General features: G+C 46.8%; 1 protein-coding gene across 1 annotated transcript; it reads right to left on the bottom strand.

Annotated features, from left to right (window-relative positions):
* Positions 1–3,891: 3,891 nt before the first annotated feature.
* Positions 3,892–78,232, bottom strand: trim71 (tripartite motif containing 71, E3 ubiquitin protein ligase). The gene is made up of 4 exons (XM_072518563.1): positions 77,111–78,232; positions 43,320–43,487; positions 23,478–23,612; positions 3,892–11,253 (listed from the first exon to the last, which is right to left on the bottom strand). The coding sequence occupies exons 1-4, from the start codon at positions 78,041–78,043 to the stop codon at positions 9,802–9,804; spliced, it is 2,688 nt and encodes an 895-aa protein (XP_072374664.1). The 5' UTR covers positions 78,044–78,232; the 3' UTR covers positions 3,892–9,801.
* Between the last annotated feature and the right edge of the window lie 43,664 nt (positions 78,233–121,896).

Here is a 121,896-nt window from a genome sequence, read left to right as displayed (position 1 = left end):
CATCCGGAATAAGGTAGGTGAACTTGGAGCGTGGATTGGCACTTGGGACTACGATGTTGTGGCCATTACGGAGACATAGTTAGAACAGGGACAGGAATAGTTGTTGGAAGTTCCGGGGTATAGATGTTTCAGTAAGAGTAGGGAAGGTGGTAAAAGAGGTGGAGTAGTAGCATTATTAATCAAGGATAGTTTAACGTCTGCAGAAAGGCAGTTTGAAGGGGATCGGCCTACTGAGGTAATGTGGGCCAAAGTTAGAAATAGGAAAGGAGCGGTCATACTGTTAGTTTTCTATAGGCCCCCAAATAGTAATAGAGATGTGGAGGAAGAAATTGCAAAACAGATTATGGGTGGGGCAGTTTTTGTACAGTGTGTGCAGGAGGTTTTCCTGACACAATATGTGGATAAGCCGACAAGGGGGGGGGCACATTGTATTTGGTACTGGGTAATGAACCAGGCCTAATGTTAGATTTGTTTGTGGGAGAGCACTTTGGAGATAGTGACCACAATTCGGTGACTTTCACTATTGCACTGGAGAGGGATAGGGCCATACGGCAGGGCAAGGTTTATAATTGGGGGAGGGGTAATTATGATGCGATTAGGCAAGAATTAGGGAGCATAAGATGGGAACAAAAACTGTCAGGGAAAGGCACAAATGAAAAGTGGAGCTTGTTCAAGGAACAAATACTGCGTGTCCTTCATAGGCATGTCCCTGTCAGGCAGGGAGGAAATGGCTGTGAGGGAACCATGGTTCACAAAAGAGGTTGAATGCCTTGTCAAGAGGAAAAAGGAAGAGTATGTAAGGATGAGACAACAAGGTTCAGTAGGGTGGCTTGAGGGTTACAAGGTAGCAAGGAATGAGCTGAAAAAAGGGCTTAGGAGAGTTAGGAGGGGGCATGGGAAGTCCTTGGCGGGTCGGATCAAGGAAAACCCCAAGGCTCATGTGAGAAATAAAAGAATGACCAGGGTGAGGGTAGGGCCGTTCAAGGACAGTAGTGGGAACTTGTGCATGGAGTCAGAAGAAATAGGAGAGGCGTTGAATGGATACTTTTCTTCAGTGTTCATAAAGGAGGGGCCATGTTTTTGAAGAGGAGAGTGTGATTCAGGAGGGTAGGCTGGAGGAAGTAGATGTTCTGAGGAAGGATGTATTAGCAATTTTGAAAAACCTGAGGGTCGACAAGTCCCCTGGGCCAGATGGGATATACCCAAGGATTCTTTGGGAGGCAAGGGATGAGATTGCAGAGCTTTTGGCTTTGATCTTTGGGTCCTCGCTGTCCACGGGGATAGTGCCAGAGGGCTGGAGAGTGGCGAATGTTGTTCCTCTGTTCTGGCGAATGTTGTTCCTCTGTTCAAGAAAGGGAATAGGAATGACCCTGGTAATTATAGGCCAGTTTGTCTTACTTCGGTGGTTGGGAAGATAATGGAAAAAGTCCTGAAGGACAGGATTTATGACCATTTGAAAAGATGCAGCTTAATCCGGGAGAGTCATCACGGATTCGTGAAGGGTAAGTCTTGCCTCACAAATTTGATTGAATTCTTTGAGGGGGTAACCAAGTGTGTAGGTGAAGGTAGAGCAGTTGATGTTGTATACAAGGCGTTTGATAAGGTTCCCCATGGTCGGTTCATGCAGAAAGTAAGGAGGTGTGGGATAGAGGGAAATTTGGCCAATTGGGTAAGTAACTGGCTATCACATAGAAGACAGAGGGCAGTGGTGGATGGAACATTTTCAGACTGGAGACCAGTTACCAGCGGTGTACTACAGGGATCAGTGCTGGGTCCTCTGCTATTTGTGATTTTTAACAATGACTTGGAGGAGGGGGCTGAAGGGTGGGTCAGTAAATTTGCTGATGACACCAAGATTGGTGGAGTAGTGGATGAGGTGGAGGGCTGTTGTAGGCTGCAAAGAGACATTGTTAGGATGCAGAGCTGGGCCGAAAAATGGCAGATGGAGTTTAACCCCGATAAGTGCAAGGCGATTCATTTTGGTAGAAAAAAATTGAATACGGATTACAGGGTCAACGGCAGGGTTCTGAGGAATGTGGAGGAACAGAGAGATCTTGGGGTTCATGTTCACAGATCTCTGAAGGTTGCCACTCAAGTGGATAGAGCCGTGAAGAAGGCTTATAGTGTGTTAGCGTTTATTAACAGGGGGCTTGAGTTTAAGAGCCGCGGGGTTATGCTGCAACTATACATGACCCTGGTGAGTCCACATTTGGAGTAGTGTGTGCAGTTCTGGTCACTTCATTATAGGAAGGGTGTGAAAGCATTGGAAAGGGTGCAAAGGAGATTTACCAGGATGCTGCCTGGTTTGCAGGATAGGTCTTATGAGGAAAGGTTGAGGGAGCTAGTGTTTTTCTCTTTGGAGCGGAGGAGGATGAGATGCGACTTAATAGAGCATTATAAGATAATGAGGGGGATAGAGTGGACATTCAGAGACTATTTCCTCGGGTGGATGTAGCTGTTACAAGGGGGCATAACTATAAGATTCAGGGTGGGAGATATAGGAGGGATGTGTGAGGTAGGTTCTTTACTCAGAGTGGTTAGGGTGTGGAATGGACTGCCTGCTGTGATAGTGGAGTCGGACACTCCAGGAACTTTCAAGCGGTTATTGGAGAGGCGCATGGAGCACATCAGAATGACAGGGAGTGGGATAGCTTGATCTTGGTTTCGGACAATGCTCGGCACAACATCGAGGGCCGAAGGGCCTGTTCTGTGCTGTACTGTTCTATGATGCTGACTGCCATCCAGTGAGGATGTTACTTGGGAAAAATATTTTGTGGGTCAGAGGCTCAGCTCCACTTTCAGTTGCAACATGTCATTTAGCTGCTGAGCTACATTTTATTGGCCTCCCCTCTCTGCCCATTAGAAATGCAGTGACGTGCAGATTCTCTCTCCGCACCCCCCTAATCCTGAGGGCTATTATTTCAAAATGGAAGCCAGTAAAACTTCAAGAAATTGAGAGCTCAAGTATGTCCCAATGCTAGAAGCACTGGACCTGAACAGCTGTTATAAACTTTGTACCCTTTGCCTTTTGATTCCAACGTGAAGCAACGTTTGCTTGTAGTTAGAAACCTGGATGCCACTTTAATTGATGTATATCTTCCGAGGTGGTGGGCCTTTAGTAACTTGCTAGGCCACTTCAGAGGAGAACGAGGAGTCATTGACATTGGTGTGGGTCCGGGTCATAAGAGGGGTGTTCAGAAAAGGATGGCAGATTTCCTTTCCCAAACACCATTGGTGAATGAGTGGAGTTTTACAACAGTCCAACAACTTCATGGACACACGTTTAATTCTAGCAAAACTGGAATTCAAATTCTCAAGCTTCCACAGCATGATTTAAGCACTCATTCTCTGAATAATTAGTTCAGGCCTTGGGTTACTAATTCAGTAGCAATGACCAATTCACTGTCATACTCTGTTCAAGGCCAGTTTAGGTTAGATTCTGCAGAATGTATTTCACTTACATTGCCACAGTCATTGTAATTACTCCCAATATTATATCTAATTAGGACTTACGCAGCAAGAAAATTAGGTTTTCCAGTGTGAGAAAATGACTTCAGATCTGTTTTTAAACCATCAACAGCTTTCATAACCTGCAAGAATATGCTGAAGGAATTGAATGCACAGGATTTCAACTTATGTGAGATCAAACTCTTAATTCAGATATGTTGCGATTTACAAGAAATTTGGGGCTCTGCACATTTCCACCCAATAGATCCCATAGACGTCCTGAAGCCCTCTTTGACAGTCATCCAGACTTGAAACATTAGCTCCCTTCCCTCTCCACAGATGCTGTTAGACCTGCTGATTGTCCGGTATGCTCGGTTTTTGTTCCATCGTTGTATACAGTGCATGGATGTAACAAAACTTACAAAAAAAGGGCATAAGAATGCATCAATTGTAAACAAATTTTATTGAACTTTCATCCAGATAAAAATTGCACAAACATCAATTTTTAGGCTTTCAAACACACAGGAATAAGACGTGTTCCAGGTCAGTAAACCTCATTCTTTGGTGCAGAGGCTGGATCTTACAATTAGAGGGAAATTATACAAAAGGGTGAAACAAAAAATTACCCGTCACCTTACTGTAAAGACAACCCCAAGAGGAATTTTCTTTTTAAAACACACTTTTCTGGCAGTCTAGGACCCCAATTTCCCCTCTCCTTTAAGCAGTGGTAACCACCGATGAACATTAAATGCTGGGTTGTTGCACAACAGTAACTTAAACAATACTGCTCAGACATCTTTAAATACAGAAATAGGCTCCGTCATTTTGAGGCACTTGTCTAAGTTTGAGAAAAGGGCCTTTGACCACTTGCACCAGACATTTTAATGCTATCCCCTTAATCTAGAACACAGACTACAAAGTTAAAATTCGAAAAAGAAAACCAGAGGCAATAAGCAAAATCACTTCTTATACAACTCAATAGAACTTCTGATTTTACTGTAGCTCTGCCTCTGTAAAATAATTTGAGCCCAAAACTTGGTTCCACCATTTTTAGAAAACAGCGAAAACTTCTTTAAGCTATATATTACGTCTTCTGAGCCAGGATTTCTGGATCTTGGACCAGACACTTAAATTCTCAAGAATAAATTTTGAATAAAGTCTGCTTAACTAGTGGTTTGAAACCCAGTTTCACAATATAAAAAAAAACAACTTAAGCACTTCATAAAATCAGTTCACAAAAACAATTTGTTTAAACAAACAGCAAATCTGGTGCTCCCACTATCAGCTGGGGTCACATTTTGTCAATGAAAAAGTCAACAACTCCTTTGTCTACATTTTAACAACGTCCAACTATTTGGTGTGTGAAACGGGTTATTAAATTTCTGATCATTCAGCTTTGAGTAAACTGCACTGGCTTGTAATTAGCCAAACAAACCCTGCAAAGACTTCAATTGAATCTGCTGGCAAGCTTAGAAAATCAACTCCAAGTGCCCTTAATCACCACATTTCTATTTTGCAAGCATGTACATGAATGATGAACCAAAGTGGCTAGAATGTCCCCAAACCAACCTTACCATAGACTCTTCCCCTGCCCCCAAGCATGGCACTGCCACCTCTTTCCAGTAATTAGGTGGAACAGCCCCCGCACGTTTGGTGCAAACTTCATTTGACGAGCAGAAAAAGGAAAACAGAAGGAATGCTGCCACATTATCAACTCAATAACCTTATTGAGAAACTCCAGTTATTGGACTGAGGCTCATCCATTTGCTGCCAACCACAAACCTCCCAACTATGGAAGTGAAAACAAAAACATTTTGGAACAGTGAAAGTAGAACACACATATTAGGCCAGCATGCTTACCAAGTTAATGCGAATCAGCAATCCTGTATTTGTTTTAAAGTACAGGTCTATATTATATCTAAATATAATATAATCCGTGTGCAAAGGAGGTAGAGGTTTTTGTTTGGCATGCTCGGTGATGCCACCAAATCCGATTACATAACTATTCATAAAATGGTACCATTCAGCAGAGAGCAGGGCTACGTAGAAAGCTAGTCACCCGCCACTGAGTTTTTCTGGAGTTTCTCTTTGATATCACAAAGTTGACAGAAAATGCCTGGAAATATGTAATTTTTCATACTCGCAAATGATGCATTTTAAACAATGATAATTTCCCATTTTCAAGTTCAGAAGTTCTGTTCAGATTGTAGAAGGGGTTTTCCCCTGCTGAAGTTCAACTTCAGATGTTATGAAACTGATTATCCCAACTGCATGCTGAATGGGACTGTGGCTGGAGGAGACAAACCAACAGCATTTTTACGCCAACCATCATTCATATTTCTTTGTTCAATGCCCTTTTCAGCAGCTGATTTGTGGGTTGCATTAAAATCCCGATATCAAAAAACTGCACATTAGCCCCCGGTGCAAGCTATTCACCCAATGGCAAGTGAGACAATTGGATTCCAACATGAGGTAGTTTGAAGCTGCCGCGGAAAGAGGCACCGAGGTAGATGAAAGCCATTACCTGACAAGGCACCAGAACCACATCTTGCACCCCTATTACCCTCCAGAGATGGTAGGATCACTTCCCTGAGAATTATGTATCATTTAGACCCTAGTCTCTGAATTAATTGGCCTCTTGGGGTTCTGCAAGTTGATCTTTTGTTGAGGTTATTTGAGGTAAGGTACTGTGCCTGATTAAAGTTTAAGAATTGCAAACATAATCCATTAAGCACCTTTAGTGAACTCTGCATTTGCTTGTAAAGCTGTGTGAAATTGTTTTGTGAATACTCAAGCTAAAACAGACTTTGGGGATTTGTCCAGTTACAAAGTTGGAAAGTGATGCAAGTATTGAACACTCCTAACTCTGACCTTAACCAATACAAAATGAAGAGAAAACCAAATGAGGATAAGTTACCAATTGGATAGCAGATGCAAGCCAAATAGAAAAGTTTTTAAAATGGTGCATTTTTAAAAATAAGGGTTTCATCGTCTCCCCTGGACTCAACCTTTAACTTTTAAACCTCAAAAAGGTCCCCATATCATATGTTTCATATCAAAATATGGCCATATGAAAAAAGATTGTTCAAAAAATTAATTCAAAAATTGATTTTAACAACCATTCCAATGAATGTTCAGCTGACGACCTCATTCCAAGCAACATGATCAGAGGGGTCATCACAACTTTATATTAGCAAAGTTCACCAGGAGCTATAACGAAAACCACAGTACTGAACTAGTTATCATAACTGCAATATTCCAGCCAGCAGACCATTGTGAATCCTACATCATACCAATAACCTCAAACATAGGAACAAAAGATATATTTTGAACACTGAGTTTTGATTAAGGAAATCATTTTTTTTTATTTTTAAAAAGGTTCAATTTGGTTTGGAGATTGATTAATTCTGCTATCCCAAAGGAACTCAATACAGTAATAACAGATTTATTTGGTTTGTAAAACTTGGGATTTATTTTAAAGGTTGAATTTTGATTTTTTTTAAATACCCCAAAAGTGGGGTTGACAAATGTGTGCTTGTATCTTTAGATTTGTGCTAAAATGGGGGGGGGGGAAAGAGAGATATGGCTCCAAGAGATATCTCTAAGGCAGTGCACCCAAAGCTGTAACTGCATAAACCTCAAAGCTAAAGAGCACAGCATTCAAATTACAGGAATTAGACTTTGTAGGGTTTTATTTAATTCTAAAGACAAAGCCTATTTCATACTTGAAAACTGGAGTTTAAACGTAGATTTCAAATTGATGGGCCCCTTAAACAGTTTTGCATTAATCATTAACCACTGCTCATGAACAATTACCCAAATGTGTAAAACAAAAGCCATTCTATGCTACAACATCTAACCACGACATATTCAACCAACTGTTACAGTCTGAAGCAGTACATTAGCCAGTTTCATCTTGAAAGCTAAATTGATCCATTAGGGAGTTTATAATAAAGTAGGATACTAACATTTATAAATGAAGACTGCTCCACACAAATTCTGAAGTAATTTCCAATCTTACTGATGATTACCCACAGACAGCCACCCTTCTCCAGACTTGGGGGGCCATGGATCTCAATTTACATTAATGCTACCCCTCATTTCAGGTTTCCCATTATGATTTTACTGGCTAGCATGCCTCTTCTTTCCATTCTTCCAAGAATTCAAAAATAAGGTATTGTTTCAACCAGTTCAGAGGAATGATAAAACAGCCGAATTGATGCAAGTATTAAGTAAACAGCAGCTCTTGCACTTAAACCCTGAACCACAAAAAGGATTGAGACAAGGTCCAGTTACATTCTTTAGCCCCTTTATTTGGGGATGTGGTCTAGATAAATTGTCCCAAAAGCAAGCCTGCTTCCATAACTGACTATGTCACTTTTGATCCAAAATGAAGCCATGGTGTCTTGACCAAGTGAAGAAAACAGTTCCGCTGTATTTGAAAATCACCAGCCTTCACAGCTTTAAACGTTTGGACACCCAGCCTCCCCAAAAGGCAATGTTCACTCATTATTGTAAAGATGGGCCGTGTCATTTTCGTAGACTGCAGCAAGGCTGCAAATAACTGGCAGGCAAATGGCTAAGAAGTGAAATGGGAGTGTGCCTTTAACTCTGATCACCAGACTAGCAAGGCAGGAAAACTGGAGCATCGTAGCAGGTGCAATGAAACTGGCTCAGAGTTAAAATTATACAATTTATGGCTGTTAATCACTTTTACGTTTTGCAAAAATAGTCAGTGTGGTTTCTGTAAAATGACAAGTTTATATGCTGTGGTTCCTAGACTGTAAAAATACTGTTTCTTTTTTCTAAAATCTGCATTTATTTAAGAGAAGGCTGTGAAGGAAATCATTTGCATAAACTTAATTTAAAATAGTTTTAAAGAGACGTTGTCTCATTTCTAAACTAATTGGTCACTTTTGGGCTACAGAAAAAATTGAAGATTCAGAGCTGGTAATAAATCCATGGATGCTACCAATGTTCCTACCACATATATATATATTTTTTCCCCTTAACTATTAGATATAACCAGAACCCTGGCAGAATATTCACATAACAGCGCTGTTACAATCAGCAATTATTGCCAGTCCTTATGGGTCTTTACAAGTGTTACTACTGCTCCAGCGCACGACACACACAAACTATTACAATAATGCTCTGTAAAGGAGTAACTTATTTTCTACTTAAGAGGACAGGACAACGGAACCCCATTGTCTAAACCACAACAGTAAAGAACTGGTCAGCTCTTAAGATACATTTTACAAGATTTTTATCACAAAGATAACACTTTGCAATGAATCACCGGCTGATTAAAAACGTCCTTATTTAGAAAATATAGCATTGAGAGCCCAATTAAGTTAGGGGCTCATTTAATTTCTGTTTATGGCATCTGTAACAGTGTGTGCGCATCCAAGCAGTGCCACACCCAAAGCAGGACTAGTGGACTTTCCCCACCCTGAACTCATTTTTCTGCAGATTCCCAACCAGGACTAAACAAGACCAAAGGAAAAGTGATACTGTCTTTCAAATCAGCCAATTCACACTTCCAACACAAAGTAATACTGCCTCCGAAATCAAATACAGCCTACCAATTCAGTAGGAAATTGATTTTATACAGGGACCTGAGGTAGCAGTCGAGGTAAATATAATTTGATTATCTCAGGTAATATACTTTGATCTTCGGGGTATCAAATAACAACCCAAATCTTCCTTACACAAATACCCCTAATAAACACTCTGAAGAACCCTCAACAACTTCTATGTTCACCATTATGTGCATCAGGCCAAAGAACATTACACCCTAAAAACAAAACAAAACAAGGAGGTATTTAGTTTACATTCAGGTGGAGCGTAGGGCTACATTCAGGTGGAGCGTAGGGCTAAACATCCTAGAGATTCAATATCAAATAATCCCTGAAAACAAAACGTATGCAGGTAGTCAGCCAAAGCCTTTCAGTCACCCACAAATGGCCATTTCTTAGGCTATAGAAGTGGCTAATAGTCTTCCTACCTGAGAGATTTTTTTTTTTTTTTTTAAATAAAGCTACAGGACAATTTTAATACTAAGAAATAAGTCTTTGGATTCAGGTCATAAAGGCACCAATTGCCTGGACTCATTTGCACAGTTCCATGGAAATATCCAAACATTAAAGTCAGCCCAACATCTGCAGGCAGTGAGGTAGGTCTGCTATATATTTATGTAGTTTTGAAGTAGTCTCACAGCTCACACGTTACCATCATGAGGTAGATGACTGCAGCACAGAAAAAAAAACACCTGTCTTCTCTAGGGAAAACAATTAAGACATTGTCCCTGAGCAACAAATTCACAATATAGAAAAAACAAAGCACACAGCATTATTAAAACAAGAGGATACGATTGTTGCCAAAGTCAACGACTACTATTAGTCCATCTGGCATCAGGGCTATTCCGGACGGACGATCCATCTGGCCAAAACCACTGCCTTGGGACCCAAACTTGCACAGGAAGTTGCCATTTGGTTCAAAGATCTGGATGCGATGGTTCCTGGAGTCAGCCACAATGATGCGCCCTTCTTGGTCGATAGCTACACCCTGAGGTCGGAGGAACTGACCATTACTTGTGCCTTCAGAGCCAAGGAAGCGTGCAGACTGGAAGTCGGGATGGATTACCAGCAGCCGGTGGTTGTTGAAATCGGTGACCACAAGGTGTCCTTCATGGTTAAAGGCCACTCCACGAGGAGAATCAAAGTGCTTCCACAAAGCTCCCTCAAAGCCATATTTACTGACAAAGTTTCCATCTGGGCCAAAAAGCTGAACTCTATGATTGCGAGTGTCAGACACAAGGATCTTTCCATCAGTATTCACTGCAACATCCCAAGGATAGTTGAACTGGCCATTCTTGCTTCCTTTCTCCCCGAACTTGAGGACAAATTGTCCCTCAAAGGTGAAAACCTGAATGCGGTGGTTGTCCTTATCGGCTACTACGATTCGACAATTCTGATCACAGGCAACACCAGCTGGACGGTCAAACTGCCCAGGTCTGGCACCTGCTGTTCCAAACTTGTGGTGATAGGTTCCACTTGGTGTGAATACCTGAACACGGTTGTTGCTACGGTCAGCGATAATAATATAGCCTTCTTTGTTGACACAAACACCCCATGGTCGGCAAAGTTGTCCATCTTCATCCCCTTCTCCGCCAAAGGAACAAATTGGAAGCCCAATGCCACCATAGTTGCGACCTGCTTTGACAATAACTCGAAAGGGGCTGTTCTCAATATGCTGGCCGCGAATAGTCACCGAGACCACATGTTCTCCTTCTAGATGTGGAGAATAGCTAATTGTGTAGGTGCCATCGTGATGATCAAGAACATCAGCGCGGAAGAGACAGCCATCAGGTCCCATGATAACAACTACGACCAAATCACCACCTGAAGACCTTCCTTCGCCAGTGTGATCCTTGGTGATTACAGTGAAGCTGCTCATTTTCCCACGTAGTGCCCTTTTCAACCCCTCGCCAGTAGCTGTAGATATTGGGGCATATGCGCTGCTACTGATTATGCCCAATGACTTAATGGCTTTGTACAGGACGCCATCAGGTGGAATGAATGAAAGTGTGTCGTCGTCTTGAGGCTGAAGGAGATTCCGAAGTTTCTTTAAGTCCTGAATTTGGACAAACATTTGTTCTTTTGCCAAGAGTACATCCACATCTCGCCCATCCAGCAAGGCTTTCTGCACACAATCTATTGTGCTCTCCAGCCTGGTTAAATTCTCACGCAGCGCTTCTACCTGAAGGTGTAGAGTCTTGGCCTTCATCTGTCGGATCTTTTCAACCTGTTCAATGAAAAAAAAAATGTTAAAATGTTGAACACTACTCTAATAATTTCACCCACTATATCCAAGTAACATATCGACCCAGCCAATTCTCTCCCCTTATAAAAAAAAAAGGTTCACTGCTTACCCGCCAAGGGTTTGAGTGATTTTGGTTTTTTTTAATACAAGCACGGGACAGATTTCATAGAATTTACAGTGCAGAAGGAGGCCATTCGGCCCATCGAGTCTGCACCGGCTCTTGGAAAGAGCACCCTACCCAAGGTCAACACCACCACCCTAGCCCCATAACCCAGTAACCCCACCCAACACTAAGGGCAATTTTGGACACCAAGGGCAATTTATCATGGCCAATCCACCTAACCTGCACATCTTTGGACTGTGGGAGGAAACAGGAGCACCCAGAGGAAACCCACGCACACACGGGGAGGATGTGCAGACTCCGCACAGACAGTGACCCAAGCCGGAATCGAACCTGGGACCCTGGAGCTGTGAAGCAATTGTGCTATCCACAAGGCTACCGTGCTGCCCCTTGATCGTGATGATCAAGAACATCAGCGCGGAAGAGACAGCCATCAGGTCCCATGATAACAACTACGACCAAATCACCACCTGAAGATCCTGTTCTCAAAAGGCATTCTGATCTGCATGCTGTTCCAGTGGGGGTTAATAATCAAAATAAGGACTTTGATTATTAGTTGACTTTCTTCTAACTCTAGCTCATGCTAGAAACTAGTTCCTCTATAAAGTTATGATGCAATGCACTCTTCATTAACTCATTCTTCTCCCAGCAAAAACCACGATTTGGCCCTAGCATTACAGCCACAGAGCTTAAACTGCACTGTTGAATCTTCTTAAGTTGATGTTTATACTGTGCAAACATATAATGTTTTAAGCACTGAGCCCCAAGTTACAAGCTGTCAGCAAATACTCCCACTGTTATCAACTTTGGATCACTGGCCAACGTCTCAACATTATGGTCATTTATCTTATGGTCATTTGTGACACCTGATGTGCATAAATTGGCTACAGCATTTCATACTGTGATGACTCTTCAAAAGTACTTTAGAAAAGATTTACCCAATTTTTTTTGTGCCTAATTAAGGGGCAATTTAGCATGGCCAATCCACCTACCCTGCACATCTTTGGGTTGTGGGTGTTGAGACCCATGCAGACACTAGGAGAACGTGCAAACTCCACATGGATAATGACCCGGGGCCGAGATCGAATCTGGGACCTCAGCGCCGCAGGGCTAACCACTGCGCCACCCACCCATCAAAAGTACTTAATTAGTTGTAAAGCACTTCGGGATATCTTGAGGTTTTGGAGAGACGATATCAGTGATAGCAAACCTAGCCTAGTGATTGGGCTGTAAGAATGAAGTTGGGCTTATCGACGAACCATGACCCTACGAATAGGATTGAATACATGCCGAATATTTCATAACGTTATTGAAAATGCTTAATCATTCATATATTAATAGAACTGTCATCAACTTCAAATGTTGAAAACAAAATAAATATTTACACTTTGGGTACAGAGGGAGTGCATGGCTCTCACAGTCACTGTTGTGAACAATTAGCACGCACCTCACTCCAATTGCCCTTGGACTTGTGTGCGAATCACTTCAGTAGGAAAAAACAAACAAGGATAGAAATCAGTGAAATGTGACAACCATGTGCGTGGGTAACGGTCAACAAAACACCTAATGGGCTACATGTAGCCCTGAGCCACAGATTGCCCACGGAGGAGGTGGAATTGTCACTGGACTAGTACTCCAGAGGCCCAGGGTAATGCTCTGGGGACCTGGGGTAGAATTCCACCAGGGCAGTTGGTGGAATTTTAATTCAATAAAAATCTGGAATAAAAAGTCTAATGACGACCATGAAACCATTGTCGATTGTTAATTTTAAAAAAACAATCTGGTTCACTAATGTCCTTTAGGGAAGGAAATCTGCCATCCTTATCTGGTCTGGCCTACATGTGACTCCAGAACTGCAGCAACGTGGTTGGCTCTTAAATGCCCTCAGGGATGGACAATAAATGCTGGACCAGCCAACAATGCCCACATCCCATCAATGAATAAAGGAAAAAAGAAAACCACTGGACTGCTTGATTGGCACCCCTTCCACAAACATTCACTCCCTCCATCATCGACGCACAGTCGTAGCAGTGTGTACCACCTACAAGATGCACTGCAGGAACTTACCAAGGCTCCTTAAACAGCATCTTCCAAACCCACAACCACTACCACCCAGGAGGATAAGGGCAGCAGATACATGGGAACATCATCACCTGGAGGTTCCCCTCCAAGTCAATCATCCCAACTGTTACTTCACTTTGACTGGGTCAAAATCCTGCAATTCCCTCCTGAACAGCACTATGGGTGTATCTACATCTCATGGACTGCAGCGGTTCAAGAAAGCACTTCACATTTGCAAACCAGAGTATTTTTTCTCCTACAGTTCTAAACCGTTTTGTCTTCTCCCAAAGAGTTGATTTATCTCCTTCATATACTAAATTGCAATTGTCGTTTACATCACCAATCCACCCTCACTGGACAGCCATATCTCTTGCAGTGATCTTTGGAGGCTGGGAAGCGGAAGCATGGTTGATTTGTCATTCTCTCTAACCAGTGCTACAGTGAAATGTAGCATTCCTACCACTCCAGTGGAGCGTGGATTCTGTACCTCAGCAGTTACTGATAGTCACAAGCTACCGAATTTCTGCAAATCTTGCAGTGATTGTGATTTACGGATATGTGCCCTCTTTTCGTAAATTACTTCGGGTGTAAAGTCAGACTGGCTCAACCAGAGCTCTAAGCTGACTCATTTGTAGTCAGTATGCACCAGCTATACTCGAGGTGGCGAGATTGCAAATGGAAATTAGTGCAGGAAAAAAACCATTGGCCAGGAAAACAGCTAATGAGTAACAGCCGTCTTTCACGGTCGAGATAATTTGGGTACAACCCTGTTCCCATGAGACGAATGGACAGAGCATCTAAACCTAAAACCACCCTGAATGATTTTTTTAAAAAAGAGGCTGGAATAAAAAAGAAAAAAGGGCAATGTGCAATAAATGTCAGTTATGACATGCAACAGAATGCATGTACTCAGGAAGAAACTGAAAAATTATATAAGGGCAAAGATTAGCAGGCAGAATCAAAGGGGAACCTAATAATCTTTTAGAAACTTTTTAGTAGGGGGCAGCGCGGTGGCGCAGTGGTTAGCACTTCTGGCTCATGGCGCTGAGGACCCGGGTTCGATCCCGACCCCGGGTCACTGTCCCATGTGGTGTTTGCACTTTCTCCCAGTGTCTGCGTGGGTCTCACCCCTACAACTCAAAGATGTGCAGGGTAGGTGGATTGGCCATACTGAATTGCCACGTAATTGGGGGAAAAAATGAATTGGTACTCTAAAATCCAGAGCCCCCTGGATGTCTGGAAGTGGATAACCAAGAAAAAGAGTAGGACCCATTAGGAACCAAAAGGTAATGGTGTGAGGAAACAAGAGGACATAGCTTTGGTCCTTAATGAATACTTTGCATCTGTTGTCACAAGAGATGGGGACGAAACAGGCATTCCAGGCAGGGAGATAGAGGTGTGAAATATTAGATTAAATTAACATAGCAAATAAGTATTAATTGATTTAAAAATCTTGGAACACAGGTGAACCCCTAGCCCTGGACAAAACCTACCCTAGGCTACAAGGGAAGAGAGGAAATAGTGGATGCTCTCACCAGCATTTTCAAATCCCCCTCTCGCCATTTTCCTCTCTGTTCCATATCAATAGTTGGACTTGAATGTAGGGGATAGGATTAGGAAATTTGCGCAACTTACAAAAGTTGGTCATGTGACTGTAGGCTGCAGGAAGACATCATTGGGCTAAATCAGGTGGATGGAACAGTGACAAAAGGAGTTCAATTTCGAAGTATAAGAGGTAATACACATTTGCAGAAGACAAATTTGGCAAGGAATACACAGAAGTCTATTAACAGTAGAACAGAGGAGCCTGTAGGGAGATCTAACGGACATGTAAAAAGGAGTCTAGATAACAGCGCAGAAGGAGGCCATTCAGTCCATCGAATGTGTACCAACCCTCCGAAAGACAACCCTACCCAGGCCCAGTTGTCGGCCCTATCCCGGGAACTCCACCCAGCCCACATATCTTTGAACACAAAGGGTCAATTAGAATGGCCAATCTACCTAACCTGCACATCTGACAATGATATGACAAGCATAATTTCAAAGTTTGCAGGCAATACAAAACTGTGGTAATTAGTGATGACCTGAGGCATACATACATACATACAAGTAAAATGGGCAAACGCAGCGGATACACCTTAAATGTGGATAAGTGTGACGTGATATGACTGAGAAACAACAAGGGGTGGCAGTAAAATCTTGATGCCATTTTGAAGGAAATGAAAGAGCAAAGAAACCTCAGGATACACATTCACGAAATGGCAAGGTAGCAAAACAGGTAGATAAGGTACGAAAGAGAAAATGCTGGAAAATTTCAGCAGGTCTGGCAGCATCTGTAGGGAGAGAAAAGAGCTAACGTTTCGAGTTCGATGACTCTTTGTCAAAGCTTTAACTCTTTTCTCTCCCTACAGATGCTGCCAGATCTGATGAGATTTTCCAGCATTTTGTCTTTCGCTTCAGATTCCAGCATCCGCAGTAATTTGCTTTTATCCAGGTAGATAAGGTAGTTAAGAAACCACATGGGACACTTAGCTTTGTAAATAGATAGGGTGAACAGTTGGAGGCTTTTTCCCAGGGCGGAATTGACAGTCACAAGTTCAAAGTGAGATGTTTGGAGAGAGAGGGGGGGGGGGGGGGGGCTTTTTTTAAAAAAAAAACACAAGAGGATGGTGGTGGCCTGGAATGCACTGCCAAGTGGGTTGGCTAAGGCAGATACGTTAGCAACCTTTAAGACTTATCCGGATAGTCACATGAACAGACGGGGTATAGAAGGATACAGGTCTAGATAAGACACTTACTCGGTGCAGGCTTGGAAGGCCAAAGGGCCTGTTCCTGTGCTGCATTGTTCTTTGTAAATGGGGGCAGTCATGCTACAGATACAAATGTCGGATTTGACCGTAGTTGGAATATTGAGCACAACTGCCAGCATTTGTTGTCCATCCTTAACTTCCCTTCAGGTGGTGAGCTGCTGCCTTGAAACGCTGCAGTCCCTGTGATGTAGGTGCACCCATATTGCAGGTATTGAGTTCCATGATTTTGACCCAGTGACAGCGGAGGAGCGGCAATATAATTCCAAGCCAGAAGGATGCGTGCCTTGGATGGGAACTTGCAGGTGGGGGGTATTCTCATGTACCTGCTGCCCTAGTTCTTCTAGATCAGTGATAGACAACCTAGGCTAGTGAGTGGGCCACATGAGTGGTCCTCCTTCATCTCACTAGGCCACAAGGTTGAAATCAGGCTTGTTCACTGACCATCACCCCATGACGAAGAATAAATACATTTAATACGTGCAGAATGTTTCATAAGAAGTTATAGGAAATGCTTAATAATTTATATATTAATGGAACCATCAACTTCAAATGGTAAAAGCAAAATAAATATTTACACTTTGAATAGAGGGAGCACCCAGCTCGCACAGTCAATGTTGTGACCATTCAGCATGCCACGCACTTCACTTGCCCTCGTTTTACATCCCTATCACTTCAGTCATACTAGTAGGAGAGAAAAAAAACTACACGGATGGAAATCAAAGGAAATGTGGCAACCCTGCACGTGGGCAGCGGTCATCAAAATGTCTCTTGGGCCACACTCAGAACTCCGGGCCACAGGTTACCCACCACTGTTTTAGATGGTAGAGGTTGAGAGTTTGGAAGGTGCTTTCAATAGTCTTGCTGAGTTGCTGCAGGGCATCTTACACGGTACACATTGCTGCCACCATATGTTGGTGAAGAGAGTGACTGCTATGATGGTGGATGGGGTGCCAATGAAGTGGTTACTTTGTCCTGGATGGTGTCAAGCTTCGAGTGTTGTTAGAACTGTACTCAGTCAGGCAAGAGGAGAAGTATTCCATTACACGTCTGACTTGTGCCCTACAGATGGTGGACAGACTTTGAAGTGTCAGGAGTTACTGGCCACAGAATTCTCAGCCTTTGATCTGTTCTTGTAAAAATCAGTGAACCATATTTTAAGGGTGTCAAGGCACTGGAGACGTCAAAGAGAAGGTTTACCAGGATGATATTAGGAATGAGGGATTTCAGCTTTGCAGAGAGTTTGCAAAAGAGAATTTCTTCACAGGAGGTTTAAGATCTGGAGCAGGGTGGGGATATCAGATTTCATAACATTTTTCAAAAAGCAACTGAATAAGTTAGTCTAAAGAGGATCAATTTACAGAGAGCAACGGGAAAAATGTTGGGGTAAGGCATTAATTTGGAGTGCCTAAAGTGTAAGCTCAGGTGTGAAAAGTCAAATGGTCTCCTGTGCTGCAAGATTCTATTCCATGAAACTGTCATCGAACTATTTCAGTGGATGTTAGCACAGTGGTAGCACTGCTGCCTCACAGCTCCAGGGACCTGGGTTCAATTCCAGCCTTGGGTGACCATCTGTGTGGAGTTTGCACTTCCTCCCAATGTCTGTGTGGATTTCCTCTGGATGCTCCGGTTTCTTCCCACAGTCCAAAGATGTGCAGGTTAGGTTGATCGGTCATGGTAAATTGAGCCTTGACGTCCAAAATGTTAGGTGGGGTTACTGGGATAGAGTGAAGGCATGGGGGCTTAAGTAGTGTGCTCTTTCTAAGGACCGGTGCAGGCTCGATGGGCCAAATGGCCTCCTTCTGCACTGTAAATTCTATGATTCTGACGCTGTTTCAAGCATGAAAAGTTCCACCCGGTAACCACCAATACCAAAAACAGATCTGGGTGATCATTCTTCTCCTTTCCGATTGCAGAATTATGGTTGCATGCCTGCATAAGAGTCATAGCAATTTAAGATAATTCACCAGATGGCACACAAAAGAGGCCACTCCTCCCTCCCCCATTACCCAAAGCCTCCCATTCAATGCAGGCACTCAATGCCACGTACACATTGTATATGCAGTGTCAGCTATTCAGACTGATGAGAGGCTTGTTGTTAAATAATGGGTTAAGAGACATTGCAATTGATTGTCTCATTTATGTTAAGTATCCATTAATTGACACTGATATGTAAAGGGGCTTCAGGTGGCCTCTGTCAGGTGATGTACAGTTAAGAGTTTTGTGCAAAGGCTGTTGGAATGAAATAAATGTGTGTTTGTGAAGGAGGAACTGTCTTCCCTTATTTTCTGAAAGGGAATCGTACGACCAATGGAGAAGTGCAGTAGTTATGTGGACTAAGGTAACTGCTTTGGGAAAGAGAAAACAAGGTATGGCATTGGCTCTCTACCATATGGCAGTAAAATCCGAAACAAAGTGCTTTCTGAGCTGGAATTGGAAGAGTTAGACTCAGAAGAAGGTCTGGAGACTTTATTACATTATATGGATAAGATTTAAAAGAAAGATGACTTGTTAAGTGCGTATGAAGCATGGTCGGATTTTAATAAGTTCCGGAAAATGGAGGATATCTCCATGGAAGACTATATAATGGAATTTGGCAGTCTATATAAAAGGCTGCAGAAACACAACCTGGAATTTCCACAGTCTGTGTTGGCCTTTAAATTACTTGACTGTGCTAGAGTGAGCAACATGGATAGGCTCCTGGTTTTGACAAGAGTTCAGTTTACTGACAAGGATACCTTATTCGAACAGATGACAAAAGCTTTACAAAAGTTTCTGGGGAAACATTAGATTCTGATGACCCAAATAGGTCAGCCTGCAATAAGGCAGAATATGGAAGATACACTACTAACAGGATGGCAAAATCGTATGGCTACGAACAGGGCTCAAGACTATAGACTGAGACCGAGACAAGGAAATTATGAAGACAGAAACCCAGTTAGAACCTACAATAGGAAGATGAACCCCAGAAATGCACGGGGCATGATAAATTGATGTTTTCGATGTGACTCTCCATACCATTATGCTTTCAACTGTCCAACTCGTTATGATAGAGTGTTTGAAGCGACACATGACACGGAAGAGTCAGAAGAGGAAAAGGTTAGTGACCAGAAAGAAGGCATTGTCCTATTGACAAGCAGTTTTACGCCGGTAATGAGGGTGTTGGTTGCAGAATCCTTCAACTGTGCTGTATTGGACAGTTGCTGCACATCTACTGTGTGTGGAATTGACTGGTTAAAATATTACCTGGACTCCTTGAATGCTGAAAATCGTAACAAGGTTAAGGAATTTGAAAGTTCCACAAGTTTCAGGTTTGGGGATGATAATACTCTGAAGTCGCTGAAAAGAGTGGTGATCCCTTGCAATATTGCCGGAGTGAATCATTTCATTAGCACGGATGTTGTATCAAGTGAGATACCTTTGCTTCTGAGCAGACCGTCGATGAAGAAAGCACACATGAAACTGGATATGGAACAGGATAAGGCAACAGTTTTTGGGAAGACGATGGACTTACAATTTACACAGTCGGGACACTATTGTATTCCATTACTGACAAATAATATTTCAAGTAGAGTGGTTAAGGATGTGTTAATGGCAGTTGAAAATGGGATTTTAGCTGATAAAAAGCTTGTGGTATTAAAACTGCATAGGCAATTTGCACATCCGTCTCCTCGGAGGCTGAAAAATTTATTAAAGGATGCAGTGGTAAGGGATGACGACTATACTAAACTGATAGAACAGGTTAGTGACCGCTGTGAAGTTTATAGGAAGTACAGAAGGACACCAGCACGACCGATAGTAACCCTATCTTTGGCCAGGGATTTTAACAACATTGTGGCCATGGACCTCAAGATCTGGGATAAAGCAAATATATTTATTTTGCATTTTGTAGATTTAGCAACCAGATTTAGTCAATCAACGATTGTACGAAGTAAAGAAAAGAGAGTCATTCCGGATCAAATCGTGGAAAAATGGATAGGGACAGGAATGGGTTCACCGGCAAAATTCCTTACGGACAATGGGGGAGAATTTGCTAATGATGAGTTTAGGGATGTGTGAAAAAACATGAATATCAGAGTTATGAATACGGTTGCAGAAAGCCCATTTAGTAATGGTGTCTGTGAAATAAATCATGCTGTCACCGATGGCATGCTTCGGAAAATTTTGGCAGATCGACCAAATTGCAGGCTAAATTCAGCTTTAGCATAGGCAGTACATGCAAAGAATTCATTGCAGATGGTTGGGGGCTATTGTCCTATCAATGAGTGTTTGGTAGATATCCTAAAATTCCGTCCATTTTGGATGACCAGCCTCCAGCTTAGGAGGGGACTACTCTGGTTTTGCTGAACATTTAAATGCTTTACATAGCAGTAGAAAAGCTTTTTTGGAAGCAGATGTCTCTGAAAGAATTCACAGATCTTTAAGACATAACATACGGCCATCAGATGCCGTTTTTCAGCAAGGAGGCATGGTATATAAGAGACAATTCTAATGAAAGGAAAGGCCCAGGGAAGATCATAGGCATGGTTGGCAAAACAATTATTTTGCAACATGGCAATCAAACTGTTAGGGTACATTCATCAAGGATAATGGGCACAGATTACAAATTTTCAAATCTAGACAGAGCAGAGAGACATGACGAGGAACCAGAGTCATCTGGTACACATGTGTTACAGAACTATGAGGACCAATTAACTGATATAGACAGGGTTTCTGTGGAGGAACACAACACTTCTGATGAATTAGAACAAGCCATTTTCCCGAAAGGGCAACTGCCAAAGGTTGATGCAAAAGTGACATACTTGCCTGAAGGGTCTAGTCAATGGAAGGATGCAACTGTTATTATTAGAGCAGGGAAGGCCACTGGAAAGTATATAAACATTGGTTGAATGTACAGCATTCAGAGGAAGGAGTCAAGACAATGGATTGGGAAAACGAAGTTCAAAAATGGAGGGCACAGAAACGCAGTACCAGTTCAGATCGTACATCGGATAGTGAACAGGTCCACAGGAAAAGGTTGAGAACTATTGAAAGGACATCCCACAGCAGAAGGGAAAGATCTAGCAGTACAGAACGAGGTACCAGGCGGGAGAGGGGACGTAGTTTATCAAGGTGTCGGAACATGAGTAAGACTACGAATACTAATAGGAGTAGAAGCCCACATGCACGTGAGATTTTGGTGGCTTCAAATAAATTAGATGAAACAGCAAGAATTGCATAGTTGGAGTGAATTTGGGGTATACACGGAAGTACCGGATAGGAGACAAAGAGCTCTATCCCACAGATGGATTTGCACGGAGAAGGTTCATCCGGATGGAACTTATAAGGCTTGTGGCAAAGGGATTTGAAGATAACTTAGAAGATCAGGATTTAAGGGTAGATTCACCTACAGCAGGAAAGGTTAAAAGATCTTCGTGGCTCTATTAGCCACAAGGGCATGGGAATGCAAATCTATAGATATAAAAGCTGCCTTTTTGCAGGGGCATCAGCTCCAGAGAGACATTTTTCTCCATCCTCCTAAAGAAGCAGCTAACACAGAAGGGGTACTCTGGAAGTTGAACAAATGTGTATATGGATTAAATGTTGCACCTCGAGCCTCGGTATTTTTCGGTAAGGTCAGTTTTGTTAGTTAGGCTGTTGCCACTTGAAAGCAGATCCTGCAATGTTTTACTGGCACTATAAAGGAAATCTTTCTGGCATTTTTATGATGCATGTCGATGGATTTTTGTGGGGTGGGACTAGTGATTTTGAAGCTATTGTAATCTCTGGTTTGAGGAAAGAATTCAGGGGTGGAAGTCAGGCTTCCAGTGCATTTAAATATATTGGACTGGAAATTGGACAGACTAAGTTAGGGGCAACTTTACGTCAGCAATCTTATTTGGAAAGCATCAGCCCAATAGCAATTAGTTGTGGCCGAGTTTCACAAAAAGACGCAATGGTTTCAAAGATAGAAAAAGAGCAACTGCGAAGTTTAATTGGGGAACTGAACTGGTTAGGTAGACAGACTAGACCGGATGTGAGTTTTGATGTCTTAGAGTGGAGTACAAAAATGAATGGTCCCAAAGTGGAAGACATAATAAGGAGCAAATAAAGCATTGGCCAAACTAAAAATGCAGGACTGTGTTTTGAAGTTCCGGGTTTTAGGTGACCGCAGGCACTTGAAACTCTTAGTTTATAGTGATGCGCCCTAAGCAAATTTATGTGATGGGGTTTCAAGCGCAGGAGGTTTTATAATTTCCCTTTTGGGGAACAATAGTAAATGTTGCCCGCTTGTGTGGGAAACAAAGAAAATAAGGAGAGTGGTAAAAAGCACTTTGGCTGCTGAGACGCTAAGTCTTGTAGAGGCGGTGGATATGGCCTTTTATAGAAGTATGATATTGACAGAAATTTGGGGATTTGGGTAATATACCTATTGACTGTCACATTGACACATCCCTGTGGGAAAATGTGCACTCTACAAAAAGTGTCAATGAAAAGAGGTTATGGATAGACATCGCAAGTTTGAAGCAGATGTTGGACAGAAGGGAAATAACAAAAATTAAATGGGTCGACAGGAGCTATCAACTGTCAGACTGTTTTCCGAAGAGGGGCGAGTTCACAGAAACTTTTGGATATTGTTAATGAAGGGTGCTTGTTTCTGTGATTTTTTTCTTCTTCTTTCTTTCTCGTCCAAACAAAAAAAAGGGGGGAAATCATGTGTGTTTTTGAGTTTCTTGAAATTTTGTTTTCACCTAATTTTTTTTTTCCAAGGAAGGGGAGACTGTTAAGTAATGCGTTAAGAGACATTGCAATTAGTTGTCTCATTTATGTTAAGTGTCCATTAATTGACACTGATATGTAAAGAGGCTTCAGGTGATGTCTCGTTAGAGTTTTGTGCAACGGCTGTTGGAATGAAATAAGTGTGTTTGTGAAGAAGGAACAGAACTTTAGACTCTTCATATCACAGCAATTTAAACATCTAACACTTGTGATATAGCTCAAATTTGATATACCACCCTATTAGCGTAGTGCAATAGCCCTCAATTCATCATCTAAGCTCAAAACATGCAGAACGGCAAAAAAGTATATTGCAGCACAAGGTACCATCGGGACGGCAAGGTGGAGCTGACGAGGAAGAAATGTTAATCTGGGTTCTCATGTGAATACCCAGCATTAAGGACTTAATCACAAACCATAGCTGACTTTGTTTGTTCAAATATAAACTGCAAGAGACTCACCTTTCTTAACAGGTCACATTCGCGTTCCTCCAGAGCCTTCTTGTGCCGTGAAGTTACTGCTTTGACTTCTGACCGAATCACTTGAGCTTTCATTTCAACTTGTTCCACCATGGCTCTGACTTTCTCTATACTGAGCTGTAAGGACAAGGGGGGGGCATAAATAGAAGTATAATTAATGAGCCACCCAAAGAACTCTCTGAACATTTACTTTATATGCCAACATGATTGATCTTTGGTGCTACAGCAATGTACAAGGTGTGTGTCACAGGACTTCTGTATTCAACTATTCAGAATACAAGTTCACAGTTAGCTAGCCCGATATTGAAATTCTTTTCCCAACTGAGCATTTCTTCAGTTTTTAAAAGAGCTACAGCTAGCCTATTCGGGATCAAGGACTGGCAACGAATGCTGGCCTAAGCCAGCAAAGCCCACACCCCCTGAATTAATTTTTAAAAAGTTAATTGCCAATCACGAAAGCTGACAGGCCTTTTCCCAGCTGTCCACAACCTCAAGAAGTTATTCTATCCATATTGATACAGATGAAAAATTCCCTGGAAATTTAAGAGAACAAGAACGTATTTAATCTTAGTATCAAATGCAAAGCCCACACCTGTCCCAACAGCAAAAAGGTCACAACCTTCATGGGGAGTACCTTCACAGGTCCTAACCAGCACTGTGCTATTGCGTTTTCTATTTGGTCATTGGACAATTACAGGGTGATGATCCTAGCGGACTTCTCTTTTCCTTCTCTCCCTGATCCAGCAAAGCAATGGCCAACTGAGCACTGACTAAGTTCAGTTATAATGCAGTGAACTGAAAGATGAAATTGCCTACAGCCATTATCCATCCAGGCTCAGCAACTTGGGCAAGATACAAAGAGTAGTCAGCATACATGAGCTTTGGTATTGGGGTCACCCTAGATTAGCCAGCTAAACATTATAACACTTAGCGCCAACAGATATTAGAAGGGAACAGGTTGATTATCTCATTTTACAGCAATCTAGAAGTGTGCTTATTTTTAATCTAAATAGTTTGAATGACAGGCAAGAATTCTTGTACACTGCGGTTTGAACACCGTTTGGAAAACTATTTCAGCGTTTGCAAAATGGGTGCTACATGACAAGAATCTTACTTTGCAACACCATTGCAGCACAGGATCTTTCTTCCTTCACATTTCCTCTAATTCACTTCAATAATGTGAAACATCCCAAAATATAATGGGTGTTAATTTCCAGTAATAATAGTTCCAAGGGCAGCACAGTGGTTAGCACTGCTATTCGATCCCAGCCCCAGGTCACTGTCTGTGTGGAGTTTGCACATTCTCCCCATGTCTGCGTGGGTCTCACCCCTACAATCCAAAGATGTGCAGGGTAGGTGGATTGGCCATGCTAAATTGCCCCTTCATTGGAATTTTTTTTTTTTTTTTAATTAGTTCCGGCTAGAAATTGGGTTACTCATCCCTGATGGCATGGCTGTTTGTGTTGGTCAACTTCCAATTACACTTTCCTACAGAAGATTTTTTTAAAAATCTTTTTAATCTGATGGGTTTGTTATGCAATTGTGTTTAAGTTCAACGCAGCAGTCCTTTTATTCTTAAATTCTGAGCATACCTTGGTATTTATGCGGGGAAAATAACTGGAACCAGTCACTAAACTGTAGAAATATATAATACATAAAACACATCTCTTTGCCTTTATTCGATGGCTTTCTGCTTCACCGAGGTAACACCAGACACAAACAGATAATGCAGAGCAGTACTGAGGGAGTGTTGCATAGTTGGAGGTGCTCCTCGCAGGCAAGATAGTAAACTAAGGAGCCTGCCTGCAGACTGATGAGTGGGCTGCACGGTAGCACAGTGGTTAGCACTGTTGCTTCACAGTGCCAGGGCCCCAGGTTCGATTCCCGGCTTGGGTCACTGTCTATGCAGAGTCCGCATGTTCTCTCAGTATCTGCGTGGGTTTCCTCTGTGCTCCGTTTTCCTCCCACAAGTCCCGAAAGACGTACTATTAGGTGAATTGGACATTCTGAATTCTCCCTCGGTGTACCCAAACAGGTGCCAGAATGTGGCGACTACTTTCACAGTAACTTCATTGCAGTGTTAATGTAAGCCTACTTGTGACACGAATGAAGATTATTTATTTAAGATCTCAAAACATTTTTCAAGGCCCCAATACCCAGGTCAAAATTTAATCCTCAAATCAACATCACTAAAACAGATTATTTTGATCTTATAGAATTCAGATGAGGTCTTTGTTCCTGGAAGATCAAATTCCAATGATAGATTTGAAATTGGCTAACTGAGTAAATTGAATTTTTAAAAAGAAATTTTTTTTTTTTTTTATACGAGTACCCAATTAAGGGGCAATTCACCTACTCTGCATATTTTTGGGTTGTGTGGGCGAGACCCACGCAGACATGGGGAGAATGTGCAAACTTCACACCGACAGTGACCTGGGGCTGGGATTGAACCCGGGTCCTCAGCACCATGAGGCTGCAGTGCTAACCACTAGGCCGCCATGCTGCCCGAGAGTAAATTGAATTTTAACGAGGGCAGCACGGTGGAGCAGTGGTCAGCACTACTGCCTCACAGCACCAAGGTCCCAGGTGCGATCCAGGGCACGACTGTGGCGCAATGGTTAGCACTGCTTCCTCACGGCACCGAGGTCCCAGGTTTGAACCTAGCCCTGGGTCACTGTCTGTGTGGAGTTTGCACATTCTCCCCGTGTTTACGTGGGTTTCGGCCCCACAACCCAAAGTTGTGCAGGGTAGGTGGATTGGCCACACTAAATTGCCCCTTAATTGGAAAATAATGTATTTTAACAGATACAATTTTCCATTATTTATTTCTTCATTGTATAGTAGCAAATTGCATTTTCAACAGGCATAGCATGCCACAAACAGAATCAGGAAAGTTAGAGCCTATGAAATAAGACAGTAACAACATAAATATGAAATTGGCCAAATGACAGGAAAGTGTTGTTGTGAATGCCACTTTTTCAGACTGAAGGAAGCTACAGAAGGAGTGTCTCAGGGTCTGTGTTATAGCCTTAATGGTGGTTAAATATTAACAATCCAGACCGTGGTGTACAGGACACAATTTCAACATTTACAGAAGACACAAATCTTAAAAGTATTATGAATTGTTGAGGAGTGCAGTGATAAACTCCATAGGGCCTCGGCTGGTGGAATGCACGAACAAATGGCTGATGATATTTCCTCCAGTGACGTGTGAAGGGATTACACTTTGATACATTAAGAATAAGAGGCAATATAAAAGAAAACAATTCTAAAGAGGGTGCAGGTGCAGAAGCAGAGGGGACCTGGGGGCATATGCACACAAGTCATTGAAGCTGGCAGGGTAGATTGAAAAAGTAGTTAATAAACCATATGCGATCCCGAGCTTTATCATCAACCCTGGTCCCCACTCTACCATTACCAAGCCAGAATTCAACCCTGGTTCAATGAAGAGTGCAGGAGAGCATGCCAGGAGCAACACCAAGCATACGAAAAATAAGATGTCAACCTAGTGAAGCTAAAGCACAGGCCTATTTGTATGCCAAACAGCATGAGCAGCAAGAGCTACGCGATGTCACAACAAACGCATCAGATCCAAGCTCTGCCGTCCTGCCACATCGAGCCGTGAATGGTGGTGGACAATTAAACAACTGACTGGAAGAGGAGGCTCTACAAATATCCCCATCCTCAATGATGGAGGAGCCCAGCACATATGTGCAAAAGACATGTTTGAGGCATTCACAACAATCTTTGGCCAAGAGTGATGAGTGGATGATGGCATCACAGAGTCCTAGCTAAACTGGAGTTAATCAGGGGGAAACTCTCCGCATGGAGTCATGTCGGACATGAAGGAGGATGGTTGTGGTGGTTGAAGGTCAACCATCTCAGCTCCAGGACATAACGTCAGGAGTTCCTCAGGGTAGTGTCCTCAGTCCAACCATCTTCAAGTGCTTCACTGATGGTCTCCCTTCCATCATAAGGTCAGAAGTGGGGATGTTCGCAGATGACTGCACAATGTTGAGCACCATTCGCGACTTCACAGATAATGAAACAGTCAGTGTCCAAATGCAGCAAGATCTGGACAATATCCAGACTTGGGCTGACAAGTGGCAAGTTACGTTCCACACAAGTGACAGGCAATGACCATCTCCTATAAGAGAGGTTCTAACCATTGCCCCATGACATTCAGTGACATTACCATCACTGATTCCGCCACAATCTCCATTCTGGAGGTCACCAGTGATCAGAAACTGCTCTCCACTTGCCTGGGCGAGTGCAGCTCCAACAACACTCAAGAAGCTCAACATCATCCAGGACAAAGCAGCCCACTTGATTGCTCCCCCTTCCACAAACATTCAAACCCTCCATCACCGACGAACATTGGCAGCCGTGTATACGATCTACAAGATGCACTGCAGTAACTCGCCACCGTTCTTTAGATAACACCTTGCAAATCCACGAAATACAAGAGCAGCAGACACCCGACTTGGAAATATAATCGCCATTCCTTCACTGTCACTGGGGTCAAATCCTGGGAACTCCCTCCCCAACACCACAGTGGGTGTAACTACACCTCAGGGCAGTGGTTCAGGAAGGCAGCTCACCACCACCTTCTGAAGGGGAACTAGGGAGAGGCAATAACTGCTGGCCTAACCAGTACACCCTGGATATGAAGTTTTTTTAGAAAGAGAATAAAGAAAAATTACAGCACAGGAACAGGCCCTTCGGCCCTCCAAGCCGGTGCCAATCCAGATCCTCTATCTAAAACTGTGTGGAAGAAAAAAGATCTGCTGGCTCTGCCACATGCAGGGCACATGATCGAGGGAGTTGCTGTCTTGTACCTCTGCTTCCATGTTTCAGCTTAATTTGTTTCCAATGGTGTGCCCCAATGTGTTTGGTGTCTTCCAGAATGAACTATTTCCATTTTGGTCAGTCGCAAGCCAGGCTTTTCCAGAAGGCAGCAGAGATGTTTGACCTCTTCAGGGATGCTTTGAGGATATCCCCGTGACATTTCTGTTGTCCTGGGAGTTTCCTGCTACAACCAAGATCCAAGTAGAGCAGTTGTTTCGGGAACTTGGTGACAGCACACACGTATCATCTGCTTGCATAGATGGAATAGTTTCTCACTTGGTCTGTAAATTATTTCCTCATCTGGGTGGTACAGTGGTGCCTCACAGCGCCGAGGACACGGGTTCAATTTCGGCCCTGGGTCACTGCCCGTGTGGAGCTTGCACATTCTCCCAGTATCTGCATGGGTCTCACCCTGACAACCCAAAGATGTGCAGGGTAGGTGGATTGACCACGTTAAATTGCCTCTTAATTGGGGGAAAAAAATGTTAAATTTAAAAAAAATATTTCCTCGCCTGTGGATAATTTGCTGGATAGGAGATGCAGTACTGCAATGCGGAAAATGGAGAGGGCTGGTGAAGTGGAACATCATTTCTTGACCCCAGCCTTCACCGAGATAGGGGGCTAGATTCTCCGCTCCGCCATGCCACATTTCTGCCCCGACCCGCCAGCGGGATTCTCCGTTATGTCGGCCGGTTAATGGGGTTGCCCATTGTGGGGCCGTCAGGAAACCCCCGGGCGCCAGCAAAACGGAGAATCCCGCACAGGGTTGTGGTGGCTCCATTGGTGAGGATCACCATTTGCACGTCATCACGAAGTAGATGGTGACAAATTTCTGAAGACGGCCACATTTGAGGAGGATACCTCCTTCAGCCTTTCACAGTTGACCATTTATGAGAGGTTGAAAAAAGGCCACATACAAATGCTGGTGCTATTCTTTGTACTCTTCGTAAGATGTTGTGTGCAGTGATCAAGTCTACAGGTGCCTCTTGACGGGTGAAAATCAAACAAGCTCTGGAATGAATCTGGTCACTGGAAGGTGGTGATTGAGGAGCATCGTTGCAATGAACTACCACAGTTACCACAATTGGACTCGGTTCTCCATAGCCATGATCACAGCTAAGGTCCAATACATGATCCTGGGCAAAAGCAAAACCTGTGCTGGAAATTTGAAATAAAAATGCTGGAAACACTTGCTTAAAGCCGGTTACACTTTTTACTATTTCCTGTTCTCATTGCCCGAAAAGAAATCGGGTTCTCTCTCTCCACATTTACTGCCAGGCCGGCTAAGTACTTCCAGCATTTTCTGTAGCATCCCAGATTTGCCTCTAGCTGAATGGGGATATCGCAGACCTAAAATCGATAAAATTCTGCCCCGCACGCTATGTTGCATGAAGGAAGTTTTATAATATGGCTCTACGAAGATTACGCAATTAAATGTGCCTCTCCTTTTCTTTCCATTCCATCATAGATCATAGAATTTACAGTGCAGAAGGAAGCTATTCAGCCCATCAAATCTACACTGGCCCCTGAAAGAGCACCCTTCCTAAGCCCACACCTCCACACTCACCCCGTAACCCCACCCAACTTTTGGATACTACATTTAGCATGACCAATCTACCTGACCTGCACATCTTTTGACTGGGGGAAGGAAACCCACGCAGACACGGGAGAACATGCAGACTCCGCACAGACAGTGACCCAAGCCGAGAATCGAACCCGGTCCCTGGCGCTGGGAAGCAACAGTGCTAACCACTGTGCTACCGTGCCGCCCCTCACTGCTGAGCTTATTAGTGAAGGAAAGGCCTCCCGTTCTACATGTACACAATGCAGCTCCAAAGGCTGGTTATTCAAAATATTAATGTTGTAAAAATCTGCCACATCTTTTCCGAAGACAAAATGTAAAGTCCAATGAATGACAGGAGCTAAAAAAGACTGGACATCCGAATCAGATAGGTCAAATCTCGGGGGGAAAGTACCAAATTATGTTATTGCTGTTTTCCCAGAATTTTTAATATTTAAATGAACAGTTTAAGCACGTGTTGGGTGGCTTCATTTTGGAAGCACATTTCCTAGTCCATGAAGCTTTAGCCATCTAAAAAATATGTAAATTGCATTATTGAAACCCCACATCATTTTCATCATCGACAATCTTCAATGTACACACAGAATTTTGAACTAAACTAGATTGCATTTCCAGCAGCTCGGTAACTTGTTTGCAAACATGACTTTCAGAGTGCAACACAAAGTAATTTAATAAACCACAGAGTTTTATAGAGGTTAGATTGCAGAGCATCAATCTAAAAGCACAGCTTGGGCATCGACAGCCAAGTCACTATGGGCCCTGGCAACATTCCAGCAGTAGGACTGAAGATTTGTGTTCCAGAACTAGTCAAGCTGTTCCAGTACAGCTTCAACAGTGGCATCGATCCAGCAATGTGAAAAGCTGAACTCCAGAGATGAGGTAGGAATGACTACCCTTGACATAAAGGCAGCATCTAACAGTGTAGCATTAGGAGCAGAACTAAAATCAATGGGAATCAGGGGGGAAACTCTTCATTAGTTGGGTGTCAAACCTGGCACAAAAGAAGATGGTTGCGGTTGTTGGGAAACAATCGTCTCAGTCCTGGGACATCGCTGCAGAGTTCCTCAGGGTAGTGTCCTCAACCCAACCATCTTATGCCGTTTCATCAATGACCATCATGAATGTCAGAAGAGCGGATGTTCACTGGTGACTGCACAATGATCAGCCCCATTCACGACAAGTCAGATACTGAAGCATCCCATGTCCAAATGCAGGAAGACCTGGACAATATTCAGGCTTGAGTTGATAAGTGGCAAGTAACATTCACGCCACACAAGTTGGAGATGGCCATTGCCCGCCACAAAAGTGAATCTAAACATCTCCCTATGACATTCAATGGCATTACCATCACTGACTCACCCCCCACTATTAACATCCTGGGGATTACCACTGACCCCAAACTGAACTGGACCAGTCATATAAATTCTGTGGCTACAAGATGTCAGAGGCTGGGAATTATGCGGCGAGTAACTCATCACCTGACTCCTCAAAACCTGTCCACCATCTACAAGGTACAAATCAGGAGTGCGATGGAATACATTCCTGCAACAACACTAAGACATAGAACAGTACAGCACAGTACAGGCCCTTCGGCCCACAATGTTGTGCCGACCACCTATCCTAATCCAAGATCAACCTAACCTAACACCCCTTCAATTTACTGCTGTCCATGTACCTGTCCAAGAGTCGCTTAAATGTCCCTAATGATTCTGACTCCACCACCTCTGCTGGCACGCATTCCACACACCCACCACTCTCTGTATAAAGAACCTACCTCTGACATTTCCCCTGTACCTTCCTCCAATCACCTTAAAATTATGTCCCCTCGTGACAGCCATTTCCACCCTGGGGAAAGGTTTCTGGCTATTCACTCTATCCATGCCTCTCCTCACCTTGTACACCTCTATCAAGTCACCTCTCTTCCTTCTTTGCTCCAGTGAGAAAAGCCCTAGCTCCCTCAATCTTTCTTCATAAGACATACCCTCCAGTCCAGGCAGCATCCTGGTAAATCTCCTCTGCACCCTCTCCAAAGCATCCACATGGAATGAAAAAAATCCTTCATATAATGAGGCGACCAGAACTGGACACAATATTCCAAGTGTGGCCTTATCAGGGTTTTATAAAGCTGCAACAAAACCTTGCGGCTCTTAAACTCAATCCCCCCGTTAATGAAAGCCAACACATCATATGCCTTTCTTAACAACCCTATCAACCTGGGTGGCAACTTTGAGGGATCCATGTACGTGGACCCCAAGATCCCTCTGTTCCTCCAGACTTCCACAAATCCTGCCTTTTACCCTGTATTCATTCAGCACTCAAATTTGACCTTCAAAAATGAATCACTTCACATTTATCTAATGATGTGATTTAACGAATCGCCAAATTCACAAAACTCTGCAAGTCGCTTGGGGGCTGCGACGTAAATGTGTAATACTTTCCCCTTCGGATTCCTTTGATGTAATCAAACCTTTCCGCAATAAATAACGGTGCATAATGGTCTCCGAACATTTTATCCAATTCTTGATACGTCTTATCCCCAGGTATATCGGGCTGAACCAAGATTCTTAACAAATTAAAAGTCTTGCTTCCAATTCCAATGCAGGGACCGTAAAATCTTCCAAAGCTTTATTGGCTAAAATATTGGAATCTTTCGGAGTATGACTTCGAGTTATGTGAGTCTTCATCAAATGAGTCCATCGCACCAAAATTTGCCACCATTTTTAACGGTATCGGAATGTCCTCCACAACTCTCCTCAAATTAAGTTATGTAAAGTTGAATTACCAATTTGTAACAGCTTTAATTTGCATTGCAAGCTGTGAGGATCCTTTATTTGCTGCCCAGTGCCTTACTACTGCACGTGGCAAGATCAGCAGCCTGAATTCCTTTGCATTCCTGCCCCAAAACCCTTACTGGTTCCAGTGACAGGTGCAATGTCTGACCTTCTGTTAATCTGCTTAATAAATTGACCTGTTGAAGCTGCTCCACTCTTCTACATCAACTCTACAGCAACAGTCGAAGTTTGGATTTTTTTTCTTCTGAAAATATTTTGTTTTCCAGATCTATACCTTGGCGGCAGTTTTTACACTGTTGTATCTTTGAGACTAACAGAACAAAAGAAATAGATTGCAGTTGCATTAAGGTTGAATGCAACATTAACTGACGCTTGACAAAGTAGCCTACTTGATTGCTACCCCATCCATGACCTTCAATATATACTCCCTCTACCACTGACACAGTGCAGCAGTGTGTACCATCTACAAGATGCACTGGAGCAACTCAACAGGATTCTTGGACAGCACCTTCCAAAGCCGTGACCCCTACCACCTAAAAAGGACAAGGGCAGCAGATGCAGAGAAACCCCATCACCTTCACTGTTGCTGGTTAAATATCCTGGAACTTCCTTCCTAACAATGCGGTGGGTGTTCCTCCAACACACAGAATCATTACAGTGCAGAAGGAGGCCATTTAGCCCATCAAGTCTGCACCAACCCTCTGAAAGGGCATTCCACCTAGGGTCAGGCCCCCACCCTATCCCTGTAAGCCAGCTAATCTAACCTTTTAGATACCAAGGGACAATTGATCATGGCCAACCCACCTAACCTGCTCATCTTTGGACTGTGGGAGGAAACCGGAGCACCCGGAGGAAACCCACGCAGACACAGGGGGAAAGTGCAAACTCCACACAGACAGTAATCGAGACCGGAATTGAACCCGGGTCCCTAGCAGTGAGACAGCAGCGCTAAAAACTGTGCCACCGTGCCGCATAGACTGCAGTGGTTCAAGAAAGCACTACACCACAATCTTCAAGGGCAATTAGGGTTGGGCAATAAATGCTGGCCTAGCCGGCGATACTCATATCCCACGAATGAATAAAAAACTTGTTGCTAAGGAGCTCAGACAGGCTAGAAATATGGAAATGCAGCAAACCATAAAATGATACATCATATGGGGAGGGTAGAATTTTCACGTAACTTATATAGATGAAAGGTTTATACCAACCACTTTAACCAAAGGGATCACCCCAACTGAAAAATAGGAGTAGATCATACAGATCCTCAAGCCTGCACCACCATTCAGTAAGCTCATGGCTCATCTTTTAGCTCAGGTCCATCGTTCTGTCCTCTCCTTATATTCCCTTGGTGCTCGAAAATCTATCTGTCTGTCATAGCCTGTTACAATACACCATCCACAGAGATCTGAGGGTGGTTCTGGCTGACCCCTCAGTAAAATTACTGCACAAGATTCGGGGGGGGGGGGGGGGGGGGGGGGGGGGAGGCGCATTATCCGGTCTTTCTTAAATGGATAACATAATTACTTAAAACAAGCATGATTTTGAGCATATGCCCAATCAAAATGACTTATTCAAATACACAAACTAGCACTGTATATTTAGAGTTTGAATCACAAGTGAAGACAGCTGCTCTCAGTGCTGAGTCATCTGCAGAAGTACATAGCTTAACACTGCAGGTGACCACATGTGCCAGGTTGGATTTTCCGTCATCATAAAGATGAAGATGTCACAAAGAAACTGGCTGAAGTCTGCACCTGTTATGCACATTACTCTCTCCTCCTTTGAACCAGATTCAAGTGAGATCGTGAGGACCAAGCAGGCTCCCCCTCACATTAAAGGTATGCGTCGCCAAGATCATCCAGCGTGGGTAATGGGGGAAAATAGTTTGCAAAACACTGAGCTAGCAGAGAGGTCGTCAACATTCGTAGCTCTCAGAAAACATTAGCATTGAGCCACTTTGCTCAGGAGTGAAGTAAAACTATTCATTGCACCTGATCTCAGCTGGCTGGCTATCTTCCTTTCATTCCAACCCAGCACTATGAAGTAGCTCAGCAAAAAAATAAAATAAAACAAGTGTCTAAGGCTCTTGAGCCAGTCAAGAACAAGGGACCAAGTCTATAACAACTGGTCTTGCCTCAAGATGTGAACAGGACTTTGGTCCATAATATGTGGTTTTAATCAGAGTCTGTAAGTCGAGTTCATGCCTCAATATTGGAACATTCCAATTTGCAGTGACTACTATTCAAAAATAACGACATCGAGACCATGCAGATAACCACAGCTAAGTATTTGCAGTTAATTGCAATTTCTTTTTTGTGAACTCCAATGCTTTAGGTGTCTGTTTTGGATATTTCACAGATCTCAGACATGCAACACTCACCAAATCCTAGTTTTGGCCAGGGGCTTCGAAAAAAATCTTCACCTGGAATCAATTTAATGCATGAGATTTTTGTTATTCTTTCATGAGATAAGCATGCTGCCATGGCCAGCATTTGCTGTCCATCCCTAATTGACCCTGTGAAGGTGGTGGGTGGTAAACTGCTTTCTTGGTCAACTGCAGTCCATCTGGTTTAGGCACACTCAAGTTAGGAGGGACAAAGATCGATATCAATGACCATATTACATTTCCATTATAGAACTTAAATCTTACTTGCGAACCGAATCTCTCAAGTACTTAAAACTTTATTATCAGGAGCGAAAGGGGTGACGGCGCTGAAAAAAATCCGACTCATTAATAACTGCAGTTCAAAATTTAGAATCCTCGAGAGCGCTGATCAATTCCAGGACATACCAAACCAGTACCAGTAACTCCAAGATGGCCAGGGAGTTTAGATTTTCTACAGAGGGGGCAGTGGGCCACTCACCTCCAAATTCTTTTCAGAATCCATTTTGTTTCAATGTCCTGCGAGAGAAAGGTGGGGTAGGTTTGTATCTTTTTCAAAATAAGAGGCAGAGAAAGAGATCCTGTCATCTAATATGTATTAATTGAAACAGATAACATTCAAGTAGTCTCCCAGCCAACCTTAATAACAATCGCGGCTATCCTGCTGACACGCAGGCCAGGAGCAACTCTCTCCATTACTGGTAGTAAAACTCTTCTCAGTCACGCACCCTCACAAACCCTTTAGTTAACTGCTGACTCGGGAATTCCATACCACAAACATTCAAGCTGCTTGCCAAAGCCTTGGTTTTTATGGAGAGGTTGTTAACTCTTTCAGGCCAACCGAAACCAGCTGCCTCAATTTATCTGCAGAATGCTATTCTGTGGAAACCTGTTTAAAACAAGGAAGCCATGCAGAAACATAGTTGCGGTCCCTGTACATCACGTATACTATTACTTCCAAATCATTCCTGCCACCATAAAAAAATACTTCCTTTTTCTGATGTAATGTCCATGTGCACAGCTCATGTCGAATTATATTATCGCAAGTTTGTGTTTCAAACCAATTTTCTACACCTACTGCAACCTTTCAGTTTAAGTTCACTGTAAAGACTTGACATTAACCCACACTAGCTTATCTGTTACAAGGAATGACTTATATCTGGTCCCATTTTGAAATAGTTTGCAGCTTTCCACCCACAATACTAAGAGGGTAAGCAGAAAACCTGTTCCACTGAAATAAGATGAGTACCCAGGTAATCACCCTCCCACCTCAATTTTCTAAAATCAGGAATTATTTCAGAGAGGGCATGAGCACAATTTTTGTTTTTAAGAATTCCCACATGCCTTGCTAATTAACAAATCAACCAACGGACAAGAATCCTGGATGGTTTCTCAACATTGTGAGTCATGACCTTAACCACATAGATCAGAAATTCCAGTTCAATCCTTTTAGGACAGTTTCCGGTGTCAGGCAACATAGCAATGAGACTCCTATAAACTCACATCCACAGCCACAACTCTTTGCTTTGAAGCTAAGGAGTATAGAAATCTTAAGATGGTTTTAATTCAGCTGCTTTATGGTTTTGAGTCATTTGAAAGGAGCTTGGGCCCCAGATTACATGGTACTTTGCAACTGAAAATAATGTGGTGCTGGGGTCCATATATGGACTTTTTATGCCAAGTACAGCAAGTTAGATTTACAATTTTAATTGTTTAACTGACAGAACATTCACAGTTACAAACCATGGTCAAAACTTGATTTTCTGTTCAACACGGAGAAGAAATGCAGCTTTCTGTGGATAATGTAATGAGATGTGGTCACCTCTTTATATTTCTTTCAGTATAGCTCAAAGGCTTTTTGAATGTTTCTGTGGGCAGCTTGGCAAAGATTTAAAAACAGGCTCAAGATAGTGATTGGTGTATCTCAGACTTTGGAGATGGGAACAGAACCGAAGGTGTGGAATGTTGCCCGAGCTCCTGCAGAAAATCTAAATTCCCAAAGTAATGGCCATTTAAGCTTTTCATCTTGGTTTCTGAAGTTTCAGTGACAGATAGGGAAAACCCCAGGGAAAGTCCTCACCATACGCGCTTCAATTTTACAGAGAGCAGCCAGAGTAGGGTGCTCTGTACTGACCAGAAGAGCCAAGTCAATTCAATATTAAACAGTACAAAGAGTTTTATGTTTTAACATCTCTGGTCTAGAGAGAAAAATAATTGAATGGCATTTTATTGCATCAGGAAGAGTCATCCATGATGCACTTTTATGATTCATCTTATGTAAATAAAACCACGACAGCTTAGTCTCAGTCTGTTAAAATGTATATTCATTCAATTTCAAAGCGGGCAGCACATGATACATTCCAGCAACCAATGTACAAAGCAATGTTCCTCAGTAATGATCCCTGGGTCTTGCCATTATTTACCCAGATGATAGACAATAAAGGCTGCACGTTGAATCATAGAACATGTGAGGTCTGCTTACTGGAATGACTGTTGAACCTGAACCCAAGATGATATCACGTATAAGACCCCAAAACATGACAGTCTTGATCACTATGTGAGCAGCCTTGTTAGAAATGCACTTACTGACACAGGAAAGATGACATTAGGCTCCACTGTGACAACACCCATAGTCCAATACGGGATGCTCTTTGTCCCAGCTCATATATTAAGTCAGTTCAGGGGTACACTAAGAAACAAATACCATTCTAGGAACCATCCTCGCTAGAAAAAGAAGTTCTAACCAAACTAAAATGAATCTCATTATTTCAGCAAAGTTTATTTGAAACATTGATAGATTGCAGCAATGAGTTGGGGGAAACAGATACAGAAGCCAGATCAGGGTCAGGGTTCAGTCTGAGTTGGCAGACATTAGACACCATGCTCAGGCCAAGCACAATTAGGTTTGTTCATCTTTTAGGGGACTGCACAGGCAGAATAATCTTACTTTTCATCAACTTACAACTTCATATTCATTCATTTTAAAACAATGTGCAATTCAATTTATTCAAATGGCAGGTAAGAGATTAAAGCAAAATTTAAAAAAACTTGCTTTCAATTTTATTTGAGACCAAAAATATTAAACAACTAAGTTGATGATAAAAAGCCATATACATTCAATTTCAACTGCTGGCATTTAAAAGTTGCAGACTTACTAACATTTTAAAACAGTGACTGCATAACCAGAGACAATTTCATTACAATAGTTCTGACCAAGTTTATGTCTCATTAAGATCCTTTACAAGATCCATTGCTTTGGCAATTTTCCCACTTTTCTATTTCTCTCCAAAGCTCAGTCTGCTCTCCAACGCTACCAACAGCAGGAATATACCCTGGAAAAATGAATGTATTTCTTGGACTTGGGTTTCCTCCCAACAGACGGGGAGAATGTGCAAACACCTCACAGACAGTGACCCGGGGCCGGGATCGAACCCGGAACCGGAGTGCCATGAGGCAGCAGTGCTAACCACTGCACCACCGTGCCGCCTCTCGAGTCTGTCTGGATGACTCTGTCAAAGCACAGATGCCATCAGACCTGCTGTGATTGTCTAGCATTTTCTGGTTTTGTTTCAGATTCCAGCATCCGCAGTAATTTGCTTTTAACTTCTGCAATCTGCATGCCTCAGTACCACACCAGATGCACACTCTGAATAAATGAGTCATCAGGGAACAATCTAAAGTTTGGAGGGGAAGGGAAGGGTTAGAATAATGGAAGAAGTATATTTTGTGAAGAAATTCTCAACAGGATTTTGTTTAATGGGAGATTGTGATTTTTCAACCTTCTGAGGTTCTTGGGTAAAGTTTAATCCACAAGGTCAGGTCTTGAAGTAAATGCACAGGTATAATCAATTAATGGAGTAACCAAAAAGACTTTACTGAGTCTAAAATTTTCTTCAATGAACAAAACAAAATTATACCCCAAATATTCACATTTGACAACTTTCCTGAAAGAGGAACTTCGTGCTCTAAGCACCAAGTACAAAGTGGCAGCTTCATGATGAACACAAACAGCTATTGTGGCCAACACTGAAGGAGGTTGAGCAGAGCACGCAAGTGACACTCAATCCTAAACACTTCTGCAAGCACTAAATATGGCTCATGTTTTAGGGAGTGGTCTTTCTGCATGTTACTTACAAATTTCACTTAATGGGCATAAAGAAGATAATTGTGCATTCTTTGAGCTACACCCAAATATGGTCTGCAGCATCTCTAACAAACTGAACGATACACAGCACAGTAATTACCAAATAGAAACGGCTTGCTTATAACAATTAATTTACCCAAAACCTTAACATTCCAACAGCTCACAGTGGTCAAATGCAAGTTTCTTGTCTTTGTGATGAACTAGAGCAGCAGAAGCAGAAAGTGGTGAAGAGAATAGAAACCAGGGTTCATGCTCTGATCCTGGTGAAATTGTGCATTAATTTGGCTTTTTACAGACAATATTGGGATCCTGTACAATGCCGTACTCCCACTGCGGTCAAATAATCTTCCACGTGTGCAAGGCATCAGAGACTTTACCACACCCAATGAACACATGTCATTTTAATCATTTTCAGGAAAGGACGCCAAGAATTGGTGTTAAAAACTGCTATTAAAGATAGCTGGTTGTTGCTTTTTTTTCATAAAGTCCTTCAGCCGCATCACTCTTCGCGAGGTTAGGGTTACAATTTCAATTTTAAAAAGGCAGACCTAACTGTATGTTAAAACTCAATTACAAGTACTCTTTCCAACCCTACAAAGGAAAATCCACCCTATGCAAATTATTTTCCCAGCAGCAAGGTTTTTATCCTGAACTGCAGGATAAAAAGTTTGGGTGTCCTGCCAGCAGCATTTAAATAGCAGCACACAATAAATATAATTCCAGAGCAAGTGCTCAATTCATTTTGAAATCACAATAGCAAAGAAATCAGTGCTGCACAGCATATAGGGATTATGTCTCTATATTTACCTGAAGCTCACATTCCTGCAACAGCCCTTTGTTTGGGGTGCGAAGACATGAAAAACAAGTTATTGATATGGTAACTGCCAAGTTCAAGCAGTTAACATGGTTTTTAATATTAACTGAATACCAATCGGAGTGTTTAATTATATTTAGGCAGCACCAATATATTGGAGGTACACAATATGTTGTGTATGCTTAGAATTAAAGTGTGACTTCAGTTCAATCGTTCATTGCTTGTTTAAGTTCCAACATTTAAGACCTCGTTATGACATTTACCAAATTGATAGCTGAGCCATACAAAACAGAAAGGTCGGAGGCCCAAACACTGGTCTGTGTTCAGTTAGCTGACCTCAGCTTAGCGATGTTAAAACTGACTTCATTGTTCTGTGCTAATGTATGAATCAATGGTCATGGACCGAACATCCAAACACAACTGTACGGGCCTCTACCAGAAATGCACATGCTTGCTCACTACAACATAACTAGTCAACTCGGGGAAGAGAGGGAGTAAATGATAACTGAAGTTGCAATGAAGCCCATCTTGGGGGCACACTCTCCGGCACAGGTCAATAGTTCCTTAGGTGGTGAACAGGAGGGTCAAAACTGTGTTCATTGTACAACTGAATGCAGTGGTTGCACGATGTTTGGACTTGGATATTAGCTGAGCCCAAAGATAGGACACAGGGAGCAACCCAAAACTGGTAAGATGCCCAGAAATTAATTCAGATCTCCCGCTTTTCAAAGACACAATTTGGATATGTACAGAGATATGAATTTGCTAATATTAAAGTTCACAACATAGATAAATAAACATCTAATCGATAATAATCACAGCACAGGAGGCCACCACTCTACCAGTCACGTGAAGGAGCAATTCACCTAATGCCATTCTCCCACCTTCTAATAATAACCTTACATTAGTGTCACAATTGGCTTGCATTAACACTGCAATGAAGTTACTGTTCAGGTACACGGAGAGAGAATTTGTCCAATTCACCTAACAAGCACGTCTTTCAGGACCTGTGTAAGAAAACTGGAGTGCCCGGAGGAAACCCACACAGACACTGGGAGAACAGTGACCCAAGCCGGGAATCGAACCTGGGACCCTGGTGCTGTGACACAACAGTGCTAACAAACCACTGTGCTATCATGCTGCCAATAACACCTGTAACACTGCATTCAGCTAGTAGTTCATTCCCCTTTCGTCTGCCTCAACGGACCAAACCTCCACCACACTCCGGCAGTGCGTTCCAGACCTCCATCACCCACATGCAAAAAGGTTTTTCCTGATGTTGCCATTGATTCATTTGCCAAATAACTTAAATCTGTGCCTTTTGGTTCTCGCTTCTTCCAATGGGAATAGTTTCTCCCCATCGAGACGGTTGACCCATATCCATGATTTTGAATGCCTCTATTAAATCTCCTCTCAACCTTCTGTTCTTGAAGGAAAACAGTCCCAGCTTTTCCAATCTTTCTACGTAACTTTAGCTCTTCACCCCTGGAAGCATCATTGTGAATCTTTTGTGCACATTCTCGCATGCCTTCATATCCTTCCTGAAGTGTGACGACCAGAACGGAGTGCAATATTCCAGTTGAGGCTGAACCAGTGTTTTTACACAAATTTAAGACAACTTATTTGTTTTTGTTCCCTATGCCCCTGCTAAGAAAGCAGAGCATACTCCATGCTTGATTATTCACCCTCTCATCCTGCCACCCTCAATGATTTATGCACATATATACCCAGGTCTCTCTGCTCTCGCACCCCCCTTTAGAATTGTACCCTTTTTCAAAGAATATTGTGTCTCCACGTTCTTTCTACCAAAATGAATCACTTCACAATTCTTTGCATTAAATTTCATCTGCCAATTGTCCATACATTTTATCAATACATTTTTATCCTTTTCAAGCTCTACACCATCCTCGGTACACAAACTTTGAAATTGCGCCCTGCACACCAAAATCTAGGTCAGTGGTCCTAACACCAACGCCTAAACTCCACTATAAAAATTCCTCCAGTCTGAAAAACAACCATCAACTTCTCCTACTACTGTTTCCTATGTTACCACTGTCCCTGTTATTCCATGAGCACCAACTTTGCTCACAGGGCTAATATGAAGCATATCTCATCAAAAAACTCAAGCAAGTTAGCTTTTTGTAAAATAAAGAGTACCCAATTATTTATTTTCAATTAAGGGACAATTTAACCTGGCCAATCCACCTACCCTGCACATCTTTTTGGGTAATGGGTGTGAGACCTACACAAACATGGGAAGAATATGCAAATTCCACACAGACAGTGACCCGGGGCTGGGATCGAACCCAGGTTTCATAGAATTTACAGTGCAGAAGGAGGCCATTCGGCCCATCGAGTCTGCACCGGCTCTTGGAAAGAGCACCCTACCCAAGGTCAACACCGCCACCTTATTCCCATAACCCAGTAACCCCACCCAACACTAAGGGCAATTTTGGACACTAAGGGCAATTTATCATGGCCAATCCACCTAACCTGCACATCTTTTGGACTGTGGGAGGAAACCGGAGCACCCGGAGGAAACCCACGCACACACGGGGAGGACGTGCAGACTCCGCACAGACAGTGACCCAAGCCGGAATCGAACCTGGGACCCTCCTCGACATTGCGATGCAGCTGTGCTAACCACTGCGCCACCATGCTGCCCTCAAGTTAGCTAGCTAAATACCAATTTGCCTTTAACAAACCCATGCTAGCTTTCCTTAATTAACCTGCATTTGCCCAAGTGACTAGATTATTTTTTTCCCAAATTAAACCTGCGCAAAGATAAACGGGAAAGAAATCTGGGGCGCTGCAAGAACATAGTGAAAGAAAGATATATCACACCATATAGTGAGGAAAGTTTATGGGCTCCTAAGAGGGGATGGACCAGAAAAATAAAAAGGGGTAAATGTTAACACTGTCCATGGGACTATGTTAGTTATAATGATCAGTTCTGAGGCCTCAGCTGTAATGGTAAGGATTTTAATCTTCCTGACCAACTGGGAATTACTGTGGGCACAATCTGTATGTATGAGGATGTTTACTAAAGTATTTTAAATGTATTTTCTTCAGAAGCTGAGGAATCCCACAAAGGAAAAGGTAAAACCGAAGGCAATAACAAGATTAGTTTTAAAAAAAGGCTATTGGGGATCTTGTGATCATAAAGTTAGAAATGAGGACAGAACAAATGAAGATTTAAGAAATCGGAAACAAAGGATATGGGGGAATATTTGGCCTTCAAGAAGGTTCATATTTACAAACCTGAATTGCCTGTCGGCCTTGCTGTGCATCTGCCAACAACTGTAGGGTAATTTCTTTGGAGTCCTGTACGGCATCCTGGAGGTAGACAAAGCTGTGTCCTACATGGCGGCTCATTGTGCATTCTCGACAAATTGGGACAGCGCAAGTATCACAGTACAGACGCATCACCTGGAAGAGAAGTCAACAATGTAAGTTATTTAAATCAGGTTATCAGATTACGTGGAATTCAAGACTTACTTTGTGAATCAAATTGAAACTGGTTTTGCCAAAATTGGAAACACAACTTCTTGTAAATGCAATGCAACAAACAGTTCAAATGTTCCTGTAGAAAAGATATTTCAGAATAGATATAGCAAACATGAACCTATTTATCCCAAATCTCATGGGATTGTAGAGCTAAAATATCTTTAAAATTTATTTCACGGCAAGACATATCATAGGTGCGAAACTATGTCTTCAGGAACAAAGGCACGGGCATGCTTTGGCTACCAAGATCAAATGTGGTCGGTAGCATGGAACAGGCTCCGTGGTTTCTATTAGAGTGGCTCGAAACCTGGCTACAACGGTCCCTTTCTACTTTCCCTGTGTCGCCATTAGTGAAAGTAAATAGCTTTCAATCGGCACTGTGCAAAGAATGTCAGAGAAAATATCGCTAAAACCATGTCTAAGACAATCATGGGCATTCACCAGCTTCCTGCCACAACTGCACAGACCAGGAGAAGATTTCCAGGTGGAATTTGGCACGGTTATAAATGGGTAAATTTTCAGGTTGGCAAGATGTGAAAAGTAGTCTCACAACGATCAGTGCTGGAATCTTGACTATTGAAAATAACTTGCACGAAGGGACCAAATATATGTTGCTTATGCAAAGAAAGTAAGTTGTAAAGAGGACAAGGAGTCTGTGAAGGGTAGGTAGACTCTCAAGGTAGATAAAGTCTTGACTAACAACGGAGTCAATGGTTATATGGGTGTGGAGCTTTGGCCACAATCAGATCAACCGTGATCTTACTGAAGAGTGGAGCAGGGTTGAGGGGACTGTTCTCATTAGAACGACAGAGGTTGAGGGGTGACCTGATAGAGGTCTACAAGATTATATGGGGCATGGATAGAGTCAATGGGCAGGCACTCTTTCCCAGGGTGGAGGGGTCAGTCATCAGGGGGCATAGGTTTAAGGCCCATGGGGCAAGGTTTAGATGAGATTTACGAGGCAGGTGTTTTTTTTATACACAGAGGGTGGTGAGTGCCTGGAATGCGCTGCCAGGGAAGGTTGTGGAAGCAGATACATTAACGGCATTCAAAAGGCATCTTGACAAACACATGGATAAAAATGGGTATAGAGGGATGTGGTACAAGGAAGTGCTGAGGGTTTTGGCCACGGTTGGCATCATGACCGGTACAGGCTTGGGAGGGCCAAAGGGCCTGTTCCTCTGCTGTATTGTTCCTTGAATCTTTAAACATAAGATTTAGTAGCAGGAATATGTTCCTGGTCCTAAATCTTATGTTTAAATAGTCCAGCCCTCAGTTAAAACATTATGTCATCATATGGGAAATATATATGTTCAAATACCTCAATTTGTTCCTTTGGCTTATTAAGTTATCAATAGTTATAAAGCAGAGTGAAACACATGACTCATTCATCTGCACACAAGATGTATACAGACTGTCCAGAGAAACACAGGCAAATGGACAAAAACTGTAGCATCTTCCATTTACCTGGAGATATAGGCTGGAACTGCAAATCCTACATCTAGTTCCTGCTGTAAACTAGGTTCCCTTTACTGGTACAATTTTAAACAAGTTTGCTCAGGTCAAAAATAGTGAGTTTTCTCTGGATGATAGTAATACAATCTTTCCTGTATTTTTTTTTTTTAAGTTCGTAGTAACAGGAAATGTGGCATTTAATATGAGTCTAGACAGAACTTAAACATCACAAAACCACAGGCGGAGGATTTGAACATCACAAGAACACAAATTGGTACCTCAAACCCTATATATTCACGTGTATATAAAAGCATCTTTCATCATAGGCTGTTCCAAAATATTGCAACAAAATCTTTTACTGTTTTTAAGTGAATGAACAATTTCTTCGATAAACATGTAGCCCATGTTCCTGTAAGTCGGCTGCACCTTATGCACTCATCAATACATACATATGCAGGCCTGCCCCTAGACAGAATTGCGTCCTATCAAACATGCTGTAGCTGCTTCAACATATAGACTGGAAGGATTGGGGAAGACCAGTCAAAACAGATTAGGACTTAACTGTCATCGTTTTCCATACATTTGGTTGTGGAACACATGGCCTTTGAGCTTGTGGCCAAAATTAATACAATACTTCACTTTAACCCACGCATCCAGACATAGGAACAGCTTCTTCCCCACAGCTACAAGACTCCTCAACGACTGCCCCTCGGACTGATCTATTCCCTGTAAGAACACTATTCACGACGCCCTATGCTGCTCTTGCTCAGGTATTTGCTTTGTTTGGCTCCTTGTTCCGCACTGTAACCAATCACTATTTGTTGATGTACCATTTGTCAATGTTCTCTGTTGATTATTCTTTTTGTCTACTATTCCCTCGGCTGCAGAAAAATACTTTTCACTGTACTTCGGTACATGTGACAATAAATCAAATCAAATCCACCAATTAAAAAAGACACATTCATGTATTTCAGGATACACAGTTTTTCAACAGAGGATAATTGGCTTTATACTCCCACCTGACTTCTACATGGTGTCTGCAATTCAGTGCAAAAGTCAATTGCTTCAACCCCATTTGGGGTCATCCTTCTAATTGCCTCATAAAGGAACACTTCTTGATGCCAAGCATAGTTTTGTTAACATACCCCTCACCTTGCTGTGCTACTGCACCTAAAACACCAGAAAAAAATCAACTCAAAACAACATCCAAGTGTGCATAAAGGTCTGCTTTAGACAAAATCAAACTGTTCCTCATAACTCTTCCTTCTGACATGTGGATTAGCATACTGCTTTTTTTTTTTTTTTTGCATAGCTTCTGGAGCCTGGATGGTCACAACTACAGTCAGCCAGATACAACAGGGCACTACAGAATTTCAGCATAGATTTGAACACAACCAAATTAGGCAATATAAATTGAGCTATTTACTTTGTTACAGATAATGTCAGGGTTCTGATAACATTCAGACACTGACTATGCTAACTGAATCGTTGGAACGGGAATGAGAAAGGAAATGAATGCATACAGATTTCAAGTTTTGCATTAAAGGTGCATAAATGGTCTTTCCATCATATCGTCAAAAGAACAAAGTCCAGATACACATACCTTTAGTTCAATTTAACTTGATGCAAGTCTCACTACCATTGTGCAGACAAAATTCTGTTATCCGGATGGATTCGCTAGACTGGAAACTTTAGGTTTGTGTGCTGCTCGTTCTCAAATACTTGCTATGCTCGTCAGATCCATTGGGCTCTAGAGAATGCCTATGGTAAGATAGAATATGAGCTCCAGAGTTTCCCATCTCTATAATGTAGACAAGTGCCAATGACTGCAACAGCCCTTATCCCTTGTAAAAATCACTAGCCCTTGACTAAAGTAAGCATTATTGGTACTTTCTATGTCACAAATCCCTTAATCTGCTGCAGGCAGAGATGGGTTTAAGGATATGCTGAGAGATCTAGAACCACAGGTCAATGTCAGAAATAAAAAGGAGCCAACCATTTAGTACTGAGGCGAGGAGAAATTTCTTCACTCAAAAGGGCTGTGGACCATTGGAATTTGCTACCCCAGAGGACTTTGGAAGCTCAGCTCCTGAGGATATTAAAGGCAGAAAATGATCTATTCGGAAAGGCAGGAAGTCGCACATAGTCAGTCTACTTGTCAGGCTGAAACAAGGATTTATTTGTAAACTAGTTAATATATCGCGATAAAAAGATACAATGCCACAAAACAGAAAAAGATCACTTGCATTAGGATTTTTTCAGTCAAATAATCTAGAGGGTTTCTATGTGCAATTTTACAACCAAGTGAGGTTCCTAAAGCTACATCACAGACAGAGCACATTTATCCCAGACCCCCAAACCATTCAAAATAGCAGAGCTCACTGTGCATGGGATAGCTTAACAAGATGGCCCAATGTTACCCTAATTATCACATTTCTGTTTATTCTAGAACAAAGCCTTTCTATATTTGCTACCTTAAACATTAAAACAACAAGTGGCTTCCAGACCGCCATCTTGCAATTGGGCAAGGGAAGTCAACTTTCAGTTCAACTTTTTCAACACGACACAAAAGAACTTATTGCTGTTTGACAGGACAAAACCCCTTTTATCTCTCCCAGCACTGGATTTGGTGACAGTCGGCAGAACCAACTGACAACAGAAGAAAAGGACATCAATCCCCAGGGCATTAACACAAGGCAGAGGCAAACCATAGCCTCTCAGGATATCTATCTTGCGTTTTGGCACTCAAAATGGATTCTTTGTTCTGTGTCTTTTCTGTGGGCATCAGCGCATGCTGATCAGCTCCAAAACAGACCAATCTCATCCAAAGGGAAACTCTTCTTACATCAGCAACTTGTGATTAGGCCTGCTCCTTCCCTCACCAATGCATCTAGACATTAATCTCAGTTGATGTGGGAAACCATAAACTTTCTTTAACACCAATTCCACACAATTACTCCCCCCACACCCCCACCTGAAATCAGCTAACCAGCATATGGACTCTCAAGCCTCGTAATCAAGCTTCAATGAGGAAAATATGGAGTGTTAAAAAGTATTTGGTGAAAAGCAACGGTATGTGAAAACAGCGGGGAGGCCAAATCCTCCAGTCAAAAACTTAAAGAAAACTATGAAACTTTATGTCTCTTCAGAACAATACTTCACAATTCTGAGCTGTCTTTTACATTGTTGTAGAGCCCACTATACTCTGAACTGGTCTACAAAACCAAATTGGGAGAAAAAGAATTTTCCCTTTGACCAAAATCATTTATACTAAACCCACGGAAAAGCACAAGAACTTTAGAGGCAATGTAGCCATTTACTCAGTCCAGAGAAACTTTGCTTCTTTAAATACTTTCAAGACACACAGCAAGGCTACCAACTAACTAGGCTGAGTAAAATCCTGTATTATATAGAATTAGCATACAAAACAATGGCTCCATTTCCGTTCTTCTTGGAGGGTGTTGGGGGTGGGGGGAGAGAAATAGGAAACATGATCAGAAGGTCAAAAGAATCACCTTTCCCTCCTCAAGCAGTACAGCAGAGGAGCATAAGCTAAATGCCTCAATAAGACCACTGCAAAGAAAATGCAAAGTTCATGAATAGCTCCTCTGGTGGTCACACAAACACACCGTTTTCTTTCAACTTCTATTTTAAAAAAACAGATGAATATAATGGAATGCCATGCTTCTGAAATCTAACACTGCAGCAGCACAACTGGGAGGAGGAGGGGCACTACCTTTTCAAAGCTCTAACGAAATGGATCAGGCAAAGAATTCCACATCTACATTAAACGCTGTTAATTCAAAACCATTCCTCTGAATAAACAAGAGGCCACCCTAAGTGGATATGCATTTTGCCAAATGCTTTTCACACTTTAGATTTTAATCAATACCAAGTCACATTATTGTGTCAAATTGGAACAATTTTTTTTTTTTTAAATTCAAATTAAGGGGCAATTTAGCGTGGCCAATGCACCTAACCTGCACATTTTTGGGTTGTGGGGGTGAGACCCACGTAATCACGGGGAGAAATGTGCAAACTCTACACGGACAGTGACCGGCCGGGATTGAACGGAATTGTGTTGTGCAACTACTACTACATTTTGCATGTCGAGAGTAGGTAGTACCATTTCAGAGACAGGGACTTTTGAAAAATCAAGAAACACGATTAGTGGGAATAAATGCTGAACAACTAAAGTTGATTAGCAACTTAAAAGCACGTGAATACACTATTCAATTGGTTAGTACAAGTGGTAATTACTTGAATAATTTATTACTGATGCAGCATCTTCAATTGATTTGCTATTTAAAAAGCTGGGCCAGAAAAAAATACAGTGGCCTAATCATTAGGACACCCCCTTTGTCAAAAGTGGGCAGCTTCATGCCATCTTGTTTCTGCGGGACTAGGGCTGGGGAAAGGGTGAGAAAATGTGCAAACTGCTTAGTTTTGTCACCATATTTACAAAAGGAATATGATACAACAACCTAACAAGTGATCTTTACTTTGCCACATTGCGGAGTCTTACCACATTCCCTTCACATTTCTTTAGCATTACAATTGCTGAATCCCATATTAACAGCCTCAGGTTCACCAGCGCAGGTCAAAGGCTGGGAATCATGTGGCAAGTAACTCAGGTCCCTAATCTCCAAAGTCTGTCCACCACCTCCAAGGAAGTAGGTGGGAGTGTGATGGAACATTCTTGCTAAGATAAATCCAGATCCAATAACACTCGAGCTCAACACCATCCTTGACAGAACAGCTTTTTGATTAGTACCCCATCCACCACCTTAAAAGCTCACCCCCTCCAGCAGATATAGACGTAATGGTCTCCTTGTCACACACACACACACGAAATGCAAGTGGAAAAGTCTTTGTTACAGAAGGTAATCCTTGGCACACTTTTCTTCACAGTAAGTTTGCTAAAAAGTCTTTGATTTACAGCCTATAATGGTCTTTGTAGATTCAGGAATATAGCACCCACAGGCTTTCTGGAGAGAGGCAGCCCTCACATCAGCCTTCTGGAGAGAGTTATCTGGATCTTTCTGGAGTTAACTGGATCCTTTCATTGTTCTGCCAGAATCAAAACTGAAACCAGACTGAAACCTCAGGACACTGAAAAGCATCCCCGTGGAATAGAACCCAATCACCACTTGTTACCAGGCAGATCACAGCCTTTTGGACCAATTCATTGTTCACCAGCCAAATCAATCAAATTTACCCTCCGTTTATCTTCTCCATTATTGTTTTGGTCATCGTTTGTTCGTTTTTAAAACTTTACCAATCCTCTGGTTTACCACGAATCTTTGCCACATTTTTTTTTTCCAGTTTAATACTATCCTTGGTTAACCATGGTTGATTTATATCCTAGAAGCCTTCTAGGATGCGATTTGATCAGTAACAAGATTAGCAGGTGTTTAGAGGCATGGCGGTGTGAATGGCTATGAGAAACCTTGTTCACCAGAGATCAGCATGGCTATACAAAAGATAACTTCTAACGGCAAGGAATGTGAGAGATGTGGACAGCCGAATCCAATGTGGAATATCAAAGAGATTGAATAATTTTAACTGTTATCATCATTGGGGAAGGAGGCTAGTTCTCCATCCAGCAGTCAGACAGGCCTGTTCCATCTACAATCAAAGCAAAGAGGCCGGTTCCATCTAACATTTAGAAGCCACGGCAGATTGCAAATGCTCTCCTCCAAAAGATATAGTTTTGTGCCTTTGCTGAACCAGGAAGAAACATTTCCCAGACTTAGTCACTAAGCGGTGTTATGTGGTAACTATTAGCTGCATTTTACCTAGAGTTACTAAAATTGGATGATGCTTGGGAAAGGGGGGGTCTCAGTGAGTTCAGGGAATGTGGGTATATTTTGAAACCAGGATGTTACTTCACACAAAATGGTATGGTTAGCTATCAATATACTGAAGTGCCATAATGCATATTAATCTTTCTAGTCATGTGTTTTTGTTCCTTTTCTATTACTTTAATAAATATTCTTTATTAATTGATCAGATAACGACTGGACTGGTTCCTCATTGGGTTGTACATTGTTCATCACATTATTCCGAACAAATATACACCACTAAGATTTAAGTTATCTGTTGGGATTTTGGGACACTCGCAATAACATCTGCGGGGTTAACAAGAGCAAGAAGTGCCTCAGTATAGTTTTATAACCACAATACAGCAAACATGTCTAATGATTTTATGATTCCACGGCATATTAAAGAATGCACAAAGCTTAAAACCCTGGCTTCCCTAATCTGTCAACTGAATTATGAGTATACAATCTGTCACCTGGACATCTGCCAGCCTAAATTATCATTGGCAACATCCCAGCAGTTAAATATTACTGTATCAAAACCCTTCCGAATCACAACACTGACAATGTCAACAAAGCACTGTGTAGCAAGTTGATTTGCAAAGATATGGTTTATTTATTTTTTTTAAAATAATTTTTATTAAAGGTTTTCATAAAATATCAACAACAAAATGAGAAAAAAAAATAAGAACCCAACAGGGTTAAATACAAAACACAATCTAGAAAAGCAACCCCCCCCCCCCCCGCTGCTGCCATTGACCAGTGTCTATCGTTTTGCCAGGAAGTCTAAGAACGGTTGCCACCGCCGAAAGAACCCTTGTACCGACCCTCTCAAGGCAAATTTCACCCTTTCCAATTTAATAAACCCCACCATATCGTTGATCCAGGATTCCACGCTTGGGGGCCTCGCATCCTTCCACTGGAGAAGAATCCTTCGCCGGGCTACCAGGGACGCAAAGGCCAGAATTCCGGCCTCTATCGCCTCCTGCACTCCCGGCTCCTCTGCCACCCCAAATATTGCGAGCCCCCAGCCCGGTTTGACCCTGGATCCTACCACCCTCGACACCGTCCTCGCTCCGCCCTTCCAAAATTCCTCCAGCGCTGGGCATGCCCAGAACATATGGGTGTGATTTGCTGGGCTCCCTGAGCACCTAACACACCGGGCCTCACCCCCAAAAAAACCGGCTCATCCTTGTCCCGGTCATGTGTGCCCTGTGCAGCAGCTTAAACTGTATGAGGCTGATCCTCACGCACGATGAGGTAGAGTTCACCCTCCCCAGGGCATCTGCCCACGTCCCTTCCTCAATCTCCTCTCCCAGGTACCTTTTACCAAGACCGCCGAGGCCTCCTCCTCCTGCATCACCTGGTAAGTTTCCGAGATCCCCCCCCCCCCCACCGAGAGCACCCTGTCCTGTACTGTGCGTGGCAGTAGCCGCGGGAATTCCACCACCTGCCGTCTGGCAAACGCCCTTACCTGTAAGTACCTGAAGGTGTTCCCCGGGGGAAGCCCGTACTTCTCCTCCAGCTCACCCAGGCTCGCGAACTTCCCGTCCACAAACAGGTCCCCCAACTTTTGCATCCCTGCCCTGTGCCACCCCGAAAACCCTCCACCTGTTCTTCCTGGGGCGAACCAGTGGTTCCCCCGTAATGGGGTCCACGCTGAGGCCCCAACTTCCCCCCTGTGCCGCCTCCACTGCCCCCACATTTTGAGGTCAGCCACCACCACCGAGCTCGTGGTACAGCTCCTTGGAGGGAGCGGCAGCGGCGCCATTGCCAGCGCCCCCAGACTCGTACCCAACACAGGACACCGTCTCCAGCCTCTTCCATGCAGCCCCCTCCCCCTCCATCACCCACTTGCGCACCATCGTCGCATTGGCGGCCCAGTAGTACCCACAGAGGTTGGGCAGCGCCAGTCCCCCCTATCTCTACTCCGCTCCAGGAACACCCTTCTCACCCTCGGAGTCCCTCGCGCCCACACAAACCCCATTATACTCCTGTTAACCCGCCTGAAAAAAGCCTTCAGGATAAACACGGAGAGGCACTGGAACAGGAACAAAAACCTTGGGAGCGCCGTCATTTTGATTGACTGCACCCTACCCGCCAAGAACAGCAGCAACGCGTCCCACCTCTTGAACTCCTCCTCCATTTGCTCCACCAGCCTTGTTAAATTAAGCCTATACAGGGCCCCCCAGCTCCTGGCCACCTGGACCCCCAAATACCTGAAGCTCCTCTCCGCCCTTTTTAGTGGGAGCTCGCCAATCCCCCTCTCCTGGTCCCCTGGATGAACTACGAACAGCTCGCTCTTCCCCATGTTGAGCTTGTACCCCGAAAAGTCCCCGAATTCCCTAAGAATCCTCATTACCTCCGGCATTCCTCCCACCGGGTCCGCCACATACAGCAGCAGGTTGTCCGCAAAAGATATGGTTTATAGACAACACACTTCACCCATGAGTTGGTCTTGCTCAAAACAAGATTGGCATTACTTCCACAAACCACATCACATGCTTTCCCAAATTCAATTTCAAATTTGTTACCAGTTACGTCCGAGGGAACCCACGGTGGTGTAGTTGTAATGTAACTGGACTAGTAATCCAAGATATAGGCTAATGCTCTAGGGACGTGTTCAAATACCACTGTGGCAGCTAATGGAATGTAAATGCAATTCATAAAGTTGTCTTAGCCTTTGTCTTTATATTTTTAGAAAAAACTGTGTGGCCAATCCGTCTACCCTGCACATCTTTGGGTTAAGACCATAAGACATAGGAGCAGAAGTAAGGCCATTCGGCCCATCGAGTCCACTCCACCATTCAATCATGGCTGATTTCAACTCCATTTACCCGCTCTCTCTCCATAGCCCTTAATTCCTTGAGAAATCAAGAATTTATCAACTTCTGTCTTAAAGACACTCAACGTCCCGGCCTCCACCGCCCTCTGTGGCAATGAATTCCACAGACCCACCACTCTCTGGCTGAAGAAATTTCTCCTCATCTCTGTTCTAAAGTGACTCCCTTTTATTCTAAGGCTGTGCCCCCGGGTCCTAGTGTCCCCTGCTAATAGAAACAACTTCCCTACGTCCACCCTATCGAAGCCATTCATTATCTTGTAAATTTCTATTAGATCTCCCCTCAACCTCCTAAACTCCAATGAATATAATCCCAGGATCATCAGGCGTTCATCATATGTTAGGCCTACCATTCCTGGGATCATCCGTGTGAATCTCCGCTGGACCCGCTCCAGTGCCAGTATGTCCTTCCTGAGGTGTGGGGCCCAAAATTGCTCACAGTATTCTAAATGGTGCCTAACTAATGCTTTATAAAGCTTCAGAAGTATATCCCTGCTTTTATATTCCAAGCCTCTTGAGATAAATGACAACATTGCATTTGCTTTCTTAATTACGGACTCAACCTGCAAGTTTACCTTTAGAGAATCCTGGACTAGGACTCCCAAGTCCCTTTGCACTTCAGCATTATGAATTTTGTCACCGTTTAGAAAATAGTCCATGCCTCTATTCTTTTTTCCAAAGTGCAAGACCTTGCACTTGCCCACGTTGAATTTCATCAGCCATTTCTTGCACTACTCTCCTAAACTGTCTAAATCTTTCTGCAGCCTTCCCACCTCCTCCATACTACCTGCCCCTCCACCTATCTTTGTATCACCGGCAAACTTAGCCAGAATGCCCCCGGTCCCGTCATCTAGATCGTTAATATATAAAGAGAACAGCTGTGGCCCCAACACTGAACCCTGCGGGACACCACTCGTCACCGGTTGCCATTCCGAAAAATAACCTTTTATCCCAGCTCTCTGCCTTCTGCCTGACAGCCAATCGTCAATCCAGGTTAGTACCTTGCCTTGAATACCATGGGCCCTTATTTTACTCAGCAGTCTCCAGTGAGGCACCTTATCAAAGGCCTTTTGGAAGTCAAGATAGATAACATCCATTGGCTCTCCTTGATCTAACCTATTTGTTATCTCTTCAAAGAACTCTAACAGGTTTGTCAGGCACGACCTCCCCTTACTAAATCCAAGCTGACTTGTCCTAATCTGACCCTGCACTTCCAAGAATTTAGAAATCTCATCCTTAACAATGGATTCTAGAATCTTGCCAACAACCGAGGTTAGGCTAATTGGCCTATAATTTCCCATCTTTTTCCTTGTTCCCTTCTTGAACAGGGGGGTTACAACAGCGATTTTACAATCCTCTGGGACTTTCCCTGACTCCAGTGACTTTTGAAAGGTCATAACTAATGCCTCCACTATTTCTTCAGCTATCTCCTTTAGAACTCTAGGATGTAGCCCATCTGGGCCCAGAGATTTATCAATTTTTAGACCTCTTAGTTTCTCTAGCACTTTCTCCTTTGTGATGGCTACCATATTCAACTCTGCCCCCCCCGACTCTCCGGAATTGTTGGGATATTACTCATGTCTTCTACTGTGAAGACTGACGCAAAGTACTTATTTAGTTCCTCAGCTATTTCCTCGTCTCCCATCACTAGATTACCAGCGTCATTTTGGAGCGGCCCAATGTCTACTTTTGCCTCCCGTTTGTTTTTAATGTATTTAAAGAAACTTTTACTATCATTCCTAATGTTACTGGCTAGCCTACCTTCATATTTGATCCTCTCTTTCCTTATTTCTCTCTTTGTTATCCTCTGTTTGTTTTTGTAGCCTTCCCAATCTTCTGACTTCCCACTACTCTTTGCCACATTATAGGCTCTCTTTTGCTTTGATGCATTCCCCAACTTCCTTTGTCAGCCATGGCTGCCTAATCCCCCCTCTGATAATCTTTCTTTTCTTTGGGATGAACCTCTGTACTGTGTCCTCAATTACTCCCAGAAACTCCTGCCATTGCTGTTCTACTGTCTTTCCCACCAGGCTCTGCTCCCAGTCGATTTTTGTCAGTTCCTCCCTCATGCCCCTGTAGTTACCTTTATTTAACTGTAACACCTTCACATCTGATTCTACCTTCTTTCTTTCAAATTGGAGATTGAATTCTACCATATTATGATCACTGCCTCCTAAGTGTTCCCTTCCTTGAAGATCTTTAATCAAATCTGGCTCATTACATAACACTAAGTCCAGAATGGCCTGTCCCCCCATGGGCTCCATCACAAGCTGTTCCAAAAAGCCCTCCTGTAAACATTCAATGAATTCCCTTTCCTTGGGTCCACTGGCAGCATTATTTACCCAGTCCACCTGCATAGTGAAGTCCCCCATGATCACTGTGACCTTGCCTTTCTGACATGCACTTTCTATTTCGTGGTGCATTTTGTGCCCCCGGTACTGACCACTGTTAGGAGGCCTGTACAGAACTCCCATTATGTTTTTTTTGCCTTTGTGGTTCCTCAACTCTACCCACACAGACTCCACATCATCTGACCCTATGTCGTTTAGTGCTATTGATTTAATTTCATTCCTAATTAACAAGGCAACCCCGCCCCCTCTCTGTCTTTTCGATAGGTTGTGAATGCCTGGATGTTTAAATGGCAGTCCTGAACCCCCTGCAACCACGTCTCTGTGATGCCTACCACATCATACCTGATGCCTACCACATCATACCTGCCAGTCACAATCTTGTTCCGTACACTGCGCGCATTTAAATATAGCACCTTTAATTCTCTATTGACCGTCCCTTTTTGTTTTCTTAGTGTGGTGGACCTTGGTTTACTGAGCCTTTCCATACACTGTCATATTTTGTGGGATGGGGACTATCGTAACCTCTCCTGAGTTCTGTCTCTTCGTGCTTTTTTGTATTCCTAAGCAGCTACGCTTCCCACTGATTACTTCACCTCTTTGTTCCCTGACTTTCCCTTCCCCTCCAATCTCTAGTTTAAAGTCCTATTGACCACCCTATTTACTCTTTTCGCCAGAACACTGGTCCCAGCTCGATTCAGGTGGAGACCATCCCAACGGTATAGGTCCCCCCTGTCCCAAAATTGATTCCAGTGTCCCATGAAAAGGAACCCCTCTTTCCCACACCACTCTTTCAGCCACGTGTCAACTTCCCTTATTCTTGCCTCCCTATGCCAATTTGCACGTGGCTCGGGCAGTAATCCGGAGATTATGACCCTTGAGGACCTGTTTTTTTAAAATTTGAATCCTAGCTCTTTATAATCTCTAAACAGGTCCTCTTTTCTAGACTTGCCTATGTTGTTGGTACCGACATGGACCACAACAACTGGATCCTCCCCCTCCCTCTCCAGTATCCTTTCAAGCCGGTCAGAGATGCCCCGCACCCTAGCACCGGGCAGGCAACATACCATGTGGGACACTTTATCCTGCTCAAAAAGGATACTATCTAGCCCCCTGATAATAGAATCCCCAACAACTACAACTTGCCTATTTACTCCCGCCCCTTGAATGGCCTGCTGAACCATGGTGCCTTGGTCAGCTGACTCATCCTTCCTGCAGCCCTGTTCGCCATCCACACAGGGAGCAAGTGCCTCATATCTGTTGGACAGGGTCAAGGGCTGAGGCTCCTGAGTTTCTGACTGCTGGTTCCCTTTACCTGCCTGACTTGCAGTCACACCCTGCTGTCCCTGGCCACTGGCAGGATTTAAACTACTTACTCTGACAGGTGTGACTGCCTCCTGAAACACAGTGTCCAGGTAAGTCTACCCCTCCCGGATGTGCCTCAGTGTTTGAAGCTCAGACTCCAGCTCATCAACTCTGAGCTGGAGCTCTTTGAGCAGCCAACACTTACTGCAGATGTGGTCGCTACAGCTCGCAATGGGATCTGCCAGCTCCCACATCAAGCAGCTCAAGCACATCACCTGACCAGCCATCACTAATTAATTAATTAGTTTAATTTAAGTTTACGAGTTTAGCTGTGTTTTTTTTTTTTAATTTGGGGCTTTGCTATCAACCAATCAGTTCACAGCTTCCCCCTGACGTCACTTTGAGAAAAAAAACCTGGAAAACAGAAAGTTACCGTTAGGTATTTATACTCGGACTGTGCCTCCTCCTCCGAACGGCTCCCAAAATTAGGCCCGAAGAAAGAGAGAGAACAAAACAGTCGGGAAAAAGCACCTTCTCCCACTCTTCACCGAATTACCTCACTGCACCAAATTACCAAATTCTCACTCTGTGTCTCACTCACTCAGGCTGTGTCTCCTTGACCAGCGCAATGCTTACTAAGTGCGCTTTCTGTCTGTCTTTTATACAGACTTTAGGATGACTCACACTAAAACTTCAAAGAGAAGACTACAATGTGTACCTTTGTGTCCCTTAACAGGCCTCAGGGGACTGGCAGATAACTGCCTCTCAGCAATTAGGGTGGGGGCAGCTTCAGCCAATCAGACACTAATCTATACTGCACTTTTAACTGAAAAACAGCACAATTAGATGAACCACTTACCTTGCCTGGTTAGCTCACAGCACCAAATTACCAAATTCTCACTCCGTCTGTGTCTCACTCACTCAGCCTGTGTCTCCTTGACCAGCGCAATGGTCATGAGGCCCACGCAGACACAGGGAGAATGTGCAAACTCCACATGGACATTAACCTGGGGCCAGGATCGAACCTGGATCCTCGGTGTCATGAGACAACCTTGCCAGAAAAAAACATCTCAAGCTGAAAAGGAAGTACCGCCAAAATGAAAGCCTGAACTTCAAAAAGGCATTGAATGGAAGTCATCCCAGTGCAAAGATCCTATTCTTTTTATTAATATTTTCTTTCCCTTTTCCCCTTTATGTGTAGAGTGGGGCAAGTTTGGGGGGGGAGAAGAGAGTAGATAGTCAATTACATTTTCTGTCCATTTAATTGTAATGCGGAACATATAAATGTTCACTTGTTTTAAACCTGGTGGCTGTAGTTTATTGGGCTTAACCAAGGACGTTGGGTATTTTCAATCAAATTTAATTTCACCTGTATTGCAACTCGGGATCAACTGCAGCTGGAACTGACCATGCATTAGCCCAGGATGTAGTGACAAGATCCACAGCAATTTGCTTGACTTAGCTGCCCTCTACAATGGATTGTCTGAAGGGCAATGGCTCAGTTCATAGCATGAGCAATTGCAGGCCTACCAAGCGATGCTCACATCCCGTGAAACAATAAAGTCATTTTTGCAAAGTAAGGTGTGAACAGAGCGCATAAACAAAGGTTACAAAGCGGAGTTTAATAGTATTTCTATGCAACCCCCAAGACTCAACAAAAATGGAAATCGCACTGGTTCAACTGTTGGCCAATATTCAATAATCTAAAAACTTATGTCCAATCAATTGGATGCTTCAAATGTCATTAGAAATATTGAAATATACAGTAGCATATGGAAACCTTAAACTTCTTGGGAGAATCTGATTTTACCAGAAATCTGGGGCGAAATTGTCCCGAAACGGCGCGATGTCCGCCGACTGGCGCCCAAAACGGTGCCAATCAGACGGGCATCACGCCGCCCCAAAGGTGCGGAATGCTCCGCATCTTTGGGGGCCAAGCCCCAACATTGAGGGGCCAGGCAGACGCCGGAGGAATTTCCACCTTTGTTGCCCCGCCAGCTGGCGCGGAAATGACATCTCGGGGCGGCGCATGCGCAGGGGCGTCATCGGCCGCTGACAGTTTCCCACGCATGCGCAGTGGAGGGAGTCTCTTCCGCCTCCGCCATGGTGGAGACCGTGGCGGAAGCGGAAGGGAAAGAGTGCCCCCATGGCACAGGCCCGCCCGCAGATCGGAGGGCCCCGATTGCGGGCCAGGCCACCGTGGGGGCACCCCCCGGGGCCAATCGCCCCGCGCAGCCCCCGGAGCCCGCCCACGCCGCCTTGTCCCGTCGTTCAAAAGGTGGTTTAATCCACGCCGGTGGGACAGGCAATTTATCGGTGGGCCGGAGAATCGAGCGGGGGGGAGGGGGGCCAACCGGCGCGGTCCGATTCCCGCCAAATATCCGGTGCCGGAGACTTCGGCAACCGGCGGGGGCGGGATTCACGGCATCCCCCGGCGATTCTCCAACCTGGCGGGGGGTCGGAGAATGACGCCCGTGATTTTTAACAGAGCAACCATTTTCCAAAAACATTCATTTCAGACTTCAGATATCACCCTAATCTGTACCATAATATTCATGTGAGTATACAGAATAAAAGTGTGATTATCTGGCAATCGTAACTAGCTCTAGTGGACAGTATTTGGGTTACCAGATCCCTTGATATTTTGAAGTTCAAGTATCTGTAAGGATATTTAGGTGCTGGCAACTTTTAAAACTGTATTAATTGAGGTCAACTTAATTGAAGTTCAGAATTTCCGCGGTCAGTTAATTCCAATCAACTTATTTTGAGATGTCAGCCCAAATGAGTGGCAGTGAAGACGCAAGTGTACACTTGCATTCTCACAAATAAATATTCTTGGTGGGGTATAAAAGATGAGGGAACGTAGCATATATTATAAGCTGAATGTCTATTTTCGAATTGTGCACATTACAATTGAGCTCCTTTCCAAAATCCACTGTGATGCCACATCATGGACATCTTCCATGAGGAGGAGAACTCAGCTCCAAGTTATTTCCCCAATGCATGTGTTAAGTATGTCAAGAAGGCTCCAAGTTCAATCTTTGGCATGTGCCAAGTTTGATGATTTTAGGTGAACGTAGCAGTATTATATTTGCCTCAATTCCCTGAGCAACATGTATGTGTGGTGCTGGAGGAAGCGAAAGGAGAGAAAGGAAAATGGTTTCCACATAGATACTGGCTGAGCTGAGGATCAGAATTAGCTGTGGCTTGAGGCATCAAAGCAGACAAAACACCAGTAAGAATTTGCATTTTAAGCAAAAGGGCAAACAAAGAGCGTGAACAATTTCCATCAGATTGCGATCGCTGCCACCACAGCCCATGCACCGCACATGCGGTCACACTGCCTGTGATATCACTGTCAGCCACGCCAAACGTAGCTCCTTGCAAAGAATACTTTGATACCTGATCACTGCGCCACCACTTGCCATTTTGTTTGTCGCCACCCCTCCCCCTCACCACTTGCTCACTGCCACGCCACCCCCCACTCCTCATCGCCCTGTTCCTTTACTGAACAGTGTTTTTCTAATTGTTTTCCACTGGGACTCACTTTGCCAACCAGACAATGTTCAGGACCCTTGCCGGCCGCCCTTCGCGACCCACATATGCCAACCTTCACTGCCCACCCAACATTTAATGCGAATGGGGAGCATGCTTGGTTTTCATGATCTCACTTGAATCAGGTTCAACGGAGAGGGCAATGTACATATCAGGTGCAGACTACAGCAAGTTCCTTTGTGCTGGCTTCATCTTTATGAAAACGGAAAATCCAACCTCGCATGAAGGTCATCGTGAAGGGCAAGAGCAACAAAATGCTCGTTTTACTCAGCACTGTATACTCCTGGGAGGTGCTACTCCAGAATGCTGACAGTATCATGGGCTTTTGGCATTTATTTGATGTGCTATCACAGGTCAGGTACAGCAGTGTAGTCTTTTAATTTGGAGTCAGCTATAAGTTAACAACCAACTCTGGGATCTCAACCTCAAAAGGCATTTTTCACCCACCATTTCGCTTTCAAAATCTGAAACTTCTCCTCTCATTTGCCAGTACTTCCTTGCACAATACACACATGGGCAGTACATCCTTATTTGCATTGGCACAATTGACAAAACCATACCTCAGGAAATCATCTTATGTTCTCAAGCTAAGTTTCTTCTTTGTAGGCTGTTAACCAGAGGCCCTGGAGCTCTGTACCAAGCTAACACTAGCACTGCTTCGTCCTGCCCTGGACTCTCCCGAGCTGCTCTCTCCAGCAGATTCTGTTGAGATCCTGTCCAGTAGGTACACTGCCTATTTGAATGTCTGGCCATCTCTTACTTTTTAGAAAACAATCCATCTTCACAGTCCTCTTGTCAGCAGCTGGAAAATGGAAACAGCTCTGCTCCGTGATTTGTCACCAAATGCACATACATTCAGGGTGCGTGACCAGCTCACTGCTACCCTTCTGGCCAAAAGACTGCACACAGCCTCATTTCCTTTTATTTAAAAAGGTGGTAGTGGCCAACATTCTCATTTCAAAAGCTGGTCACGGTCATAAGGCTCTTCTCCCGTGATCGGGACCACCTCAGCAGGAACGGCGCATCCAATCGCTCTGCGGCCTACCGACGCCCGTCCATGACCACTCACAGGTCGCGGCCCGCACTAGAAAAAACCTGCACTAAGACACTGAATATTGCAGCCAGCATAAACTGAACACACATGACAGTGTATACTGTGGTAGATATATAGAGAACTATAAAAAGGTAAGGAGGGATCAGAAAATAAAGCCCTTTTCTGGGTCAATCTGTTCATAGCTGCTTTTTCTGTACCACCTTCCTTCCCTCCCACTGCTACTTGAACCCGAGAGAGCTCAACAAAAGCTGAAGGATGTTCATCCATAAGAAATGTTTACTTTTTAAAATAATTACCCACAGCACCATGCCTATGCAGTGTGAACACCTGGTTACAATCGGCTGGTATAATAACTATTTATAAAGTGAAGCATTCCACTCTCAAAAGCCCTCCAACTTTCCCTTTTCTCTCTCACAGCTATTGAGTGACCATAGAATGGTCAGCAGCTCAATAACTTATTCAGACCATTTGGCAGCCTGCTTGATCTGGGGGGGGGGGGGGGGGGGGGAACCCTAATCATATCTTCACATCACATCCCTGCTTTTAATGACCTGAAATTCACTTCCTAACCCATACCTAGCCAAAGGCCACAGAGTCAGTGGCCCAAGCTGGGAGAGAAGGGAAATCAAGACAGGAGAATCTAATCATTATACAGTGACCTCTGCTTGCAAGAGCACATCCATGCAAACCAGATAAGGGCCAAAATGGAGCCGTGGGATTTTTTTTCTAATCCTCCAAACTAAAATAGCCATCAACAAACTCTCTCAGCTAACACACCCATCCGTACAGGTATACCAGCCATCTCACAGAAATATATTCCCCATCAAACTGCAGTCAACGAAAAAACAAATATCCATAGAATCCCTACAGTGCAGAAGGGGCCATTTTGCCCATTTAATCTGCACCAACCCTCCGAAGAAGTACTCTTTGTAGGCCGCCCCCACCCTATCCCCGTAATCTTGTTCATTGCCAATCCAATGAATCGCAGAAAGTCGGTATGCAGGTACAGCATGTAATTAAAAAGGCAAATAGAATGTTAGCGTTTATTGTAAGAATAAAAGTAGAGAAGTGTGGTTACAATTGTATAGGGTGGGCAGCACAGTGGTTAGCATTGCTGCCTCACAGCACCGAGGTCCCAAGTTTGATCCCGGCTCTGGGTCACTGTCTGTGTGGAGTTTGCACATTCTCCCCGTGTTTGCGTGGGTTTCGCCCCCACAACCCAAAGATGTGCAGGAAAGGTGGATTGGCCATGCTAAATTTCTCCTTGATTGGAAAAATATAATTGGGTACACAATTGTAGAGGGCGTTGGTGAGACCACATCTGGTGTATTGTGTCCAGTTTTGGTCTCCTTTTTTGAGGGAGGGTGTGGCAGCATTGGAGGCAGTTCAGAGGAGGTTCACAAGATTTATTCCGGGGATGAACGATTTGACATACACCGGGGGGGGGGGGGGAAAGAGAGAGAGATTAAACAGTTTGGGTTTATACTTGTTTGAGTTTAGAAGGATGAGAGGGGGTCTGATTGAGGAGTATAAAATACTAAAAGGAATTGATAAAGAAAAGGTAGACCAAATGTTCCCCTTGTGGGCCAATCTAGAACAAGAGGTCATGGATATAGATTGAGAGGCGGTCGATTTAGAACTGAGATGAGGAGGAACTACTTCTCACAGAGGGTGGTGAATTTGTGGAATTTGCTGCCCCATAGTGCAGTGGAGTCTGAATCATTAAATGGTGTCAAGAAGGGAGATATATATTTGTCTGATTTTAAAATACAGGTTAAAAGAATATGGGCAACTGGTGGGGAGGTGGATTTGGAAGAGATCGGCCATGATCTGATCATTGGAGCAGGCTCGGAGGGCTGAATTGCCTATTTCTGCTCCTAATTCCTATGTTCAAATGCAATCCACCTAGCCCACACATCTTTGGATTGTGGGAGGAAATCAGAGCACTCGGATGAAACCCTTGCAGACACGGGGAGAATGTGCAAACTCCACGCAGTTGCCCAAAGCCGGAATTGAACCAGAGTCTGTGGCACTTTGAGACAGCAGTGCTAGCCACTGTGCCACCATTAAGATAGCAAAAAACTAGAACAAAAGATTTAAATGCTCCTCGCTCGATTTAAAAATGTCCAACAGATTGAAATGATGTGACTGCTTAGCTCACACAGCTATGAAAGAATAGGAATCCTTACTCCTGCATTTGGTAGCCAGGTTTCATTAGTTTGCCATTGCCACCGTTTATTTTGTATCATCAGTATTTACAACATTAAATAATTAGAATTTCAAATGGTGGATTGTTAGCAATCTTTACAGAATGCAGGCATAATGTTTATTGCGATGCCAATCATTCTGCACTGCAGAAATGTCTTGCCAAATAACTGCTGGTTATGCTCAATATCCATTAAAAACAGCACAACAGGGGAATGATGCAATGCCATTTGAGCACCTATTGTGAGCATCAGCTTGCCATGGTAGAGGTAGAGCAGTGTGTTACATGTTCAGTGAGTTAACTCTGTACCTCAGAAGCACATTTCTTCATCCAATAGAATAGCTTCTTAACCATTCAAACACTTACTGCCTCTTTCAATGCTCAGGACTGTTAGCATAAGGCTAAATTATTAACTATTTTTGACTCGGGTTAAAAGCTTTCTAGCCAGAGATTTTCATTCAAACCGTTGAAATAGACTGTACAAATATCCAGAAATGAAGCAACAGCATTGTAACCCCACTGTGCCATTTAATGCCTCTTCATTAGAAATTCCTACTAGTAATTTGAAAAACACCAGTATCTTGTAAATTTTGATTGGCCCTGTAGGTTAAGAATTAATTCAAAATAACACTTCAACACTTAAAATGGTGGTTGGGTAGGGAGAGAGGAGGTTGCAAAGTGAATGAAAAACAAAAGCAGTTACTCACATAGCAACATTTTACAGAAACAATTTGAGTTTTTTAAAAATTCTCTAGTCACCCCAAAATACAACACTGTACATGAACAGTATGTTAATCCGGATAGCAATCTGGTTACAGTATACATGCAAACACTATTCTTCTTTCTAACTTGTATTCAACCTCTGCCCACAGAATGCTAAAACGACATAATAATTATTTAACTTCCAGTTGTTGACACTTCAGCGTCTGGATCGGAGCCAGTTTCAACTGTTCTGGCAATATGCCAGAAGTATTTTTATTAAATGCGGGGAGAAAAATGGGCTGTGAAGAATATGGTTAACTAAGAGCAATTCAGGGCAGCACGGTGGTGCAATGGTTAGCATTGCTGCCTGACTGCGCCAAGGACCAGTGTTCGATCCCGGCATCGGGTCACTATCTGTGTGGAGTTTGCACATTCTCTCCGTGTCTGCCCGGGTCTCACCCCCAGAACTCAAAGATGTGCAGGGTAGATGGATTGGCCAGGCTAAATTGCCCCTTAATTGGTCAAAATGAATTGAGTACTCTAAATTTCAACAAAAAAAAAAAAAAAGCTGGATGTGGCCCTTCCAGCTAAAGGGATCAAGGGGTATGGAGAGTAAGCGGGAGTGGGATACTGGATTTTTTTTTAAACTAAGAAATTCAGGTATTAGGAAGAAGAGCCATACGAGTTGCTCCGCAAATGCACATTACCTTATCATAAGAAAATGAAACTTTGTAATGTAAAATCCCTGTTAAAAAAAACAGCATGTGTAACAGACCCATCATTTAGCACCTCAACTTAAATCTATTCTCAATTTACTGTGGCCTCTTGTTAAACAATCCCCTTCCCTCCACAAGGACAGGATACCTAGCTCTCAAGGACAGTGCCAATGATGTTTTCACAGCTCTAAACCTTTAACATTAGAATATGACTGCATTTGATGCCATTATTCCAATGTTCCTTGGTAAAACCTGCTTCTTTAACTAAGGCCCCAGTGAGCTGAGCAACACTGCAGTGCAAGTTCTATCTTATATCTATATGCAGCTAAGCCCTTTTTGAAAGTAACAAGATAGAAAACTGTTCGTTCGCACTTGGGTGACACAGGATACAACAATCTTAAATACATGTGCTGGCAAATTAGTTGTTCGGAGAAGGATAAATCACCAACATCCAAGCAAATGTTTCATTCCTACTTGCCCTGCTTCCACATGGAATTACAGGAGGGAATGATGTTGTCAAGGAGCTGCTCCAATCTTGTCACGAGAAAAACTGAATTCAAATCAACAAATTTACCATGAACATCACCCATGAACACCCCTACCTCAACACACCTGCTGCTGAAAAACTCCTCTCTGCTTATCTCATCCCATAAAGCCAATAACCACAGCGCTTTTCCGGCTCATCTTCCATTCTCCATCCTGACTAAACTTTTTAAAACTCTAACCTAGGGCGGCACGGTGGCGGCGTGGTTAGCACTGCTGCCTCACAGCACCAAGGACCTGGGTTCAATCCCGGCCCCGGGTCACTATCCTGTGTGGAGTTTGCACATTCTCCCCATGTCTGCATGGGTCTTACCCCCAAATCCCAAAGCTGTGCACGGTAGGTAGATTGGCAATGCTAAATTGCCCCTTAATTGGGGGGAAAAAATGAATTGGGTACATTAAATTTATTTTTAAAAACTGCAAGATCCAATCATTTATCAGAAAGCAAAACGCAAGACTCAATCCCATAAAACGCAGTAATTTAAGACCAGCTGGACTAAAGCCATTCCTCTCTCCCCCCCCCCCCCCCCCCCCCCTCCCCCCTTGGATGCCTAGAGTCTTACCCTAAGCACACAATTCAAAGAAAGAGGCATGTTAAGGTCACATCCTCAGGAACACAAGGTCACCAGTGACAAAAAAAAGTGCCATGCATTAATAACAAATGGCAGAAAGGCATTAACAGCAGCTGCCATTCGAACAGTTACTTAGCCACTAAGTCTCTGAAATAATTGAAGATACACACACATATAAAACACATTTGAGGTGAGATTGCATGCTCCATATTGCTAGTTTTAGCTGGTAACATAGTTGTTCTACTAGTAATTTCATGATTACAGATGCTAGCTACTCTTTTTGTCTTCTATCAAAATGAAATAGACGATTTGCTTGACAGTCTGGAACAGGAACTACAAGAAAGGAAGAAAATTTATTTCACATTGTTGAACTGTACACTTGATGCAAAAACTCTGGGAGAGAAAGGGAGAAAACTTGGCAACATATTACAGGAGAAAATAAAATGAGATAGCAGAGTAGAAAGTCCTCTCTTGCTCATCCTCCAATAAATTCTGACGAGCAACCACAATATTAACAACTTTTGGTGCAGTGCAGTGTCTAATTAAATACCAGCTCAAATTACCGGCTTTCAAATATACTTCCCATGAGACCCTTAACGAAATAACTCATTAAGGAATGTATTGGATCAGAACTACTAATCTTTAGTGACGAGTTGAGATATTGCGTTACTATACTATCCTCCGCCATACATGCCTAAATTCTTCACACCAGCATATTTCCTTCTTTCTCAGTTAGACATTTCACCACCATCAATCCAGGTTCAGCTCTCCAACTTAAGAGATAGATTTGGTGAAGCCGGTAAAGCCAACATTTTGTCAGGTCAATGTTCTTGAATCTTTAGATTCAGAGAAATTTAAATGGGAAATTTTCCATCTAAAAAGACGGGTATTCAATATTAATTTCAAAAGTTTCCATATTGTATCAATGGGTTTCCTTCCACTTCCTGCTTCGCCCAAACAGGTGGACAAAGGCTGTCCAGCACCAATTTGTGAGAGGCTGCTCTGAAAATTGGGCTTTGACATCACAAAATTAAATTTTATTCAGGATATGACTTTTACCCCCATCAGCCCAAATTCAAAAAAGCCAAAAGTGGTTAGCACTGCCGCCTCACAGCACCAGGGGCCCTGGTTCGATTCCGGCTTCAGATGACAGCCTGTGTGGAGTTTGCACGTTCTCCCCGTGTCTGTGTAGGTTTTCTCCAGGTGCTCCCGTTTCCACCCCCAGTCGAAATATGTGCAGGTTAGGTGGATTGGCCATGATAAATTGCCTCTTAGTGTCCATAATGCGTAGGTTAGGTTATGGGGATGGGATGGGGAAGCGGGCCTAGGTAGAGTGCTTTTTCGGAGGGTCGGTGCAGGCTTGATGGGCCAAATGGCCTCCTTCTGCACAGTAGGGGTTCTATGATTCTATGAAGTGCCTGCAGCATTTGAATCATCTGAATACTTTCCATAAAGAAGATTTTAATATAATTTCTACAGCATACGTAATGTGGTAAACCCGAGAAATAATGTTTAAGAGGCAAAAGGCAGCCAGTCTTTTGAAAAGAAAGAATGAGAGCCATCTCAAACCTATGCTGAATAGTCCAGCCATGCTCGTGCTAGTTCCTAACAGGCAGATTCCAAAATGAATTGCCAAAAGTGAATTACTACCGTGGAGTCAAAGCATTGTTTTTTTTTTTAAAAAGTGATTTGCGAATTTTCAAATGGCTAGTGAACTTTGTGCTCAAGGTGAAGGATGATAGCACACAAGGGACCAGAACACTTCCCATTTTAAGCACCTAGTGTCAATATTATTCACTCCAAGATCAAGAACAACATACTCTGTTCCAACAACTTCAAAAAATGTGCTGCCGCTGCCCGCGTGGTATTAACTAAATTTGTACCAAGTCACAACGGCTTTAGTCCCTTTTCGTAAGCTGATGGTGAAAAGGCTGGTGGTGAAAAGGATGGACAGGTGCTTATATTTCCCCTACAATGAAAATGGTGGCGCAAACACATAATATCTAGTGATAAACACAGTCCACACTACATTAACAATTCAAATGTTTTTGCATGTACAGAATGAGAAAAATTCTGCTGGTAACCAGTGGGTGTGCCTCGTCTGGTACATTAACCCATACAGAGCAAAAGGATAATGGCGATAGAGAGAGATCCAGCGTTTTGATTTGACTGATTCTAGAATGGGGATAAAAGTAACCTTTGTGCCCGAGTGTTTTCCAGCGAACCTTATAAAAATTGACTGCGTGGAAAATATCACACTGGGAGTTCCACAAGCATTAACTGCCCTGTAACACATCAGCGACGAGGTGTCAGCAGGCTACTTATCCATGGTGGGGAAAATGGCATCAATTCAGCCAGATCCTTTGCATAGCTACCCTTTTTCTAACACAGAATTTGGCAGAGCCAAGATTTGTCTTTCTCTTGCACCCTCGATACAGATATGGTGGGCCTTCCTGAACCATCACGATGAATGTGGCAAAGGTACTCCCTCACTACCATTACGTAGGAGCTGCAAGATTTTGATCCAGTAATTAAAGAATGGTGATGTATGCTCAAGCCTGGATGGTATGTGACTTGGAGAGTAAGGATTAGTAACTCAGCATCATCGGAGTTGAAGACTGATGCAAAGTAACCAATCAAAACCTTTGCTATATCCTGGGAGTTCACCAAAATTTGTTACGGCCTAATTCAGGCCTTAACACCTAATCGAGAAACATCAGACTCTGGTCAGATACCAAGTATCATATTTACAGGAGTTTTTTTTAAAAAGCAGCTGGACTCGAGTATAAAAGCTACATTGCGAGGATTTCACGAGAAGCTGACCGAAACTCCCCATTTTGGCGACACAGAAAGTGAAATATTTTGGGAGGATGGGTGGGGCGGTGGAAATCAAGGCAACAATCGACTGTACACAATGCAATTAGCATAGTTTGTCTTTTAACTTGCGTAACCGACAGAAAAACGCTGATATTTCTAAATAGCTCATACACAAAACAAATTTACCCCAAGTCATTATCAGCAAGGAAGTTACGTCTTCCACATGGAATGGAGCTGAGGGCAAGCAATGGCAGTTGGCCTGGCTGAGATGCTGGAAAGCAGGGCATTACCGCATGTGTACAACTGCAATGCCGGGGGCAGTTAAAGAAGCTGGACACATTGTTAACTGATTCACAGGAATAAACCTATATATAGATTTCAACAAAAGGCCTCCAGCACAGCATTAAATTTAGTCCAGCACTATGGGGTCTCTTTTCTATGCAATCAATAAAACTCCAGCTGCACAGCATTCTGTAGAGAAAGGTCAGATGAAGCAGATGCTGCTGGGAATTAACAAAACCTTCAAATACACAAACTAACAAAAAAAGTCAAGTTCTGTCAAAATTAGCAATATCTCCAAATGTAAAAATGAGAGCACTAGAAATGAATGAAGGTGGGTTCCCAATAAGCGCAGCACCAAGATAAGGTTACCCCTATACATTTCCCAATTACACTGTCATACAAGCCTGCAAGATTCCAAGTTTGATAAGGCCTTCCAAGTAAAAGGGAGAAAACAGTCAGCCACATGAAATATTTAATGTGGGTTAAAGACTAGATGCAGTCCAACTGCAATGATTGTTACCCCTTCCCACACAATCATTTGCCACCACTAGTGTAAAGCAATAAACCTCTACAGGAGGCAGTGGCGCAGTGGTTAACACTGCTGCCTCATGCCGCTGAGGACCCGGGTTTGATCCTGGCTCCAGGTCACTGTCTGTGTGGAGTTTGCACATTGTCCCAGTGTTTGCGTGGGTCTCACCCCCACAGCCCCCCCCAATTAAAAAATAAATAAATTTAGAGTACCTAATTCATTTTTTCCAATTAAGGGGCAATTTAGCATGGCCAATCCACCTAGCCTGCATATGTTTCACCCACGCAAACACGGGGAGAATGTGCAAACTCCACACGGACAGTGACCCAGAGGCGGCATCGAACCTGGGACCTCGGCGCCGTGAGGCAGCACGGCTAACCCACTGCGCTATCGTGCTGCCACCACAGCCCAAAGATGTGCAGGGTAGGTGGATTAGCCACGCTAAATTGATCCTCAATTGTGCACTGTAAATTCTATGATAATCTATGATACTTGTAAAAATTAAGAATTGGGCACTCTGAACGTATTTTTTAAAACTTCTATAACACCTCACCAGATGTCACCTCAGTGCAAAATGCACTGCTTTTAATTAAACAAAACAAATCGAGATGGATAGAAAACTGGTTGGCAGAGAGGAATCAAAGAGTAGGAATTAACGGGTCTTTTTCAAATTGGCAGACAGATTGGTGGAGTACCGCAGGGTTTGGTGCTGGGACCCCAGCTATTCACAATATGTATTAATAATTTAGATGAGGGAACAAAATGTAATATCTCCAAATTTTCAGATGACACCAAATTGGGTGAGCTGTGAGGAGGATGCAGAGATCCTTCAGTGTGATTTGGACAAGTTGAGTGAGTGGGCAAATGAATGGCAGATGCAGTATAATTTGAGAAATACGAGGTTATCCACTTCGGTACCATAAACAAGATGGCTATTATCTAAATGGCTAATTATTAAATAAATTAGGAGAGGGGAACGTGCAACGAGTGACTACGGTAAATATTGGTCCTTTAGAGGATGAGAAGGGAGATTTAATAATGGGCTGAGGAACTGGACAGGTTTTTGGGGTCGGTCTTCACAGTGGAAGATACAAATAACATGCCAGTGACTGATGGAAATGAGGCTATGACAGCTGAGGACCTTGAGATGATTGTTATCACTAAGGAGGTAGTGATGGGCAAGCTAATGGGGCTAAAGGTTGACATGTCTCCTGGCCCTGTTGGATTCATCTCAGGGTACTAAAGGAGATGGCTAGGGAAATTGCAAATGCACTCGTTTACCAAAATTATTTACCAAAATTCACTAGACTCTGGGGTGGTCCCGGCGGATTGGAAATTAGCAAACCTAACACCACTGTTTAAAAAGGAGGTAGGCAGAAAGCGGGTAATTATAGGCCAGTTAGCTTAACTTCGATAGTAGGGAAGATGCTCGAATCTATCATCAAGGAAGAAATAGCGAGGCACCTGGATAGAAATTGTCCCATTGGACAGACGCAGCATGGGTTCATAAAGGGCAGGTCGTGCCTAACCAATTTAGTGGAATTTTTTGAGGACATTACCAGTGCGGTAGACAACGGGGAGTCAATGGACGTGGTATATCTGGATTTCTAGAAATCTTTTGACACGGTGCCACACAAAAGGTTGCTGCATAAGAAAACGATGCATGGCGTTAAGGATAAAGTAGTAGCATGGGTAGAGGATTGGTTAATTAATAGCAAGCAAAGAGTAAGGATTAATGGGTGTTTCTCTGGTTGGCAATCAGTAGCTAGTGGTGTCCCTCAGGGAATAGTGTTGGGCCGACAATTGTTCACAATTTACATAGATGATTTGGAGTTGGGGACCAAGGGCAATGTGTCCACGGGCTGGGTTTTGAATTTTCAATTGGAACTGCCTGGATCTCCCAACTGTAAATCAACACATGTCGCAGATCCCAGAGATCTGCGAATGCTCATAGTTAGTGATGTACACAAGTAGCCAAAATGCACCACCTTAATAGTTCATCAATTTCACAGGTCAAGAACCCAGACAAGACCAATTCAAACTTCCATCAGAGTTATTCTGTCCATTTTCCCAAAGTGCTGAGGAACAACCTTGCTCATAGTTTAAAATCTTGGGGCTCTACGAACTGTAAGTCAACAATTTTGCAACAAAATCCTCAGTACCATTCTAATCTAAGAAGCATAATCTTAATTGAACACTGGAAAGTCCTGGTCCTCAAATCATGTGCCTCTTACCATCAACTTTACTCCCATCATTTGCATCACCATACATATCTAGCCCCTCAATGTCGTTCACCCCTTCATTCCAAAGCTGCATATATTCCTTATGGAGATGCTAGTCACTGTCAAAAATCTTAATGTGACTTCAGGAAAGGGACCCCAACTGCTGAGATGTTGGATCAATGAGGAATCGTGGCCTGGTCTAAGATTCAAAATCTGACACCCTGCTTCTTCTGAAAAATCTGAAGGAAGTCAAGAGCTTTTACGTACCAGTTGCTGTACATGTCCAAGCAAAGGCAACTACACCATTGGTGGTTATTTTACCACAATCTCAATTCCGGCCACATAATATCACTTGCGAGCTTTCCATTTTCGGCTTGAGAGACAGCAATCCCCAACTAGGCAGTACGAGAGGAAATTGGCCGAAACAAAAGCCAAATCAATTGCCTTCTCTTCCTCCCTCCCTCACACTGGATACTCAAGTCATACTGCCTTTGTTTTGGTTCAACACAAACAATTAAAATCAGAGGAGAGGAAATTGTCAATGGGAGCTTGCTTGTTGCAAACATTTATCTCTTCCCTTTTAACAAAATACTGACCAAAATTATTTTCCATTAGGATTTTGCTAATGGTAGGAACTAGTGTGCTTACCTGTAGGCAAGTATAGGGGACAGAGACAAATTGAACAATCAGATTAAAGTTATAAGATCAAAAGAAAGAGAAGATCATTCAGTCGCTCCAGCCCTCTCCACCATTCAATAAGATCATGGCTGATCTGAATGTGGCCTTAATTCCCCTTTCCTGCCTGCACAATTTCGGCTGATCAATGGCTCATCTAGCTTTTAGAAGATTTAAAATAGAGAAAATAAGGGAGTTGAGGAAGAACGTATTTAGATAGCGACTCTCTTTGTCTCGGGACATCTCAACATCTTAATGTACAGTGAAGTAGTCAGGAGTCGAAATTGGTGAAACATACCAACCAATTTGCACACAAGTTCCCACCATTACATAACTGACATAATTTATTTTAGCAATGTTGGTGGCACAAACACCAACCAGGAGGACTCTCCTACATTTTTCCTCAAGACACTATTATAAGATCTTTCATGGCCACCTGTGGAAACATCTCAAAGTCAGCACGTCTGACAAAGCTGCGTTCTTTCAGTACTGCACAAAAGTGCCCGCCTAGGTTATGTTTTCAAGCGTCAATAAGGGAACTTGTATCCACAGGCTGACTTAAAAGAATGTTTGAATTGACACTTAAAATGTAACTAGACGATCAAAGAGTAAATTATGATTTATTATATAGAAAGAGGGTTGTTAGAGTAGAAAGAAAATCCATAATACATTCTCTCACTTTCCTTTTGCAGCTAAGAAAAAAGTTGCCAGCCCATTCAGAAGCCAGTTGGATGACTTTCCAATGTATAATTACATTATTTTTAAACCGAGAAGAGACATGAGATAGATTTTTTAAAAAGACAGAATGGAAGGGCTGCATTCAAAACATTATCAGCTAGACCAGTGAACTCATCCCAAATCAGTGCAGCTCAAGTGAAAACATATCTACACACAGTACCAACAACTATTTTGATACAATAACGTCGCCCTCCAAAATTTCCATTCCTATTTGTGTATTGTGCTGACCTCTTTGCAGTGGGAAAGCAGTTCGCTAATGAGACTAGGGTCAGGAATTAATTTGCAACTATGTAGCACCTTGTCATGTCACTCAAGACATCCACCAAGTAATTTGCATGTATTAAATTACTTCATGTCCTGTCACTGAGCTGAATGCAAGAGTCCTTTTGTGCACAAAGTCTAACAAATCACAATAAGAGCGTTGGCAAGGAGTCCAGGAGAATTCACCACTTCAAATCATATGAGAATAGAGCAGACAGTGCTAACTTCTCCAATCAGCGAATGTTGGACTTGCTATGAAGAACGCTACCGTCAAATTGCAACTAACTGGAAAGTTCAGAGAAAAGTTTTATTTACTATTATGTGAGAGAATGGAAAGAAGCTGTTTTGTCAACCGGGAATTGAACAGAGCCAGTCTTGGACTCTGGGAAGAACGTAACATTTTTAAAAATAAATTTAGAGTACCCAATTATTTTTTATCCAATTAAGGGGCAATTTAGCGTGGCCGAACCTGCACATCTTTGGGTTGTGGGGACGAAACCAGGGAGCAGGCCCACCCCACTCCTTTCCACGGAAACACAAATGTGTAGCAATTTGCATGAAGAAACAGGCTCTTGAACGTCTGCACAATAAAAGCAACTCATATCATAACATTCCGCAGCAGCCTGGTGAGTAATACTAGGCACTGCTGAACAGGGGCCCCATAGCCCAATGTGTTAATCCATTAAAAATGTGCATTCTCTCTTCTTGGCCAACCACGTATATTAAAATACCCAATTCTCACTTCTCCCCAATGGAAATTGTATTGTTTAACCCATCATTACATAGGTTAAGTCGAGGAGTCATATCTGGTCTATTAAGCTTTGTAACCAACTTGTAATTTTTTAAATTTAGAATAAATGTTCTCCTGTGTTGGGAGGTTGTTCCCCTGGGTTGGAAGGATCTCACTCAAACAAAATAGTCCCATATTAACGAAAGGACTAAAACTAAGGATTGGCAACATTGATGCTTTCTGGAGGCTACTCGCAGACGGTGCTGCCTTCAAAACACTGATACTTGAAATATCGGACAAAGCTTACAGAAATCAAAACACGACTGAACCTAATCTCCCAAGTAAATCGCACTTTGAGTGAGCCCGCTCAACAACCGACACCATTTTGTTTGGTGGAAAGATTGCCCAGCACCCTGGACTGAGAGGACACGTGTGTCTACACACGTCCTTCTGCGCCGCGACAATTCTGTGATACAAAACCAGACGTGAATGAATTAAAGTACTCCTGCCAACTCACGAGATTCCAAGATTAATCGATACGTTATTGATATGTTGTGCAATCCACACTGTGCAGAACATGAATGGGCGCAACACATTAACGAGTGATCAGAAACACAGGCTGTTACGTTACAGGACTGAACAAGAAGGCTTTTGCTGCCCGATACCACGTTTCCGAGGACACATTGTTACCAGGCTGCCGAACATGAGACTCGTTTAACACATTGACACCATCAGGATGAAAAATACTTGCGTCTCATCATACCATGGTTTGTGGAAACAAATAAATTTACCAAATTAATTCCTCAAAACAATGCACGGTCGCCCTCGTCCATTCCAGAATTGTTTTTTTTTAAATAAAATAAATCCTTTTCGTTAACATCCATTTGAATGCACTGCCAGCCACACGGTATTAACCTACATCTTCCGACTCCATTGACCCAGGATTGTGGAATTTTATTGAGCAACTGTTTCCCACGAAAACATGTGAAACAAGGCAGCGAAGATGGTGGAAAACTCCTAAAATACCAAGTGAAATGTGTAATCGAAATTTTAAAAAGTAATGATCAACGTATGGATTTAGACCGAAGATCGGTTGCCTCCGGATTGTTTCACTGAACTATAAACTACAGGTCAAATTAGAAAGTGAAATGCAAAAAAAAATCCCCAAACGTGTTCATTTCGAAACGTCAATAGTTGCGTCTACGAGAGCAGACGTTTCTTCGAATTAAAATGATCCGATCAGAAAATGGGGAAATGAGAATGTAAACTTATTTCACAACCACAAAATCTCCGATTGGGAACATGAATGTGGAGAAACATATACAGTTAACATTTTACACAAGATCTTAAATCATTTTAAACAGGTAGGCAGCAATTGTAATCTTCAAGTTAGGCTAAACACACAATTTTACAGATAATGACATTACCATGCCCTCCAGTCCTTGGTTTAATATAATAAATATTTTACGATTTAATACCGATGTTACTGAGGAAATCAAATCATGCACAAATACTGAACTGAAGCGAATTAAAAATTAGGTGTGGAATTAGAATGCACTTTATAAAAATTTCCAAATCAATTAAAACCCTCTCGATGCGGCCTTTTAAAAACACAACATTGCTCTCAGTTATCAAAGGAGATTTTTTTTTAAAAATCGGAAATCATGCAACCAATTAAAACACGTTGCATTCGCCCGCATTCAATGAATGACACAGGTTGCATTCTCTACGTAACGAAAACGGTGAATTTTCGTCCCAAACGAACGAAACACACTGCATTGTTTTACTCCCGTGTAACAAACGAAACGTTGCATTTTTAAACACAAGCAACGAACTAAACAAGTTGCATTTTAGCCCCGTGCAACGAATGAAACACGTTGCATTTTCGCCCCATGCACCGAATGAAACACGGTGCGTTTTAGCCACATGAAAGAACCATATTGCATTTGGCCCCATACAAGGAAAATCACGTTGCATTTGAGCCCCATTGAACGAACGAAACACGTTGTATTTTAGCCCCATACAACGGACGAAATACACTACATTTTGGCCCCATTGAACGGACGAAAGAATGTAAACAAGCTGCATTTGAACCCCTGCAAGGAAAGAAACAAGAGTGCAACTATGTCTTGCGATTAGAACCGAATTAGTAAGGAAGTGGGCAAACCTACTTCGTTGTCGTGCTGCTGGCAGTAGCTGACTCGTTCGTGTGTGAGCGGCAGGCTGGGAAAGGGCTGCTGGTTGTAGTGTTGTTGCTGCTGCCTGAAGCGGTGGATGACATGCTCCTTGGTGAGGCGGACCCGCTGGTGGGCCCGCACACAGTGATCGCACAGATACTCGGCACAGTCCAGGCAGCGGGAGGTCACCGGGGCGCCCTCGTCACACGAGCTGCAGCCGGCCTGCGAGTTCTTGGGCCGGCCCCGGGCGTTCCCCCCGCAGCCGCCGCCGGGCTCCAGATCGTCCTCGGCCGCCGACACCACGTCCAGCAGGTTGTTGAGCAGCAGCAGCTCGGCCGGCAGCCCCTCGCTGTCGGCTGCCGGCATCAGGCGCTCGCACATCGGGCAGCTGAGCTCGGCCGAGTTGCCCGAGCAGGAGGACGAGGAGGAGGAAGAGGAGGAGCAGGAGGATGAGCCCTCGGCCTCGGGGCCCGGCCCGTTGCCCGGCCGGTGTCGGTTGACCGGCGGCCCGCCCCCGCGCCGCCGCCGCCGGTGGGCCTCCAGGCAGGCGTGGCACAAGGAGTGGCGGCAGGGCAGCTGGCGCAGCTCCTCGCCCGGGCCCCCCGCCGCCGATGGAGGAGGCGGCCCGACCGCCAGGCTCCGCGAGCGCGGCCCCGAGGCCGAGAGGCGGCCCCGGGAGTGGCAGAGGCCGCACTGAGGGGGCTGAGCCGCCGGGGCCTCGGGCCGGCTGGGGGCCTGCGGCGGGGCCGCGCTGCCCTGGCACTGAGGCGGAGCCGCTGGCTCCTGGCCGCAGAAGGGGGCGGCCATGGCGGCGTCCCAGCGCGGGTAGAAGCGGCCCTGGGCCAGCTCGGGCGGCCGGGGGGACGGCAGCCGCTCGGCTTCCTCAGCGAGAACCGCTCCCCTCTGCAGCGACCGGGAAATCCACATGGAGCAGCCGGCGGGGGATCATATTCCCCCCGGGGAGGCTCCGGCCTGGGGATCGAGGGATCCGGACTGGGGACCTCTCGATCCTGGCGGTGGATCTAAGGACCCGGTGGAGGATCGAGGGTTCCTGAAATCGGGACTGGGGTTTAGGGATCCTGGTGAAGGGATCCGGGCCGTGGGGGTGGGGGGTTATGGGGATCCGGGCCGTGGGGGGGGGGGGGGGTTTATGGGGATCCGGGCCGTGGGGGGGGGGGGTTTATGGGGATCCGGGCCGTGGGGGGGGGGGGTTATGGGGATCCGGGCCGGGGGGGGGGGTTTATGGGGATCCGGGCCGGGAGGGGGGGTTATGGGGATCCGGGCCGGGAGGGGGGGTTATGGGGATCCGGGCCGGGAGGGGGGGGGGGGGTTAATGGGGATCCGGGCCGGGGGGGGGGGGTTTATGGGGATCCGGGCCGGGGGGGGGGGGGTTTATGGGGATCCGGGCCGGGGGGGGGGGTTTATGGGGATCCGGGCCGGGGGGGGGGGGGTTTATGGGGATCCGGGCCGGGGGGGGGGGGGTTTATGGGGATCCGGGCCGGGGGGGGGGGTTTATGGGGATCCGGGGGGGGGGGGTTTATGGGGATCCGGGCCGGGGGGGGGGTTTATGGGGATCCGGGCCGGGGGGGGTTATGGGGATCCGGGCCGGGGGGGGGGGGGGGGTTATGGGGATCCGGGCCGGGGGGGGGGGGTTATGGGGATCCGGGCCGTGGGGGGGGGTGGGGGGGGGAGGGGGGGGGGAAGAGTCTAGGGATCCGGGGTGCGGATCTGGGGACCCGGGCTGTGGATCTAGGGGGGAGCCCTCTCTTTTTAATGTCTCCTCGCCCACCCTTCTCACACAAGACTGTACTAGGCCTCTTTTCAATCCCGGTGTTTCCTGGACCACCTCCTCCTCCTCTCCGGCCTCTCTTCAGCAGTACCCCGAGCCGCTGCCTCCCGTTGCCGCCGCGCGCTCCATCTTCTCGCACTTTCTCTCTGGCTCCCGCCGCCTCTTTGGACGTCGGCTGCGAGCAGCGGGGGATTGGGGGGGGGGCGCGTCGTCAATGCGTCACCGGGGCGGAGCTGGAGGAGGCGGTCCCACCCACCACTCATTCATTTACACATTCATTCATTATTTATTCCATTCATAAATCCGAAGGAGGAGGAGTCGGTAGTGTCCCTCCCTCTCAGTCGGGTTGACATGGCCTCGCCAGCCACTCAGCTGAAGGGCAATTAGAAACGGGCAATAAATATTGGCCTTGCCAGCGATGACCACGTCCCATGAATTTTTTTTTTCAACCTGTGAATAAATCTATTTCATGTACATGTATGGGAATCTCCAGGTCACAGCTCTGTGGAGAAAAATCAACCACTCATTAATTTTTTTTAAATTCTCTTTACCAGATATTTACCAGCATTCTCTTTACCAGCATTGGGGGCAGCATGGTGGTGCAGTGGTTAGCACTGCTGCCTTGCAGTGCTGAGGACCTGGGTTTGATCCCAGCCCTGGGTCACTGTCCATGTGGAGTTTGCACATTCTTCCCATGTCTGCGTGGGCCTCACTCCCATAGCCCAAAACGATGTGCAGGCTAGGAGGATTGGCCACGCTAAATTGCTCCTTCATTGGAAAAAAATAATTGGTACTCTCAAAATTTAAAAAAAGATATAAAAGTATTGAAAACTGGGGGTGGGGCAAGGCTTCTTGGTTGACAGCCAAACATCATGCATTGGGAAATGAGTCTTTTTGCTTTCCAATTGGCACAGGTGGCGGAACATTGCAAGGATGGATGTGGAAGCTTACTAAAGACCGGAGCTTGGAGGGCAAGTCATCTGATGAAACTTCCAGGAATACGTCCAATTGCAGTTGGCAAAAATACCTCTGGGCCAGAAACTTGGGGTTCCAGTCACATTCCTCCAGATCTTGTTGGCAAAGGAAAGTGTGCCTATAACACTGAAAGAGGCCCTTAGGCCCATCGTGTCTGTGCCAGCCATCAAGCATCTATCTGTGTTAATCGCATTATCTAGCACTTGGTCCAATATCTGAAATAACAATAAAAAGTGTTAGAAAAACACAGCAGGTCTGGCAGCATCTGTGGAGAGAGAAACAGAGTTAATATTTCATGTAAATCTTTTCATGAAAGTTAACTGATTTCCATAAGAGATTTAGGGATCCATGTACAAAGATCAATTTAGTAGTCATATTTTTAAGTAAATGGAATTTAGCCTCAATTGATTCTGACACAATAGGCCGCACGGTGGCACAGTGGTTAGCACGGCACTGAGGACCCGGGTTCAATTTCGGCCCCAGGTGACTGTCCGTGTGGAGTTTGCATATACTCCCTGTGTCTGCATAGGTCTCACTCCCACAACCTAAAAAGATGTGCAGGGTAGGTGAATTGGCCACTCTAAATTGCCCCTTGATTGGAAAAAATGAATTGGATACTCTAAATGTTTTTTAAAATTAATTGTCACACATTGTTGTATAGATGAGAATAAGGGTCTAAGGTGTACAACAGGAAAATGCATAAATATTTTGTGGAGAGAGAATCAGAGTGAACATTTGGCGTCCAATATGACTCTGGACTTGAAACATTAACTCTGTTTCTCTCTCCACGGATGCTGCCGGACCTGCTGAGATGTTTTCCAGTGGTTTCAGTTTAGATTTCACAACTCCAGCATCTGCAACATTTTGCTTTAACTTTAAGTTGATAAGCAGCCCCTGTCAAGCCTTCCAGTGAGGCATTAGGAGCAGGAGAGCGTCCATGTCAGCCATACTGCAGAAGGAAATGGTAAACCACTGCCATACTTTGCCAAGTTCCAGTCTCCTGATGTCCATGGTGGCCAACACAGCACGCAGGGCATAATACCTGGAGGAGGAGGAACTTCACAAAATTTCTTCTCCCACTAGAGGGAGGGGTGACCATTTATCTTTCAGTCCATGGTGGTGGTAGGTGGCACTGCAACTTGGCTTCAGCCTGTTCCTTATATCATTAAATATACACTTTACTCGTCATATCTTATGTAATTCGGGTTAAGAGTAAATTATTTTGAGGCAGTAATATCAAGGAAGCTCACATATTTTGGACATATTTTCTGATGTGAATAAAAGGAGAGTGTTTGTAAAAAGATGTAAAGCAAGGTAAGGGCGGCATGGTGGACACAGTGGTTAACACTGCTGCCTTACAGCGCCAGGGATCCGGGATCCATTCCGTACATGGGTGACTGTGTGTGTGGACTCTCCACATTCTCCCCGTGTCTGAGTGTTTCCTCCAAATGTTCCGGTTTTCTTCCACAGTCCAAAGATGTGCAGGTTAGGTGGAGTTACAGGGATAGGATGCTCTTTTGGAGGGTTGGTGCAGACTCAATGAGCTGAATGGCCTCCTTCCGCACTGTAGGGATTCTAAGGATTTGGAAAACATGTCCAAGGAAGATCCTGGATGGTAACGTGGACTGGCCTCTCTATGGGACAGGTAGTGGAGAATAGAAATCAATGGAGAAAAATTATTCTTAGCGCATCTAACTCTTGAAACTTGTCCTAGCCCTCAGCGTTAATCCTTCAACCACCTAGATTTATCCTTCTGTCTCTGGAATTCCCTCCCTAAACTCCACTGATGCTCCATCTCTTTCTGTTCAAATGTTCTTTGGCAGAAACAAAAAAAGCTTCAAATCAAAGAGCTTATACCATTCAGAATCCTTCTTCAGTTCTCTGCCTACAGGTAGGCCTGACCCACAGTGCTGGGACCTCCACTATGGCAAGGGCAATGAGGCAGGTAGCAAATCCACACCAGACAAAATAATTTCACAAGTATTTAAGGGAGGCTGCAACATTAATCTAGCTTCAACGAGAGGGGAGGAATCTCCAGTGTAACTCTTACACTGAAATTTAATGCTGGGATTAGATATTACCCCACTCTGAAAGCCTAAAGGGAGAAGGCCACGAGTGGATAATATAGAAACATAGAAAATAGAAGCAGGTGGAGGCCATTCAGCCCTTCAAGCCTGCTCCGCCATTCATTATGATCATGGCTGATCAAAGTTCAATACCCTGATCCCGCCTTCCTCCCCCTATCCCTTGATCCCTTTAGCCGCAAGAGCTATATCTAATTCCTTCTTGAAATTACACAACATTTTGGCCTCCACTACTTTCTGTGGTAGCAACTCCCACAGATTCACCGCTCTCTAGGTGAAGAAATTTCTCCTCACCTCTGTTCTAAAAAGTCTACTCCTTATCCTCAAAAGTATTTTTTTTCTTTATAAATTTAGAGTACCCAATTTTTGTTTTTCCAATTAAGGGGCAATTCAGCGTGGCCAATTCACCTACCCTGCACATCTTTGGGTTGAGGGGGTGAGACCCACACAGACATGGGAAGAATGCGCAAATCCACACGGACAGTGACCCGGGGCCGGGATCGAACCTGGGTCCTCAGCGCCGTGAGGCAGCAGTGCTAACCACTGCACCAACTTTGTCGTCAAACTATGATCCCTAGTACTGGACTCCCTCACCATCGGGAACATTCTTTCTGAATCTACCAAGTCTAATGTTAGAATTTCATAAGTTTCCATGCGATCTTCTCTCACTGTTCTAAACTCCAATGAATATAATTCTAACAAATTTAGTCTCCTCATATGGCAGTCCCGCCATCCCAGGAATCAGCCTGATCAACCTTCACTGCACTCCCCCTGTAGCAAGAACATCCTTCCTCAGATAAGGACACCAAAACTGCACACAAAACTCCATGCACGGTCTCACCAATGCCCTATACAATTACAATAAAATATTTCTACTCCTGTACTCAAATCTTCTCGCTACGAAGACCAACATACCATCTGCCTTGTTTACTACCTGCTGTATCTGCACGCTTACTTTCAGCGACTGATGCACAAGGACACCAAGGTATTGCTGAGTATCCACCTCTCTCAATTTACACCCGTTCAAATATTGTTTAAAAATAAATTTGGAGTATCCAATTCATTTTTTCCAATTAAGGGGCAATTTAGAATGTGCAAACTCCACATGGACAGTGACCCAGAGGCGGAATCGAACCTGGGACCTCGATGCCGTGAGGCAACCGTACTAACCACTTGCACAACCGTGCTGCCCTACACCCTTTCAAATAATAATCTGTCTTCCTATTTTTGCTACCGAAGCGGATAACCTCACATTTATCCACATTATATTGCATCTGCCATGAATATGCACACTCACTCAGCACGTCCAAATCCCACTGAAGCATCTCTGCATCCTCCTCACAGCTCACCCTCCCACCCAACTTTGTATCATCTGCAAATTTGGAGATAATATATTTAGTTCCCTCGTCCAAGTCATTAATATATAATGTGAACAGTTGGGGTCCTAGCACAGATCCCTGCGGTACTCCACTAGTCATTACTTGCCAATCAGAAAAAGACCCATTTATTCCAAATTTTTGCATCCTGTCTGCTAACCAGCTTTCTCTCCATCTCAAGACACCACTATCCGTGCGCTTTAACGTTACATATTAATCTGCTATGTGAAACCTTGTCGAAAGCCTTCTGAAAATCGAAATAAACCATATCCACCTATTCTCCCTGGTCAACTCTACTAGTTACATCTTCAAAGAATTCTAGTAGATTTGTCAAGCATGATTTTGTAACTCCATGCTGACTTTGTCTGATTACACCATTGCTTTCCAAATGCTGTGCTATGAAACCCTTGATATTGAACTCCAGGGGCAACACGGTGGCACAGTGGTTAGCACTGCTGCCTCATGGCGCCGAGGATTCAGGTTCGTTCCCGGCCTCAGGTCACTGTCCATATGGAGTTTGCACATTCTCCCCATGTCTGCGTGGGTCTCACCCCCACAACCCAAAAAGATGTGCAGAGTAAGTGGATTGGTCATGTTAAATTGCCCCTTAATTGGAAAAGAAAGAATTGGGTACTCTTAATTTAAAAAAATAGTTGCCTGTTTTCTTTTTACCTCCCCTTATGAATAGCGGGGTTACATTCGCTATCCTCCAATCTGTAGGAACCATTCCAGAGTCCAAATAATTTTGGAAAATGACCAGGTTTAGATTGGCGGCACAGTAGCACAGTGGTTAGCACTGTAACTTCACAGCTCCAGGGTCCCAGGTTCGATACCCAGCTTCTGTCACTGTCAGTGCGGAGTCAACACATTCTCTCCGTGTCTGCATGGGGTTCCTCCGGGTGTTCATGTTTCCTCCCACAGTCCAAAGATGTGCAGGTTAGGTGGATTGGCCATGTTAAATTGCCCTTAGTGTGCAAAAAGGTACTGGGTTACGGGGATAGGGGAAGGTGTGGGCTTAAGTAGGTGCTTTTTCCCAGGGCTGTTACAGATATGATGGGCCGAATGGCCTCCATCTGCAGTGTAAATTCTAAGATTCTATGGTTCCAGGAGAATGAAGTTAAGGTACAGTCTAAAGTATCACCATGGCAAGAGATCTTTGGTGGTGCTATAAGTTAAATTGCCTGCAAAACAGTGTGTGGTCAATGTCACAGTAAAAGTCTTAGAGTTTGAAATCTTGTCATGTGAGTCAGTCATTGGAATTTTTTTAACTATCGGTCTTTTCAGAGATCATAATACTTTGGCCAAGCTTTGGGTCATCAGATATCATAGAATCATAGAAATTACAGTGCAGAAGGACGCCATTCGGCCCATCGAGTCTGCACCGGTTCTTGGAAAGAGCACCCTACCAAGGTCCACACCTCCATCGTATCCCCATAACACAGTAGCCCCACCCAACACTAAGGGCAATTTTGGACACTAAGGGCAATTTAGCATGGCCAATCCACCTACCCTGCACATCTTTGGACTGTGGGAGGAAACCGGAGCACCCGGAGGAAACTCACGCACACACGGGGAGAATGTGCAGACTCCGCACAGACAGTGACCCAAGCCGGGAATCGAACCTGGGACCCTGGAGCTGTGAAGCAATTGTGCTATCCACAATGCTACCGTGCTGCTTATCTACTTATGAGGCTCAATATCATATTTCCTTTTTAATACTGTGAAGGGCCTTGGGATGTCATTGAAGATGTTTTTGGAGCTTGGTCCATTTTAGCTGGTTTCCATAGTAAGTGTTTCCAATTTTCAATCTCTAACTTTCTTGGATGGGGGCAATGAACTCCAGAATGACCAGCAAACTCAAGCCTGAGTCAATCCTGAAATCAATTACAACATAATTTATGATGTGGAGATGCTGGCGTTAGACAGGGGTGGGCACAGTAAGAAGTCTGACCACACCAGGTTAAAGTCCAACAGTTTCGAATCACTAGCTTTTGGAGTACAGCTCCGTCCTCAGGTAAATCAGTTTATCAATTTTCTCACCATCCATCCTTTAGTTCAATTCCCTCTGGATAAACATAGTCTTCTAGGGCAGTACAGTGGTTAGCATTGCTGCCTCACGGCGCCGAGGTCCCAGGTTCAATCCCGACTCTGGGTCACTGTCCGTGTGGAGTTTGCACATTCTCCCCGTGTTTGCGTGGGTTTCATAGATATGCAGGTTAGGTGGATTGGCCACGCTAAAATCTGCCCCTTAATTGGAAAAATGAATTGGGTACACTAAATTTATAAACATAGGCTGGGATTCTCTGATCCCGGGTCGGAGAATCGCCGGGGCACGAGAATCACGCCACGCCGCTCCGATCACGGGCCGACGATTCTCCGGTCACCGGAGAATCGGCGTCAATCGTGCCCGGGGGATCACCACTGCATGGTTGGGGGCCGTTGAACGCGATCCCCCGGCGATTCTCCGCGTCTCGACGGGCCGAGTGCCGGTTGAGTTCCGCCGAGTCCTGCCGGCGTGGGTTACGTATGGTCCTTCCCGCCGGGACCTCGGAGTTCTGGCTGCGGGGACCGTCCTGGTGAGGTACGGGGGAGGGTCCTCCATGGTGGCCAGGCCCGCGATCGGGGCGTACCGATCGGCGGGCAGGCTAATTCCGGGGGCGGCCTATGTTCCCCCGCGCCGGGCCCCTGTAGGAATCTGGCATATTGCCCAGGGGCCGGGACGGTGATGGCAACCCATGCGTATGCGTGGACCCACGCCGGCCGTGGGGCACATGCGCGGACACACGCCGGCCGTGGGGCACATGCGCGGACCTGCGCTGGCCGTGGCGTGCCGACCTTCGAGCAGCGGACACCAGTCCGGCGGCATCTTGCACCCGAGGAAGGGGTGAATGCCAGGGCCTGGAGGCCCATTGATGTCGGAGTCGCTCGCGCCGGTTTTGACGCTAGTGTCAACACATGGCCGGGATTTCGGAGAATTCCGGCCATAGTCTTCTACATTGTCAGCTTGGCTGTGATTTAGGAGGCAGTAGGTTGTAGCCCGACTCAAGGGCTTGAACATGTTATTGACACTGGTGCTCCATATTGGAAGCAGAGCAGTGTCCCACAGCACTGTTTACATACTAGAGCAGAGGATTTCTCCAGAGTGCCCTGGCAGTCCCTGCATAGGGCAGCACGGTAGCATAGTGGATAGCACAATTGCTTCACAGCTCCAGGATCCCATGTTCGATTCCGGCTTGGGTCACTCTCTGTGCGGAGTCTGCACGTTCTCCCCGTGTGTGCGTGGGTTTCCTCCGGGTGCTCCGGTTTCCTCCCACAGTCCAAAGATGTGCAGGTTAGGTGGATTGGCCATGCTAAATTGCCCTTAGTGTCCAAAATTGTCCTTAGTGTTGGGTGTGTTACTGGGTTATGGGGATAGGATGGAGGTGTGGCCTTGGGTAGGGTGCTCTTTCCAAGAGCCGGTGCAGACCCGATAGGCCAAATGGCCTCCTTCTGCCCTGTAAATTCTATGAAGCTTCTATACCCGGGATCGTCCTAGTAAACCTCTTCTGTACTGCTTCCAGTAATAATGTTTCTTTCCTTAAGTAACTGGACCAAAACAGAGCATGATGCAGACTCGATGGGCCGAACAGCCTCTCTCTGCACTGTAGGGACACCATGAGCGCGATTCTCCACTCCCGCGCCGGTTGGGAGAATCGCCTGGGCCGCCAAAATTTCCTGCGACGCCGGTCCGACACACTCCCGCGATTCTCCCAAGCGGCAGGAACGACCCTGTCGAGTTCCGCGGGCCACAGGCCGGAAAATCGCCCGAGACACCCAAAATGGCGATTCTCCGGCACCCCCGCTATTCTCAGGCCCGGATGGGCCGTGCGGCCAGCCCCAAACAGCGGGTTCCCCTCGGCGCCGTCCACACCTGGTCGCTGGCGTCGGGAACAGCGCGGGAACGTGGGGGGGGTCGGCCTGCGAGGTGGGGGGTTCCTACACCGGGGGGGGGTACCTCAAATGTGGGGTGGTCCAGCAATCGATGCCCACCGATCGCGGGCCGTCCTCTCTGAAGGAGGACCTCCTTCCTTCCGCAGCCCCGCAAGATCCGTCCCCCATCTTCTTGCGGGGCGGACTCGGAGAGGACGGCAACCACGCATGCGCGGGTTGGCCGCATGCGCGGGTGACGCCAGTTATGCGGCGCCGGCCGGGTCATGTATGCAACGCCACCTTTACGCGGCGACAAGGCCTGGCGCGTGTAAATGACGCGGCCCCGCTCCTAGCCCATTATCGGGCCCTGAATAGGTCGGGATAGGGGCCGTTTCGCGCCGTCGTGAACCTCAACGGCGTTCACGACGGCGTGGGCACTTCGGCGCGGGAGTGGAGAATCCCGCCCCACGATTCTATGATGTGGCCTCACTAGTACCTTAGAGAGTTGCAGCAACACCTCTTTACTTTTATACTCCAGCCAACTTGAAATAAACAAAAACAGAAAATATTGGACAATTGCAACAGGTCTGGCAGCATCTGTGGAGCTAACATTTCGAGCAGCTGCTTTGACATAGAGTCATCCAGACTTGAAACATTAGCTCCCTTCTCTCTCCGCAGATGCTGTTAGACCTGCTGAGATTGTCCAGTACTTTGTTTTTGCTTGCGATTCCAGCGTCCGCAGAAAGATGCTTTTATCCCCTTGAAATAAAAGCTGTGATGGATTCAAGATTGCTTGTGAGGAAACACTAAAACACCATGAATACACAACATTTCCTCCCACTTTAAATCAAAGGTCCCTGACACAATAAACAGTATAACATTACACACAGGGGCTGTTTAGCACCGGGCTAAATCGCTGGCTTTGAAAGCAGACCAAGGCAGGCCAGCAGCACGGTTTAATTCCCGTAACAGCCTCCCCAAACAGGCGGCGGAATGTGGCGACTAGGGGCTTTTCACAGTAACTTCATTTGAAGCCTACTTGTGACAATAAGCAATTTTCATTTCATTACAAATCAATTAGCAATAGGAACAATCAATCAACAGCTACAGTCGATACGTCAGACGTTTCGAAGGTCATTGTTCTCTATGTGATTGTCGGCGAATCTCAGGTATCTGGGGGTGTGATTCTCCACTCCCGCGCCGAAGTGCCCACGCAGTCGTGAACGCCGTCGAGGTTCACGATGGCGCGAAACGGCCCCTATCCCAACCGATTCAGGGCCCGATAATGGGCTAGGAGCGGGGCTGCGTCATTTACACGCGCCAGGCCTTGTCGCCGCATAAAGGCGGTGCCGCATACATGACGCGGCTGCTGTCGCATAACTGGCGCCAACCCGCGCATGCGTGGTTGCCGTCCTCTCCGAGTCCGCCCCGCAAGAAGATGGCAGACGGATCTTGCGGGGCTGCGGAAGGAAGGAGGTCCTTCTTCAGAGAGGACGGCCCGACGATCGATGAGCACCGATCGCGGGCCCCACATTTGAGGTACCCCCCGGAGCAGGATCCCCCCTCCCCCCCCCACCCCTGCTGTCTCACGACTTCCGGAGGTGACCATGGGGTGAGCGGTCACACAGTTGGTACCTCCCGCTCAAAATGGAATTGTTTGGTCTTTTCCCTGTCTGAGGGGTGGAATTTTTAGATGGAAAGAGGAGTAGGAGTTCTGGGAGATGGTGTAACTCCTCTGATGTGGCTGGTGGATGGATCCACAAACTAGGAATGGGCCGAGAAGAAGGGAGCTGTTCGAGCAGGAAAGTTTTTGTGGTGCGCCTGTCATGTGAGAGTGCCTTTAAGATTTGGATGTTTAAGCAATGTACCTTTAAGAAATGCAGTGATGTCAGAGTGTAGGTGGAGCTGGGCTTCAGCTCGGCCATTTTGAAGTTTCAGTTTCAGTTTGAGCGAGCAGCTGGGAGTGTCTCTGTGTTTTGCTGAGAGCTACAGGAAGAAAACACAGAACTGCTCTGTTTTTGAAGGTGAAGTCTTTTGGATGTTTAAAAGAACAGTTTGAAGGATTATTTAGTGTTGTAGTATTTTCGGGGTTATCTTTGAAGTCGGGGTGTTCAGAGGACCAATGTTTATTTAAAAGGTTAAGTTGAGTTCATGGAATAAACATTGTTTTGTTTTAAAAACCACGTGTCCGAACTCTTCCAGGATTGTGACTTCCGGTTGCGGCGATGCACTGCTAAGCCGCACGTTTCGGCAGCTCCCGTTCTAATGGACATTTGGGCTCTTTTCGGGAGCCCCAACAGAAATTTGTTCGGACCAAACCCAGTGTGGGGTGACGAAGGAAGGTGTCCCCCCGGGTGTGTATGGAAAGGACCGGTGGTCGTGGCCAGATTGCGAAGGATCCTCTGGAGCAGCGGCAGAGAAGAGAAGGAAGAAGCAAGATGGCGGCGGATGGAGCCCAGACGACATGGGGCCCGGACTAGCAGGAATTCCTCCGACGGTGTGTGGAGGAACTAAAGAAGGAGGTGCTGGCGCCGATGTTACTGGCAATCGATGGGCTAAAAGAAACACAAAAGGCCCAGGAGATAGAGCTCCGTGGGCTGAAGGCAAAGGCAGCCGAAAACGAGGATGAGATACAGGGCCTTGTGGTAAAAATGGAGACGCATGAGGCGCTACATAAGAGGTGTATCGAAAGGCTCAAAGTCCTGGAGAACAGCTCGAGGAGGAAGAACCTCCGGATTCTGGGTCGTTGGGGCTTATGTGAGCACGATGCTCCATACGCTAATGGGAGCTGAGGCCCCCTCGGGCCCCCTGGCGGTGGAAGGGGCTCACCGGGTCCTTGTGAGAAGACCAAAGGCTGGAGAACTACCAAGGGCGATAGTGGTGAGATTTCACCGCTTCACTGACAGAGAGGCTGTCTTGAGCTGGGCCAAGAAGGTACGGAGTAGCAGGTGGGAGAATGGGGTGATACGAGTGTATCAGGACTGGAGCGCGGAGGTGGCGAGATGGAGGGCGAGCTTTAATTGGTCCAAGGCGGTGCTTCACAGGAAGAAAATAAAATTTGGGATGCTGCAGCCGGCGCAATTGTGGGTCACGCACCAGGGCAAGCACTACTACTTTGAAACATCGGATGAGGCATGGACCTTCATCGAAGAAGAGAAACTGGACCAGAACTGAGGGACTGATGTTGGGGGGGAGACAACGAGGTTGATGTACAGAAGTGTAAAGTGGGGAATGGGAGGTTTATAGTATCGAGACGATAGACGGGGATTTTTGTTTTCTCCTCTTGATGGGGGGACACTGAGAACTGTGGGCGCCGGTGGAAAAAGGGACTGAGAGGGGGGATGGGGAATGGGGGAGCTGCGCCATGGGGGGCGGGGCCGATCTAGGAAAGCGCGGGGTTTTTCCCGCGCTAGGGAGATAATGGCGGGAAGATAGGCGCAGGAAGGAAGAGAGCTCCACGCACAGGGGGGTCAAGGAGAGAATGGGGGAAGCCGGGGTCAGTTAGAGTTAGCTGACTTTCGGAAGCATCATGGGGGGAGTAACCATGCTAGATGGGGATCTAGCGGGGTGGGGGGGGTCAACTGGGTTGCTGCTGCTGGAAGCGAGTGGAAGCTGGTAAGAGAAGAGGTGGTCGGGACGGGAAGGCGCCGCCTGGGGGACGGGTGGGTGCGCGGGACCCGGACGGGGGGCTGGCCTAGAACAGGGGATGGGATGGCTAGTCGGCGGGGGGGGGCAGTCCGGCTGATCACGTGGAATGTGAGAGGCCTAAATGGGCCGATTAAGAGGGCCCGAGTGTTCGCGCACTTGAAAAGACTGAAGGCAGATGTGGTCATGCTTCAGGAGACGCACCTGAAGGTGGTGGATCAGGTTAGGTTAAGGAAAGGATGGGTGGGACAGGTGTTCCACTCAGGGTTGGACGCGAAAAATAGGGGGGTGGCGATATTGGTGGGGAAACGGGTGTCGTTCGAGGCTAGGAATATAGTGGTGGATAACGGGGGGAGATACGTGATGGTGAGTGGTAGATTGCAGGGAAAGGAGGTCATGCTGGTGAATGTATATGCCCTGAACTGGGATGACGCGGGATTTCTGAAGCGGATGCTGGGACGTAACCCGGACCTGGAGGTGGGAAGCCTGGTAATGGGGGGGGGATTTCAATACTGTGCTGGATCCAGGGCTAGACCAGTCTAGATCCAGGACCGGAAGAAGGCCGGCAGCGGCCAAGGTGCTTAGGGGGTTCATGGAGCAAATGGGGGGAGTGGATCCGTGGAGATTTGCTAGGCCGTTGGCCAAAGAGTTCTCCTTTTTCTCCCAAGTCCACAAGGTATACTCCCGAATAGATTTCTTTGTTTTGAGCAGGGCACTGATCTCGAAGGTGGCAGGAACGGAGTATTCGGCCATAGCCGTTTCAGAACATGCCCCGCACTGGGTGGATCTGGAATTAGGAGAGGAGAGGCGACTGGATGTGGGATTATTGGCGGATGAGGGGGTCTGTGGAAGGGTGCGGGGATGTATTGAGAGGTACCTGGAGGCCAATGATGATCGTGAGATCCAGGTGGGGGTAGTATGGGAAGCGCAGAAGGTGGTGGTTAGGGGAGAGTTGATCTCCATTAGTGCTTACAAGGAAAAAAAAGGGGGCAAAGAAAGGGAGAGATTAGTGGGGGAGATTCTGAGGGTGGATAAAAGACATGCGGAGGCCCCGGACAAAGGACTATATAGAGAGAGGCAAAGACTTGAGACGGAGTTTGACCTGCTGACCACAGGAAAGTCAGAGGCACAGTGGAGGAAGGCACAGGGGATGAGATACGAGTATGGGGAAAAGGCGAGCCGACTGCTGGCCCACCAACTTCGCAAGAGGATAGCGGCAAGGGAAATTGGGGGAGTTAGGGATGAAATGGGAACTATGGAGCGGAGAGCAGGGAAGGTAAATGAGGTGTTTAAGACATTTTATGAGAGGCTATATAGGTCCCAACCCCCGGAGGGAAAAGAGGGAATGCAACAGTTTCTGGACCAACTAAGGTTCCCGAGGATGGAGGAGCAGGAATGGCAGGTCTGGGGGTGCCGATTGAGGTGGATGAGGTGACTAAAGGACTGGGGAACATGCAAGCAGGGAAGGCCCCGGGACCAGACGGGTTCCCGGTGGAATTCTACAGGAAATATGTGGACTTGTTGGCCCCGCTGCTGGCGAGAACCTTTAACGAGGCCAGTGAAGGGGGGATACTACCCCCGACAATGTCGGAGGCGACGATATCACTAATCCTGAAGCGGGATAAAGATTCGCTGCAATGCTGGTCATATAGGCCTATCTCACTCCTGAATGTAGACGCCAAGCTGCTGGCAAAAGTGCTGGTGACGAGGATCGAGGATTGTGTCCCGGAGGTGGTGCATGAAGACCAGACAGGGTTTGTAAAGGGGAGACAACTGAATGTTAACGTTCTACGGCTGCTGGGGGTGATAATGATGCCCCCAGCGGAGGGGGAGGCAGAGATAGTGGTGGCGATGGATGCAGAGAAGGCATTCGATAGGATAGAGTGGGAGTATTTATGGGAGGTGTTGAGGAGGTTTGGGTTCGGGGAGGGGTTTGTCAGTTGGGTCAGACTCCTATATGGGGCCCCAGTGGCAAGTGTAGTCACAAACCGGCAAAGATCGGAGTATTTTCGGCTACACAGGGGAACAAGGCAGGGTGTCTCCTGTCCCCATTACTGTTCGCGTTGGCCATTGAACCACTGGCCATAGCGTTGAGAGACTCTAAGAAATGGAGGGGGGTGGTTAGAGGGGGAGAGGAACATCGAGTGTCACTCTACGCAGATGACCTACTGCTAAATGTGGCGGATCCTGCAGAGGGGATGACAGAGGTTAGGCAGATATTGAGGGAGTTTGGAGATTTTTCGGGATATAGGCTAAATATGGGGAAGAGTGAGCTTTTCATCATACACCCTGGGGATCAGGGAAGAGGAATAGACGCCCTGCCGTTAAGGAGAGTGGAAAGGAGCTTCCGATATTTGGGGATTCAGGTAGCTAGGAGCTGGGGAACTCTACACAAACTCAATCTAACGCGGCTGGTGGAGCAAATGGAGGAGGATTTCAAGAGGTGGGATATGCTGCCGCTCTCACTGGCGGGCAGAGTGCAGGCGGTAAAAATGATGGTCCTCCCAAGGTTTCTTTTTGTGTTTCAATGTCTCCCCATTCTGATCACTAAGGCCTTTTTCAAGAAAATAGACAGGAGCGTTATGAGTTTCGTGTGGGCAGGGAAGACCCCGAGAGTAAGGAGGGGGTTCCTGAAGCGTAGCAGGGACAGAGGGGGACTGGCGTTGCCGAATCTGGACGAATACTACTGGGCCGCCAATGTGGCGATGGTTTGTAAGTGGATGAGGGAGGGAGAGGGGGCGGCGTGGAAGAGGCTGGAGATGGCGTCCTGTAAAGACACGAGCCTAAAGGCGCTGGTGACGGCGCGCTGCCGCTCTCCCCGAAAAGGTATACCACAAACCCAGTGGTGGTGGCAACCTTAAGGATCTGGGGGCAATGGAGGCGACACAGGGGGGTGACGGGTGCCTCGGTGTGGTCCCCGATCAGGAACAACCATAGGTTTGTCCCAGGAAGGATCGACGGAGGGTTCCAGAGCTGGCATCGGGCAGGAATTAGGAGATTGAGAGATTTGTTTATCGATGGGACGTTCGCGAGCCTGGGAGCGCTGGAGGAAAAGTATGAGCTGCCCCCGGGGAATATCTTTAGATACATGCAAGTGAGGGTGTTTACGAGGCAACAGGTGAGGGAATTTCCGCTGCTCCCGACACAGGGGATCCAGGATAGAGTGATTTCCGGGGTATGGGTCGGGGAGGGCAAAGTGTCCGAAATATATCAGGAGATGAGAGACGAGGGGGAGGCGCTGGTAGAGGAGCTGAAGGGAAAATGGGAAGAAGAGCTGGGGGAGGAGATTGAGGAGGGGCTGTGGGCTGATGCCCTAAGTAGGGTAAATTCCTCATCCTCGTGTGCCAGGCTTAGCCTGATACAATTCAAGGTTCTACACAGAGCACATATGACGGGAGCAAGATTGAGCAGGTTCTTCGGAGTGGAGGACAGGTGCGGGAGGTGCTTGGGAAGCCCGGCGAACCACACACACATGTTCTGGTCGTGTCCGGCATTGGATGAGTACTGGCGGGGAGTGGCAAATGTGATCTCAAAGGTGGTGAAGGTCCGGGTCAAGCCAGGCTGGGGGTTAGCTATATTTGGGGTAGCGGAAGAGCCGGGAGTGCAGGAGGCGAAAGAGGCCGATATTCTGGCCTTTGCGTCCCTGATAGCCCGGCGAAGGATCCTGCTTATGTGGAAGGAAGCCCCCCCGGCGTGGAGACCTGGATAAACGATATGGCAGGGTTCATAAAATTGGAACAAATGAAATTTGCGCTGAGAGGATCGGCTCAGGGGTTCTCCAGCGGTGGCAACCGTTCCTGGACTATCACGCGGAACGTTAAGGGAAAATAGATCGGCAGCAGCAGCAGCCCGGGGGGGGGGGGGGGGGAGCACTATTTTTTGTTACTTTGTTAGTTCACTATTTTATTTAAATAATGTTATTTATCAGCTGTTGTGTTACTTTTATGTTGATTTGGAAAGTGGAAAAATTCTGTTTGAAAACTTTAATAAAATATATATTTTTTAAAAACCACGTGTCCATAATTGTAATACCACACCTGGGGAACAAGCCGTGTGCTTCAAAAGCAACAATCCATTAAAGGTGGGAGTTAGGTGAACTCCATGATACATTTTGGGGTTCTGAAAACACCTCTCCCATAACAATTGGGTGCTCGAGGGGGATTAAAGTCTATCTATTGGATTGGCTTTGTGAACTTAAAGACAGTGAAGGATTGTTGCTTTTCCGGTGTGGTATTTTAGTTTAAATGTGGAGTGTGTTGTGGACAATGGCTCTTTCAGAGGCTCAGATGTTGTTGGGGGCGGAGGCGGTCACACGCAGTACCTTACGGACAGAGACTAAAAGTAGACTGTTAGATTTGGCAAAAATATTGCAGTTAACGTTACCTGACAAAATGCGAAAAGATGAGGTAATTATGGCGGTGGTTAAGCATTTAAAGTTGCCTGAGATACCGTATGATTCATTGGAAATGGCAAAAATTCAGTTGCAAATTAAACAAATGGAACATGAGAAAAAGTTAAAGCGGCTTGAATACGAAAGAGAGAGAGCGGAAAAAGAAAGAGAGAGGAAAAAGAAAAGGAGAGAGAAGAAAGGAGAAAAGAAAGAATAGTCCTAGCAGAACAAACGAAAAAGAAAGGGAGATACAGATCAGGGAAAAAGATAAAGAGAGGGAGTTTGAACTTCAGAAAATGGCCATGAATCATGTCAGTCAGTTAAAATTGGCAGACGTAGGGCAGCACGGTGGCGCAGTGGGTTAGCCCTGCTGCCTCACGGTCCCAGGTTCGATCCCGGCTCTGGGTCACTGTCCGTGTGGAGTTTGCACATTCTCCCCGTGTTTGCGTGGGTTTCGCCCCCACAACACAAAGATGTGCAGTTTTCATGGATTGGCCACACTAAATTGGTCCTTAATTGGAAAAAAAAAATTGGGTACTCTAAATTAAAAAAAAAAAAATTGGCAGACGTAAAGGGAAATGTACAGTTGGATGATAGTGATGAGGATAGTGAGAAAGAGAGACACAGTCAAAGGCTTGGTGGGAATCTATTTGAATATGTCAAGGTTTGACGAGAAGGAAGTGGAAGCCTTTTTAATTTCATTTGAGAAGGTAGCTAAACAAATGAAATGGCCACAGGAAATGTGGGTATTACTGATTCAAACAAAGCTGGTCGGTAGAGCTTGTGAAGTGTTTGCATCACTACCGAAGGAGGTATCTGGAATGTATGAGGAGGTGAAGAAATCTATCTTAAGTGCATATGAGCTAGTGCCTGAAGCTTACAGACAAAGGTTTAGAAATTTAAGGAAAGAATTTGGTCAAACATACATGGAATTTGAAAGGCTCAAACAGAGTCATTTTGATAGGTGGATAAGGGCTTTGAAAATAGACCAAACGTATGAAGCTCTCAGAGAAATTATACTTTTGGAGGAGTTTAAAAATTCAATTCCTGATGCAGTGAGAACTCATGTGGAAGAACAGAGGGTTAAAACTGCGAGATTAGCAGCAAAAATGGCAGATGATTGTGAATTAGTTCATAAATCAAAGATTGGTTTCCGACATCAGTTTCAGCTGGTGAGGGATAGAAACTGGGGACATTAGAAATACTCAAGTGGTAAAGGTAAAGGTGATCTGATGGGAGACAATAAAGAGAGTGTACCTCAGATTAAAAAAGAAATCCAGGAGGGTGGAAAAGAAATGAAACGAAAGACTTCCGGGTGCGGCGATGACCAGCTGAGTCGCACGTTTCGGCAGCTCCCGGTGAAACGGACTTTTGGGCTCTTGATAGGAACCCCAACGGCAATTTTGACGGCTAAAAACACTGTGCGGTAAACCAGAAGGGAATCCCCCCTGGATACGGATGAAAAAAGGAGGAGAAAGTGGCCGGATTGCAGTGGATCCTTTAGAACAGCGGCAAGGAAGGCAAGCAAAAAACAAGATGGCGTCGGAAGGTGGCAGTTTAACATGGGGCCCTGAACAACAAGAGTTCTTGAAATGCTGTGTGGAAGAGCTCAAAAAGGAAATGAAGAAAGAGCTGTTGGCCTCGATACTACAGGCGATCGAAGGGCTAAAGGAGGAACAAAAGACCCAGGAGCGGGAGCTTCGGGTTGTGAAGGCAAAGGCAGCCGAGAATGAGGACGACATACAGGGCCTGGTGGTGAAGACGGAGATGCATGAGGCACATCAGAAACGATGTGTGGAAAGGTTGGAGGCACTGGAGAGCAACGCAAGGAGGAACAACTTGAAGATTCTTGGTCTTCCTGAAGGTGCGGAGGGAGCGGACGTCGGGGCATATGTGAGCACGATGCTGCACTCGTTAATGGGAGCGGAGGCCCCGGCGGGTCCGTTGGAGGTGGAGGGAGCATACCGAGTGATGGCGCGAGGACCGAGAGCAGGAGAAATTCCCAGAGCCATAGTGGTGAGATTCCTCCGTTTTAAGGATAGAGAAATGGTTCTTAGATGGGCAAAGAAAACTCGGAGCAGTAAATGGGAGAACGCGGTGATCCGCGTTTATCAAGACTGGAGTGCGGAGGTGGCGAGAAGGAGGGCGAGCTTTAATCGGGCCAAGGCGGTGCTTCATAAAAAGAAGATAAAATTTGGAATGCTGCAACCGGCAAGACTGTGGGTCACATATCGAGGGAGGCACCACTACATTGAGACGGCGGATGAAGCGTGGACTTTTATTGTGGAAGAAAAACTGGAATGAGCGGGTTATTAAAAAGAACGTTTGAACAAAGTGGTGGGGCGAATGTGGGGGGCGAAGAGGGGGGTTAAAAAGGGGGGAAAGAGGAGTTTTATGTACTAATCTTGCGATGTGGTAACTTTTCTCTCTTCCACAGGTGGTGATGGGGGGAGGAGGGGAGGTGGAGGAGATAGGGCGTTGGCCATTGGGGGCGGGGCCAAGGGAGAAGCGCGGGCTTGGTTCCCGCGCTATGATAATCATGGCGGGAATAGAGAAGCAGGAAGGAGGGGGCGTCGCACGGTGCGAGCCGAGGTCACGGGGGGAAGCCGAGGTCGGCCAGAGTTTGCTGACTTCTGGGAGCAACATGGGGGGAGTAATTACGCTAGCGGGGGATCTAGCGGGGGGAATTACTGGGTTGCTGCTGCTGGGGAGAGGGGGGAGCTGGTATGGGAGGGGATGGGTGGGGGGGCACCGCCTGGGGGAGATACAGCTGCGTGGGAACCGGGTGAGGAGCTGGAAAAAGGGGATGGCTAATCGACAAGGGGGGTGGGTAGGAAGCCCCCCAACCCGGCTGATCACGTGGAACGTGAGAGGGCTGAACGGGCCGATAAAGAGGGCACGGGTACTCGCACACCTTAAGAAACTTAAGGCAGATGTGGTTATGTTACAGGAAACGCACCTGAAACTGATAGACCAGGTTAGGCTACGCAAAGGATGGGTGGGGCAGGTGTTCCATTCGGGGCTAGATGCGAAAAACAGGGGGGTGGCTATATTAGTGGGGAAGCGGGTAATGTTCGAGGCAAAGACTATAGTGGCGGATAACGGGGGCAGATACGTGATGGTGAGTGGCAAACTACAGGGGGAGACGGTGGTTTTGGTAAACGTATATGCCCCGAACTTGGATGATGCCAATTTTATGAGGCGGATGCTAGGACGCATTCCGGACCTAGAGATGGGAAAGCTGATAATGGGGGGAGATTATAATACGGTGTTGGAACCAGGGCTGGATAGGTCGAAGTCCAGGACTGGAAGGAGGCCGGCAGCAGCCAAGGTACTTAAAGATTTTATGGAGCAGATGGGAGGTGTAGACCCGTGGAGATTTAGCAGACCTAGGAGTAAGGAGTTCTCGTTTTTCTCCTATGTCCATAAAGTCTACTCGCGAATAGACTTTTTTGTGCTGGGAAGGGCGTTGATCCCGAAGGTGAGGGGAACGGAGTATACGGCTATAGCCATTTCGGATCACGCTCCACACTGGGTAGACTTGGAGATAGGGGAGGAAACAGGAGGGCGCCCACCCTGGAGAATGGACATGGGACTAATGGCAGGTGAGGGTGTGTGTCTAAGGGTGAGGAGGTGCATTGAAAAGTACTTGGAACTCAATGATAATGGGGAGGTCCAGGTGGGAGTGGTCTGGGAGGCGCTGAAGGCGGTGGTTAGAGGGGAGCTGATATCAATAAGGGCACATAAAGGGAAGCAGGAGAGTAAGGAACGGGAGCGGTTGCTGTAAGAACTTTTGAGGGTGGACAGACAATATGCGGAAGCACCGGAGGAGGGACTGTACAGGGAAAGGCAAAGGCTACATGTAGAATTTGACTTGCTAACTACGGGCACTGCAGAGGCACAATGGAGGAAGGCACAGGGTGTACAGTACGAATATGGGGAGAAGGCGAGCAGGTTGCTGGCACACCAATTGAGGAAAAGGGGAGCAGCGAGGGAAATAGGGGGAGTGAGGGATGAGGAAGGAGAGATGGAGCGGGGAGCGGAGAGAGTGAATGGAGTGTTCAAGACATTTTATAAAAAATTATATGAAGCTCAACCCCCGGATGGGAGGGAGAGAATGATGGGCTTTTTGGATCGGCTGGAATTTCCCAAGGTGGAAGAGCAGGAAAGGGTGGGACTGGGAGCACAGATCGAGGTAGAAGAAGTGGTGAAAGGGGGTGTGTTCGGTCAGAATGGTGATGGGGTTCAGTCCGGTAATGTAGGAAAAGTACTGGACTGCCCAGAAAACTGCGAGCAGGTGCCTCTCACAGGCTGAGAATCCCTGCTCCACAGCATCTAAAAGTCGGGAGGCGTAAGCTACGGGTCTTAACTGGTCGTGCCGTTCCTGGAGGAGCACGGCTGAAAGGGTGCGGTCTGTGGTCGCTACCTCTATTGCGTAAGGGGAAAGCGGGTCTGGAACTTGTAGTGCGGGGGCGGCTATGAGTGCTTGTTTTAAAGAGTCCACAGCATCCGTATGCTGCGGAAGCCACTCCCAAGGGGCTCCTTTCTTTAGGAGGTCTGAGGGGGGCGCTGCCTTGCTGGCGAAACCGTCAATGTGGTTTCGGCAGTAGCCAACCAGTCCTAAAAACGACCGGAGGGCTGAAGCGTTCTGGGGAAGGGGCAATTTAGCGATCGAGTCAATTATTTTATGCTCTATCTCGCGTTTACATGCGTGACATTTGTCCGGATTAAACTCCATCTGCCATCTCTCTGCCCAAGTCTCCAGACAATCTAAACCCTGCTGTATCCTCAGACAGTCCTCATCGCTATCCGCAATTCCACCAACCTTTGTGTCGTCTGCAAACTTACTAATCAGACCAGTTACATTTTCCTCCAAATCATTTATATATACTACAAAGAGCAAAGGTCCCAGCACTGATCCCTGTGGAACACCACTAGTCACAGCCCTCCAATTAGAAAAGCATCCCTCCATTGCTACCCTCTGCCTTCCACGTCATGCTTGATGCAGCAGACCACACCCCGCCCACAGCCAACGTAACCCGACCAACCCCCACCACGTCCAGCCCAGCCACGGACTCGACCTCGACTCCACACCCAAAATATACACTCCGCCCCGTAACGCCCACAGACTGCAGCAGCAGAGACAGCGATTGTGACTCGGACGATAGCCACAGCTCGCCTCCCTACTATCCCCATGCAACAGGACCCACACCCAGCGATTCCGACTAAGATCCCAGTGATCCCTTGCTGATCACTTTTCTAAATAAATCCCACCACCGACCACCGAACCACACGGACGACCCCGACTTTGTCCCCACACAACTCACTGGCACCGCGACAACTCCTACAGACTCGTCCGCAACGACAAGAGCGACCCCAACTCACACCACGCAGCCCTTTCCGCCCTAATTCACTCCAGAGTTTGGCACCCGGGAGAAGGTGACGACCTCGAGTCTGACACCCAAGCCGCCAACCCCTTTGCGACCCTGTTCGCAACCGAGAACTGAGGTGTCCACAAGATTTTTAAAGGAAACTTTTGGGAGAAGCGTTTCCTTCCTGATGGAACCTGCAGGCACGTTTGTTTCGTGTTGTTCGTCCGACAGGAGAATTTTTTTCCAGCCGCTTGTTCAGCGGTACCAACTTATCTACAGATACCTGGTCAACAGACCACACGCTTGTTCAGCTTGTCTACTTGTCTACAGACACTGGTCAAGAGACCACACGCTTGTTCAGCGGAACTAGCTTTTCAGCTGATACTTGTTCGGGTATCAGACGCCCGATCGTAACTGCTCTTCTGATTCAAGGGATAGAAGAAAGGGGCTGTTTAGCTCAGGGCTAAATCGCTGGCTTTGCAAGCAGGGCAAGGCAGGCCAGCAGCACAGTTCAATTCCCGTAACAGCCTCCCCGAACAGGCGCCGGAATGTGGCAACTAGGGGCTTTTCACAGTAACTTCATTGAAGCCTACTTGTGACAATAAGCGATTTCCATTCACTATGGCAGCCCCACCATGTTGACTACATTTTTGCCCGTTCTAGTCGGTTGCTCAGGCAGTGGAGAAACGGCGTGAGACCCGCTCTGCCTGTGGACCCCCCCCCCCGTTGGTCAAACACGCTCGGCATTTCCTCCCACAAGTTCCGAAAGACGTGCTGTTAGGTAATTTGGACATTCTGAATTCTCTTTCTGTGTACCTGAACAGGTGCTGGAATGTGGCGACTAGGGGCTTTTCAAAGTAACTTCATTGCAGTGTTAATATAAGTCTACTTGTGACAATAAAGATTATTATTATTATCTGAATGCAAGAGGAGCCTTGGCAACACGTCTGTATCTTTCCGGCCAGCGAAAGAGGGAGCGAGATCCATCTTTGCAGATCCCTCTTCACTCCTCCACCAGGCTGGAGAGGTTCCATTTGTAGAGCCTTATCCAGGTGTGGGCCACCTGGATCCCCAGGTCCTTGTGGGTTACTTTAAACAGCAGTTCTTTCAGCTCCGCTCCTCCCTCCCGAGGGTTTACCAGGAAGATTTTGCTCTTTCCCAGGTTGGTATTTCCCAGGCATTGGTAGCCGTCCTACCCGGGGACTCCATCCAAATCTTACCCGTCGCGGCCCATACGCACCTCATTTGACATTCTTTCATTTCAAAACGTTTTTATTTGTTTAGGCGACCTTTAGGTTGCTGCCATCTGCTATTTACATCCAGTAGATGTAAATAGCTGGATTTGGATGATAAATCAGCACTGGTTCATGATTGGGAAGTGTACTGTGTCCTAAAATTTGTTTTTGAAAAAAAATGAGGGAGTCACACATAGTGACCAATTATGAGGGAATAATTGGCACCAAAGGACGGACACACTAACACACCGGATATTAAACAAAGATAGTTACAGATACTACGCTTGTTTTACAGAACTCCAGAAGCTCCAGGACCGGAGAAAATACAAGATAACACACAGAAAGAAAAGGAAAGAGGACAGCCATGAGGACTTCCTTCATCGTGATCAACATACTGTTTATGAACATTTGGTTGCGCGGGAACGCGAACCCCATGACTTCAAACCTCCCAGCCGTTAATGTTTCACTGCCCCGCAGTACCCAGAGCCCAGTCACCAGCGACACTGCATCATCCTGGTGTGCCAGGTTCATAACCTGGTACTCCCTGTCCTACGTGATCGAAGCACTGTTAGCGTTGGCAATACTCTGCTGTGTAGTGCAGACTATGCGCCTCCGTAAATGGAGAAGGAGAGCGTACCGCGCGCGAACCCCGGTATATCGGATCAGACCCCCTATATTCGGTTACGACCAGACCCCCGACCCCCGCGATCTATAACAAAATAATAAAGAGCATTCACTTGCGTTATTACTGTGAATAAAGAAATGTACAAATTTTTCATGAAAAACGCTGTATGATCCTGAGCTTGACTGCCAAGCCAGGAAAGACTCTGGAATAATGTGATTTTGTTGTATGTTTAGGAAGATAGGATAATGCAATGTTTAGCCCCGCACCTACAGGAGATGTTCAATGGCTCACTGTCGAAGGGGACCCTGCCGCCCATGCTGGCCTCGGCCTTTTTGATGCCCAAAAAGGACAAAGACCCGACAGAGTGTGGATTATACAGACCAATGTCGCTCTTAAATACTGATGGTAAAGTCTTAGCGAAAGTGCTAGCGAGACAACGGGAGAGTTATCTGCCAGAAATAATTGCAGAACAGCATTGCTGCCTCATGGCGCTGAGGACCCGGGTTCGATCCCGGGTGACTGTCCGTGTGGAGTTTGCACATTCTCCCCGCGTCTGCGTAGGTCTCACCCTCACAATCCAAAGATGTGCAGGGTAGGTGGATTGGCCGCACTAAATTGCCCCTTAATTGGAAAAATTTAGAAAATAATAATAATCTTTTATCGTCACAAGTATGAAGTTACTGTGAAAAGCCCCTAGTTGCCACAGTCTGGTGCCTGTTTGGGCAAGCTGGTATGGGAATTGAACCCGTGCTGCTGGCCTTGTTGCGCATCACAATCCAGCTATCTAACCCACTGAGCTAAACCAACCACCTGATGGCGTGCCTGAACGGTTTGGATTTGGAGCGGGGTTCACCACATGGGTGGAACTCCTGTACAGTGCTCCCATGGTGAGCCGATGGCAAATGCAACCAGCTCCGAATACTTGCGGCTGCACTGGGGAACAAGGCAGGGGTGCTAGCTATCCCCGCTCCAGTTTGTGCTGGCAATCGAGCCGCTGGTTATCTCCCTGAGATCGGCAGATTGGTGGACGGGCATTCGGAAAGGGGGCAGAGAGCATAGAGTCTCACTCTATGCAGATAACCTATGTGTCAAACCCCTAGCTAGTATGGGAAAGATAACCGGATTCATTAGGGAGTTTGATGCTTTCTCAGGTTACAACCTCAACCTGGGAAAGAGCAAAATCTTCCTGGTAAACCCTCGGGAGGGAGGAGCGGAGCTGAAAGAACTGCTGTTTAAAGTAACCCACAAGGACCTGGGGATCCAGGTGGCCCACACCTGGATAAGGCTCTACAAATGGAACCTCTCCAGCCTGGTGGAGGAGTGAAGAGGGATCTGCAAAGATGGATCTCGCTCCCTCTTTCGCTGGCCGGAAAGATACAGACGTGTTGCCAAGGCTCCTCTTGCATTCAGATAATAATAATAATCTTTATTGTCACAAGTAGACTTATATTAACACTGCAATGAAGTTACTTTGAAAAGCCCCTAGTCGCCACATTCCAGCACCTGTTCAGGTACACAGAAAGAGAATTCAGAATGTCCAAATTACCTAACAGCACGTCTTTCGGAACTTGTGGGAGGAAACTGGAGCACCCGAGGGAAACCCACGCAGACACGGGGAGAACGAGCAGATCATGCACAGACAGTGACCCAAGCTGGGAATCAAACCTGGGATCTTGGCGCTGTGAAGCAACAGTGCTAATCACTGTGCTACCGTGCCGCCCACTCCTCCTGACCACTCCTCCTGAAGATCACCCCTGATCTTCATCCTCAAATCCCTATTCACCAGGGTCAACAAGTTAATCATGGCTTCATCTAGGAGGGGTGGGGTAGGAAGAGTTCCTAGAGTACGTAAGTCTATTCTACAGTGAGGGTAGTTTGTGGGAGGCCTACCCGACTGAACCTTCTATTCTACCACTGGGTGGACAACGTAGAGAGGGTGAGGGGGTGGCTAAGTGAGCCAGAGGCATACTGGGTCCGAATGAAGGAGGCCTTATGCACAGGGACTTCGCTCTGAGCGCTGGCCACCACACCACTCCCAGCCCCCCAACACACGCACTCCAGGAGATCAGCGGTAGTAGCCACACAAAGGGCATGGAACCAGTTTAGGCTCCACTTTGAACTTGATGAGATGTCCATGGGGGCCCCATCTACAACAACCACAGGTCTGCACCAGCGAGGATAGACCCCACATTTGGGACATGGAGGGAGGACAGGGGGACACTGACAGTAGAGGATATGTACGTGGACAACGGACTGGCGACCCTGGGAGAGATCTCAGAAAGGCTCCAGCTTCTGAAAGGGAACAAGCTGAGATATCTGCGGCTGTGTGATTTTCTTTGCAAGGAGACAGGAATGTTCCCCCAGAGACCTGGACACATGTTTCTGGACACAATGATAGGGCTGGACTGTTTAGGAAATGTCAAATGTGACGACATTTACAGACAACTTATAGAAAAGGTCTGGACCCCACTGGACGAGACCAGACGGAAATGGGGCGAGGAGCTGTGCTTGGTGATAAGAGGAGGGCTCTGGATTGAGGCTCTGTACAGCATGAACTTCACCTTCTCCTGCACCGGGCTAAGCCTGATGCAGCTCAATGTAGCGCACAGAGCACATCTTATTAATACCTGCATGAGCAGGTTCTTCCCAGAGGTGGAAGGCGAGTGGTCTCGGGTGGGGGGGGGGGGGGGGGGGAAGGCGAGTGGTCTCAGGTGGGGGGGGTGGGGCCGTGGGGGGCGGGTACAGGGGCTGTGATGTGTCCCTGCTGTGAGTGGCCTGTAAAGCCGCTGAGGGTGATGGTGGCTGTAGTGGGCCACGTGTCTTTTTGAAACAGGGTGGAGGAATTTATTGTGGTGCGGGACCCTCCTGTGTCCCATAGAAATTCGATGGGCTGATTCCGAATTTTCGCTGCAACTACCGGTCGTCCGGACCTATCCCAAAGGGTGTCGCAGACCCAACTGGGGGAGCCCGTACACTGTCAGTCCGTTCCGGTCAGGTCCGCCTGATCTGAACGGACGCTAACACTATGAATGGGCTCTGTCTTCTTCTTACTCAGAGTGCCCGTCTGCTGGGCTCTCTGTAGCTTTCGTGGGGCATTGCATTCCCTTGCAAAGTGTCCCAACTGTCCACAGTTGTAACATTTCTGTGACTTGGTTGGGGGGCTGTTCTTTCCCTCATTCACCCATGCGGGGTTCTGGTGTGTTTTAACTGCCTGTGTATCTGCGTCGGCCTGCTTTTCTTCGGGATTTTTAACTGCGGGTTTGCTTTGTACAGACTGCTCCCAGGTGCGGGACAATCGTTTTACTACCCACTTCTCGTTATGAGCCTCCTCTGAGGGATCATAATTGGCGCACACTTTCTGTCCTGTTTCTGTGGTATGGGAGATAAGGGTGCGGGTCCATTTGGCCATGTTGTCTGGGGACAAATGGGCGCAGTCTAAGTCTCCAAAGACTGCTGCAAAGTGGATCCACAGGCGTCCAGCAAACGCTGTGGGGTGCTCGGCTTTCTTTTGCCTGCATTTGTTGAGGCCATCTACGGGGTCACCCCTGTTATACCCGATCGCATCCAGGATCGCGGTATGCCTTTCTGCAAGGGTGCCTCCTCCTACATTCTGTGGGTCGGGAAGGGCTGCTGCGACTGAAGGGTCTAAACTTAAAACTGTGAGCTTTACATGCTCTCGCTCATCGAGGCCGTACATGGTCGCCTGATGCTTTACTGTGGCAAAGAAATGGTGGGGGTCTGAGGTGGGGAGGAACGGTGTGATCTTATCGCACGCGTCCCGTAATTGGGTCACTGTTGAGGGGGTGTAGTATAGAAATTCTGTATCGTCCAATATGGCTGTGTGGCGGGTGGTTACTGAGTTCATTGGAGCCTGAACTATCTGCTCTGTGGGAGGTTGGGGCGCTTTCCTCGTTTGTGGCTTTCCCTGCGCACATGTTCCCTGAACATATCTCTGCGCTGTTTCATTTAATTCTTCCCAATCAGGGCTGTCTTCCTCATCTAATTTTGCTCCAAAGGTTTCCTGGAATCCTTTTTGGACTGAAAGCAGCGATTGCAGCTCTGCAATCTGCTTCCGGCACTTTGCGTGGTCTAGTGAGCTTTGTCTTTGCTCCGTGGTGGCAGCATGGAGGGCTCTTAACGCTGCCTTCAGGTCACTATACTGCCTCTGCAATGTCTCTACCTGCTTCTCTGTTTCTTCACGTACCAGGACTGCAGGTTGCGTGTCCTGATAGGCCTTTTCATATTGGGACTGGAAGCTGCTTAAGTGTGCCAGACAAGACATGTGTGCTCTCTTGGCATCCTCCACCTCTCCGTCTTTTGCTGCCAACTTCCTCCTTAATTCTAAGTTCTCTTTTTCCACCTCGCTTACATCGACCTTACTCATTCGATGTATGCCTTCTACTTCTTTCCGGAGCGTCCTAACGACCTCCTCTGTGCCTCGCAACTGTGCCAAGCAGGACACGATTGCCATCGGCTTGCGAGCTTTCCCTAAGCTCTTTTTGTGGATCTCGCTCAGGGTCTCCCACCAAATATGTCCTATACTCCCGGGGCCTGATTCCTCGTTGTCACAGAATTCACTCCAAAGGGGCCATCCTTTCCCTTTGAGCTATGTCCTGATTTCTTCCTCCCAAATGGGACATTGTCCCACTCTACTGCTGCTGGTCGCTGCGACTGCAATTTCCTCTGGGTTCATGAGGCGTTGCATTGCCGGCATTGCCATTTTTCCTATCGGAATGCTGCTCTTCAAATTTGGGACAGGGGTTTTAAGGCGGTGCTGTAAATATGGGTACGGCTTTCACTACTTTCCGAAATACAAACTCCCGACAGTTTTGACGCAACAAAAATCTATCAGTTTTACCTTATCGCCCTGTTCGTTACGCATGCATACACACACTTCCGAATTATGAATATTGATCAGAACTGCTTGAACGTTTGTGGTTTTCTGTTCCCAATTGGATCTCTAATTCAAATTCTGGGTTCTGCCAGAGTGGTTGTTCCAGCAGAGTCGCCAAATAATGTTGCTAACTTTCCGGTTGGTTCAATTGCTCTGTTTTATTACCTTTGCTCTCGAGTCGCCAGGTATCTTTATGATACCGCCACTAGGTTCAAGTCCAAGTAATGATCAATAACTCAATACACCGATTAGTAAGATTCAAATCAAAGCACATTTATTATACACAGTAATCGCTACTCATGCACAAATTGTACGTCTAAGCTACTTCTACAACTAACAGGCCTATACTTAACTTCGGACTGGCCCACCAGGTCAGGGGAACAAATGGCCTTTCGTTCGGGTTCTGAGTCTGCGGGATTCGAAGTTGGTACGGATTGGTAGTTAGGAGCGCCTATCTCGTAGCGAGCGTTGAAATAAGACTTACTTCTTTCGGCGGTCACTGCACGGTCACGGTCAATGTTGGTTCATGTTGCTGAGTGACCAGGGCAGGACGAAGAGAGAGATTTGAACTTGGGGCTTAACTCTTATAGTCCCCAGGGGCTTCCCGCCTTTCAGGGCGGACCCTGTACCTGGTCCCAAGTGATTGGACTTTGTCCCAATCGCTTGGTTCAATTTCTCCAATACTGGAGCGGTTCCCTGATCGATGGGCGGTCTTGAGGTGTTCGTTCACCTCCTTTGTGTTGGCTCCTGCTGGCGCCGGGGAGTCTGGCTTTGCTTTGTGTGTCCCAAATGTTACTTATTGTTCCCGGGGATTGCTCATCAGTATGCAGATGGCTGCTACATTGTTATGCTGATGGTCGCTGGTATCGATGTTGTCTGGGCTTTTGCAGAGTTAAATACACAGCAAACCTGCACCTGCTGGTTTCTGTCTGTGTTGGCTGACTTTGCCATCAGACTTTGCCGTTCGCCATTTTAAATCGGGAGTTGGCCAATTTAGGTGGCGACAATGGCCTTCTTTGAGGCTATGTCCAGGATGGTGGCCATTAGGGCAGCATGTGGCGCAGTGGATAGCACTGGGACTGTGGCGCTGAGGACCCGGGTTCGAATCCCGGCCCTGGGTCACTGTCGGTGTGGAGTATGCACATTCTCCCCATGTCTGCGTGGGTTTCACCCCCACAACCCAAAGATGTGCAGGTTAGGTGGATTGGCCATGCTAAATTTCCCCTTAATTGGAAAAAATAAATAATTGGGTACTCCAAATTTATATTAAAATTTTTAAAAATGATGATGGTCATCGAGATGGAGCTGTGCCCATCTGTGGCAGTTTTTTGGGGTTAGGGGGGAATCCAATCTCCCTCAAGAATCCAAATTCAAGAGGGGAACGGAACCTCCCCCCCACCAGCAAACAGAGACAACTGACAAGTGAGGGAAAGGATCCCAACGATATCTGTACAGATGTGGGTAAAGCTGGGTGCAACTCTTAGCCGGAACCCGTCAAAACACTGTCCTGCCTCTTATGACAACTGCTCGTCACAAGACCGTAAGAAACTTCAGAGAGTCGTGAACACTGCCCAGTCCAACACGCAAACCCGTCTCCCATCCATTGACTCTGTCTACAGCTCCTGCTGCCTTGGGAAAGCGGGCAGCATAATCAAAGGCCCCTCCATGTTCATTTGAAGATATGTGTGACTGAGGCCGGTTTTACTGAAGTGTTGGTCTGCAGCCAACTCAGTGAATAGATCATCAAACAGGGACAGAGGGGACTGCTCTGCACAGAGTATAGGATTAATAATGACTTTAAAATCATCACAAATGCATATGATCAGCGTAGCCCAATCACTCACGTTAATGGGTTCAAGGACTCCCATTCTGACCAGCTGTTCTAATCCTGACTCCACCTTCGGTCTGATTGTGTACGGCACTTACCCAGCAATTAAGCGTCCCATCTGACATTCTTCAGCTTTACTGAGAGTACTTTCTTTCCTCCCAGCTCACCGTTGAAGACAATGGCATGTTTCTTTGAGATTCTGTGTAGGCCTGATTTGGAACCTGGCATGAGATTTACCTTGGCCCAATTCAATCTGGCCTTTTCCTGCCAAGTTCTTCCCATTAGTGGTGGATAATTTCCTTTGACTCTGTGCAAGGACAAATCTGCTGCCTGTCCATTTAATTGCACTGTGACATCAATACAGCCCCTCCACACGTCTCCAGTGTAGATTTTTAACACTACCTTCGAGAGTTGCAAAGGAATATGTCAGAGCTTTTCTTGAAAAACAGTTTCTGGCACCAGCGAGACAACTGCCCCAGTGTCCACCTCCATCTTCATCGATGACCGTCTGGTAATGGAGTGACCTAATATCGGTTTGTTGCACCAGCAATAGCCAGTACATTTCATGACAAGTTCATCTTCAGAATGTGAATTGTTCCTTCAATTAGCTTGCCATTTGTTTCATTCAGCTCTTGCTTCCTGCAACCTTTGCCTGAAGTTTGTTTCTTTTTCCAGCAAGCGTGTGCAATGTGGTCCGTTCCACTACAATTTCTGCACATGATGTCTTTGCACCAACAATCATTTCCAGCTGTACCAGACTCCTGAGGAGGTTAAATATCCCCCGCCCCCTCCATTCCCCAATTATGCTCAAGAATGTTGGGAGACGGGCAGCACGGTGGCGCAGTGGGGTAGCCCTGTGGCCTCACGGCGCCGAGGTCCCAGGTTCAATCCCGGCTCTGGGTCACTGTCCATGTGGAGTTTGCACATTCTCCCCATGTTTGCGTGGGTTTCGCCCCCATAACCCAAAAGATGTGCAGGGTAGGTGGATTGGTCACACTAAATTGCCCCTTAATTGGAAAAAATGAATTGGGTACTCTAAATTTATAATTTAAAAAAAAATTTTGGGGGAGACTTATATCTGCCGCTATCTTGTTAGCTTGAAGGGCAGCACGGTGGCGCAGTGATTAGCCCTGCTGCCTCTCGGCGCCGAGGTCCCAGGTTCGATCCCGGCTCTGGGTCACTGTCCGTGTGGAGTTTGCATATTCTCCCTGTGTCTGCATGGGCTTCCTCCAGGTGCTCCAGTTTCCTCCCTCAGTCCAAAGATGTGCAGGTTAGTTGACGAGTGGGCCTAGGCAGCGTGTTCTTTCAGAAGGTTGGCGCAGACCCGATGAGCCAAATGGCCTCCTTCTGCACTGTAGGGATTCTATGGAGTCTATTCTATTCTATGGATATTGGAGGTGATGCCTTTTAGATAATGGTCAACCAAGGCCTGGCATGCCTGTTGTGGTAGAGGAATCTGCAGCACAATTTGCAACAGAGGGTTTTTGGTCAAGAGCCATCCCGCCACTCCAACCAATAAAAACAGATGAACTGAGTGCTGTTCATTTGTGGTACCTTGCTGTGTGCAGCTTGTATTGTAACGTTCGCCGAACAGTAGCTTCTATCAAACTCACAACTGCCTGGAAGAGCAAATAGGTGCATGCAAATGTTGTCACTTCAAAGTTGCACTCCAAGTCACACAACAACTGGATTTGGACATTTATTGCCATCCTTTCATTGTCTCTGGGTCAAAATCCGAAAGACACAATGGGCGTACCCTTTCTGTACAGACTGCAGGCGTTTTAGAAGATGACTCATTGCCACTTTCTTAAGTGCAACTAAATATAGGCATTAAATATCAGACTTGCCAGCCTCACCCTTTTCCTGGGAATTACACCAATGGCTTGCTTTGCCATCCATATTACCCTGACACACATGGCATTTCATGTCTCTAGCTTGGCGCACATCCTTAATATATAGAATCGGGGATACCCACTTCACTCAGGATTTTGGTAGATCGGTGAGCTTTTCTCTAATTTTTTGATTGTAATTCAAAGGCTACCTTGGTCGGAATACTTGCGAAGGCTGTTAAATGTTTCTGAGCTAGTCCGCACTTGCATTCCCATCTGGCTGTTCTTAGGACCTATTGCTTTTTAATAGCTTTGCTTTTGTTGCCTGCTATATTACCCTCTGAAATGTGAGGTCAGGGTCGAGCTGAATCCTACCCCATGGCCATTAATCTTCAAGGCCAGCTAAAATGTAGTCGTGAATCTTTTCATTTTGCCGTGTGTCGTTTTATTGAAGGTTACATTTCTGTGCACAAGAGCAAGTCTCTAATTCTTTTCAAAACTGTCTAATAACTGTCTTTCAGTTTAAACGAGCAGGCTTGTAAAAGCTTCCTCCCTTTCCCATGGGTCAATGACTCTCACCACCTTTTAATATATAATGGAAGCTTCCTAGTATCATTCAGGTCTCCTGAAAAAAACTTATGTCAGCTTTTGATGTATCTGTGCCTTGTTTTTCTCTCACACTTGCCATCTCTTGGAAGGTGTAGTGGGTGCCTGGAACTCGCTACCGGAGGAGGTGGTGGAAGCAGGGACGATAGTGACGTTTAAGGGGCATCTTGACAAATACATGAATAGGATGGGAATAGAGGGATACGGACCCAGGAAGTGTAGAAGATTGTAGTTTAGTCGGGCAGCATGGTCGGCACGGGCTTGGAGGGCCGAAGGGCCTGTTCCTGTGCTGTACTTTTCTTTGTTCTTTGTTCTTTGTGTACTCTGGTATGCAGACCTGGATGTGCCTCAGTTGTTAGAGTTTTCACTTGATAGACAGGAGGTGGCAGATTGAAGCCCCACTACAGAGATTTGGTCACAAACTGCCAGGCGGCACTGAAGATCTGAGGGAGTGCTGCACTGTTGACATGCCATTTCTTTGGTGAGATTAAACCGGCATCAGGTGAATGCGAAAGAATACCAAGTTGAATATGAGCAGGGGATTTATCATGGTCGCTTGGCCACCTTTCATCCTTCAACCAACATTGCTTCAAAAAAAGTCCAGTTATTTATCTGTTTGCGGAATTGTACTGTGAACCGTTTTGCTCCCCTTATCTAAGGAAAGATATGCTGGCATTGGAGGCAGTCCAGAGAAAGTTCACTAGGTTGATCCCGGGGATGGAGGGATTTTCTTATGAGGAGAGGTTGAGTGGGTTGGGCATGTACTCTGTAGCGTTTAGAATAATGGGGTGAACTTATTGAGACAAATTGGATTCTCAATGAACTTGACAGGGTAGATGTTGAGAGGTTGGTTCCCCTTGTGGGAGAGTCTAGGACCAGTGGGCATAATCTCAAAGTAAGGGGTCGCCCATTTAATGTGGGCAGCATGGTAGCATAGTGGTTTGCACTATGGCTTCACAGCGCCAGGGTCACCAGGTTTGATTCCCAGCTTGGGTCACTATCTGTGCGGAGTCTGCATGTTTTCCCCGTGTCTGCGTGGGTTTCCTCCGGGTGCTCCGGTTTCCTCCCACAAGTCCTGAAAGACGTGCTATTTGGTAATTTGGACATTCTGAATTCTCCCTCTGTGTGAAAATCCCCTCGTCGCCACACTCCGCCTCCTGTTCGGGTACACAGAGGGAGAATTCAGAATGTCCAATTCACCTAACAAGCACGTCTTTTGGGACTTGTGGGAGGAAACCGAAGCACCCGGAGGAAACCCACGCAGACGTGGGGAGAACGTGCAGACTCCACACAGACAGTGACCCAAGTCAGGAATCGAACTGGGGTCCCTGGCGCTGTGAAGCAGAAGTGCCATTTGGCCCATCATGCCTAATGCTGGCCCCTTGAAAGAGTTATTTGACTTATTCCACTCCTCTTGCTTTTCTATGTTGCCTGGGAATATTTCTATTCTGGATATTTATCTAATTATCTATTGAAAGTTATTATTGACACTGCTCGCACTATTCCAGTTCACAGCAACCCGTTCTGGTGAAAAATTATTTTCATCTATCCTCAGGTTCTTTTGTTGCAAAGAACCTGTTGTTGGGCAATGCCAAACAACAGTGTCATAATCTGTTGACTGAGGGTTAAATATTAGCCAAGACACTCCTGATGCAGAACTCCCAGCTGTGCTTCAGACATTGCCTTAGGATCCTTTACATCTCACTGAGAAGGGAGAAGGTGCCTCATCCAGAAACAGCACATCCAACAGTGCAGCGCTCCTTCAGCACTGTCACAGAGAATCCGCCTGTACTTAGTGCACTTGTCTCCGAAGTGGAGCTTGAACATTCTGACTCAAGGCTGATACATCAAACTGAGTTAACATCTTGTAAATAATGAAACAAGGGAAATTAATTAACAACACCCCGTCTCCTGCCAACACAAGATGGCTGCCAAGACCCATCTGCGTGTGCAAACTGGTCCACGCAGAAAAACAATTTTGTGCAGTAAACCGATTTTTATATTTTATTAAGCCTTCTGAAATGAAATGAAACATGAAAATCGCTTATTGTCACAAGTAGGCTTCAAATTAAGTTACAATGAAAGCCCCTCGTCACCACATTCCGGCACCTGCTCGGGGAGGCTGGTACGGGAATTGAACTGCTCTGCTGGCCTGCCTTGGTCTGCTTTAAAATCCAGCTATTTAGCCCTGTGCTAAACCAGCCCCTTCTTCTGAAAAGGTGGTAAAAAAACACACTTGAAGAAAACATCAACACAGCAAGGAGGGGTGCCATGAGAATCAGCAAACAACAGTTGTTATTTAGGCTGAGAAGGAGGTCAGTGTGCCCAATTGTCTGTTCTGTTGGAAAAGGTGCCAGGTGCAGTCTTGTTGTTTTGGAGCAATGTCATTGTTCTTCGGAGATTATCACACACGTTTTCCAGTGATACATGATAAGATAAAAATAGAAATGTGTTTCTTCCCTCACTCAATTCTCTCCCCATTTTCATCCTCCTCTGCTGAAGATGCAGCCACTCATCAGACTTTTAAAGAAGGGCGTCACGGTGCCTCATGGCGCTGAGGACCTGGGTTTGATCCCTGCCCCGGGTCACTGTCCGTGTGAAGTTTGCACATTCTTCCCGTGTCTGCGTGGGTCTCACCCCCACAGACCAAAAGATGTGCAGGGTTGGTAAATTGGCCTTGCTAAATTGCCCCTTAATGAAAAAAAGAATTGGGTACTGTAAATTTTAAAAGAAATTCAGGAGCGGGATTCTCCGTCCCGCCGAACCAGTTTTCTAGTGAGCCCCACGCTATCGGGAAATCCCCGGGGGAGTCTGCGCTGCCGGCACAACTGAGAATCCCACCAGCGGAGAATCCAGCCCCAGACTTTTAAAGAGCTGGGGCGGGATTCTCCGACCCCCCCCGCCGGGTCGGAGAATCGGCGGGGGCTGGCGTGAATCCCGCGCCCGCCGGTTGCCGAATTCTCCGGCACCGGAGATTCGGCAGGGGTGGGAATCGCGCCGCGCCGGTTGGCGCCCCCCCCCCCCCCCCCCCCCCCCCCCCGCGATGGGCCGAAGTCCCGCTGCTGGAATGCCTGTCCCGCCGGCGAGAATCAAACCACCTCTCTTACCGGCGGGACAAGGCGGCGCGGGCGGGCTCCGGGGTCCTGGGGGGGGGGGGGGGCGCGGGGCGATCTGGCCCCGGGGGGTGCCCCCATGGTGGCCTGGCCCGCGATCGGGGCCCACCGATCCGCGGGCGGGCCTGTGCCGTGGGGGCACTCTTTTCCTTCTGCCGTCGCCATGGTCTCCACTACGGTGGAGGCGGAAGAGACCCACTGCACTGCACATGCGCGGGGATGCCGTGAGCGGCCGCTAACGCTCCCGCGCATGCGCCGCACGGCAAAGTCATTTCCGCGCCAGCTGGCGGGGCACCAAAGGCCTTTCCCGCCAGCTGGCGGGGCGGAAATCAGTCCGGCGCAGGTCTTGCCCCTTAAGGTGAGTGCTCGGCCCCTCAAGATGCGGAGAATTCCGCACCTTTGGGACGGTGCGATGCCGGACTGATTTGCGCCGTTTTTGGTGCCGATCGGCGGACATCGCGCCGATTGCGGAGAATCCCGCCGCAGATATCTGTTTAGGAATGAGTTGGTATCTGTTCTCATTAATATCGCTGCAGATTTGAATTTTGCTTTAAAAACAGGAGTTGGGGAATGAGTAGAGTTCTGGGGCGAAATTCTCCGTTATTGGCGGAAAGTCCGCCGATCGGCGCAAAAAACGGCGCAAATCCGACTTGCGTCACGTCGGAAAAATGGGTCGATAGTCTCCGGCCCGAAATGGGCTAGCAGCGACGTAACGGGATCCGCGCTTGCGCAGTGGTTCACGCCGTGCAGCGTCATACGCGCCGCACGGCGTGACGGCTCATAAGGCCGCGCTGCTCCCCCCCACCCGACCGGAACACCCGACCGCAACACCCGACTGGATGGCTGGCCGTCGCTCAGCCCCATGGTTCGAGTCACGCGATGTGGAGGCGCTCCTAGACGCGGTGGAGCAGAGAAGGGACGCCCTGTATCCCGGGCACGGCCGCAGAATTGCCCCACGCCACAGCCGGCGTCTGTGGAGGGAAGTGGCAGAGGCCGTCACCGCTGTGGCCCTGACACCACGGACAGGCATCCAGTGCCACAAGAAGGTGAACGACCTCGTCAGAGCAGGCAGGGTGAGCCTCCCCATATCCCCCCCTCCCCATATCCCCCCTCCCCCATATCCCCCATATCCCCAAGTGAATCCAGCCCTAACCTTAACCTCTGCAATGCACGCGCAACCGATGGCGTGCATTCATATACCTGTCTAACACTGTTGCCTTTTACCCTTGCCCCCCCCCCCCTACAGGAGAAGCGCGCACACAACAATAGGGAGCATGTGAGGACTGGAGGAGGGCCCGCTGATGAGAGGCCACTGACCGTACACGAGGAAAGGGCCCTGGAACTGGCTGGCGGACCTGAGGACCGGGAGGTTGCTGATGCAGAGGTCGGGGGCGTACTAGCGAGTGAGCCACCGACAGCCCGTCCCCATATCCCCCCCTCCCCTATATCTCCCTCCCCCGTATCACCTGATCACTGCCTGATGTCTAACCATGCATGCTTCATTGTGTATCGCAGGACCAAACGTCCAGGCACCCATCCCCGCAGATGCAGACCGCCCGCAGGATGCCCCTCGGAGACCACAGGAGACGGAGAGACCCGCACCCTCCAGCATGCGACGCCTGCAGGATGCCCCTCGGAGACCACAGGAGACGGAGAGACCCGCACCCTCCAGCATGCGACGCCTGCAGGATGCCCCTCGGAGACCACAGGAGACGGAGAGACCCGCACCCTCCAGCATGCGACGCCCGCAGGATGCCCCTCGGAGACCACGGGAGACGGAGAGACCCGGACCCTCCAGCATGCGACGCCCACAGGATGCCCCTCGCACACCACGGGAGACGGAGAGACCTGGAGCAACAGGGAGACGACACCCCCGTCACGTGCGGGAGCGACCACCCAGCGACGAGGGGAGCAGCCACAGGCCCCCGTCACATCCGAGCCAGGACACCACTACCCAGGACACCACTACCCAGGACACCACTACCCAGGTCACCACTACCCAGGACACCACTACCCAGGAAGACGAAATACCGGACAGTGACTCAGAGTGGATGGGTGGAGACGAACACCCACCCCAAAGTGCCATGGACTCAGAGTGGGACGAAGAGCACGACACAATGCCACTGCTGTCAGTTGCCCACCCGTTGCCCACCCAATGCACCTCGGACTCCCCCCCTTCCGTCCCAGGTGCATTGGGTGGGCAACGGGCAGGACAGGCTGGCAGCTCGCCATCCCAGTCGCCCGGGCCGCAGCCTGGCCCATCTAGGCCAGGACGCCCCAGGAAACGGCCGCCAAAGGGATCCAGTGTCAGAGGGCAGGAATCACAGGAGTCCACCTCCAGTTCTGCTGTACCGTCTGGGGAACCACGTAGACGTAGTCAAAGGGCCCGTAAGGCCAAACAATTAGACACTGAGTAAGTTGGCACGGGTGCAGGGCACAGATGAGTTTTAGGGGCTAGGGCACGTGCATGAACTCCTTTGGTTATTAAAGTCAATGTTACACCTACCGAAGCTGCCTTTGTGCTCTGTCCAAAGTGTGCGGGGGTGTCATGTACGTTGAGCGCAAGTGTGTGTGTGAGGGGTGGTCTTACCTCAGCCCCAGGTGAGTCTGCCCCCTTCCCCCTGGGCCGCCATCAACATCCCCCGGGCAGAGGACGGGACCGTGCGCTGCAGTGTCACAGCCGCATGCAGGGATGGTCCGGGTGGATGGTGGTACTGTGGCCATGGGTCAGACATAGTCCAACGATGTAGAGCCAGGAGCTCATCGCAGGGCAGGTTGTCATCATCCTCCATGGCCTGCGATAGACACGTGTCCACCCGCAACTGTGTGAGCCCGGCCCGTTGTGCCGCAGGTGGATCGGCAATGGGGGGGGGGGGGTGGTGGTGTGCATGCGGGTGGGGTGGATGGGGTTGGGGAGGGGGGTGAGGGTGCTGGGTGGGTGGATGGGTGGGGGCTGTGGGTGGTCGGCTGTTGCCATGGTGTGCGGTCTGTGGCCATACTACCCGATTCCCACGCCCATCTAGTCAGTGAAGCGGGCGTCTATCAGTCTGTCCCGTGCCCGCTGGGCCAGCCGGTAACGGTGGACAGCTACCCGCCTGTGTCTACCCCGTCTGCCCTGACCATTGCCCCCATCCCCTTCATCTGGGAGGACTGTGCCTCTTCCTGCTGCTCCTCCACTCCGCCCTCCTCTGCCTGCGGCACATCGCCCCTCTGCTGGGCTATCTTGTGCAGGACGCAGCACACCACAATGATGCGGCTGACCCTATCTGACCGATACTGGAGGGCGCCCCCAGAGAGGTCCAGGCACCTGAAACGCATCTTCAGCACGCCAAAGCACCTCTCTATCACTCCCCTTGTCGCTACATGGGCATCATTGTAGCGGTTCTCCGCCTCATTGCGTGGCCTCCGTATAAGCGTCATCAGCCACGATCGCAATGGGTAGCCCCTGTCGCCCAGCAACCAGCCCCTCAGCCGGGGATGGCGTCCCTCGTACATGCCGGGGATGGATGACCGCGACAACACGAATGAGTCGTGTACACTGCCTGGGTGACGGGCGCAGACATGCAGGATCATCATGCGGTGGTCGCAGACCACCTGTACGTTCATCGAATAGGTCCCCTTCCTATTAGTGAACACGGCCCTGTTATCTGCAGGTGGCCGCACGGCGACGTGCATCCCATCGATCGCGCCCTGGACCATGGGGAACCCGGCCACGGCAGAGAAGCCCACGGCCCGGGCATCTTGGCTGGCCCGGTCCACGGGGAAGCGGATGTAGCGGTGCGCCATGGCATATAGGGCATCTGTCACTGCCCGGATGCACCGGTGCACCGATGTCTGCGATATGCCGGACAGGTCCCCACTCGGTGCCTGGAATGACCCCGTTGCATAAAGGTTCAGGGCCACCGTAACCTTGACGGACACAGGGAGAGGGTGTCCCCCGCCAGTGCCACGCAGTGACAGGTGTGCCAGCAGGTGGCAGATGTGTGCCACGGTTTCCCGGCTCATCCGGAGTCTCCTCCTGCATTCCCGCTCCGTGAGGTCCTGGTATGACTGCCGGGGCCGGTACACACGGGGCGCCCTCGGGTGCCTCTGTTGCCGTGGGGCCGCGACGTCCTCCTCCCCCTCCTCGTCCTGTCGGTCAGGTGTCCCTCCAGCCTGGGCGGCTGCCGCGTCCCCCTCTGCGGCAGCCTGCGCCGCCTCTCTGGCACGCTCCTCCTCCTCCTCCTCCTCCTCCTCCTCATCCAGGGCAACATAGACATGAGCGGCTGCCACCACGGTGGCCAACATCGCTGGATGATCTGAAAACATGACGGCCTGGTGGGGGGGGGGAGGGGAACGACGACATGTCATCATTGCCCATATCCCCTCCTCCCCCCAGCCAGGTGGCATGGACCGCATGGGTCCAACTGTTGGAGGCTGGCACCTGGCCAGGTGGGCCAACTCACTTGCCCTCCCATCCCCCTCCTCGGCACGGACCCCCCCCCCCCAACCTCCACCCCAGCACGGACCCCCCCCAACCTCCACCCCGGCACGGACCCCCCCCCCAACCTCCACCCCGGCACGGCACGGACCCACCCAACCTCCACCCCAGCACGGACCCCCCCCAACCTCCACCCCGGCACGGACCCCCCCCCCCAACCTCCACCCCAGCACACACACCCCCAACCTCCACCCCAGCACGGACCCCCCCCCAACCCCCAACCTCCACCCCGGCACGGCACGGACCCCCCCCCAACCTCCACCCCAGCACGGACCCCCCCCAACCTCCACCCCAGCACTGACCCCCCCCCAACCTCCACCCCAGCACGGACCCCCCCCCCCAACCTCCACCCCGGCACGGAACCCCCCCAACCTCCACCCCAGCATGGACCCTCCCCCCAACCTCCACCCCAGCACGGACCCCCCCCCAACCCCCAACCTCCACCCCGGCACGGCACGGACCCCCCCCCCCAACCTCCACCCCGGCACGGCACGGACCCCCCCCTAACCTCCACCCCAGCACGGACCCCCCCAACCTCCACCCCAGCACGGACACCCCCCCAACCCCCAACCTCCACCCCGGCACGGCACGGACCACCCCCAACCTCCACCCCGGCACGGCACGGACCCCCCCCAACCTCCACCCCAGCACGGACACCCCCCCCAACCTCCACCCCGGCACGGACCCCCCCCCAACCTCCACCCCAGCACGGACCCCCCCCCACCTCCACCCCGGCACGGACCCCCCCCAACCTCCACCCCGGCACGGACCCCCCCCCAACCTCCTCTCCAGCACGGACCCCACCCCCAACCTCCACCCGCCGGCACGGCACCCCGGCACGGCACGGACCCCCCCCCAACCTCCACCCCGGCACGGACCCCCCCCCAACCTCCACCCCAGCACGGACCCCCCCCTAACCCCCAACCTCCACCCCTGTACGGCACGGACCCCCCCCAACCTCCACCCCCGGCACGGCACGACATCCCCCAACCTCCACCCCAGCACGGACCCCCCCCAACCTCCACCCCGGCACGGACCCCCCCCCCAACCTCCACCCCGGCACGGACCCCCCCCCCCAAACTCCACCCCAGCACCGACCCCCCCCCCAACCTCCACCCCGGCACGGACCTCCCCCCCAACCTCTACCCCGGCAACGGGACCCCCCCCCCAACCTCCACCCCGCACGGACCCCCCCCCCAACCTCCACCCCGGCACGGACCCCCTCCCGGCACTCCCCCCGGAGCTCAGCCTACTCTAACCCCCCCCCCCCCGCCGCACACACACACAAGCCGAGACACACCTCTCCTCACGCATTCAGACTGCGGCCACGCCATTGCCTGCCCAGAGCCAACCCCCCAGGCCGTCACTCACCTCCACGCTGGTCGGCGTGAGCCTGGAGCACCGGGTCACGCCGATGAAAAGGAGGTTTAATTTACGTCGACGTGAACGGTCATCACGTCGACGGGACTTCGGCCCATCCGGAAGAGAGAATATCGGCAGGCCGAAAATCGCTGCCTTGCGCAGACCCGTGACATTCCCGCGGCAGCGGCGACATTAACGCCCCGCCGACTTTTCTCCCTTCGGAGACTTCGGCAACCCGCGGGGGCGGGATTCACGGCGGCCAACGGCCATTCTCCGACCCTCTGGGGGTCGGAGAATGACGCCCCTGAATTCCATCGCTCACAATGCCCTATCGTCGGTACTATGGTGCAGGCACAGCATTGACAGTGAACACAGCCAATTAGTGAATAATAGCAAAATATTGCAGATGCTACAGATCTGGAAATAGAAACAGAAAATGCCAGAAGAAACTCAGCAGGTTTGGCAGGAACTGGGTTCCAAAAAAGAGTCATATTGGACTTGAAATGCTCACTGTTTCTCTCTGCACACATGCTGCCAGACTTGCTGAGTTTCTGTTTTTAAATTAGCAAGCAATCTTAAGAAAGCAATTGGGAAAGCAACGAGGGGGCATGAAAAAGCACTGGCGTGTAGGATTAGGGAGAATCCCAAGATATTCTATAAGTATATTAAGGGGATGGGGATAACCAGGGAAAGAGTAGAACCCATTAGTGACCAAGGGGCCAATCTGTGTGTGGAGCCGAAGGACATTGATAGGGTGTTAAATGAGTACTTCACATCTGTCTTCACTCGAGAGAAGGAGGATGTAGGTACAGAATGTGGGGAGAGGGACTGTCATGCCCTTGAGCAGTTTGACATCGGAAGTGAGGAGGTAATGGAAGATTTGGCAGGCTTAAGAGTGGACAAATGCCCAGGTTTGGATGAGTTGTATCCCAGGCTGCTGTGGGAGGTAAAGGAGGAAATTACAGGGGCTCTGACCCAAAGTTTTAATTTCTCTCTGGCCACAGGGGAGGTACCAGGGGATTGGAGGACAGCTAATGTGGTTCTACTTTTCAAGAAGGGTGGCAGAGGGACTTCCGGTTGCGGCTATGCCAAGGTAGGTCGCACGGTCGGCAGCTCCTGCTGATAACGGACTTTTGGGCCCTTTTAAGGAGCTCCAGCGGAACTTTGAGGACGATTCCCGGTGTGGGAAGGAAACAATGAGGCTCCCCCAGTGCTGTATGGAGTGTACCAGGAGCGGAGCGGTTAAAAAGTGGCTTTGGAGAAGAGAG

Source organism: Scyliorhinus torazame, chromosome 10 (assembly GCF_047496885.1).
Source record: "Scyliorhinus torazame isolate Kashiwa2021f chromosome 10, sScyTor2.1, whole genome shotgun sequence".
NCBI lineage: Eukaryota > Metazoa > Chordata > Chondrichthyes > Carcharhiniformes > Scyliorhinidae > Scyliorhinus > Scyliorhinus torazame.
This window is presented reverse-complemented; position numbering and strand designations above follow the sequence as displayed.

Excerpts from the sequence above, each read along its gene's own strand:
- trim71 (XM_072518563.1), bottom strand. The coding sequence starts at position 78,043 with ATGTGGATTTCCCGGTCGCTGCAGAGGGGAGCGGTTCTCGCTGAGGAA. Across the intron at positions 43,488-77,110 it reads GCCAGCAGCACGACAACGAA|GTGATGCGTCTGTACTGTGA; the intron begins GTAGGTTTGCCC and ends CTTCTCTTCCAG. Across the intron at positions 11,254-23,477 it reads AATGTGACCTGTTAAGAAAG|GTTGAAAAGATCCGACAGAT; the intron begins GTGAGTCTCTTG and ends TTCATTGAACAG.